Genomic DNA, 109,485 nt, shown 5'->3' with positions numbered 1-109,485 from the left:
TTTATTTTTACATGTGAGTTTCATGAGAAACCACTGAGACAGGCAGAATAGGAAGCATTCATCCCATATTCCAAATGAGGAAAATAAAAGTGCATTTTTCAAGATCACATGACCTGAAATTGTCTATGTTGGTTGTCTTCCTGTATTCTTCTATTTCTATTTAATAGATGTTAATTGAGCACCTACCACTGAAAAACAAAGAGCTGCATACTCTAGATACAAACATAAGACCCAGTCTCTCTCCCCTCAAGGAAATTAGTATTTAGTATAGAAAACAGATATGTAAACAAATATTGCTAAAACAGTAAGATAAGGGGTTATATTATAACCCATAAAACACCATTTTTACATGAAAGAAAAACCGACAGAGAAACTTTGATTATTCAGACTTTGGTTCTTGGCAGATGTTTTCTCTATAATTAACAAAGTGAGCTTATCACTTCAAGGAAAACAACTGACAGCATTTCTTGCCAATTATAAAATTCAAGTTCTTAAGTAAAAATGAGAATTTTAGAAAACTTGTATCTGCCACCATGAGCTTGACAGCTTTCCAAAACATGAATAATTTCCTGATGAGATCAATGATTATAGTAACAAATGTAATATTTTTATATTGTATCCTGAAATATGTCAATATTTGGAAGATCTGCATAACTCAGTGAAGCAATATTTTTCAGATGATCAATGCATGATGTTACAAAGTCATGCATGGGTAAAAAAAATCTATTCAAAGTGAGGATATACTGATGGACTTTTCATGCATGAAAACACAAAAAAATTCACTGACACCGTTTCAGATTCCATATTGGAAGTAACCTCTAAGAAACTACCACTTGTCAAATTTTGGTATATTATCAAAGAATATCCACAATTATCTTAAATGGCTAATAAGATACTCTTGCCTTTTCCAACTCCATATGTGAGTGAGAAATGATTTTCTTCCTGTATTTCAACCAGAAAAACTCATCACAGCAGGGTAAATGCAAAAGCAGATAAGGGAATCCAGCTCTCTTCTATTACACCAGACAGTAAAGAGATTTGCAAAAATGCAAATGCTACTTCTTTCACCAAATGTCTTGTTGTTTTGAAAAATATAGTTTTTTTTAATAAAATAAATAACTGTGCTAACTTGTAATGGATATTTATCATTTCAAATGAATTCATAATTAAATATTTTTAAATTTTCCAGTTTTAATTTCTAATACAATAAATACAAATAGGCATAGCTCACATAAACAAAAGCTCTTTGGGGTCCTCCATGATTTTTAAGAGTACAACCAAAAAGTTTGAGAACTGCTGCCCTAGACAAACTCTTACACATATAGTCAAGAAAATATGTCCATTGCAGCTTTGCCTGAAACAGTGAAAACCTGTAAACAATTTAAGTATCCATGAAGAGGTAAAAGAAGAAATAAATTGTGTACATTCATACTGTGTAATCATATATCATTGTTAAAATGCAGAAAAGTTACAAGTATTACAATGGGTGAATATCAAAAATATAATGGTAGTAAACTCAAAATGGCTTAAAGACTTAAACATAAGACAATATAAACCTTTTAGAAGAAAACATAGGCAAAACATTCTCTGACATAAATCTCAGCAATGTTCTCCTGGGGCAGTCTACCCAGGCAATAGAAATAAAAGAAAAAATAAACAAATGGGACCTCATTAAACTTAGAAGCTTTTGCACAACAAAGGAAACCATAAGCAAAACAAAAAGCCAACCTATGGAATGGGAGAAAACATTTGCAAATGATGTGACCGAAAAAGGCTTAACTTCAAGCATATGTAAACAGCTCATACAACTTAATAACAAAAAGCCAAAAAATCCAATGCAAAAATAGGCAGAAGACCTAAACAAGCAATTCCCCAGTGAAGACATACAAATGCCCAATAGGCACATTAAAAAATGCTCAATATTGCTAATTATCAGAGAAATGCAAATCAAAACTACAATGAGGTATCACCTCACACTGGTCAGAATGACCATGATTCAAAAGTCCATGAACAATAAATGCTGGAGAGGGTGTGGAGAAAAGGGAACCCTCCTACACTATTGGTGAGAATGTAGTTTGGTGCAGCCATTATGAAAAATAGTATGGAGATTCCTCAAAAAACTAAAAACAGACTTACCATATGATCCATCAATCCCACTCCTGGGCATATATCTGGAGGAAACTCTAAATCAAAAAGATATATGCACCCCAATGTACATAGCAGCACTATATACAATAGCCAAGACATGGAAACAACCTAAAGGTCCATCGACAGACAAATGGATAAAGAAGGGACATCCATGTTGCTGCAAATGGCATTGTGTTGTTGTTTTTTATGGCTGAATAGTATTCCATTTAATAAATATAACACATCTTCTTTATCCATTCATTCTAAGTGAAGTAAGCCAGAAAGAGAAAGGAAAATACCATATGAGATCGCTCATATGTGGAATCTAAAAATAAAAAAGAACATAAGTACAAAACAGAAACAGGCTCATAGAGATAGAATACAAACTTGTGGTTGTCAAGGGGGAGAGAGATGGGAAGGGACAGAATGGGAGTTCAAAATTTGTAGATACTGACAGGCATATGCAGAATAGATAAACAAGATTATACTGTATAGTGCAGGGAAGTATATACTAGATCTTGTGGTAGCTCACAGTGAAAAAAAAATGTGACAATGAATATAGGTATGTTCATGTATAACTGAAAAATTGTACTCTACTCTGGAATTTGACACAACATTGTAAAATGACTATAACTCAATAAAAAAAGTTTAAAAAAGTGGATAAAGAAGATGTGGTATACATATACAATGGAATACTATTCAGCTATAAAAAGGAATAAAACAATGTCATTTGCAGCAACATGGATGGACCTGGAGATCATCATTCTAAGTGAGGTAAGCCAGAAAGAGAAAGAAAAATACCATATGATGTTGCTTATATGTGGAATCTAAAAAAAAAAAAAAGACACAAATAAACTTATTTAGAAAACAAAAACAGACTCGCAGACATAGAGAACATAGTTAAGGTTACCAGGGGGCAAAGAGAATGGATAAATTGGGAGTTTGAGATTTGCAGATACTAACTACTATATATAAAATAGATAAACAACAAATTTATACTGTATACTACAGGGAACTATATTCAATATCTTGTAGTAACCTATAGTGAAAAAGAATATGAAAAGGAGTGTATGTATGTATATGTATGACTGAACTATTATGCTGTACACCAGAAATTGACACAACATTGTAAACTGACTATACTTCAATTAAAAAAAAAAATAAGACAACAGTGAAGTTTGCTGCATCGACTGACTCCCTTTCATGAACAATTTCTCTGTCACATATAATGCTGTTTGATAGCATTTTACCCACAGTAGAATTTCTTTCAAAACTGGAGTCAATCCTCTCAAACCTTGCCACTGCTTTATCAACTAAGTGTATGTAATATTCTAAATCCTTTGTTGTCATTTCAGCAATCTAAACAGCATCATTAGGAGTAGATTCCACCTCAAGAAACAACTTTCTTTTCTCATCCATAAGAAGCAACTCCTCATCCATTAAAGTTTTGTCCTGAGATTGCAGCAAGTCAGTCACATCTTCAGGCTCCACTTCTAATTCTAGTTCTCTTGTTATTTCCATTACATCTACAGTGACTTCCTCCACTGAAGTCTTGAACTCCCCAGAGTCATCCCTGAGGGTGGAATCAACCTTACCCAAATTCCTGTTAATGTTGATATTTTGACCTCTTCTCCTGACAGGAATGTTCTCAATGGCATCTGGAATGGTGAATCCTTTCCAGGTCTTCAGTTCACTTTGCCCGGAACCATCAGAAGAATCAGTATGGTAGCTATAGCTTTATAGAGCTTTACAAAATATATTTTTTAAATCAGAAGGCTTGAAAGTCAAAATGACTCCTTGATCCATAGGCTGCAGAATGAATGTTGTGTTAGCAGGCATGAAGACAACATTAATCTTGCTGTACATCTTCGTTAGATCTTCTGGGTGATGAGGTGCATTTTCAATGAACTGGAATATTTTGAAAGGAATTTTTTTCTCGGAGCAATAGGTCTCAACAGTGGGCTTAAAATATTCAGTAAACTGTGTTGTAAACAGATGAGCTGTCATCCAGGCTTTGCTGTTACATTCATAAAGCACAAGCAGATTTAGCATAACTCTTAAGGGCTCTAGGAATTTCACAATGGTAAATGAGCACTGACTTCATTTTAAAACCACCAGCTGCATTACCCCTAACAAGAGTGTCAGCCTGTCCTTTGAAGCTTTGAAGCTAGGTATTGACTTCTCTCTATGAAAGTGCAAGCCGGCATCTTCTTCCAATAGAAGGCTGTTTCATCTACATTGCAAATCTCTTGTTTAGAGTGACCACCTTTATTAATTATCTTAGCTAGATGGTCTGGATAACTTGCTGCTTCACCTTGCACCTTTATGTTATGGAGAAGGCTTCTTTCCTTAAGCCTCATGAACCAACCTCTGCTAGCTTCAAACTTTGCTTCTGCAGCTTCCTCACCTCTCTCACCCTTCACAGAATTGAAGAGAGTTAGGGCCTTGCTCTGGATTAGGCTTTGGCTTAAGGGAGTGCTGTGGCTGGTTTGCTAATCTATCCAGCCACTAAATGTTCTCCCTATCAGCAATAAGGCTGTTTCTCTTTCTTATCATTCATGTATTTACTGGAGTAGAGCTTTTAATTTCCTTCAGGAACTTTTCATTTGCATTCACAACGTGGTTAACTGTTGGGTGCAAGAGGCCTAGCTTTTAACCTATCTCAGCTTTCAACATACACCTTCCTTGCTAAGCTTCATTATTTCTAGTTTTTTAATTTAAAGTGAGAGACATGTGACTCCTCCTTTCACTTGAACACATAGGAGCCATTGCACAGTTACTAACTGGCCTAATTTCAATATCGTGTCTCAGGGAATAGGGAGGCCCGAGGAGAAGGAGAGAGATGGGAGAACTGTAGGTCGGTGGAGCGGTTAGAACACGAACAACATTGATTAAGTTCACTGTTTTATATGGGTGCGGTTCATGGTGCCCCCAAATAATTACAATAGTAACATCAAAGATCACTGATTACAGATTACCATAACACATACAGTAATGAAAAAGTGTGAAATATTTTTGAGAATTACGAAAATGTAACACAGAGACATGAAGGGCGCACATGCTGTTGGAAAAATGTCACAGACAGACTTGCTTAGTGAAGGGTTGCCACAAACAAACAAAATTTGTAAAAACCACAGTATCTGCAAAGTACGATAAAACGAAGTATGCCTGTAATAATCTCATCTGTATCTTTATTCATTCAAGCTGCTTTTTTCCCCAAAGGGATTGTAGATGAACGTCATACTAAAGCAGATGATGACCACATGGTCTGGCAAGTTTAAAATTTTTTTCTCTTTTTTTTACCTCCAGTCCATCTTTATAATCAGAGTGGCCTTCAAAAGAATTAAGCCTCTATGTATTCTCTTTTCCCTCCCACATTCCCCAAGGCCATTTTAGTTAGTTCCTATCATTTCCTAAAGCAATAGGGAATAATTTCTATCCCTGCAAATACATACTGTTGCCATGGAAAAGGGGAGAAAAGCTAATTCAGAGGGAACACAGAGAGAGAGAGAAGGAGAGAGAAAGATTGAGGGAGACTTGCTAAATAGTTTCTGAGTAACTAAAAAAAGGTTATTTTCAAGCCTGGAAAACAATCCAAGAATAATAATAGATACAAGAAGAGTTTCCTGAAAAAAATAAGATACTCTTTTCCTGAATACAATGGTCAAGCAGATGTCATCCCCTGAGAGACAGGTTCTTGTGTCATTATTCATAGTGACTGGAAAAGGCTTTATGCCTCAGAGACCAGCACTATAACTTTTAGTAAAGCCCGTCCCTGCACACGTATGCGTGTGTATGCTTAGGTACTGTCCACTCTCCTCATACCATCCGCCACACTTCACTTTGACCATCCTGGTGAAAGTAGCAATATCTTCTGGGAATTGAACACGTACAAAGCCTCGTCAGACTAGGTAGCTGGAAGAATGGAGTTGGGGAAGGAAGCAAGAAATATGAAAGTAAGAAGTATGAAAGTTAGGAGCACAAAGTACACCCATATACAAATGGTGAAGCAAATTCCATTAAATCATTAGGAATGCATTCTTGGACCTAGAAAGAATTCTACTCAGTAATATACTCTTAGAAAAATGAAAATGCATGTGTGAAGGATACTTTTAGATGTGTCTGCTACTATCATAGAGGAAACAGTTGGCAAACCAGCAAAGGGCAAGGCCCTTTAGAAAGGAAGATCAGGCTACGCAGGAAGGGGATGAAAGAGCAAAAGTAGGATGGTGGCGGTGGGGAGAGAAGCTGAACAAGGCAAATAGAAGGTACCAAAGATATGTGTTTGTCTGCTTCATAAGTTTGTTTAGGGTACCAGATGTTCTTCCCCCTTTGTTTTTCTTTTCCTGCAGATTCTTCATTCTATACTTCATTTCCTAATTTCTGTTCTTTAATTCCTAATCCAGACAAGGCTGACCTAGCAGATTGGAAGATAAAGAATCATTGTGAAATTCTGGGGCACAACAGAGGAAGTATACAAGAGTAGAAAGCTAAGTTATAAGCAAGAAAATATTAAGCACAGGCAAGCAAGTATTATGGCTCTTTTTTACCCATTAAAGTGCTTCAATCTTTGTTTTCTCACCCCAAGTAACATTCAGAATCACAATCACATTAGACAATCTTTAGACTAGAAAAAGCTAGGAGATAGTCCAGAGAAAACATTAAAACAAAATACATCTGGGAAGATTGAGTTATAAACTCTGTCAATTACACAATATAACTTAAATTAAACAAAGAGGAAATTGGCAGTGGAAATTCCAAAAGAAGGAATTGCATTGAATTAAAAGGGGGAGAAACACCCACACCTTGAAACTCCTGAGCATCCAAAAAATCTTGAGGTTTTACTTAGATTCATAAATCTATCATTTCCATTTAAAAATATTTTCAAAATCATCAACCATTTACAGCTTAAAGATTTATTATCCTACTCTCCTAGGAATATATAAGATAGACATCTTTATTTATATGTCATGACCTGAAAAATTCCAATAAAAATAAAGACCTTGCTACTAACGTCTTCTCTTTGTTCAAAGCCTGCACATACTCTTGGAAGGCACAGATTGTGACCATAATTAAGGAAATGTTCTTCAGAACCCAGTCTTTGTGGACGTGGTTTATCGGTGTGTAGCCAGCTGTGCATGCAGCTCCATGTCATACTGCTGGCTTATTTTCTCTCTTTGTTCATTATTTTCTTTCTCCTCTAGGGGATTTATTTTTAGCATCTATTGAATTAGAGAGTTCAGTGGAATTGGATATAATAAATAAAAACAGCTTTGTCAGAAAAACAAAGAAATTTGAGGAAAAAACACTTGATTTACCTTGCTTGGGACTAGTATAACAAACCCGTGGCTTCTAAGGAAACATTTTATCTGATTAAGCCTTACAAATCTTTAAAAGTTAAGTATTAAACTGTGGGTTGATTTTCTCATTTGACTGAGAGATTAAATGGTTCAAGTCACTTCATAAAGCACATCAATGAATAGGTACACAAATCCTTTGAGAACAATCTAAGCTTGTTCAGATATCACAAAAATCAGATTGCCAATGTATAGCCCAGGGAACAATTGATTCCTTTCTGGTTATCTTTTGGTCAAAGAAAATATTTTGCTTTCTGCATGTCCAATTGAAATTTGTGTTGTTCACATCACTCCAGTTCACTCCTTGTGATCCAAACAGAAATATGTAATAAAATGGAGGAAAAAAAGCTTCATAAAAAAGATGAAAAAATCAAATGAAACTACAATAGATAATTGTACATTTTAGGTAACTCAAATACAATATACATAGAACTTATCTCCCCTATCCCAAATCTGCTTCTTCTACTACCTTCCTTATATTGGTAATGGCATCACCATTAAAATGATTCAAGTCAGAAAGCCTAGAATATTCTTGACTTCCTCTCCCAGTGCCTACGTGTAGCCTCTGATCAACTTCTGACTTCATCCCTAAAAAAATCTCTCATATCAGTCCCTTCCTTTCCTAGCCACTGCCACTCACCTAGTCTGTGCCCTCATCATTACTCACAAAAACCTGTCTCTCAGACTTCTTGCCAATCTTCCCTCTTATTTTGCCACACTGCCATCCATACATCTCTCTAAAAGCCCAAAATGAAGATCCCTTTGCTTAGAAACCTTCGTTAGCATTCACTACATACAGAATCATGGCTAAATTCCTTAGCATGGAATTCAGAGGTTTTCATAACCTATCCTAGTCTACATTTCCAACCTCATCTCCAGTCACTCATTTCTATGCATCTTATATGCTCAAGATGCTTTTTCCTCCCAGCTGAACCATGTAATCTCAGGCCTCTATTTTTGTTTTGTTTTGTTTTTCCCTTCATGCTTTTCCTTTCAGCCTGGGATGCCCTCACCACTTTCAACCACTAATAAACTCTAACTCATCTTTGAAGATCCAACTCTCAAATATTACTTTTGCTCCACAGCTTTCCCTTATTTCCTCCACAGCCACCATCCCCACCCTAGACACACAGAAATAAGTACTCCCTGGTATATGTTCCTATAAGCAATACTTTTACAGCTCATCAATTTATATTGTACATGGATTATATGTATACACCAGACATGGCTTATTGCCTGTTTCTCACATCCCTGCTGGGTATATATTACCATGGTTTATACCAAATGACTCTGTGCACCCTCAAGCTATGGCTGACTGAACCAAAGGGGAAATAATGCTTTACAATGGACAGAACTGGTGGTCACCAGTAGTGAAGCTTAACCTCAACAGTAATGGAATGGCTTGACATAATGTGCCTCCTAATATGATGATGTGGGAATTACGCACACTGCTCATGTCATCTTCTTGCTAGATATGTTTCACCTGAAATTAATCATAACAAAAAAATTAAGGTAAATCTAGAATGTAGGACATTCCATAGAACATCTAGCTTGGATTCTTCAAAAGACTTAATGAAATGAGAAAGAGGTGATGAGAACCCCACATCTACTCAGAATCTTTAGAGCTATGAGCCAGACCTCTTAGAATTCAAGCCAAATAATAACTCCCTCCCTTGAATCCAGCAAAGACACAAATCCTCTCAGAAGTGTAATGGACCTACACTTGTTTGACACTATCCACTAGGGGAAAGCCAGGATTTCTTATAATTGTCAAGCAGCTTAATTCACACATCCCTGTCATCTTTCATCATCTCCCATTCAGCTGTCTGTTCTTCCTCTAACAACTGTTACTTTTCCCCTGACCGAATCTACCATAAAGATAAAGATAGATCAGTGGTAGATTCGGTCAGGGGAAAAGTACCTCTCCATTATACTTTTAAAATCTCCATTATATTTTAACAGACTGTGCTACAATTTAAGCTCCTTCACTGACTGCAATTTTCTTCTCGGATCTAAACAGGTTTAACTCTGGATAATACTTCTCTTGCCATACTGTCAAGTAGAGGCTATTTCTCCCACATCCAATTTAGCTCTGGGTAAGTGATAAGACCAGTGTTCTCTTCATTTCATGCTACTTTTAGAGCCTCACACATCTGATTGCCTGTGAAAAGCTTGATTCATGCCGTCCAGCTCTAAGCACACCTTCTTTGGTTGTGGAACTACCAATTCCCGCTAATACGCCTCCATTCAATGAAGATTTGACTCCTGGTTAGTTCATATGGTGTATGGTCTTTTGTGACTGCCTTCTTGGCATGTTTTCAAGGTTTATCATTCCTTTTCACTGCCTAATAACTTTCCATTGTATGGATATACAACTCTGCTTATTCATTCATCATGTAATAGATGAATCTGGGTTGTTTCTTCTTTTTGGTTATTATAAATAATGCTACTATAAACATCCATGTACAAGGTTTTGTGTGGATATATGTTTTCCTTTCTCTTGGTCATATATTAGAATTGCTAGGTCATATAGTAATTCTATATTTAGCCATTTGAGGAACTGTCAGACTGTTTTCCAAAGCATCTGCACCATTTTATAGTCCCACCAGCAATATACAATGGTTCCAAATTCTCCACATCTGCACTAACACTTCTTATTGTCTGTCCTTTTGATTATAGCCATCCCAGTGGACATGAAGTGGTATCTTACTGCGGTTTTGTATTTACAAATGTAAATGTAATATTTTCTATTTATCTTGTGTCTTTTTGGTTCCTCTGTTCCTCAATTACTGCCTTCTTTTCTCTTAAATATTTTCTAGTGTACCACTCTCATTCCCTAGTTTCTTTTAACCTATTTTTATTTATTTTCATAGTGGTTGTCATGAGAGTTACAATTAACATCTAACCTTAAACCAATGTAGTCTCAGATTAGTACCAACTTAATTTCAATAGTATTCAATTTGCCCCAATATTTCCCAGTCCCTCCCATACTTTGTTTCATCATTGTCATACAAATTACATCTTTATACATTATAAGCCCAACAGTGCAGTTTTCTAATTATTGCTTTATGCAGAAGTCTTTCAAGTCAGGTAAGAGAAGAGTTACAAAGTTGCATTTATACTGACTTCTATTTTTATCTATGTAGTTACCTTCAATGGTGCTCTTTATTTCTCCATGTGGATTCAAGCTCCTGTCTAATGTCCTTTCATTTCAGGTCTTAGTATTTCTTGTAGGGCAGGTCAGCTAGTGACAAATTCTATTTTTATCTCAGAAAAATCTTAATTTTCCTTCACTTTGGAATAATAATTTTGCTAGTTATTTTTAATTGAATCTTTCTTTTAGCACTTTGCCATCCCACTGCCTTCTGGCTTCCATTCTTTTTGATGAGAAGTTAGCTGTTACTCTTATTAAGGACCCCTTGTACATAGTCATTTTTCTCGCTGTTTTCAAGTTTCTCTCATTGTCTTTTGACAGTTTGACCATAATCTGTCTTTGAGTAGATCTCTGAGTTTATCCTACTTGGAGTTTGTTGAACTTCTTGGATGTGTAGACTAATGTTTTCATCAAATTTGGGAAATTTTATGTGTAAGTCAGTATGCTTAATTGTGTCCCACAGGTTTCAACTAATTTTTTCATCTTTTTTTCTGTTCCTCACCTCTCAATTGTCCTATCTTCAAGATTGCTGATTATCTCTGCCAGCTCAAATGTACTTTTCAGCCTACCCCTAATGAATCACGCATTTCAACTGCAAACTTTATACTTGGTTCTACTTTATAAATTCTCTTTATTGATATTTCCTATTTGGTGACCACTATTCTCAAACTTCCTTTAATTCTTGAGATATGGTTTCCTTCTATTCTTGTAACATTTTTATAATTGCTTATTTATATTCATTGTGTAGTATATCAAAATTCTGGGCTTTCTCAGGGGTAGTTTGTATTGACTACATTTTATATGTCTGTACCATATTTTCCTGTTTCTTTCTGCATCTTGTAAATTTTTGTTGTTGAAAATTGGATGTTTTAAATAATATAATGTGGCAACTTGGAAATCAGTTCTTCCTTCCCCAGAATTTGTTATTGTCACCATTTGTTGTTGCTATTTGTTTAGTGACTTCTCTGAACTGATTCTTTAGTTTATATTCTTCGATTTTTGTGGCCATTGAAGTCTCTGTTCAGATACGTTAGTGGTCAGCTAATGATTAAACAGAGATTACCTTAAACACCTCAAACTAGTGAGCCTCTGATCTTTTGCTGAGGTATGATTTGTTGAAAAATGCCTTCAATACTTTGGCAGTTTACAATCTCACCTTAGCCTTTATTTCCTGCTTCTGCAGAGCTTTAAGGTCAGCCAGAGAAGAGATTGCGGTCTTCTCAGTTCTTTCTTGGGTATATGCTCAGATGTGCACATATTCATGGTCATCTAGATCCCTAGGAATATGTCAGAACTTTTCAAAGATCCCTATGGACATTTCGTTCCCCAGATTTTTAAGTTTTTTGGCCTTCTGTCTGTTTGCCCCAAATATTATTGCACCCTCAGGACATGTGATGTGAAACAATTGCCTCTAATTTTTTTTTTTAAATGAAAAATGTCCTGAAGACAGGGCTTTCCTCATTGAGCAAGTCAAGATCAGGTCAAATAAAGGCCAGTCCTGATAATGAGGATTTTCAAGGGAACTGCCCATAAGGTTAAATGGTGACATTTCTCTGGGGAGGAAGCTCATCTGGGAGCTCCAAACCAATTCTGTTCCCTTCTGTGTCTGCTAGGCTGCAGTGATTTACAGCTTACACATGGTCCTGAGGCTGCTGATTTTCAAGGCTATCCCAGAGCTCAGGAAAACAGGATGGGAATAAGGCAAGTTAAAATTTGACAATGCTCACCATTTTTTTTTTACTGACATTCAGCTGTTTTCGTAAATAAGTGTTCCTTGGATTGTCGCAAGCCTTTGGTAAATTTTCAGAGTTGTGAAAAAGTTAATTTTGACAATTTTGCTGTGTTCCCATTTCTTCTATGAAGGAGTGGATTTTCAGATGTCCTCACTCCATCAATATGAAAGTGCTTCTCTCATCATCTTCCCATTTCAATTGACTTTTTTCTCATGCAATTTCCCCCTCTTATTTTAAAATACTTGTTCTTTAATCTTTTAGTTGTTACCCTAGGTATTTTCTCATGCATGCTTAAAGTCGAAAGTTAAAAAAAACCTTACCTCCTCCTGAAAAGAAAAGCATCATAAAACATTAACTGAAATCACATCTTCATTCCAAGATACGTTAAATATGGTCTGGTATTTTAATTGTATCCTATATAGTCTTTAGCCATTGTTGCTATTGTTTAATTGAATCAGTATTTCTTTTGATTTACCTATATATTTACCTTTACCCCTATTTATCATTTGTTCTTAAATCTCAGATGATTTCAGGTCATTCTCCTTCTGCCAAAAGTTCTTCCTTTAAAACTTTAATTAATGTGACTTTATGGGTGGTAAACAATCTTAGTTGTTACATGTCTATAAATACTATTTTGGCCTCAATTTTTAAAAATATTCTAACTATACAATCCTAGGTTGATAATGATTTTCTATCAGATACTGAGGATATTATCCTATTGTCTTCTAACTTTCATTTTTTTAGGAGAAATAAGCAACCAGCATAATCACTGATGCTTTGTAGCTCTTTTCGCTCTAGGTGGTTTATCATTTTCCCTTCTTCTGGTATTCTGTATTTTACCACAAGGTTTGTCAATAGTGGCCTCTATTTATTTTCCTTGAGATTTGTTGGGCTCTTCAATCTACGAATTATTACCTTTCTTCCATTTTGGAAAATTTCAGGTTTCATCTATTGAACTGTTCACTCTCACCCATTTTCTTTCACCTCTCCTCTTGGAAATCCCATTACACAAAGATTAGACATTCTCCTGTTTATCTTCCATGTCTAAATTTCTCTTTTTCTCACTATGATGAATTCCAGGTAATTTCTTCTTCATTTTGTCTTCAGCTATCTCCAATATGCTCCAAAATCTGTTCACTGAGTTTTTAAATTTAGTGATTATAACTTTAATTTGTAGATCATTTTGATTTTTTTTAATATCTGCCTGGCCCTTTTTATAGTCTTTTGTCAAACTGTCGATTTCCATTTTTAATTTCTTTAAACATTTTCTAAATTTTAATTTTATATTCTATGCCCACTATTTCCAATATCCAGTCTTTTCATGTCTTGGTTGGTTTTCTGTTATCTCTGCTAAACCCTTGTAATCAAAGTAGGTTTGAGAATTCTACTTTGACCAATAATCTTTCCTTTTCTGAATAAATTGCCTTTATAAAAATATAGTAATATATCCCAGATCACATTTTAAAAGTGTTATAAATATAAGGCATTTTAAACTCGTACTAACTTGTACCAACTATAGTACAAGATCAAGTAATATTTCTGCTTTGGCATCACATTCTGCAATAAGGAAATTAGCCCCCTTTATAATATCACAGCCTTTTTTGCAGCACCTGCAAACTCTTATCTACCACCACTGGCTAATATTTTTGAATAGCGTATCTATTGACAATTGCTTTGTAGAATGAATTATCTTAATGAAGAGATGTGAACAAAACACTTCTTTGATGGTTCACCAACCTTCCAAGTTAGAGACATGTAGACATATGCTTGGTCATATCTATCTAATCACAACTTAATCTAGTTAAATGATAATCTGTGGAACAGGTCAAGATAGGCGCTCACTCACATTTTTAATCAAGTGAAAAAAATTATTAGTAATTAGTCTTTCTCAACTTATCATTACTATAATTACATTTCCCTTGATCCCACTCAGTGACAAGACCAATGCACAATGTAGACTGAGCCCCATGTTTTACAGATTCCAGAATCCTTCCTACTGGAAAACTAATCATTCTACCAGTTACAGTTCATTTTATTAATTAATTAATTAATTAATTAACTACTTTAAGTTTAAAGTTGGAACCCTTTAAAACTTTGTGCCAAAGCTTAAAAACTCCAAGGAAGATCTGTCATAAGAATTATCTAAATCATTGGAAATTCCAATCTTTGGAAAACATTTTACTCTAAATTCTGAGGCGTAATTTAGGCAGGATGGAATCACAGTACAGTTCATTCCATTTGTTAAAGCCCTCTCTCTCCAAGATTACAATTCATCAGTTTCCTAAATACTTCCTCTAAATTGTCCTCTCCTCTTCCATCCTCTCTCCCTCTCAAAAATGCTCTGTTAAGAACACAAATGGCCTCCTTTTGACTACTACCTCTCTGTTTTCATGCAATTGAGAACTTAGTAACTACATAAGAATTTTACATAACTTAATGAAAAACTTCTGATCTGTGAATATACAGATTGGAGCCATCTATGAACTGTGCTAAATGATCTACATACAGTTCCCAGGGTTTACTATTTCTTCACAGCCTTTACTGTAACACTATCTTAAAACTGGAATAGGTAGGAATGACCCCATCTCTAACATTTCTAAGTAACTTCATGTAGTCTTAGGTTATTTTGATATATAGTTCATTGACTGAACAAATACTAGGTAAATAATTTTTTAAATTGTGTATGAGAAGGTGTAAAAGGAAGCTTAAACTAATGTGAGGGGAGGCAGTTGACAAAGGGAGCCATAAGAAATCCTGAACATAAATGATGACTTGGGATTTGTTAGGTTCAGTGAGAAGGGAGGAGAGGTTCATTTAGTTATCTGGGGATATTAATTAAATTTATTTATTCATAACTCATATTTGTATTGAATTCCTACTAGGTGCCAGGCACTGTGTTACTGACTGAAGGTATGTAATCAACAAGACATATTAAGATCCCTGCCCTAATGAACCTTACAATCTAGTATGGCAGTATTATAAACACATAAAATAAAATGTCACATTGAAAAGTACTATGAAAGAAATAAACAGGGTGTTAAGTTATAAAATAATAGGGGGGGGAACTTTCTGAGGAGAAGACTTTCAGGTTGAATAATAAGAAGCCAGCCATGGGGGAACTGCATTTCAGGCAGCATACAAAGGCCCTGATACATTGGTGAGATCAGTGAACAGAAAGGAGACCCATGTGGCTGGACCACGGTGAACTGTAAGAAGAGAGGTAGTAGAGTTGAAGTGGAGAGGTAAGCCCAGGCCTATTATAAGTGAGATATTTTAAGTACAGGGATGACGTAATAATTCATGGCTTTAATAGGTCACTTGAGTTTGCCATGTGGAGTGTGAAGTGGAGAAGCAAGTGTGGAAGCAAGGTCAGTTAGGAGTCTACTGCAGCAGTCCAGACAAGAGATGATGGTGGCTTGGGCTGGCGTCCTGGCAGTGGAGGTGGAAAGAATGAGACAGAGTTGATATGTATTCTAGAAATAAAGGTGACAAGTCTTATTAATGACTTGAACATGAAAAATAAGGTTAAAAAAATCAAAGATGATTAGCTATTTCCTGTCATAAGCAGTTGAATGGATATTAACATTTATACTTCTATGGGTATGAATGTGTTTGAGGCCAGGTTCAGTAAATGTAATACTAAATGATCTCCAAAGCCTATGGAAACAATGATCTTGATATAGTAATGTAATCCTTATCTGGCAGGAGACTCAGAGTTAAGTTCTGAATAAAACTGCAGTAACTGACTTGAGTCTCGGTTTCTGCTGTAATTGTTCCACCATCCCATTCATTACTTAGCTCTTGTTCAATTGAATACAATTCACTGATTACTTTTATTGCAAGTCATCTTATTATTTTTAAGAGTAGGTGAGTTACAAATCAAATAGTAAGTGATAAACTCTGTAAAGTACTTAACATTTTTAAGAGTCATAGAAGGCTGAGAAAACAGAACTCTTAAACAAGGCACTCTATATGGAATAGTGCAATAATTGTGAGCCCTTTCAGGGTATAGACATCTGTCTTATTGACCAGTGCATACCAGGCACCTAGGACACAATTCTTGGCAAGTAATAGATACTCAGTATTTCATGAGTGCTTTACAACTCAAGTGTTAAGACATGCCATGGTACCTATGTTTACCATTTCAAATTTCTCATCAAGTTTCTCAACACAAGAAAAATAATTAAAATGCAAATATGTAAGTACAGAAAAGAAATGTACACATAGGCCACAGAGAAAATATTGTTTAAACTGTGAAAATAAGCAAATGAAGGATGTCTAACAATTAATTCCTTAGAAGGAAAAAAGAACTATATTTCCTATAGATGATGTAGTAGAATCAACATTCTTTGATGTTGCACAGACTTAGAATCCTAGATTTTCCACCTATGAAAGGGGAAAATTTAGGCAGATCACTTAACCTCTGGTCAAATTTTCCTTATGTGCAAAACTAGGATAATTACAGTACCCATCTCATACAGTTATTCTGAGGATTACATTAGATAATGCTTGAAAATATACAATACAATGCTATACACATAATAAGAACTCACTAAATATTAGATCTTACTATTTAGAGTCCCATCTCATCCCTTTGTCAACTAAATCTTATTTTATCAAGTCTGGCCGGAAAACACTTGGGTCTAGGCCACAGAGTAAAACAAGATCATTTGTGGTAGTCTCCTCTTTGATTCCTGCAGATTAACCAGGCTAAAAGTACAAAAGCAACTTTAAAGAGATACCTTGGTTTATGAAAAGATCTAGGGGAAAGAAAAACATTTCCACTTGCATTTATCACCTGAAACTTCTCCATACAAAGAAAAGGAATTTGGAAATAACTAAGTCAAAGTAAAAGATCAATTAAATCTACCAATATATTTTTCAAATATCAAAAGCACCAAGAAACAAGTATAGAAAATAGTGAAGGATTTCCCAGTACTTTATAATTTGTTTTTAAAAAATACTTTTGATTAACATTTCCACAGAACAAAATTACCAGAGCTTCTAAGCTGTATTAATGTTATATCTACAATAGAATCATAAACATAAAAGCATTATATTTAACATGAAATAGTCTAAAACTTCACAGAGAAAGACTTCAAAGGTAACTGCTTTAGAAATAAATTATTTTCTAAAATAAAAAATTTAATGAAATACAGTGTTTTCAATACAGAGTATTTTACAAATCTGCAAAACAGATATGTTAATTTTCTCTATGCAAATGTAATATATAATCATTCAAAATAAAAAGAATGATTTTTCAAAGAAACATGACTGTTGAGTCCAGCTAGCAGAAATGAATACTCAGTGACAAATGTAGTACTGAGAGGTAAACTTTAAAAATACAGCTTGTAAAATATAAGCATGAAAAGTGATAAACTTCAATAGACAGTAGCCTCACTGACATCAGTCTTAGTGATATTTTTGTGGATCTGAATCCAAAGGTAAGGGAAACAAAAGCAAAAATAAATAAATGAGACAACATCAAACTAAAAAGCTTCCACACAGCAAAGGAAACCGTTACCAAATGAAAAGGCAACCTACTGAATGGGAGAAGATATTTCCAAATCTGATAAAAGGTTAACACCCAAAATATATAAAGAATTCATACATCTTAACACCAGTAGAAAAACAACCTGATTAAAAAATGGCCAGAGGATCTAAATAGACATTTTTTCCAAAGAAGACATACAGATGGCCAAAAAGCACATGAAAAGATGTTCAACATCACAAATTATTAGGAAAATGTATATCAAAACTACAATGAGGTATCATCTGCCTGTTAGAATGGTTATTATTGAAAAGACAAGAACAACAAATGCTTCAGAGAATGGGGAGAAAAGGGAACCCTTGTACACTGTTGATGGGATTGTAAACTGGTGCAGCCAGTGTGGAAAACAGTACGGAGATTCCTCAAAAAATTAAGGACTACCTTATGACTCAGCTATTCCACTTCTGGGTATTTATCTAAAGAACACAAATATCTGATAGATACAGATATCAGATTAGTGGTTACCAGAAGGAAAGAGGGCTGGGGAAGGGCAAAATAGGTGAAGGGGGTAAACTGTATGGTGATGGATGGTAACTAGGCTTGTGGTAATGATCACTTTGTAGTGTATATATAAATGTTGAATTATAATGCTGTACCTGAAACTTATATAATAAAAAGAATCACTGCCCTAAGGTATAATTTTAATTACCACTTTATAAATTACACAGCATTACTTCATATTTCTTTGCATTAGAAGTGATTGAGGTATCTGAACAAAGTTCTGGAAAATTCAATTTGCTATCTGAAAAATCTACTTCTCTGCACTTACATAATGTACATAACTAATACATGTCTCACCTATTTAGGTAGGTACTTAATGCATATAGTCGAGTACAGTGAAAATGAATTTATTCCTAACTATAAATGGCAGGGTAATCAAAATTATATATTTGAGAATGCAAAATATAGTATGCAATAACTTCTTTAAAATTCTTAAAAGATCACATTTTAAAGAATCTTCCCCTTTTATAAGTTTTGGTAACTTTCAAATGATTCAACTGGCAGTTTTCCATTCTTAACACTGACGCCAGAATTCTCATAGCTTCTAAACTCTTGTTTTCCAATACAGTAAGGCTCTCCTTCACTAAAGTAGCTGGAGCCTTGCATTAAACACACACACACACACACACACACACACTTGTGGTGGAAAACCTAAGCTATTTAAACACCGTAAGCAGAAGGATTTTTTTTTTCATGTTTTAAAACACATGAATAGAAAGGATTACACCTTAAGGAACAGAAGCCATCTGGACATTTCCAAATCAATCTAATATACAGTAAGGAATTAAGGGGAACCTAGTCTCTCAGAGTGCTACGGACACTGGAATAGATTCCTGAGACCCTTATGACCATTCCATGTAGAATATCAAAATTTACTAAAGCAAATAACAAGCTCAGTACCATTATCTAAAGACAATTCAAAATTCTGTGATAAACTTAGAATAATTTTCAAACAACTTATGCCAAGTATTTATTTACTTAAGTTCTTCTTTAAATCTGAGACTTTAGGGTGAGTAAGTAGAAAACAGAGGTGATATTACTTTTATTAATTATTACCTAAATAACTTCTCTACTTTTAGGATAAATAACAATCATGAATAAATAACAGTCATTTTAATAAAACATGTGAATGTTTTAAAAATCAGAATTACTTGAAAATGAAAGATTAAATTTTTACGAAACAGTTTAAGGGTAATTCAGTCATATATCTCCCATTAAAATCTACAATAAAAATAATCACAATTTGACCTATCTTAGCTTTTATTTTATGTAAAGTTTTATCTGACATTTATGTTATACAGAGTCTATCTTATATAATGGTGACATCATTTTGTGAAGACATCCTAGGAAATCATTTTTTTAAAGAAAACATTACTTACTAAAAATATCATGATGTAAAGAGAATCTAGACTGAAATAACTTACTTTGAATGTCCTCCTGAATTCTATTTTTCCAAACTAGAGAACATAGACACAATCTGTCAAATACCTACAAAAAAATGGATGCTGTGATGTTAAGAGAAGAGGTAGAAAGGGAGAAATGAAATCTCAGACTTTAATTTTTTCGTTCAATTTTATCCACAGTTTGCATCGGTAATATACATTTAGTGTTCCATTTATTTTTAAATGCGTCAGAAAATCAATCATGATAGATCTGTGACCAATACAAACATTTCTGAATTCTTCAAGAAATTCAGTTAGAAAAGTCAATAAACTAGCATTCTGTAAAGATAATTATTAAACAAATGGTAATGATTTTTACTCCTTATTTCAATTCTAACATATCCAACATCAGTTCTTTCTTGTGCCATACAGTAATAAAATTTAGCAGAAGTAGCTATCTACTGCATGTTTTAGGGCCTAATAAAATAGTTTAGTTTCACTATTTAACCCTCTTCAAATCACAAATCCAATTCATATAATGATGATCATTCTTAATTCAATAACTGATGAAGTAAATATATGAGAACCATAAAAACCATTTAGAGTAAATTCTACACTTATTTAAAAACTACTAAAAGAAATACATCAGAGCCTTGATATAATATATTCTTGGGAACTATGCTGTGAAACTGTCATAGAGGTGGTGTTGCCTTTTGCCATTACAGTAAATAAACTGCCATGGTATGCACCTCAGAGAGACTATCTTAAATGGAATTTTGCTTTGCAGTAAAGAATGCTACAGAGCTTCTGGTGTATTTTCTCTTTAAAGTAATAATTAATTGACAAGTAAGTGAAATGCAAAAAGGAAATGGCCTATACTTTCACAAATATTTCAATGATATGAAACATGAAAATACTTGTAAAATAATTAACATCTAGGTTGATTAACAAGAGGAATCCTACAACATAACTTTGCAAGTAGTATGAATGATTGCTGCAGCTTTTAATGATCACTTTATTTGTAACATTGTCAAATTTTTACATTAAAAACTAACAACTAAGATATTTAGTTGTCATTTTTTATCTTTATTACCCAAATTTTCACTAGGGAGATTGATTATGTCAATGAGGTTTTTTTTTTTAAGATCCAACTGAAAAATAGTAACTAATTAGCTCAAATATTTAAAGTAATAAATTACTAATAATTTAATTTTTAAATGTTTTAGTCATAAAAAGCTTTAATTCTTTAAAAGCTCCAATTTGACCCTTGAAATGTAAAGAACACATCTGTATCCTAAAGCCAAAACTTAATTATATGGCTTCATGCCAACTGATCAAAAAAAAAAAGCAGAGTTGTTCCTAAACCAACCCTTACTATATCATTTGGCACAATAGTTTTTAACCTTTCATATATACCTTTGAAATACCCAGGCCAACATTTTCAGTAAGTTGCATCCATATTAAGAGGTAACAAGTGCAAATAATCACATATTTAAGATATGATACTTGCTTGACTACTACAAAAGTAATTTACTAAGTTTCTTTATAGGAAATTGAGTTATTCATTACAGTAATGTTTTTGAAAAATATCTGCACTACTACCAACATAAATTTATCCACCTCTAAATTAAACAAGGACTTTATGTAACACCGTATACTTATGAAAAGATTTATAGAATGGTCTGTGTTCATTTCAACATCTTGTTAATTGAGGATCATAAGATTTACAGGATCCACAAATGGGCAGATTTCAAATAAAAACCTACTCTTCAATTGCTGCTCTCTGAATCTGAATATAACAAAAGGCAGCACACTGATGTAATAACGTTCCTGAAAGTCAAGACAAAAACCCAAACTTTGGCAGTTTTATCAAAATGTCCTTGATAATTAAGTACTTTGCTAGTTCTCAAAAACCTTACTGCTTTGTGTAACATTTTCGATACAGAAATAAAATACTCTTCAAATAATACATTTTAAAAGATGATTAAGTTTTGCAAAATTAAATATCATAAATTAAGCATATTAACATTGTTTTTGACAACATGAAACAACCAATTTAAGAAAACTGCAACGGACTAAATAAAAACCACAAATGTCACAATGTGAGGCATATTTATCCTCACATATTACTGAACTTACAAAATCTACTAAAATATTTTAAAATTCCATTGATTCCATTAATACATAAAAAGAAATTGCAAAAATGCTTAAGACTATATGAGTCATCAGTTACACAGGCACTTCACATGTAAACAATCTACAGTACAACTGAAAATATTTTGGCACCAACCTATAATACTAAAAGAATTTAATATAAAGCCAGAGTTCTGTATTTTCTACTCACATTTTTTCTAGAAAACTAAGACCAAAGATTGAAGAAACTGTGTATAAACTAGGATTACAAGTGTATTAAATAACTCAAATATAGAACTGTTTTAAATTGGTAAAAAAATGATTTCCTTATCCAGATGTTTACCAGTATGCTATGATATAAAAAAATTAAACCTAATGTGATTATTAAATTGAAACCATGTTTTAAATTTAGTATTAATCTGATTGTTGAAAAATAATCAAGATTATCAACTGACGTAGTAAGAAGAGAATTTGAATTTAACACAAACTCTTATTGGGTTGATCCAGTTTTCCCCCAAAAGAAGTATGGGAAACTCAAAATTTAATTTTGATGTTTTAACAGAATTTCCCTTAAACCTAAGGCTTGATCTAATAAAATCATTTTTGATCAGACATCCTTATTCATACATTTGAGATCTTTGAAATCACTTCAAATAAATGAAACTAGACAATTATGATTTTTAAATGTTAACATCAAGCTGTAGAAAGCTGAGATGCCTTGGTTGTAGGTAATTCAAGAAGAGCCTGAACTGTGACACCAACTTTCACAAGACCTCTTTCTTCCAAAATATGATGAGGCAAACAAAGTCTTTCCTGAAAAACAAAACAAATGGTATCTGAACATCTGTTTTTTTAATAGTGCAGCAAAGCCTGAGTAAGTCAGAACTGGGTTTTTAAAACATACTTTCGATAGAACTTCAAGTAAAAAGTACACAATTCTAATTAAATTAAATTCTAATTCTAAAATGTCTGTTTCAATAGACCTTTATGGTAGGGAATTATATTTTCTTTTGATCTGAGGTTGGTCTGATCCATATAATAAGCAAATATTTTAAAGTGAGATGGTGGTGCTAGATGTTCCCTAAGCTCTCATGCTGGAGCAGAAAGAGTACATTTCCATCCAACAGATGTAAGGGTCATACAATATGAAGTACTAAAGGTACTAAAATTCTCTGAGACTCTGTTTCTTCATCTGGAGACGGGACTGTGTGAGAAACAAACAGAACAATCTATCTATGGAAGCACTTTGTAAACTGCTGAGTCCTGTACAAAACTAGCCACTCTCGTTCTTTCTACCAGTTATGAGGTTCCGTGGTCTGTGATGTATGTAGCACTTCAGTACTTTATTTGTCTTAAGGTTACTTCCCTCCAGCTTCTAGTGATGTTGTGTTGCTTCTTAGTTCCAATAGTCTACAATTTGATAAATAACAACTGCCTCCTCTTCTAAGACATCACATGTGTTATTTGATCTTCACAACTCTATGAGAAAGAGGGTTTAGAAACAACTTTACATTAGGTTTCATTAGCCTTCACTGATCCTCTTCTAACAACCTTAATGTCTTCTAACAACCTTCTGTCTTCACCAGCTTCTCTTCTTATACTGTATCTTCTCCTTGGTATTCTCAAAGCCTTCTAAAAACTGCAAGGGTTTTAACTGAGGGTTTGCATGCATGTGCACAACATCAAATAAATTTGGTGGCAGTTTTGAAGAAATGATGCAGTCCACTGCTTCAGTTGGGACACTCATTCTTCTCAGGAAAATAAGCTAGCAGTGAACAGAGTGGGTGGCAAACAACAGGTCTCATCTGGTCCATAATTGTGTTTTAGTTGGCTAGCACAATGTTTTACAAATCTAAAAATATTACTTTTTAAAAATCCAGTGTTTCTTGAAACATTGGTAGACTTGGCAAGATTGAGCCCCTATTCCCAAACAGTAACAACTGCATCTTCCATCCTGATGACTTTCAGATGTTTATTTCCTGCCAAGATTTCTCTATTGAGCTCCAGATACAAATGTCAACTTGACACAGCCAAACAGATGCCCAAGAGACATATTAAAATCAATTCGTCCACAACAGAACGAATTCCTCACTAAATTAACTTCCCCTTCTGTATTCTATACCTCAATCAGTAATACACTATTCAATCTCTCAACATAAACCTAGGAATCATAGTAATCTTATTCTTCCTTACTCTCATAACTCAATCACCAAATACTACTGATAATATCCCATTTATCAAGAGTTCTCAAAAACTATCTTCTCACTACATTTTCGCTGCAACATTTGTTGCCCTCCTATTATTTTCCTTTTTTATTCAAAAAATCCACTGACGTATATATTAGAAAAGAAAAAAAAGGTTTCAAATCAATGACCTCAGCCTCCACTTTAGAAACTAGAAAAAGAGAAATTAAAACAGTGGCAAGCAGAAACAAGGAAATAATGAAGATGAGAAAGAAAAACAATAAAATTTAAAAAAATAATTATACAAAAAAAAATCAATGAAACCAAATTAGTTCACTGAGAAGATTCCTTAAAATTCATAAACCCCTAGCTAGGTTAATCAGGAAAAAGAGAGAAAATACACAAATTGCCAACCAATATCAGGAATAAAAGAGGGGATATCACAAGAGATTCTACAAATTCTAAAATGATAATAAGGGGGGCATTATAAACAATAGTATGACAGTAAGTTTGACAAACTAGGTGAAATGGACAAATTCTTCAAAAGACACAGAATACCAAAGCTCATGCAAAAAGAAATAGGAAACTAGAAGACCCTCATATCTATTAAAGAAAATTAAATTGTAGTTAAAAACTTTCCCACAAAGAAAATCCCTTGCCTAGATGGGTTCAAAGTTCAATAATGAATTTAACTAGATATTTAATAAAGAAATACTATCAATTCTACTCAAAATCTTCATGAAAACTAAGAGCAGGGAATACTTCTGAACAGATTCCATGGGGTCAGCATTACCTTGACACAAAAGCCAGGGAAAGACATTAAGAAAAAAAGAAAACCAAAGCCAATAACCCCATCAACTTAGAAGCAAAAAGTCTAGACGAAATTTTACCAAATTTAGCCCCAAAACATAAAAATAACAACAACAAAATCTATCATGACCAAGTGCGGTTTATCCCAGGAGTCCAGGTTTGAGTTAACATCTGAAAGTCAACCAATGTAGTTCACAATGTTGTGAAAGGAAAAAAAGTTATCTCCGTAGATGCAGAAAAAGTACTTGATAAAATTCAACATCCATTCCTGATAAGAACTCTCAGCAACTAGGATAATATATCTCATAAGGAACTTGTATCTGGAATATATAAAGAACTTAATAATAAAAAAGTGACTAATTCAATTAACAAATGGGCACAGGATTTGAAAAGACATTTCTCTAAAGAATGTATATAAATAGTCAATAAGCACACAAAAAGATGCCCAACATCATTAGCCTTTAAGGAAATGCTAATCACACCCACTAGGATGACCAATCAAAAAGGTAAACAATAATCCCTGTTGGTGAGGTGTGGAAAAATTAGAACCCTCATGCATTGCTGGTGAGAATGTAAATTAGAAAATAACTTAGTAGTTCCTCAAAAGATAAACACAGAGTTACCATAGAACCTAGCAAGCCCACTCCAAAGTATTTAAGTAAGAGAATTAAAACAAGTGTTTAAACAAAACCTTGTCCATGAATGTTCATAGCAGCATTATTCATAATAAACAATGAGTGGAAACAGCTCGAATATCCACTAGCTGATGAATGGTAAATAAACTGTGGTATTTACGTACAATGGAATAGGACCTAAAAAATGAAGTACAGGCAGACCTCAGAGATACTGGGAGTTCAGTTTCAGACCACCGAAATAAAGCGACTATCATAATAAAGTGAGCCACGTGAGTTTTTGTTTTCTAGTCCATATAAAAGTCATGTTTACACTATACTGTAGTATTTAAATGTACAATATCATTACGTCTAAAACACAAACTTTAATTAAAAAATACTTTATTGCTAAAAAGTGCTAATCATCATCTAACAATGCACAGTTGCCAGTTAACCTTCAATTTGTAAAAAAATGCAGTAACTGTGAAGCACAATAAAATGAAACTCAATAAAACTGGGTGTATCTGTACTACTTTATGCTACAACATGGATGAAGCTTGGAAACATTACACTAAATGAAAGAAGCCAGATACAGAAGACTCCATATTATGTGATGTCATTAATATGTAATGTCCAGAACAGGCAAATTTATAGAGACAGAACAGGGGAGGGACTGCTAATGGGTAAGAGGTTTCTTTCTGGGCTGATAAAAATATTCTACACTTACACTGTTACCCAACTCTGTGACTACACTAAAAACATTTTAAATGGGTGAAATTATGGTATGTTAATTATATCTCAATAATAATGTTTAAAAAATGTGTATGCCCAATCCCAGGCCTTAAATAAAGAGAACTTCAATTCATACTTTTCAACATATACAAAAATTAACTAAAATTTGATTATAGACCTAAATGTAAAACTTAAGATTATAAAACTTCTAGAAATAAATATAGGATAAAATCTTTGTGATCTTAAGTTATGCAAAAACTTCTTTGGTTTGACACCAAAAGCACAATCAATTTTTTTTTAAATGACAAATTTTACTATAAAAATGTACAGTTTCTGCTCTCTTAAAGATACTATAATGAGAATGAAAAGACGAAGCAAAAACTGGGATACAATATTTGTAAATCACACATCTGATAAAGGACTTTATAATTTATAAAGAAATCTCAAACTCAATGATAAGAAAACCCAATTAAAAAAGAGACAAAAGATTAGAATAGATGCTTCATAAAAGAAGTCATATAAATGGCAAATAAGCCCTTGAAAAGATGATCAACAACATTAGTCTTCAGGAAATGTAAATCAAAACCACACTGATGAACTAGTACACACCTATCAGAATGGCTAAAATTAAAAAAACACTGACCATATTGAATGTTACTGAGGATATGGAGGAACTGGAACTCTTACCCACTACTGATAGGAATGTAAAATGGTACAACCACTTTGGAGAAGAGTTTTATGCTTTCTTATAATGTTAAGCATTCACCTACACTTCACTCCCACATATCTAACCAAAACTAAAGAACACATATATCCAAAGACTTGTATATAAATGTTCATAGCAGCTTTATTTGTAGTTATCTCTAAAACTGGAGACAACATAAATGGCCATCAATAGGTCAATGAGCTGACAAACTGTGGTATATTCATATAATGAATTACTATACAACAATAAAAAGGAATGACCTATTTATACATGCAACAACATTGATGAGTCTTAGAATAGTTATATTGAGTAAAAGGAGCCAGAAAAAAAAATTGTACCTACTGTAGCATTCCAGTTATATACAACTCCATACAGAAGATACAAACTAAACTGTAATAACAGAAAGCAGATTAGTGGCTGCCTGGGGAAGAAAGGATTGCAAAGGGACACAAGGAAACTTTTGCAGGTAATGGACATGTTCATTACCTTGAATATGGTGAAGATTTCATGGTGTACGGATATGCCAAAACTTATCAAGCCGTACACTTTACTTATGTGCACTTTATTGTATGTCAATTATACTTCACTAAAACTTAAAAATACAAAAATATCCTAAAACAAACAAAAAAATTTAAATAAAAAAAATCAACAATATATTATCATTTCCAAGTCAGGGAAAAACAAATTGAAGCTAAAAATAAAACTCTTCCTTCATGGCCAACAGCTACAGAGTTTCAAAAATGGGAGTCGATGCCTGGTCCCTCCATAGCCCCCCTTATGATGAGGATGGGTGAGGAACTAACATTGCCCTAGAACAAGCTGGAGAGAGAAGACAAGAGTATGCTAATAGTTTTCATAAGACTTTCCCTTTTATCCTCCTTTTCTAATGTATCAAGAAGGTGTCAGGGATATGTCGGATTATCTTTTCTTTCAAATAAAAGAACAGAAATAGAGTATTCAAGTTAGAGGGTGGACTCTGGAATTAGAACACTGGGGTTTATAGTTTGGCTCCATTGATTACTAAAAGTGTGACCTTGGCCAAGTTCCCTAACTTCTCTGCGTCTCAGTTTCCTCATCTGTAAAATGTACATTCATTCAATAAATGGTTATTGAGAACCCTTCCTGAAAACTCTTAAAACTCAAAAATGACAAAACAGGAAATTGTATATAATGTAATAATAACTTGAAAAAAACCTTCCTAACTTCTCTATTTTCTCACTAAGAGATTGAGTACAAGAAAAAAACCAAAAAAATGTTTAAGAATCAAATTTTTAAAACATGTCAACCATAGAGAAGTAACTAGATGAGAACAGCATGTAGCTTCCACATTACACAGTAATTCAACATTTCTCTCTACATAACTTATATTTATTCACTTGAAGAAAGAGGTTAAAGTAGAATTTGTATACCATATTATGACACAATTGCAAAGAGAGGTTAACAAACACAACTCAATATGTAAGTGTATCAAATCAACACACTGTACACCTTAAACTTATAAAACATTATGTCAATTCTCTCTCAATAAAAATAAATTTTAAAAAATAAAAGGAAGAAAAGTACAACTAGATTGTGATCTGCTATTAATGTCATGCCTTCTTAACAGTCAAACATGTTGATGTTAGGCTTATGATGTTCTCCAAAAAAGCAATATTTTGATTTTTTATCTTCATTATACATTAACAATATTGCTTTATTAATTGTATAGTATTAAAATTATTACATGAAACATAAGCCTATTCCTACAGATGTCAAAGTTTATTTAGTGAGATATTACCATAATATGTTACTAAGATCTCTAATTTGACACTTTAAATAAAAAAGCTATCCACCTTGAATGCAAATCTGCAAATCAGATTCTAGCCATGGATTTATAACAATGGAGTCCAAATGTCCCCTATCAGGAAAAGTAAGAATATCAATGGCATACAACCAACCTGTCATATGGCCACTAAGTTACGTTTATTCAACGATGTGTATAATAAGTAAATTTTTTCCATATATTTAGCTGTTTTATAATACTTTAAAAGCAGCTTAAAAACATTCATTAGGTAGCTATGACAGTTAAAGCTAGAATTCAATAGAAGGTACCAATGCAAGGCATTCATTTTCACATTCAGAAAGCATTATTCATTCCTATTGTGAAGAAGAAGAATCCAATACACATGTAATAAATTAATATTTAAATGATCATTTTGTTAGAAAAATAATTACCTGTGAGACACCCAACTTTTTACAAGCATCAAGAAAATTTTCTACATTTCTTCGACATTTTGCCATGCTCAGTTTAGGCTGTAAAGTAAGAAAAAAAAAAAGGTATATTTTCAGGCATATTTATACAAAATTAATCGATATTGAAAATTAAATTTATTGAGGTACATTATTTAAAACCTGTTTCAAGAAGCTCTATCTTCCTTTAGAGAACTAACAAATTGTAGACAAAACTTACCACTGCTGGTGATGGCACATGAATACTAGCTACAGAGCGTGGCCTTATATGATTGGCTAAATGGCAAAGAACAACCCCATCCATCAGTGCAGCTCCAATGTCATCAGGTAAAATTACTTTTAACCTGGATTCGAGATTCTGTAAAAGAAATAGGTATAAATCACAGATATTCTACCTAAATATCTATGCTACATACTTATATTACTAATCGTTATATAATCCAAAATTTTAAAGAGTTGTTAATTTTCCAAGCTAAATTCATCTCACAAAGCAGATGTGAAAGGTCGATCTGACTTACGTTGCGAAGTTGTCGTATTTGCTCTCGTTCTTCCCGTAGATGTTCCATCTTTCTTCTCATTGTAAAACCTGGATCTGCTGCCCCATATTCCTGGCGTGATGAGCGGCTAAAAGCTATAAAAACAGAAATTTCCCAGCTTATTACAAAGCTAACGGGAAGGATCAACCATCGGTGGGGAAAGAGGCATGATAAAAAGAACCAGTACAAAACTACATAAAACACTATTACTTATTAATACATTCTAAATATTTTTTAGAGAATATAATTGAAATCTACTTATTTGCATAATTGAAAGCAACAGGGAAGACAAGTGTAATGACTTCTACCACCTATACATGTTCTTAAACATACGTAATTAGAAACTTATGATCCAGGTTAAAAATTATTATTGAACACAAATCAGCCTTTATTATCTTTAAAGAAAAAGGAAATTATTTCTGAAGGTCAATAACAGTTATTCAGGAATAAAAACTATAATTCAATACCTTGCCAAGTAACATGGATCCACTTTCTTTTGGGCTTGCCAAATGCGAAAAGATCCCCTTTTAAAACCACAATATAATGGAGTGCTATAATTTCAAACAGTGTTTGGTTTGCTGGCAGAGTGGTCAGTCTAATAGCAGTCACAGTAGAGTAGAAATAAGACTGCAGTATATCTAAGGCAAAAAGCTGAGGTTTCAGGAGCTTGAAGGTAAAGAGGAAGAAAGAAATGGGGAATGGGAATTGGAAAGACAAATAAGGTTAAGAGAAAATTACTTTTAGGAGAGGGGAAAGAATCTATGTGTACTTAAAACTATGGAATCAATCCCATTTAAGCTGAGAAACTGTTGTTTCATATATAACCAATAAATTTTATTTGCAGAATATTTATTTACCTGATCTGGGCTTCAAGCCAAAGGGGCCATGTGAAAAACCATCAGTTCTATCATATTCCTAAAAACAGAAAAAAAAAAACAGAAACTTTTTTCTTTCAAAATAATCAAGGCAGTTATTCATATCCATTCCAATTTTGAAAAGTATTTATTTCTTCCATGATTAACCAGTGGAGCAGAGAAGGGTAAGTTGCATTTTCAATTCAAATTTATACATTTCACTTTTAAAAGGTTTATAAATATTTGCTAATTGACCTGAGCCTTTATATCCTTCTCTCTCATAGTATAAGGAAGATGAAAAAGAAAATTATTAAAGTATATAAAATAAACAGATACTATTTTTTGAATGAAGAACCAGGTTAAAGTGTCCCCCAAAATGAAATAAACTTCAATGAAAAGATAAGTGAAATTAGCAACACTCTGTATCTACTGTGGACTTGACACTTAGTGGATAATCTGAGGCAAATATACATATTGATACTAATAGGGGCTGCTGAGCAATAGATAATAAAGTATTATTTCTCCTGTCTGAATGCACATTGTTTCAAAGTGCTTTTCACACATTAGTGTGCTATGGAAAGAACTGTGGTATATTTTAAACATCTGAACTTAGAAAGTTTAGGCTAAGCCTTGAGCAAAACATTTCATTTGTCTGGTGACTGTTTCTTCATCTCTGAAATAGGATGTTGTAAAGATTAACTGAGATAACTAAAAGAAAGCACTTTGTAAATTATAAAATTGTGAAAAAATATATATCATTTTAGTAACATCTTATTTAATCTACACAACTGTGAAGTAGCTCGAGTTTGGGCTTTAGTCACTTCTCAACCATATATTGAATGGAATCTTTAGGAAAAGTTAATTATCTCTTCAGCTGTAAAATGATGAGGATAGTATCAAGCTCATGGGACTGCTCTTAAATTTAAAAGTACAGGCAAGCACTTTCTTAATAGTAAAGCACTATATTAATTGTTTTTACAATTTTCCTTTCACAGATGTAACTGAAATAATAATTCTGTTGATTCTCTGAATCTTCTGATTAACATGTGATATTCAGGACAAGCTGAACGTCAGTTGAGGTACTAAAACACATGTTCACTACTCTATCCATTTACAAGCCTCACAGTGTGTCTTGATTATGTCGGTTAAGGTATTGTGAACTTTCAGACAAAAATCTCATTTATCCAAATGTAAGCAAAAATGTATTATAAAAGCAATGTAATTTATTTGAAAAAACACCCTAACACTCTCCCCATGAGCATAGATCATAAAATCATAAAGCAACTATGTAAATAAGTCATCACTTGTATTTGTTATACTTGGAAGTAAAAGAAAGGATTTACAAAAGCATGTGACAAAGACTAATTTTAGAATACCCTAATTTAAATTATTTTTTAAAAGAATGTAAACCATTTTACTTGCCATATAAATAATTCAGAAACACATTTATAAAACTAATGCCCAAGTCCATTTAAAAGTTTTATAATGTAATTCATCCAAAACAATAGACAAAGTATCCTGGCTTTTTAAAAAAATTACTATCATCTATGCAAAATGAAATACTGTCTAATTAACCAAAGTTATACAGTGAATTTGGATCATCCAAACATTTAGACAAAGTCCTGAACTCACCATATGAATGCATAATCATTTATTTACTAATGCCAATACACTTTAAGAATACTAAATAAGGTAATCTGAAATAGAAGAGATACTATTTAGAATTTTTAAAAATTTATCTTTTATTGTGAAGCAACAGGTTTAACTAAATTAGAAGAGTCAACAATTTAAACCACAGAATATTTGGTTGAGATCTCAGAAACTAATTTTCATCCACCCCTTCTTCCTCACATCCCTTCTTAGGTCTAAGATGCTAGGAAATGTGTACCCTCCTGTCGATAGGAACAACCCACAGCAGGGATGTTTCTCGTGGAAAAAGGAAAGTTTTTCTTGCATTGCTTTCAGACCTAATTGGTTATGAGAAAAACCAAAGGCCATTGCACAATGCTGAAATATTTCTTTTCAAATTGAAAATTTGAAAGCTGTTATTTATTTCAAAATATGAATCAAATTATAAAACATAAAAACCATATGAAGTGAATTCTTTTCTGTGATCTATAGGCATTTTCCAATAAGTAACTTAAGGGATATTCATTATGAATATTTGTACAAAGATATGGTGTTCTTAGAGTCTTTTTATAGGCTAGGTTTGCACAAATCAACCTTTTAAATATGGATGAATAAATTACATTTAAAAAAAAGAAAGAAAGATGAGGTTAGAGAGAAGAGACAAAGAAACCTATGTAAACACATTTAAAAACAGAACTTGTACCTCAGATGACACTGGAGATTGTGGTGACATATTAGCATTATCACTTTCTTGCTAAAATATAAAAATAAAAAGATGAAAGATGAAATTAAAATATGAATGATGATTCAGACATAAAAAAGGAAGATTGAAAATTGTTCTGATCAACTACTAAAGAAGAATCTGGAAAATACCATCTATCACCTTGCCAAAGTGTGGTCTGTGGACCAGCAGCATCAACATCGTTGGGAGCTTGTTAGAAATGCAGAATCTCAGGCCCCACCCAAGACCTACTGAATCAGAATCTGTATTTCAGTAAGATTCCCAGGTGATTCATAAGCACTTTAAACTAAAGTTTTAGAAGTAGTATCTACTCACATCAAATATTTTCTTATAAATTCATTTCCTTTAAATATCACAAATGAAAAATCTTTCTATATGTCTTAGAAAATATCCATGAGTCAAGATTAATTCCTAATAGAAAATGGCAACAATATATTACAATCTGAGACAGGTACATGGAAGCATGCAAAAATTCCATCACCCCAAATAATAGTGTTTACCTGGAAAATTATGTGTATCTAAAATAGGCTTAGAAATAATTACAAAGAATTTAATTGCATAAGATAATACTAAATGGTCCATTTTTTTTCAATGACTACTAATAAACAAATACAAAAATCTAAACGTTTAACCTTGAATACGCATACCACATAGGACATGTACTCATCATACAACATATGATTACTTGAGCACCTACTTTATGTCAGACACTGTGCTAGACTCTGGGAATACTGAAATTTAGTAAAATATCATCCACTCAAGGATCTTTCAGTCTAGGGGGAAAATAGATTCATTTACACGGGTAAAACAACCTTCTCAGTACAATGATAGAGCCATGCATGGCATATTATGGGGCACAGATAAAGGGTGCTCAGGGAAATAGTGGGACTGGGGGAGAAGGCAAGTTTCCTGAGAAAGTAAAAAACCGAGTAAATGTTTATCAAAAAAAGAAGGGAACAATATTCCAAGATAAAGGACAACAAGGACAAAGGCACAGAAGCAATAAATGAAAGGATGAGTGCAGAAAACCTTGCAGTTCCATGTTTTTGGAGAGTATGGTGAAAGGAGGGCAAGTCATGAGTTGAGGCTGATGTGGTAAGCAGGAGCTTGATCAAGGACCTAGAATTTACTTTCTCAGTAATGAGGAGACACTAAAGGTTTCTAAGCAAGGAAATGGCCTGATCATATTTATGTTCTTTCAATCACTGGCAGCAGAGAGGAAAATGGACCAGAGAAAGGGAGAAAAGCAAGGATGCTATTGCAGTTACTGGTAAGAAATGATAAGGGCCTGTGCTAGAGCAGAAATAGCAGAAATGTAGATGAGGAATGTATTCAAAGTACGTCAGTATCAAAAAAAAGTAGGTCATGGTAACTGATTAGATATTGAAGCAGGCAGGACCAAAGTGGATATAAAATATAAAGAGACAGAGAGAACAGCCAAGCTGAACCTCTAGTTTAGTGTACAGCAAACGTTTTGGGGGTGATCATATTTCCTAAAATTAAAGTTTTCAGAAGCCCTGCCAAGTATCCAACATCAAATTAACTACCAATTCCACCAAACAAAAATACACAAAACTTAAGTAGATGGTGATGAGATGACATCATTTCAAAAATGCCAGGCTGCTGCACAGCTTAAAATGATGAGGTAGAAAAGTTTATAGCAATGCACAAACCGTAGAAATCTAAGCTTAAATGCTAAAATAGCATACAGAGTTTGTGAAAAGAGACTAACAAATTCCAAAGAAAAAAAATCTCAACTGACACACCAGGTTGATTTAGGAAGATAAAAACTAGGAAAATGTAAATATTTTAAATTCATGAGTTACAGTTTTAAGATGAATGTTAGTAAAATTCTAAAGTTGAACTACAAAGGACAAATGGATACTGCATGATTAAATTAATACTTGTATAATGATGCTCTGTTTTCATTATTGGAGAAAACCCATGCATTAAATCAGTAACAAACTGAAAAACTGATCACATTTTACTCTGATTAAGCCAACTACATGCGAAACGTAAATATTTTAAATAACTGCTAATATTACCCTCTTGTCTCACCTCATCATTTTCATTGCCACTTGAACTCTTCCTTGATGATTTATACTGAAAAATATTTAAAGCACATACTTTATTTTTCCTTGAACATATGAATTCTCTAACTAGTAAATTACATATGAGGTTAGTCACATTTTGGTACTTTTACTAAATTATCTGAATTATATATAAAAAGTAAATTATATGTAAAATATACAAATTAAACTGTTTAATTACAAATGAGTTTAAATAGTCCTACTACTTACTAATGGCTAACACAAACTGTACTTTCTATGTACAAGGCATTGTTCTAAGTCCATATATCAAGTAACATTTCCCTTCTAAACCAATTTATTTCCTATTCATTTAGGTTTGCGATCTGAGTGTTGTCTTAAATCTTCCTTTTTTCTTAATCCCTTATAAACAAAAATATCAAGTCAATTCTTTCTGTAATCTCTCTCAGACTTACTTCTTCTGAGTTCTCTCAACTACTATTCTATTCTAGGTGCCATTATCTCACACCTAGTCGTAATCTCACCATTCAAAAATGTCATCCATTTTTAAGAAACCTACTAATTTTAGGTTAAAAGATACTACATTAAATGTATATATTGACTATACAGTAATAGTGATAACAGCTAACACTTATACTACTGCTTACTATATGCCAGGCACTGGTTGAAGTGTGTTACATGTATTAATCCATTTAATCTTCTTAACAACCCTGAGGTAAACACTATCTATTTTATACTGAGGCAAGGGGTAACTTGCTTAATATCAAAAATGCTAGAATGTGAAAAAAGTGCTCATTTATAGGATCAAGAATCAAGGAAATACAGTATGACAACCACTAAAGTTCTTCTGATTCCTTCTCACCAGAAATAACTCATAACTCTTCTATTGAAGAAAACCTAACTTTCAGATTTTATACAAATTTCTCTGCCTGGCATTCAAAGTTCTATTTAATGGCCCCCTTTACTAATGCAGCTTTAGCTTTCACAAATCTTGAAAAAATAGATAACCTATCTGATAGCTCAACCACAAACTGGAGGATGAGCAGTGTTAGGGATTACAAATACAAGACCTAAATTCCTCCATTGTCTCTCCTGTGACTTATGACAAAGTGCTCTTTTTAGCTGATCCCAGACATAGCCTCAATATGTTTTCAACCCAATGGTTCAGATAGCCACTAAATGGAGTTGGTATGTGTGAATAAACATATTTGCCATCCTTAGGCATGATGTCCTTGATGGCACTTGTTCTTGTTCTATTCTACTTCAACAAAAGAATGACACTTGGACAGTGAACACCAGGACCCCAGGATGGCATCAGTCATACTAGTGAAGGAGATGAAACTCCTGGATGTCAAAAGAGGGGAGCTGCCCAAACTGGATGTTGATGCAGGATTTCACCCCTAAAGGCACTGTTGGAGCGTTTCAAAGAGGTTACTACCAGTATTACGAGTATGTCAATGTGAAGAAAGGGAGCATCACTAGGGTTTCTATGCTTACATATTTTTCAACTACTGCTTTTCTTACAAGGAACCCAAACATGAGCGGTTATCCAAGTACCACTGAAGAGGAAGATGCAGCCTGCATTCCTGACCATGACCTTCTTTGCCCCGATCTTTGCTGAATCCTTCTGAATCCTAATTGAGAATTAACACCTTATAGAAATGTCTGGTAGAGAAACAAACAAAAAATGAAATAAAAGAGTAACATTTTAGTGAAAAATAAGCTTTTATGAAGTGTGTACTCTGTGGCAAGTGCTGTTCAAAGTACTTTATATTATTTAACAATTCAATAGTTAAAACAATCCTGTGAAGGATGATCCCATTGAAATCATTTGAAGATTAAAAAAAATTGAGTTCAGCAAGATTAGGTAATTTGCCAAAGTCATTCAGTTAGTAGAAATCTAAGTAAGGACTGGAACCAAAGTGGTTTGATTTTTGAAGCCAAGACCCTTAACCACTGTACTATACTCTCATTCCTAAATCTTGAATGACTGAATTATTAGTAGGAATTTTCCAGGAATAAAAGAATGGGCATGCTCAGAAGAAGGAAAGCACAAAGGAATAAAAATGCTCAGCCTACACAGAAAACAAAGAGTAGCTAACGAAAGTGAATTGTGGCAGGTAATAAAACTTAGAGAAAGAGGTAAGGATGGCTATGAAGTTTTTAAAAAGTCCTAACTTTATGTTATTGATAATGGGGAGCCAATAAAGAATTTTAAGCCAGGTATTTCTCTAAGGACTGTGAAACTTGAGGAAGGGGAACCATTAAGAAATTATTACAATTGCCCAAACAAGAAAGAACGAGGGTTCCAACAAAAGAAAGGTCAGTAGATATGGAGAAGAGGTGATGAATCCGGGAAAGATGCATAATTAGCATCCTAGTGACCAATTAGTAAGGAGAAAGAAAGAGGGAAAGATCAAGGAGGACTGAGATATAGAGCTTAGGGGCCTGGGTGGATAATACCACTAACAACTAAAATACAGAATAGAGGGGAGGAGCAAGCTCAATGGTGGTGGGGCAGGAGGGGTAGACATATTGAATTTGAAATATATAGCATCCAGACAATTCGAAACACAGGTCTGGAGACCAGAAAATTAATTTATAAGATGTAAATTTAGACCCAGCAGAATATGAGACATCTGGAGTCAAAAAAGCTTCAGACAGAATAATAAAAGGGGATAAGATCCTGAGACCAAGTAGAAGAAAAGTCAGAAGAAAAGTTAGCCAGGAACATCAAAAAGAAAACATAAAAATCAGAGAAGGAAAATGAGGCAGAAACCAAGAAAGCAGTTTCAAGAAGAAAGATGTGGTCACCACTGTCAAATGCTACACTGGATTTTGCCTATAGTAGGTACGTGTTAGGCTCTAGTGAGGGGCTATTTCAATGGAGGTGAAAGCCAGACTGCAGTAGTGTAAGGAGTGATCAGAAACTGGAGACCTAGGAATGGCAAGTTTGGCCCGAGAAGAAAGCAAAGAGATAAGGCAACAGCTGAAAGGGAAATCAGAGATAATGGTAGAGGTCTGAGCACATTTATAAGATAGAAGGTAAAGAGATAGTAAGGACATAGAAAAGTGAGCAGATAATTGATAAAGAAACAGAGTATGATGCAGAAAAGAACTTAGATAATGAGACTTATATTACTGTCACTCAAATGCTATTCTAATTTAAAATATCCATTACACATGACAACTTAGAAAGATACTAAGTTTTGCATTACTGCACATATTTAATGGTCTTAAAATCCAAATCTAAATATATACATAGATTCTAAAATATTTCATAAGTTTAAGTTTTTACTAATTCAACTCAGCTGTGCTCAATTATTAGTCTGAATAACTTAAGTTTTATTATATATAAGTTCAAATAAAGGCCAATTCACAAACAAAAAGGTCAGTTCATCTCTGAAGCTTATATCACAAGAGAGACTAACTTGTGCACAAACTCTGACTTAGAATAACTCAGGTTATTTCACAAGCCCAATTGGCTTCCCTATTCCAGTATAAAATTAACCATGGTCAGAAAAAATACATAAAAATATTTTTCTCAGTATTCGTCTTTAAATTTAAAATACTGTACTATATTTACAAAATCAGATATGTAAGTTAAGAGTCATTATAATGTTTTATCACAAAAGTAATGGGAATACATTTGAAGACAAATATATATGGCATTTAAATAAATCAAATAATCCTTAAAATTAATTGGGTATAGTTAATCTAACGCTTTTTAACTTTTTATTTAGAAATCAATCATCAAATGCATTTAGAAATGTATGTGTTACCATTCTTATAAGAAATTAAAGCTGCGAATTTACACTGAACATTACCAATAAAAGGTTAGATTTTCATACTTTGTTGTGTATCTTATTCAAATAATTAATATTAATTATTTATTATAACTATATTTGTATAATTATATTATATAATATAATAATAATTATAATTAATTAATAAAATAATAAATTTCTGTAAAAAATTTTAACACAGTAATGTATTTCCTGGAATACCTTTACATTGAGAAACACACTGATTTTATTTCAGCAACAATGACATTAAATTTTATTTACTAACAGTAATCTATGTAAGAGTGGCCGAAGTCTAAAAGGATTACTATAACTCTCCTAGAACGATTTACTTACTCATATAATCTGAGAATTCATCTTCTTACTCACATAACCTGGCTAATTATGTTGAAACATTTTTTACTTATTTTCAGGGGCTTACCTGAAAAACCTACTACCCAAAATCAGTCTTAGCAACTAAGAAGCTGGAGAGCTGAATTTCACACAAACACAGACACACAGAGAGACACACACGCACTTTCAATAAATCTTCTCAATAACAGCATCATGAATAATTTACCATAGGACACAAAGAAATCCCGTGGTTCAGGCATTTATATGTGTTAAGGTAAAGTTGCACAAAAGCTCTGTATGTTTCATAACAGCAAACTAAAGGAGCCATCACTGAGTGAGCTTAGTGATAATTCGATACATATCTCTAGAGTAGTATACTTTAACTATAAATCTAGATTAAGTTCAATACCGTATCTTATGAATAAGCCTTTTGATTCTTGAGAAATAAGTGATTAAGAGAAATTTTCTTTTTGAAAGAGACACTTCATAAAAATCGATATTTTAAATTATGAAAACACTGGCAAATCTGAGTAACAGTTTTGACTTCATTTAGAGAGTAGTACCTCAATTTTATAATTTTTTTTAACATCTTAGGAAAAAATTTTCTTATTCAATTTTTTTAGTGTCCTAATACTGACATCTTCTGACTGCTGAGGAGAACTACATATCTCCTGAACATTTCCCAGTGACTGAAGCTTACCTTTGCACCTACTTTATTAACCATAGAAGAAATCAACATTTGTTGAATGATGATTAAGACATTTTAATTTTATTTCATTTGCTCTCTTAGCAATTGATAAAATAGCAATATCATACAAGGTATACTTAGGCCATAAAAAATAAAATACTTAACAAATGATACTATTACATCAAAGAACCATTTTCAAAGGTTTACTGAGGCTTCTATTAAGACTTAATTGAGAAGTTTACTTGAGTTACAATAAAATATTTAAAAAACAATAAAACTGTATTTATGTGAAAGTGTTTGCTCCTCTGCTATTAGGCTATCCTCAGCAGGTCAGCAGGCAGCGCAGCGTAGGCTGTGGGTTCAGGTCTTGATTCAGGTGTTGATGAGCTAAGTGACCTGAAGCATATTACTGAGCCTCTCTGTGCCTTTATTCCCCTGTTAGATAGGAGTGATATTAATTGCACTTACTTCATAGAGTTGTTATGAAGATTAAATGAGTTGATATTTGTAAAGTACTTAGAATAGTACCTGGCACTTACTAAGTGCTATGTAAGTATTTTGATAAAGTCAGAATTTGTATGCTTTTTACTATACTATAGAGCAAATAAATACCAAAACTCTTTTATTAGTTAGAAATACCTAAATTTCTACAACATCATCAATCATCCAAGTTTTTTTTTATCTATTAACAAATTTCCTTTAGTGCCTTTGTTCAAATCCCCTAAGTGGGGACTTTAAATTAGTAAATGCCAGAATGTAAATATAACTGCAGATTTGTAAAGGGTACTGACCAGGGTTCTGCTTAGACTGTCCTTCCCTTTTCTATTTCTTTATTATCTCATATTGACCAGATAACATAAGGCTCATTAAAAGAATTCAGTAATTATTTGCTGAAGGAGTAAACTCATCACAGACTCACTAGACATATAACATTTTTGTTCTGGTCATACTACTTCCAAATATATGTTACACTACCATAATAAGGAAATAGATCAATGTGGATCGAGACTCACTTTTACCAAACTGAAAGAAGCATGAAATATGATCCTATTTATTGGTGATATAAACTTCAAATTACCTATAATTTAGCTTAGAACTATATATCAGATATGTTTATTATTAGATAAAACTAGGCTCTGGAAAACAGAAAAGGTTCATAAACACAACGAAGTTTGCTATTCATAGTACAGGAGCTTGTTGGAGCTTCTTGGCACTGTTCACTCGAGTCAGAAATTCGAATAACGAATTCTGACTCGTATTAAAGATTACTCCAATTCCAATGACTGGCTACTATAAACACAGCAGACCTTAACCACAAATAGACAACATTACAGTATTCACAAAGGTGTACACAATGAAATTTCACTAAAACCCTGCTAACTAGAAATTTGAGATAATTCAGATGGTCTGAACCTTTAATTTTAGCTAATAGACTATTCTAAGAAATATATTGAGGTAGTAAGAAAAGAAAATGGGGGAAAATGTTTTCAGGCATTTTTAGAACCATGTCAACAGCATTTATTTACAAAGAAACATTTAAATGCTAATTGTAAATATGAGTCAGTCCTTTACTGAAGCAAATCCAATGAAAGACCTTTTTGGGTAACTCTTTTAAAATATTATTACATATTGCTACAACTAGCAGTGTAGCAAATATTCACCTTTCTTGGAAAGTATCTGGCAAATCACAATTCACATTGATCTATTCACTCAATTATTTTGAATTATTGAAATTTTATGGAAAAGACTGGATCATATACCTTTATCACATGTGGGAAATCAAAATAAAATAACACATCCACTATATTTAACTAGTCACATTTTGTCGTATTAATGTAAAACAAAATGGATAAAATCAAAACTAATAATTACAAAGTAAATTTCAAAACTTAAGTACCTTGAAATATTCTTTTCTAATCTGTTTGCTCCGCCTCCTTTCTTCACTCTGCCAGATTATTGGTTGAGATTCTGGCCACTGTTGTTCATCTATTTGATCCTTCTGATTCTCTAAGGACTGTAATGAAATGATTCCTTTTAACTAAATAAATGACTACAAAATATTAGATATAATAGTAATTTAATTTCTTCTTACCTGCCATGTGAGGGGTGATAACGGTGAATTAACTTCATCTGCTGAGACACTAAAAAAATTAAAGATGTCTTAATATGTTAAAATATTTAGAACTACCTTTAGGTGTAAAATAACATTATAAAGTTATCTTTTTTTTTTAAACAGAAATCTAAAGAATTTACCAATGCTTATACTTTGAACTAATAACATAAAACTTAAATTTGACAGAAACCTAAGTTCCAAATAACTTATGTTCCTTAAAAAAACATCAAAATAGACTTATTTAATATCAGTCCATGCACAGGGCTACTCTAAGGACTTTTGTTACATTAAAGTCATTACCAAAAACTAAAAAAAAGCAAACCTAACTTCTTTAGATGAATTTCTTTTGTCTAAAAGCCAAAGTGCTTAGGAGAGTAATTCTTTTCTGTCTACAGAACTACTGATTATGAGATAAGCCTCAAACCTTTCATTTTGACACACAGGGCTATAGTAGAAATTCTTTTCATCTAGTTTTTTATGTGGTAAGGTAGACAGCATACTGTTGTTAGGTGGCAGATTTGAACAAGGAGTTACTTTGGAAAAAACACAAACAAAATGCCTACTAGAGCTGCTATTTTTCAACACTGTTGTGGAACTTCTCTACGGTTTAGTAAGAAAAGAAGCAACATTTAAAAATTACAAGGAAACAAATTTTCAAAGTTTATAGAAAATATGACTGCCCAAGTGTAAAAAGCACCAAAAACCTATTAAGAGAGGTAGGGTTACCAGTTACAGAAAAATATATAAAATTTGACAGCTTCGCTACATATCAACTATAATAAATTATACCATATATTAGGAAAAATCTCATTTATAAAAGGAAGAAAAAGTTGAAAAAAGAAAACCTATTGGAAGAAACTTAACTAGACATGCACAAATCCTACATAAAAAAACTACAAATGTCTAGTAAAGTACTTGAATAGCTGGAAAGTTCTTGAGCAGAAATACTAAATATTATAGGCATAATTCTTCCTTCAAGATAACTGATAATGGAAATAAACTTTAATTTTTAAAAAATCCAAGAAGTTATTTTTGGACTTGTTTTAGAAACCTGATTTTAAAAGTTTCAAAGTTAATTTGGAAGAATGGATGACCAAGAAGAGAAAGGTTATATAATAAAGGGGACTTCCCTATTAGGAAATTACATATATTCTATTAAATTACAATAGTAAAATAGTAGTCACTCCAGAATCTATAGATTTTTCAGTGGAAGAAGAGTAGTTGACCACAAGTATAACAACTTATGATAACAATGAAATTTAGAATCACTGTGAAAATGATGAATTAAGTAACAAACAGTGTTGAGAAAACTGGTTAACCAACTGTAAAATACACACAGAAAGAAAGAAAAAGAAAGGAGGAGGAGAGGGAGTGAGCAAAAAAAATGAGAGAAGGAGGGAGGGAGGAAAAACACTAGAATTTAAATATAAGTAAAGATAAAATCACATAAGCATCTGAAAAACACGGGCAGTAATTTTTTAAATGTTGGAGTGGAGAGGACACATGGAAGAAACAATCAAAAGTAAACACTGATTAAGCACATAAAAGGTAAAAATTAGACTTTGCATCTGGCCAAGGTAGGATAACAGTGACCAGATATATACCCTGACTGAAAAACAAAAAGAATAGACAAAAATATATCAAATTATGCTTTCTGAGACTGATTATCAGGCAAAGAAAAAAAGATATTTATCCCATAGAGATGGGTAACAAACAAGGCAAACGCCACAAGTGAGTCAGGTTGCAGCAGGAAGAGAGTTTCTAGGGTACAGCCGAAAGAGGGGGAACTAAGGCAGGTAAGGCAGAGCCAAGGGGGTACTGAGGAGGCAAAATTGGGAACCAGGGAGAAAAAGGCAGATGGAGTTAACAGGACAAAGTAACAAAGAAAAGAGCACTGAACAGAGAAAGAAATTTAAGAGCTTTACAGAGGCATCCTTCAAATTTTCAGCTGACTACTGATCACTGATCATACATGTAAGGAAACTACACTACACAAAAGAATGAATCACCAGAAAGATTAGGGAGAATAATTCTAAGAATCACAGAGGACTAAGTAGTACCATTTTCCATCAGCCAGACTGGAAAATCTGACAGTTCATGGGAAATCAGCTAGAGTACTAAGAAAGGTCTTGCCTCAGCAGGGTGGGCAAATTTGGCCCTAGACTAGATGCAGCACTGATTCCACATAACTAGTCATAAAACTGTGTCCCCAAAATATCAAATTATAGCCAAGTAATTTAACCACATCTCAGAACAAAGTTCAAGAAGATTTATAACAACATTATAATATCCAGCACCCAAGAAGGTAAAGTTTTCAATGTTAGGCATTCAATTAGTCAATGTTCAGGAAGCTAAATGAAAAAATTAAACATGTTAAGTACAGACATGATAGACATAAAATAGGTAAAAATTGAAGTTGAAGAAATAAAAAGTACAACATCTGAAATAAAAAAATAACCTGCATGAGATTAACTGCAGATTAGACATTTCATAAGAAATTATTAGTGAACATAAAGACATAGCAAATGAACTAGCAAAAATCCAATACAGCAAGAAAAATATTGAAGAAGAATGAATAAAAGCATCAATGATCTGTAGGAAACTTCAAGTGGCCTGATATGCACATCATTGGGGTTCCAGAAGAATAGGTTTGGTGATAGAAAAGATACTTAAAGAAATAAGGACCCCAAGGTGGAGGGGGGTGGGAAGAGATAGGCTCGGAGTTCAAGATTTGCAGATACTGACTGGTATATATAAAATATATAAAGAGTTTATGCTGTATAGCACAGAGAAGTATATTCAATATTGTGTAGTAGCTTACAGTGAAAAAGAATATGAAAATGAATATATGTATATTCACATATGGCTGAGGAATTGTGCTGTATACCAGAAATTTACACAACATTATATATTGACTATACCTCAAAAAAAAAAAAAAAAAAAGAAACTGAACAGGAAAAAAAAAAGAAATAAGGACCCTAAATTTACAAATTTCATCAAAACAATAAATCCACAAACTTGAGACGCTCAGTGAACTCTAAGCAAAATATAAGAAAACTACACCAAGATACATCATAATCAAATTACTTACAAATAAATAATAAAGAGAAAATGTACAAATCAGCCAGAGAAAAAACACAATGAGTTTAGTGAATCACTGACAACAGAGTTCTCACAGGAAACAATGCAATCCAGAAGACAGTAGAAAAACATTTCTGAAGGTACCAAAAGAAAACAAAAATGTCAACCTAGAATTTTATACTAGCAAAGTATCTTTCAAAAATGAAGGTAAAAATAATGATTTTTTCAGACATACAAAAACTGAAAGGATTCCTCATCAGCAGACCAGCAGTGAAAGTAATGCTAAAATATCTCTTTCTGGAAGAAGGAAAATGCTATACATGGAAATATAGAGCCATACAAAGGAACAAAGGGCAGTGGTGATGGTAACTAAGGAGGTAAAGGTAAAGGACATTATTCTGATCATTTAACTCTCTTTCAAGAAACAACTGACTACTTAACGCAAAAATACTAACAATGTAATATGGGGTTTTAAACAAACATAGAAGTAAAACGTATGGCAACAATACAACAAAGGCCAGAAGGGAAGAAACAGAAGTATACTCTTCTGTTGATACATAAAATGGCATAATAGCACTTCAAGGTAGACTACGATAAGTTAAATATTATACTTTAGACCCTAAAACAATCACTAACATAACAAAAAGTTATGACGAATAAGTCTACAAAGAAAATAAACAGGAACTTTAAAATATAATTCAAAAGACAGGAGGAAAAAGAGGAAAGATGGCTACAAAGAATGGATATGACAAAAACACAATAATGTGGTAGATTTAAATCCATTAATAACAATACTTTCATTAAATCTTAACAATCTTAACACTGAAATGAGAAGTCAGGTTGTCAGATTTGATAGAAAAGGAAGATGCTACCAAAATTTAACTACAAAAAACCCCACTTTCTTGATAAAGACACGAATAGGCTAAAAATAAAGGGAAGGAGAAAGATATATCATGTTAACACTCATCCAAAGAAAGCTGAGGTGACTATATAATATCAGAAAAGTACACTTCAGAGCAAAGAGTATTACCAGAAATATTTTAAAAGTCACTTTATAATGACAAAGGTATAAATTCACCAAGATGACATTACAATCCTAAATATTTATGTATCTAATAACAGCTTCAGAATATATGAAGGAAAAATGATGGAACTTTAAAGAGAAAGCTAAATCCACAATTAGTGTTGGAGATTTCAAATAGTCTTCTCTTAGTAACTGATAAAAATCAACACTGTAGTGTGCCCAGGGGGTGATGGGGTGATGAAGACAAACAATAAACAAATAAAGAAGTATATATTCAGAATGTCAGATGGTAAAAAGTACATATTTACAACGTCAGACAGTACTAAGTTCTGTGGAGAAAAATAAAGTAGGTTATGGGAAAAGGACAAAAGGAGTAGGGGAGGCACGCTCTTTTATATAAGTTGTTCAGGGAGCCTCTTGCTGATGAAGTGACATTTGAACAGAAATCTGAAGACAAAGGAATAAGCCATATGGTTATCTGGGAGGAAAATCATTCCAGGCAGAGGACAAAGCCTTGAGGGGATGGGAAATGCCTTGTGTACTGAGAGTCAACAAGGAGGCCAGTATAACTAGAGAACTAACCAGCAGGAAGAGTGAGGCAAGAGAGGAATACAGAAGGGAACTAAATAATGTAGAGATTCACAAGTCCTTAAAGGACTCTAGTTTTTATTCTGAAGGAGATGGGAGGTTAGTAGAGAATGCTGACATGATCTGACTTACATTCTAAAAATACCAATCTAATATTTTTTTGGAAAACAGACTAAAGGGAAGCAAGGACACAAAGGAGATCTGTTAGGAGGCTGCTAAAATAACTGAAGTAAGGGATTGTTTGGGCTAGGCTGGTAGGTGTGGAGGTGGTAAGATGTGATCAGATTCTGGGCATATTTTGAAGGTAGAGTCAAGAAGATTTGCTCAAGGGTTAGCTATGGGGTGTGAAAGAAAGTGACAAGTTAAGAGACTGAGGTTTTTGAGCCGAGCAACTAGAAGGATGGACATTTCCTAAAATGGTGAAAAATGCAGGAAGAACAGGTTTAGAGGTACAAGTAAGGAGATTAAGAGTGTGGTTCTGGAAGGTTAAGTTTCACATACCTATAATACATCCAAGTGGAGGTGCTGGGTAGGTAACAGGTAATGTAACTCTGCAGTGTATGTGTATACATGTACACACATGCAAATGTTCATGTACATTTATAGAGAAAAGCTTTAAAGGGAAAAACCAAAATACCAAGACTTGTCATCTGAGGAGCAGGATAACAGATAATGTTTACCTACTTTTTTCTTTGTGATAAAATTTTCCAATTTTTCAACAATAAAACTACATTATTCTTATAAACAGGAAAAAACTAAAAGATTTTTTGTTTTGTTTTTGAAGAAGAAATTGAGTGATTGTTCTGAAATGAGAAAAAGGTTCTGTGAAGGAAAAGCCAGGATTGGATATCATAGTTTTGAAGTTTGGGCCATTGGGGCTTCCTCAAGAGAATGTTAGGAACCTGGTAAGGAACCTTAAGATAGAAATGAAAGGAACTGAGAGGGAAAGTAATAACAGAAACTTGGAAGAAAACAAATATGTAAGATAATAGAATCAATATTCAAAAAGGGACAGAGTGGGTTAAATCCAGGTAAATGAAATTTGAGATAGATGAATGTTTCTAGATTTGGGTATGAAAAGTCATCAGATGCCTGAACTGAATCATAAAACTCTAAGTGAAAAGCGGAGAAAGAAAAGGCAATCCCAGCAGAGACACCAGGATACAGAACACAGAGATGTGAAACCATGTTGGAATAAAGAAAAGAAAACTGTTCCTAGGCGCAAAATGGAAGAACTTATGAGATGAGGTTCTCAAGCCAGGTTGACTGAAACTAACTTCAATCCTGTGGGTTAAGCCAAACATTTTAAGTTTTATTCTAAAAGTTAGAAAGAACTATTAGAAGGTAAGATAATAAACAGGAGTCACATAGTGCAGGCTTGTGTTTTAGAACCATCACTCTTACATCAGTATAGAAAACAGATTTAAAGATAGGCCAAACTGAAGAAAGGAGATATGTCTAGGGATTGTTATGGTAATCTAGGTGGAAAAGATGGGCCCCAAACCAACATAACTGCAATAGGAATGGAGAGGTTGGGATAAATGCAAACAATGTTAAGAAGCTGTAATTTTCTATGACTCAATGGATTGGGAAGGGTGCATAAGAGAAATGAATTTCCAATAATTCCAAAGTTGCTGACTTGGATGGCTATATAAATAGTGACACACTCACTCAGGCAAACTATACAGAAGAAATAGGTTAGGTTTGGGGAAAAGTAAGTTCAGTTTGGACTGTAAAGTAGTTAGGAAAAGACATCAGTGAAATGTGTGAATCTGGAGGAAGCAAAGTGTTCTTGTTATCATATGTTAAGACTTGAGGTTCTGGAGCTACACAAACTGGGTTTAAATTCTCACTGTACCACTTACTAGCTGTGTGATCTTGAACAAGCTATGGTAATTTCTGAGCCTCAGTTTCTCACCTATAAAATGGGGATGACAATAGTAACAACTTCATAGTATCAGGATTAAATGAAATAATACATCTAAACCACTAAGAGCAGTATACACATAACAAGCATTTAGCAAATGCTAATTCTCTGTGTATACTTCTGTACCCACATCCCAGCCTTAGACTTTTACACTTCCATAGGAATGACTTAGGAGTTGAGTCTGATGCAAATTTTCAAACCACCAAAAAGAATAAATGGAAACACTCAAGGTCTTCTAGTTCTCTGGAATTCATATATGTGGACTTAGACTATGTATTCACATAGAGGAATTCAGTAAAACCTAATTGAAAAGAAATTAAAAAGTGAACAATAACATAGAGAGTAAATATAATCAATGATGAAGAAACACACTATTCCTGACAGTAACAGTAATACAATAAATGTTCGCTACATGGATAAATGATTCTATTAACAACACAAAATGCAGGTATAAGCACAGAAAGATCAAATCAGCATTTTGGAATTTGTTCATATCAAAGGTCAATTTAACTTATCCTGTAACACATTACTTTAAGTTATCTGGTTATATTAAATTGATATCAAATATTCAATTAAAGCCCACATAGGAGAAAAGGGAACCCTTCTACACTGCTGGTGAGTAAGTTGGTGCAGCCACTGTGGAAAACAGTATGGAGGTTCCTTAAAAAACTAAAAAAATAGAGTTGCCACATGACCCTGCAGAGAAAATTCAAATTTGAACAGATACATGCACTGTAATGTTCATAGCAGCACTATTTATAATAGCCAAGATATGGATTCAACCTAAATGTATATTGATGGATGAATAAATAAAGAAGATGTGGTGTCTGTGTATACACACACACACACACACACACATATATATACATACAGTTGAATATTACTCAGCCATAAAAAAGAATAAAATAATGCCATTTGCAGCAACATGGATGGACCTAAAGATTATATACTAAGTAAAGTCAGTCAGATAGGGAAAGACAAATACTACATGATATCACTTACATGTGAAATCTAAAATATGATACAAATCAACTTATTTACAAAACAGAAACAGACTCACAGACATAGAAAACAAACTTCTGGTTACCAAAGGGGAAAGGTAGTGGGGTCATAAATTAGGAGTCTGGGATTAACATAAACAAACTACCATATATAAAACAGATCAACATGGTCCTACTATATAGTACATGGAAATATATTTTAATATCCTATAATAAACCATAATGGAAAAGAATATGAAAAAGAATATATATGTATAACTGAATTACTTTGCTGTGCATCAGAGACTAACACAAAATTATAAATCAACCATACTTCAATTAAAAAAAATAAAGCCCACATATAGGAACATCACTGTCAAAGGATCAACTCTCATTATAAAATATTAAATATAAGAACTAAGATATTTTATACCTCTTTTCACATTCCATGGTTTGTTTTGGCTTGTTTCTTGCGATAGAAGTTGAATGATTAAGAATCCTAGAAGCAAATCAACACATTAATTCCATAATATATTAAATAGAATAGTGTACACACATGATATAAAAGATCTCCATAATAAACTGCATCTGGTCCATGAAGATCTTTGCTAGAAAACAATATTTAAATATTATTTAGATCAGATGCCCATAAGCACACTGGCTATTATGAAGAAATGAAGCTCACCAACTCTTCCATGTATCTTCTTTTATAAACCTTTTCTCAAGGCTTGGATATCTTCTAACATGCTATTTCCCTGTGCATATCTAACTTTCGGCTGAGACAGAAGATAAAGAGATGTAGATTGTTTAGGTATCATCACAATTGATTTAGTTTTCCCAGCATAGCAAATGATAGGATCACACTGATGTAATAAATAATCTTTTTGCCAAAAGCCAAATAATAAACCTTAATTCGAAATGTAAAGCCAGTGCTAAAGCTCAACTCTTAAAAAAAAGTCCACAAGTTTATTAAACTTTTAATAACCAAATGAAACAGTATTTGAAGAAAACAAAAAAAAGAGAAAAATAAAGAATGATAAACCACTACTGCATGAGCAAACTATTTATCCACAATTTTATATAATTCTAAGTAGTAATCTCAAAATCATAAGTAATGAATTATAAACGATCTTTCTTTAATATAAGTAACTTACACATTTAAGAGTTCTTAATATTTATTTAGTATATAAATGTAACTTAATTTTCAATTTTAAAGTTTAGTTTTTTAAGGAGTAAAATATCTGCCTTTTACTCAAATTAGCGTTTTCAGATGTTAACTATCAAAAGAATATAGAGAAAACAAGGAATTTAAAATTAAAGCTACATATTGACTACTAAAATACATAATAAAATAAATATAAGCTGGCAATAACAAAAAGATGGTTAACATAAAGAAGCCAATTTGCGCTACTCCAGTTTCCTCACTAGCTTGGATTTAGTAGAGGCTACCAGAGGTCACAGTGAGGGGCAAAGGAAAAGTACCACAGGCAAAGCAGTATATTTTTGCACCAATTTTGAGGTTAATGACATCTTTATTCTTCTTTCTATGGGCAGGCACTAAAATTGTAGTGAATTCCCAAATGCAGAAGAATTTAGGTAATAAAATACCTAAGACTTTTAGGAAAAAATCCTTAAATAGTGATTTTTTTTTTTAAAAAGGAAGTAAATCCTAAGAGTTCTCATCAGAAGGGAAAAAAATTATTTCGTTAGCTCTGTATCTATGAGATGACAGATATTCACGAAACTTCTTGTGATAATCATTTCATGATATAGGTAAGTCATATCATTATACTGTACACCTTAAACTTATACCATGCCATATGTCAATTACATTTCAATAAAACTAGAGGAGAAAACAATTTTTTTAATTTAAAAAGGAGATGCGGCAGTGCAAACTATCCTGGGGGGAATGTCAGAATTATTCCCCAGGGAGGGGGGTCAAACTACAATGACCTTCACTATAGTAAATTCTCAATTCTCCCCACACCACACTCACTAGTGCTGTGATTACTGATGTGTATGAGTCATATAGGAGCACAAAAAAAAGTTGAGATCTACTTACCTATAAAATATATTTTATGTACTTGAAAATACTTCTACGTAAAATTTTGCTGTATACATTAATACTTAATGTTTTACTCTGTGATATTCAAAGTCAAAATAAATGCATTGTATCTAAATATCTTTTCTAGATTATTAACACATATCCCTAATCCAGGTACCAGTACTGTATTTTAAGTAAAAGACTAGTTAACTGCATCCACCTAGCCCCTTAATACTTAAGGCTTCCACAAACTCTAGATACCTTGATGCACGTCCTGCTGCTCTGGTCCTCTGGAAGAGTTTTTCACTGAATGACGCTCTATAACATAAAGGCTTCCGTCTGTATTCACATTTCACGTACATCAACCAAACCAAAAGATGGAAGAAGTAAGATGTTTTGGGAGAGGACAGGGAAGTCATTAGTAAAGCAAGCAGAAAAGGAAGAATGGATAGATTTTAAGGGTTGAGAAAACTACCTAATTAGTTATAACAAGCTAGAGGTTAACATGATGTTCCTCAAATCAGAATGTCCATATGATCAGAAAAAAAAAAATCACATGAAAAGGTAACATACATAATGTCTGTAATCCTAAACCAAAATAATAAACTGCTCAAAATCTGATTTTGCTTTCCATGATCCTTAATTAATTATACTTCAATGTAACTTTTCATAATTAGTTTTTAAAATTTAGCTATATTACATGGTACTCTGAAGCATATCTCTCCATAATAAGTAAAAACTCTCAGGACACACCTAAAAGCAAATAAAATAATTATTAAAAGGAAAGACATAATAGAAAATACTATAGAATAAGTTAGCAGAAATGCACATGCAGTGTGAACCAGTCAACTGATAATCAAACAAATTTTAACATCTACTTATTAAGCCACATAATAAGAAAATTAATATAAGAAAGACCTGTAGCCACTTCTCTGATACTAAGCAGGGTTGGTAGAAATTTGAGGAATTGGCTAAATAATTCACAAAGTAAACATTATTTTAAAATAATGATTTTTTTAAGATAAAAGCTCTTAATTTCGTAAATTATAGTGAAGATAAAATTATGATTTGTGGAACAGCTATTTTAATATAGACAAGGTCACTGATTCAGGGGGACTTCAATACACTCAAACACAAGTAGAAAAAATCCAATATTTTGACAACAGGGATAAAGATTAGCTTCTAAAATCTTAACAATAAACTGTCAATATCAAGTAGCTTAATCTGTGTATCTCAGAAAAAGAAGGAGCAGTCTTCCAAACAACCAGGCTTCAGATTTTGAACACTTACAAGTTTACCTACTTGGTGGTTTATTTGCTGATCTCTTCTCCCACCCTTTTTGAGTCTTAATTCTGTGCAATATCCTCCTGTTACTTTCTTAGGATTGTTTCATCCACCAAGTACTAGCATAAACTTTCTTAAAGAATCAAAGATAATTTTAAAAGTAGTATGAACTAAACAAGTGTCAAAACTGCTCTAAGAAAATCATCACTGAATTCAACATAAGCAGTTTTTAAATTGTCTATAATTTTGGAGTACATGCACGGGTTCTTTTAGCTGAGAGCTAACTGCATTTTCCTTCGACTAGTAACGAGCTAAGAAACAGTTAAGTGGTTAAGTCTACAAAGTAGGAGTCTTAGGCAGTACTTCCTGATATACAAAGATAATCTTACCTCAAATAAACTATTTTAAACCAAGACTAAAAACAAACAAACAAAAACATTACAAGGATCATGTTAAAGCCTAAAAAGAAATGTTACAACTCCTGGTTGACTTGCAATCTTAAATAGCATTTCAGATTCTTCATTTATAAAGTTGGAATCTAAAGCACAATACAGTGTGAAAGGGAAAATCTACAACCAGAGAAGATATAAAAACTCAAATCCTCTAAGAAATATATCCTTATACAAGATTACTTTTTACTTTCTGGACTCACTTAAAGTTAAGTATTGTAACAGTAAACAATAAATGTTAATGATCTACATCTAAGAGATGTAAACAATAGCAACATAGTTTAGAAGGAAGGATGAGATCATTTAATGGAGAAAACAGTAGATTTAGCATTAAAAAATTCTGAGATCAGTTTAAGTTCAGCCATTAACAGAACTGCCTAGGGATCTAATTTAATCTGTCTATAGATTACAAATTTTAAAAGTAAAATGTGCTCCTTACTTTATGACCAGGTATCATAAATTTTAATGCCTTCAAAAATTACACATAATTACTACAACATTAATGTCACTGCATAGTAATACTTAATCCAAAAAGATCTTATATTTGTATGCACTAACATCTGAAAAGGAGGATGAAGAAGAGAAATAGTCAGAGAAAGACAGAAATTAATTTTGCATACATCTCAAAAAATAACAGAAGTTATGTAGAGGAAATATATTAACTAAATTAATGGTTCCAACTAGCTTTAAATTTGTTCTAATTTTCAAGCAATCAATTAATAAGTAACAGTATTACTGAGTACCTACTACGTACAAGGCAGTCCTAGATGCTGTTTTGCACTGATTACAAAACTATCACAAAAACAAGACCTATGAAACATCACTTGATGTTGTATCTAGGCTAGAAAGAATAATTTAAGTCAGAAGGCTAGATGGAAAACTAACACAATAGGGGAAAATTGAAAATATAGAAATGGTATACATGGCAATGTTAAAATCTAAAATTATGCACTCAAATGCTATTCTTAACACAATGAGTGAAATGGATATTTTGTGGGTTCTTATAAAATTAATATTCTCTGTCCTTATAAATGCAATTCTTTCACCTGACAGGTAGAGAAGATAGAAATTCAACTAATTTTTAAGCTACACAGAGTAGGTGGTGACTTGCTTATTCAAGCCTCTTAAACTATGGGGGCAATCAATACTTTGATTATACTGAAGGGGAAACACACACAACCTCATAAGTAGCCAATAAAAAAAAGGGGTCCATTAGAAATAAATCATAGGAAAAGATTAGAAGATAAACTTCACAGAGAAGGGTGACAGAAAATTATGGCAGAAGAAAAATGTGAACTGGGAATGAGGATACATAAGATACAGAAGGGATAAAAATGAGTGATGTTTTCTAGTCTGGTTTTTAATTCTATAAATGCAGTGGCTGTGCGGGAAAAAAAGATGTTTTTTAGTAGTTAATCCCTTGATATAAATCTTAAGATGGTCCTATTTGTTTACTGTTTATTTGATAATATTTAAATACCCAGATTTTTTAAAATAGTGGCCACTAAAAACCACTCATTTGTCACTGGATAAGTTTTAATAGTAATTATTTTTCAAAGTCTCTTTAAACAAATGCCAGTATGCTTTTTCAAACTTCCCAAAACATGGTCATATGACCCATAAGCATTTATTGCTTTGAATAAGTAAGTAAAATACTTCTTATTTATCCATGTTAAATGCACCAAAATTATTCTTTTAATTCTCTCAAAACAAAAACATTTCACCTTCCTGATTATTTCAAAACTATAAATGTAGCACTCTCAGTACATAAAGATGGCAATAATAGCTAACTCTCAGTAGCGCAAAGAACTTTTTCTGTATTAAAAATGGACTTGCACTGATTTCATACTCATTAACATAATGTCCTCCTCATTGCCAATAACATGCATTTGGAGAAAGCCTAGCCAGGGGGAGCAATGCTCGCTGACCATGTTCACGTATAACTGAAAAATTGTGCACTACACTGGAATTTGACACAACATTGTAAAATGATTATAAATCAATAAAAAAGTTATTTAAAAAAAAGAAACGAAAGTTACCCTGTGACCTTCATATCAACATGATGATTTAATCAATCGTTACATATTTCAATTCAATTTTAAGGAGTTTATGTATATCCCAAATAATTCAGAATCTGATAAAAAGTACACTATATATTTAAGACATATACTTGGAAAAATGCTTATAAAATATCTAATGCTACTGTGAGCTAAGATGAATATCAACAATGATTATTATTTAGCACACAGGAATAAAAAAAAGACAGCCAAGCAATAATTAAATACAACGACTATGTGAATATAAAGTATTCTGCTAACTTTACATTTCTCCTCTAAGTGTTTCCTATTGTCTTTTAGTAGTTAGTTCCTTGAAATAGATCTTAAGATGGTCCTATTGTTTACTGTTTACTTCATAATCTTTAAAATACTCAGATTTAATGATTATAAAATTTGTCTATTTAAATCTCATTACTGAAAAAAATACCTGTTCTTCTGTTCTTGCTGCAATAACTGAGCGGCTATTTTCCTCAAATCAGTTACTTCCTTCAAATCATCATCCTCTTCCTCTGCAAATAAGTGTTCTTTTCCAAGTCTGAAAGGTGACACAAAGGTTATCCAAAAAGTAAGGCAGGTGATATTTTATGCCAGATTCAAGAAATAGAAACCATTTTTTATTTTTAACAGCATGTGAAAGCTAAAATCTTAATGTCCTTATATTTGAAACATTAAAGTGAGAAGCAAAGACTATTTAAGGAATATAAAAACATATCTAGCCTCTCTACTCAATAGGAAATGTAACATACTGGTTATATTAATATAATCAATGGCTAACAAAGTAATCTATATTACCATTTTGTAATTTCTGAAATGTGTAATGGTAAGAATAATTTAGCAATGCATATTCCCCAGTCTTGAGTATAATAAGGAGTGCAGTGCTGTATTTAGTCTATCTTTAGAAATAAACAGAAAATGTTATGAAAATTTCTCATTTTATCAAACTACTCTTCTTTTATCAGTTTATTCATTTTGATTTTTAAAATCTCTGTGTAAAATGTTTAAGTAGTGGAAATAAAAAATAGGTTTAGATAAGACTGGTAAATTTGCCAAAACAATATTCATTAAAATATATAATTTTTATCATTCAAAAAGAACAAAGGAATTTTAAAATTGTTCTGCAAACTCAAGTAATTTTATCCCAAAGGTATTTCATTTTAAAAACAGTATCAAACCTGAGACTATATCTTTACCATATCTTGCATGCCACTCATGGCTGATGAACTGTCCTCATGAGATAAGGTGAGAAAGTACGAGAAGAGTGAAATATGGAGTACAAGACAAAACATTCCATCTCCTTATGGGTACCAGAGATTAATTGATGACTCCTTAAAAAGTTACCAACAAGGTCATTTGGAGGAAGTACAATATGGAGAAAAGAGAAAACTTGGGGATAGGAGAGAGCTAGTTTCACACTCTTAGGTTCTAATGAACACTAGCTAAGTGGTTCTAGACAAGAAACTTTAGAGTCTCTGAGCTTCACCCTCCTCATCTATAAACATGTGGACAATATCTACCCTGCAGGATTTAGCGAAGGTTAAATAAGAAATATGGGAAAGCACGTAGCACAGATCCTGGTACAGAGGAGGTATCCAACAAATGCTCCTTCCTGCAGCTATGAAGCAACTTGAAGGAGAGACTGAAAAATGTGGTAGGTCATATTCCACCATTTCATTAGATAAATGATACAGAAAAGACCTAAAGTATAACTATTTTAATAGAGAAGTAAACACCCTTATAATTAACATAACCTGTCTGATGAAATGGAAAGTATATCAGACCAAAAGTCAGAATATCTGAGTACAGACATTTGAAACTCCAGGCCTCAGTTTCTTATTGGTCAAATTAGGCCAATACCATCTGTTTTAAAGAGTTGTTAAATAGCTCAAATGGGACAATGTATGGGAAGGTACAGTCTTCCTTGGTAATAATAACAGGGGACATTATTATTACATTTATGGGGGGAAAACAGCGTACATACTACACTCAGTTTACATGCTTACTATAATTTTTTTTAATTAGGGAATGCAGACAAATGAAATATTTACAAATTAACTATCTGAACTTAACAGGTAAATGAACAAAAAAAAATTCTTTCAAGTAGAAATATCTAATGAATATTCCAGGTATTAATAAGTGACATTTCAAATTAAGAATTCATGTGTGCTTACCTTTTTTCATCTCCCAATTCTTCATTTTTCTGAGATTTTTCAGGACCTTTTTCTTTTCCCTTATATAAAAAAAAAGTTATCATTTTAAATTGTATGGGTTACTTTTATGAGATTAAGAAGATACTATTAATATTTGTTCAAAGTTTTCTTTACCTTAAAGAAAGAGACAAATGATCCGATATGTGCATCTCCTTGCTCAGGAACTGCTACATCGTCTGTGTTGGGATCAATAAAATCATACACCTCCTGGTCTAAGTATAGATTAATTTTTATTAGAAAATATGAATAGTAAACAGTGTGCTCTGACACTGCAGTGCTTAGAAAAAATATATTTTCTCAATAAAAGAGTTGGCCAAAGATATTATTATTTTTCAAAGCCCATTTTTAATAAAATACTCATTTTTAATAAGGGCTATGAACATGAAATAAAAATACCAGACACCATATCAATTACCTTTCTGAGAATCAGGTTTACTTCCTATTGAGTGGCTGTCATTTCTTGATGGTTGCTCTCTATTTGATTCTGAGACTTGAGAATGAAGGCTGATTGTGTCGTCGTCTGATGGCTGAAAGGAATAAGCAAAAAGTAAAAACGAGGTATTTTAAATATATGATAAGAATTAAGTTGCTTTAATTTCACATATAAAGTATAGAATATCTGATTTAAATCTCCAGTTTTCAAATCAAAAATTAGTAATGATAAGGTTTACTGTTCTGCTTTTTAAAATGTACATGTCCTTTTTTTATTTGAAGTCATAAAATGCAATGATGATATTTTAAGCAAAATAAATGAAGTGTGTGCAAGTATCCATCTATTTCAAAGCTCTAATAAAATTTTAAAATAAAACAGATGAACAATAGAAAAGACTCACTTCCGTTGTAGATAATCGTTTCTCTCCATTATCACTTCCAATTCCAGAGTCAGGGCCATGATTTTTATTTGGATAAAAATCTTCCATACTATGGAAATACAAATTCTAATGGCAGTTAGGGTTTTCTTCTTAAATGGATAATACAGAATTGACCTAAAATTTCCCTAAATAACACAGAATATATACTTTTGATGCTTAAGATCCTTAAAGACATGAGAAGAAAAATATCAGATAATACATAATACTTTATTTGTGTCCTTCATATAAAACTTTTTCTTCATGTGCTCTGTTGTAAAAATTGTTAACAACAGCCTATTATTTCTCCTGAGAGATTCAGAAAAGCAGACATCCCTGCTAGAAAATCATCTTAATAAAGACCTTTCCATTTTTCTCATCAGTTTGACACATTTCACCATAGAATGCTGAAATATTTTTAAACTTTGATTCATACCGTTTCTTCTTCATTAGTTCTAAAAATATTTTCAGTTTTATAAATAATGCCCATTTAATAACTAAGAAGAGAAAAAAGGTAAAAAAAAAAGTCTACAAAGCACTGAATAAACAATTGTTTTGGTGTGAGGATAGAGCTGTCTTTGCAAATTTCTGAATTACAGTATGCCTCCCAGGTTGCAAAATATTTTTCCCTTTAATTTGCAAAATTACCTTATATTCAACTGACCACTGATTATGTGCCAGGAATTGGGCTAAGTGCTTTAAAGATACGTTATACATTCCTGGTGAAAACTCTAGCAGGTTATTGGTGCTTCCCCATCTTATAGAAGAGGAAACTGAGGCCAGAGGGGTTAAACAAATTGCCCATGCACTTGCAAATGGCAGTCTAAATTTGATCCCAAGATTATCTAGCACTAAAGTCCCTGATCTTAATCACTATGTTATACTTCTTCCCCAAATACTGATTTTATACTTTTCAGGAGTATATCAACAAAGTCAGGGAAGCTATTACCAAGTGTCAGGTACTACACTAAACTCCTGAGGTGAGATGTGATGAATTTTAAAATGTTTGGCTTCAAAGGGTTCTCAGCCCAGAGGGGAAGAGAGTATGTTTATATGTTTTGAAGAATATGACAAAGGTAAATATAAAGTGCTATTAGAAAAGAGAGATCAACTAATTTGCCTTGGTAAGGTTAGGAAAGGCCTCACCCAAGAAAGTGACATTTGAGATTAATCTGGAAGGATGAAAAGAGGCAATAATTGTTAGCATTTGTTAAGTGTCTACATTATGTTAGATATTGTGCCAGGTGCACCTCATATTTTATTTATAATCTTTACATTATACAATTTATGCATTATTATTTCCTTTTACAAATGAAAATAATAAAGCTTACAAAAGTTCACTTCTGACGGGGAAATTTTGTGATATTTACTGAATATCATTTATTGAACTAATTGCCAAGCATAGATTTAATTCTCACAACAAGCTTATGAAGTGGCTATTATTAACATTGAAATAAAGAAACAGGCTCAGAGGGATTAAATAACTTACACAGGGCCACAGAGGAATTACGAGGTTAAACCATGATTAGAATCAAAATCCATCTGACTCCACTGCACAATAATACACCCATGGGTAAGACATTGTGTTAAGTATCCCATATACATTATTTTGTTTAATCTTGACAGCATCCATATGATTATTTTCATTTTCACATATAAGAAAGCTGAGGGCCAGCGATGTGACACAAGGACATACAGTTATTAAGATTTGGAGAAGAGCTTCACAGGTATACTATGTCTGACTCCAAAAGCTGATGGTAAGCATACTTACTGTAATGCTTATCTATGTAGAATAAAGAGTTTACGAAGTAGTCAAGGCATGCAAGAGTATTCTAATAAGAACCATATAGCCAAGGACATGAGTGTGAAACTTGGAAGTACATATGAGAACTTTCTAAGTAATTCAATACTGGCTGTGGGTAAGATTAGCACACCCAAGAGCCAGCTCATAAATAAACTCTACTGACCTGCACTGTCCAGTACAGAAGCCACTGGCCATATATAGTCACTGAGCATTTAAAATGTAACTAGCCCAAAGTGAGACATGCTATAGATGTAAAATACACACTAGATTTCAAAGATTTAAAAGGAAGAAAACGAATATGAAATAACTCACTAATTTTTATATTTAATTATATGTTGAAATAACTTAATATATTGGGTTAAATAACAGGTATTATTAAAATCAATTTCACCTGTTTATTGCTTTTTTAATGGGTAGGAAAATTTTAAATTACTTATGTGGCTCATATTGCATTTCTATCGGACAGCACTGGTAGAGACCATCTCCAAAATACATATCAACTCTGTCCACTCCTTTTCATCTCACTGCAATAATGCTCAATCTCTTGGCAGTACCACAACAACTTAACTCTGTCCTTCTACTCTTGTTTACTTCCAATCTATTCTCTCTATAAGATCCAAAATAGTTTTTTTTAACATATTTCAAATCATGTTATTCCCCTGCTTATAACTGCCCAATGACTTTCTATTGTACTTTAAGTAAAACTCAACTCCTTATCACTAAGCCTCCAAAGACCCCACACGGACTTAAGCCATGACTACCTTTCCAAAATGAACTTGTACCACGATGCTGGCTTCCTTTCAGTTTTTTTTTTTTTAACACACCAAGTTTCTTTCTAGCTTAAGGTTTTTGCACATGTCATTCATTCTGAAATGCTCTTCCCCTCCCTCTTTACACAGCAGGCTTTGCTCCTTTCAGATCCTGATTTAAAACCTCACCTTCCCAAAGACACATTCCCTGACCATACTTCTGAAACAATCCCCTTTCCTTCAAAGCATTCATCACAATTTGAAATTATACATGTGTGTGTGGTGTGTGTGTATTTTCTTGCTTTGTTTACTGACTGACTCCTCCTCTGCTGGGATGTGCGCTCCACGAGGGCCAAGACCAATGTGTATGCCATTCAACAAAACATACCCTGAACCCATCAGTAGACACTCAACTGATATTTGCGGAATAAATGAATGCCTAATATAATGAATGCTGTTACTAAAGTAAATTAATTTTTAAATAAATATAAAGCAGAGTAATAGAGATTAGTATATGAATTAAGTCTAATTTTTATAGAATTGCGTGGTCTACTATCATTCATAATATTAAACAAAATAATCTTTAGTAACTAAATTTAATGTTCAGATATTTAATTCTACTAAGGCAACAGAAATATTAAAAAAAAAGTCCTATTTGGGAATTCAACAACTTGTACTGTTAACAACAGTGCTTACTACACTGCCATTCCAAGTAGTCTAAACTATGTCATAAATACAATGGCAAGGCTTTAAATATTTTAAGCAGGAGCATAGTCTCCCTTTCTGTAGTCTCATCCAACTTCAAATTATTTTCCTTACTATTGGATGGAATTCTGTTTTCATAAAATCTTTCAGATCAACCTACATCTCAAAAGGATGAATTAAAAACAGAGCATTAAATCTAACATCTCAAAATCTCACAAGGAGAAAAACACCAGTATCATATAGAACACCAATGATAAATCGTTTTTGATCCAGACATAAAGAACATGAAGGTGAAAGGTAACCCCACATGTCTTGCTCTTCCACTAACCCCAGTTCAAAGTCAAATTCTACTTGTTATTACAAATGTACAATAGAGTGATCGCAGGACTGAATTAACAGTTGTCAAGTGCTGAGAAATTATAGTGTTTCTGCATTATAATGTCAAATGTTTACATTTTACTATTAAAAGCTTTAATAATACATTTTCTGAGAAAATTCCAAATTTATCCTAATATACCAGAAGTTCATTGTATGACGGTGATATTTCATTTCAGCCAATTACTGACTTTTTTATTTGTTTGTTTTTCAATTACTGATTTTAACGCTAGGCCAATCAGCCTAAATATATTCAGTACATTCAAGATCAATCAATATCTTTTATAGAAAGAGAAGGCATAATCATGATGAAATGAGACTGTCAGAATATTACATTACCTGTCTGTGAGAGGCTGGGAGGGCATTCTTTTACTCAATGATGGAAGATCCAGAGAATCTGGTTTCTTATCCATTCTACAACATGCTTGGATATTTAAGTATTTAAATATGTGTACTTTACCCTTTAAACATATCTGTCAATAAATAACAGAAAAAGATTTAATTATATAGGTCCAAATATAAATGTCATCTACCAATTTATTTTTACATTTTAATAATCTCTAATTATTCTGAGACACCACAATCACAATAGATACTTTGCATATTCAAATAACTTGTACTTCTGATTCCAGTTGAAAAATAACTGACAACACTGACACCAACTAAAATTCTACTACGGTCTCTGTTCTTATTAGAAAAAATAAGTTCATTTTTCTGTATTTCACTAAAGCATTTTTGTTAAAAGAACAATGTACAAACCACTAAACAATATAAAACTTATAATTCATGAAACTTGCCTTAAAAAAAAGCAAAGAGATAAAAAACAAAATAAATTTTAAAATAAAAAATAAATAAAAATGAACAAACAAACAAAAAACAAAAAGCCAAAAGAAATATATTCATTGTAGTGGTGAGAAAAGAAAAAAAAATCCATGTAATTCTTTAAAGTAATCTCATCATAACCACTAAGTCATTTGGTCTAAACACTAGAAGAAAGCTAATCAAAAGAATCTAAATACAGGAAAAATGAGTTTGTTCAAAGGTGTGACAGCAGGTCAGTTAGAATGAAACAATTTTTTGAACACTCAATTCAACTAAGATAATATCCTGAAAGTTATTTTCATTGGTGATAAAGAAAAGGATTAATGGGGAAAAAAATACTATGTGAAAGAAAATATTCTACATAAAAAAGATAGACAATGAGCAGTAGGGAAACAAAAAGCCAGCTTTCCAAAGGTTAACTGTAGTCACCGTGTTATCAAATAAATATTTCTTAAAAACTAGAATTAAAAATGTTTTATTTTATGGCCTCACATAACTGAGCAACACATACAAAAAGAATCAACAAAGAAAGCAGTAGGAAAAGTACATTAAAATGTAATTATCATCCCAGGTATAAAGAAGAATGTTTGTTAGCTAAATCTAATAGGTAGCAGATCTGATCTGACCATTAAAAAATTGCATTTAAAAGAAAAATTTAAAACTTTTGAGCTATTAGAATATAAATACATTACCAATTAAAATGTATCCTATTAAAACAATTATGGTTCATTACCGAATTAAATGCCGGTAAATTATTTTCTTTTGTAAACTTAATTTACATCATAATAATTCATGTACATAGTTTTAAAAATCAAAGAGAATTCTAAAACTGTTGACAAAAAGTTAATTCCCCCATTTCACCTCTTTCAATCTCTAAGACGCAGTCCCCATATTCAAATCTTTTACTTGGCTTCTGCTATATACCTTCCTGTTTATAAATAATATGCTTCAGGTGCTTTTTTAATTTTTCAATTATAGATTTTATTTATTGAGGTCTTACTAAGCAAGATGAGAACTTAGATTTCTCATATCACCACAACTACCATCCCATATCATTAACACCACCACTACCATCCTCCCATTGCCAATCCTCATCAACTCATATAAACATACTTCTCCTTCAGAAGCATAGCATAGTTGTTAGAGGATGGACTCTGGAGTCTGACTACCTTGGTTTGAAGCCACGGATGCTAGCCGTGTGACCTTGGACAAGTCACTAAACATCTATGCCTCTGTTTCCTCCTACATAAAATGAGGTACAATGACAGTACTTGTTTATAGGGTTGTTATAAGAAAAGAGTTAATGCATAGTGCCTGGAGCATGGTAAGTGCTATATAAATCTTTGCTATTATTGTAAGTAGGCCATAATTTTTCATTAAATCAAAATCTCATATTTATAATATTATGACCAAGAAAATATTCACAGATGAACTACATAAGTTAGTGAGATTACATTTCTTTTCTCATGTAAGTTTTTGTTTTTCCTGAAGTGACTAATTGCCCCATTTTTCCCTTTGCATAATCTTCTGTATGCCCATTACTAATTCATTCCTGACTCTGACAGAACTGTAAAACATCTCTCTCCATATTGATAAACACATCATCTATCAGTTTCTTTCTTCTTTTTCTATTTTCTTTTTGGAGACAATCCCCCATTCCAAACTGACTGGTTGCTCTCTAGGTCTATGCATACCTGTCAATCTTGGACATGAAGAATTCTTCTTTCTTAATCGACTCCCTCATTCTCATATAGGACCCCTCTGCTAGCTTCCTAATTAGGGGTGCAGGAGGCTAAAATTTCTGAGAACTTGCATGTTTGAAACTGTCTTTTTCCTACCTTACATTTGACTGATAGTTTGAGTGTATAAAGTAGGAAATATTCCCTCAGTCTTTGACTGCATCATTCTAACAACTTCCAGCTTTCCACACTGCTACTGAGAAGTCATTCTGATCACCACTGCTATGAATGTGACCCATTTTGTTTCAATGGAAGCCTCTCAGTGCCTTGGTCTCTGCCTTTCATGTTAGAGATTATTTCTGCAATGTCTAGTGATCCGTGGCTGTCTGTTTATTTTCAAAAGTGAAACAATAAGAAGTCAAATGGAAGCTCTGTATGTGAGATGGAAGTTTATAATGAGCCTCACTGTCTAGTGATCAGACAGGGACTACACAGTTCATCAGGGGACTGCCAATGATCAGTGTATCTATAGGGTTTTTTCTCCTAGTTCAATCAACCAAGAGAGAAATCCACCAATCCCGCTTGAGGTATATAAGACAGGCTGCAAGCACTCTGGAAGCCAAGCAAGAGAAGTCTACTGAAGGGTCCCAACATTCAGTGTGTACGCATTCAGTTTTCAGTATGGGATCTCACACCTGCCCATAACTATACCTGGAGTCCTCGACTCTGGCTGAGTCTCTCTACAGCTATGCTGTTCAATACAGTAGCCACTAGCTACATGTGGCTATTTCAATTTAAATTTATCCTAAATAAAACTAAAACTTCAATTCTTCAGTCACACTATATACTTTCAAGTACTCAATAGCCACCTGTGGCTACCATAGTGGACAGTGAAGATACAGAACATTTTCATCACCACAGAAAGTGCTAGCAGACAGCGCTACTTTAGAGTAAACTCCAGGCGTATGCTGAGGCAAGGAGCAATACTCATTTGGCTGCTAAACTGAAGAAAGGAATCTGAGAAAATCTACCTACTTCTCAGAGTCAACCCTAGGCTTCTGCTAAGGCAAGTGAGGGGAAGCCATGCGGCTGCAGAGCTAAGGGCAAGAATCTGAGAATGTAAATCTTATACCTGTAATGTCCAATATGTTAACCGCTAGTCATGCAAAGCTATTTAAATTTCAATTAATCAAAATAAAATTAAATTGCAATTGTGATTCTTTAGCTGCACTAACCATATTTCAAGTACTCAGTAGCTACACGTGGCAAGTGGCTATGGTAAGGGACATCACAGATTACGGAACATTCCCATCATCCAGAAAGTTCTACTGGATAGCACAGCCTTAGATATTGTAACAGACCTTCATGTTTTCAGTCTTTCATCCCTATATTCAGAATTACATGTTTCCTCCAATAATCACCGAAGAAATACTCAAGACATGACCAGATTTAACACAGTAAAATCAATTTGCTTCTTTTTGCCTTCTCCTATAGCAGACACAAGTTTCAGCTTTCCTCATCCTACTAAAGCAGCTACTATCAGAACCCCAGCCAGTTTTTATTTGAATTTAGAAAAGGTACCTCCTTTGCAATGAGTGGAATGTACCCTTGTAGGAAGAAAAAGGTAACCCATCTTCTGGATGTATACAAACCCAGTGCCAGGACACACAGCCTGGAAGCAGAGTTCAGGCTGGCACTTCACTACCATGTGCCTCCTCAGCCAGATACTCCTGTCCAGTGCAAGCAGAAACCCTAATCACCACTATTCCACCTATTTTCCATTTTCCAAAATTCTGTTGCCATCCCTCCCTTCCTGTCCTCTTCTCTGTCATTCTTTGTCCTTATGGGCTTAGAGCACAGTGCATTCCTTTGCTACCACTTTAGTGGATTCCACATGGATTTAGTCCTCAAACTAAAAGTGTAGATTAATACTTTTCCACTTGTATCTTGTTCTTTCTCTTATGATCCCACCTATCAGTGCTAAAAATGTGTTCCAATCAATCATACAATAAATCTCAAGTAGATATATACCTGAGTAGGACAGAAGCAGAGACTCCATAGTCTATCCTTTCAAAATAACATAGACAACCAGAACCATCAGTTCACAAGCAGGAAGTTGATGTCTGTGTTTTCTAAATCCTGTTCTCTAGAAGCTAGGCTAAAACACCTACCAAGGTGAAAAAAGTCACTTCTCAGAAAAACTGTTTTAGACAACAATAATACCTCAAAATCAAACTGACTCCTAATTCTGATGTTTTTTGGCTTACCAGTAACATACAATTCTGAATAAAAATATAAGAAATAAGTATCTTTTTTTTATTACAAACCTGTGCTGGTGGTACTTGCAATGGATTGTTATCCAAAATTATTACTTGTAAATGATGCAGCTTCCTGTAACAAACTGGAATTTCGGTCACTTTATTACAAGAGAAATCCAGCTTGACTAAGGGAAGATCTCCTAATTCTGTTCAGAAATGAAAAATAATTAAATTAAATTTTACATAGTTATTCTCTTATTCACGTCAGTAGAAATAGTGAGCATCTTACCATCTGGCAACACATGAAGATTATTTCTTCTTATATTTAGCTCTCTAAGTGAATGTAATTTCCCCATTTGTTGGGGAAGAACCTGAATCTCATTGCAGCTAATATCCTATGGAAAACAAGAAAATAAAATTATAAGAAACTGAGAAATACAGATGTATTTCAATTTTTAAATTAAAGCACATGGCTAATAGCTAGCAAATTACCTCTAATGTTTTTCTCTAAACATGGATTATCTGGCAGATTTCTAATTATATTGCATCATGGAATCAACTCAGCACAGGTAACATGAATTTTTTTGCACAAAAATGTGAGGTTATAACTTGTACTACATAAGTCAGCCTTTGGAAAATCTTAACTAAAGACCACTTTCACCAACTAAAACTAGAAGTAAGCATGATCTAGGTGCTCTTCATTCAGAGGTAAAATAAAAGACAGCTATCAATTGTGATAATTTGTCAATTACAGTAGTTGTTTTGAGATACTCGTTGGGCAGAAGCTGAGAAAGTCGAGGATTTACAGACGTGAGTTGGAGAAGCAAGGATCATGGTCAGAATTGATTTAACTAAATTTCTTTCTCATAGGGATACAAAATATGAGGAATTACAAACTCAAAGTGTTGTGTGGCTCACATCATAACCCAAAGACATTCTAGGAGATGTAAATCAGAAATGTCTTAGGGTTAAGTTAAAATGCAAGCCCTGGTTTAAAGGTAAACAGTATATATTTCCATAATAAGAGGATAAAGAAGAGCTTAAATTAACTGTGCTCTCCTCTCCCTTCCCTTTCTTATTATCACATCAACAAAAAAGGAAAACCTGCAATAAGATTTCTCTCTGGCAGCAGTCATTCCAGACATACTGCAAATGATACTCATATTCTACTGCTACTGCCCCCAATTTCCAACTTTCAGTGGAAATGACATTAGCTTGAAGGAAGACAAGTGACAGATACATATATTGTTTTATGGAAAGTAAAAAAGGCAGGAGGGCAAATTCAAAAGATAAAGAATAGTAAAGAATATCTAATCATCTAACCTACAGATGATTTTAAAAATGTATCCTACATACTCCTTTCAAGCTATATCTAAGGCATCTTCATTCAACAAGTATTTACCAAATACAAACTATTTGCCAGGCATTGTTCTAGGTGCTGGGGACTCATCAATGAATAAATCAAACAAAAATTCCCACCCTCATTGCTCCTCATGGAGCTTACATTCCAGCAAGGGGAGTATATTATATAATATGCTAGAAGTTGCCAGGTGTCATGGAAAAAAAAAAGAGCAGGATAAACGACAATGGCAGTGCTAGTAGTAGTGGTTGGACATGAGCAATTTAGACTGTTTCATAAAGGAGCTGATATTTGAGCAGTATTATCAGAGGTGAGAGTATGAGTCTTGCCAATATATAAGAAAGGAATATTCCAAAAAGAAGGAACAATAAACGTAAAGGCTCTTAAGGAGAGAATGCTTGACGTACTAAGAACAGGAAGGAATCCAATATAACTAGAGGGAAGTGGGCAAGGGGAAGACTAGGATGGAGGGTGGGGTTTTACTCAGAGATGTGGGCAGGAACCAGAAACTTTTACACAGAGGTATGATCTGACTACGTTTTGACAGGATCACCTTTGCTGTTGTGTTGAGTATATATAGGTTATTATCCAAATGATAGGTAATAAAATTTGGGGAAAATGCCCTTTAAAATAAATAATATGGCTTCTTTCTGAAGGTGTCTAATACTGAAGATTTCTATACAGAAAACCCATAGAAATTTGATAGGTAGCTATCACATTCCAGAAGAAATAAACCCAGGCACAGGAAACTGACCCACTCACCAATGGGTACTCTACAAAATACTCTGCTGGGGATTAGAGGCTTGAGAGCATTTCCTAGGTCTAATGACAGAACTTCACTGTAGCTGGCTACCACATTCTTATAGAAGAGTGTTATGGGAAAAATGTTCCAGTGACAGGTAATACTCAAACAAATTCATTATGTGGTTTATAATTGTCAACTAGCCTTCCTAACAGAATCTATCCACTATTACTGATTTTGAGAGTTTAAAGCACAATAATTTTATAGTGTCTAATGACATAATGATTTTCTATATTTTTTAGTATTCTATTTAAAAATACTAGACTAAATCTAAAAATCCTAAATATTTTTGAAATTTCATTTATCCAAAAACTATCTCACGTAATATAATTTAGAACGTAGGGCCAAAAACTGAATGAAAAAGAAAGAAAAAGAAATTACAGAGCCATAGACTCAAAGTATAACATTTATAAAATCTTTAAAAATATTAAGTGTCCAGGTCAAAGAAAGTAATGGTCCCCTTTTATTATGAATTTGTTAGATCACATCTGGCATCTTCTGTTCAGCTGTGAGTATAACATTAAGAGAGACCTTAATAAAAGGGGATATTTTCAGGATGGAAATAGCTAAAAATAAAAAAGAATAAAGAATAGAAATATAGAAAGAAACACAAGTAATAAAGATATTTAAGCTACAGAAAAACAGGTCTGGTAAAAAACAGGTTTGGTAAATGGAAAGCAGATACATAAGAGATTACAAATATCTGAAGGAAGAAAAGATGTCATTATCTATACCTCTTCACGTGGCAGTCCTAGGACCAAGAGATAAAAATGGTAGGGGTATGTATTTTAGTTCAAAGTAAGAAAGAAAACAAATAAGAGTTCTGCAAAAGAGAATTAGGGCTGCCTCAGAGACACACACAAAGATTTGTTCATCACTGAAAATATACAACTAGATGTGTCAGGGATTCCTGCATTAGGAAGTGGTTATATCTGATCACTTATACGATCACTGACAATATTAAAATTCTGTGGTTCTAAGGTATAACCATACCAAGTTCAAGAAAGTTTCCTTGCGTTCAATTGCACGTGCAGGTATTCTCTACTGAATTTTTAAAAAGACATTCCTGAAATTCTGTTCATTACATTCTATTTGCATATTAATTTCCCATTATAAAATTGTACATAAGTTCCTCAAGAAAACTTGTCCATCCACACATTCAAAAGTCATACTTATGAACAGTTTTAAAGATCTATGTATCTGGAAAGCATTACTCAAGATAAAACAGAAAACAAAAATAAACAGCACAGTATACTGTGTGAGGTAGGAGCAACAGATGTGAAAATAGTTCAATGCTTTGAAGATTTGATTATATTCCTCTCAGAGTTCAATATGCTTTAATACCTAAAATGTTATGTTCAAAGAAATTACTTTAAATTATTTCTATATTTCTATAATCAATTATATATAATGGCCTCTTTCCATTTATCTTGGTCCCGAAAGTGTTATAAAATCACATGAAGATTCTGTAACTCAATAAAAAAAGAAAATCACATGAAGATATAGGACAGAAAAGTTATTTCTTTAATTCTACTTAATTTGCAGGCATTGTACTCTCTTCTTTTATCCCCTTTCTCTGAGGCTTTCATAAATGCCCTGTAAAACCTTAAAAAAAAAAAAACCCTTATCTTTTTTTGGTCTAAGAACTTAACTGCCCACGCAATGGATAGACAAATGCTCATTCGTTTCAAAAGCATTTCTTAAGATTTATAAACAAGACTTCTGACCTCACTAGGACTGAGAAATAACCAGGCTTTTATTGTAGCTATGAGCTAAAATCGGACATAAGCAATGGTACCTCAAAATTTTACTGAAGTGAACTTAGGCATATACCAGGTTATTTTCTTTAAATCACAGTTAAATTCCATAAAGGAATTAATCTTCTAAAATATAAAGGCATGTATTATGCATGTTATACACAATCGATGCAACTATTTTACTCACCAATTCCATTAAATCTTTTAACTTCCCGATCTCTTCTGGAATGGATACCAGTTTATTATTACTGAGGACCAAAACTTTAAGGGGAAGATCAAATAGGTATTTTGGCAATGTTGATAAAAGATTTCGACTGAAAAGAATAAGAAAGTCTCATTATGAGAAATATGTCTGAAATGTGACATGCTATGTTGAAAAAGAACAAATCACCTCAAAAGTAAGTAAGAAGTTTTCACTAAATAATAACTATCATTTAATGAGTTTGTAACAGGCTAAAATCTTTACATGCACTCTCTCATTTAAACCTCACATTAACCCCACAAGACAGATGGTATTATTATTTCCATTATACATATTAAAAAACGAAGGTTAAAATTGGTTAAGCCCAGGCACAGCAGACCCATGATCTTGTCCTACATACCACCAATCCTCAAAAGGCAGAATCATTCTTCTGAACTAGAGAATGCCAGAACCTTCCCCTCTGGCATAATTTTACTGTATTCAATATCTCTGTGCCTCTAACTAGGGAAAGGCTCATGGATAAACTTGCATGTACTCTGTTCAAATTTATGAAAGAATTTAGATTATATCTTTAAAAACATGTAGTAACCCTAAGCCCTTCCCCTTTGTTACGGGTTTATGGTAGAACAGCCTACTAGCACCTTTATCTCAGTTCAAAGTTAATACAACATTCCTGTCTCTGTGGATACATTTAAATATAAGGACAAATAACATTTATTGAGTGCTTACTATGTGCCAAGCTATGTTCAGAGCACCTCATGTGAATTACCTCGACTAACCCTCACAACAAACTACTTTAGGAAGATAGATACTATCATGATGCCCATTTTACAGATGAAGAAACAGTCTAAAAGAGATTAAGTAAACTGCTCAAAGTCACAGAACTGGTAAGTGGGAGAGCCAGGATTCAAATCCAGGCAATCTGGCTCTAGGTCCCTTACCCTCTAACTAATTTTGGTCAAGTTTATATCCCAGAGTAGACTGATCCAAATGATCCCTGCTATAGACTAAATGCGTCCTTCCCACCAAAACTATAATATTGAAACCTGATCCCCAATGTGATGGTATTTGGAGGTGGGGCCTTTGGAAGATGATCAGTGGCCTTATAAAAGAGACCCCAGAGAGCTCCCTTGCTCCTTCTGCCATGTGAGGGCACAGTGAGAAGCCAGCCATCTATGAATCAGGAAGCAGGTCCTCACAAGACACCAAACCTGCTGGCACTTCTTGATCTTGAACTTCCTAGCCTCCAGAACTGTGAAAAATAAAATTCTGTTGTTTATAAGCCACTCAGTCTATGGTATTCTGTTACAGCAGCATGAACAGACTAAGACAATCCTATTACCAAAATATATAATTTACCATTACATTTACATACTATCAAGCATTCATTAGCAATTAGCTATTATTTTTCCTGCTTTTCAAAGTGACATTTATAGACCTGCACCCAGCATTCTGTGTAACATGCACAGCAACAAAAGCCCAGTGTTACCCCAATGGGGGACTTCAAGATCTTTCACCTCATTTTATGCGTGCAGAGGATGTCCAGAAACACTAAATTGGCTTTAAACACATGATATAGACCTTAAAAAAAAAAAGGGACACTACCCCTAGACCAGCAATCCTGGCCAGACTGCTGGGACGTCAAATATGCTAGGAGTTTGTCACAACCCTTGACACTTTATGGACCAAGTAGGATCCTTGTGGAAGTGGTCTGTCTGGGGCACACAGGGACCTTCCTGCAGATGCTACTGAAAAAGGAGGTAGTATACAAGAAGAAACAAAGAGCTGAAAAATCACCTTACAAGTTTCTCAAGATATTTTTACCAAAATAAAAATAAAATAAAAAGGAAAAATAATGACACAAACAAACTCATTTTAATCTCCCTCAGACCAAAAAAAGTTTTAAAACTGGCTTCTTTTCTTCCCTTAAGAAGCAGGTTCATTGAGTTAGCAGCCAGCTTTCTCCAGAATCTGATTTCTTTATACATAGTTAATAAGACATCAATCTTCACTTTTATGACACGTTTTAGAAACAGTCAAAGGAAGTCAGTCACTAGAACAAATGCTATTTCAATACAGTGTTTTCAGAAATTTTGTGACAGTAAACAAAAATCAGGAGTCAACTTTTAGATATCAAAATGGGAAAGAATCAAAGAAAGTTTTAGAAAAACTATTTTAAGATATACCATACATGTTAATATACAAATGCAATTCAATTTTGACAAATCATTTTTTCTATAAAAGAACAAAATAAAACAAAAACAAAGCCAAAAACTTAAAAATACCTCACTTTCCTTAAACCTCTCCCAAGCCAGCCAAGGAGACATGTACCCAATCAGAGGAAGGAGCAACCCAAATGACCAACATCTATGGAAGGAAATTCTTCTCACACATTTTAAGGTTTAAAATGGTTTCAGTTAAAATTGTATGTACTGCCAGGTGACACCACTGGGGGAAACATATGTAAGAATTAATATATCACAGAAAGAAAGGAGCATTACTATTTATGTATATTATATTTACTATTTTCCTATATGAGAATTTAGACAAGTAACTTTGTTAAGGAGGGTGGAAGAAATTATCCCTTACAACTCAAAACAAAAAAGAAAAGTAAGAAAATGATTCTAAAATTCAGTCACAATATATGAGTTTCCATTCAATGCTACTCATCTGATTGGGCAATTTTTTCCCTTATACTTATTAAATGTTCCCTCTATTATAAACATACGGTAATAGTTAAAAATGAGAGTTCTACAGCCACACTGCTGCTTTGATATGAATCTTAGCTCTACCATTTGCAATATATATAAACTTTAGGCAAATAGTTAACCTCTCTGTGCTTCAGTTTCCTCATCTGCAATGCAGGGATAATAATGGCACATATCTCAAAATGCTGTTGTGAAGATGAGATGAGGTAACATGGGTAAAGTATCTGTAACACTGCTTGGCACACAGTAAACAGTTTATTATTACCATCAACTGTCATCAACTTCCTAACATTCCAATACTCCCATCCCAATTTATCCATCCTTGAAGTAGCAACAAGAAGTCACAAGAGTGTGAACAATTAAGAACTATGTCTTTATAATGTTTTACTTTAACTGAGGATGCACATAAATAAATCTTTATTGTGGTGCTATAATTTCAGTAAAATACTTCTGATCTAAAGCCTTGCTACTCAAAGTGATCTAAGGACCAGCAGACATGGGCATTACTAGGGGTGGAGGGAGTGTTAGGAATGCTGGCCTCACTGCAGACCTATGGAATCAGAATCTGCATCTGATTCCTGTGCAATTAAAGTTTGAGAAGCACTGCTCTCAAGAGCAAAACCAAAAGCCTATACAGTAATGGGAATATATAAAAAATACAAATAAGATACTGTTGCGATACAGGCTACATAGCTAAACCAAACACAGTCCTTTGCAACTAAAAGGATTATAATTGTAACAAAAAAACAAACAAACTAAAATTTACTCCCCCAAAATTGTTTCCTTACCTAATGTTAAGGTATGTTAACATCTGCAGGTTTTTAATGGCTTCAGGAATGGTTTTGATGCAATTATGATACAAGTTTAATGTTTCAAGAGGTGCAAATAACCAGACATCAGAAGGAATTTCTGTAAAACGATTTCTTGAAAGATCTGAAAAACAAAAATAATTTTTGAGTGTCAAACATACACCTATATCTATGATAATTAACAGAACTACTTTCATACTTTTGCTGAATTGCTTGGAATCCACGCAACTAAAGAAAGTATTTAAAATATTATCCACCGTGACGTTGAAGGCAAAAAAATATATAGAAATATACTCACAGAAAGTTTGTTTAATAACAAACTGTACTTGATATACTTCAACATATTTAAAAATTATCTTTTAAAATACCACTAAGGAATTCTCTCTCATATTTAAAAACACACACAAAAAAACCTCCCCTGATCCCATATCTCCCTCCATTCATCCCTTCCTCCTTGACAGCCAAACTTAGTAAATCTACAACGTAACTAAATATCTTACTTACCATGGACTTCTCAGCCCACCGTAATTTGGTTTCTATTCACTCTCATGCTCACCAAGGTCACCAACAGCCTCCCTATCAACAACCCCTCATCAATCTGGAAATATTTCTCTTCTCTTGAAAGACTACACTTTTGGATCATTTCCTATTGTCTCCCTGGTTATTTCTTAGTCTCTTGTTAGATTCTCCTCTACCCATACTGCAAATGTTAGTGTTCCTACGGGCTGTGACATAAGGTACTCTTTCCTGAAGATATACACTCTAATACATGATTCTCTCCAATACCAGGGTTAGTATTCATATATCAACAAATTTCAAATTAAAGATATATTTGAACACATATGTTCTGATCTTTAGGACTTCCTCTTGATATCTCTCAGACACCACAAATTCTACAAGTGTAAAATCTGAACTGAAGCTCTTCCATATATCTGTTTCTTTCATCTCAGGTAATATCACCAACATCCTTCTGGTGAGCTGCTCAAGCCAGAAAGCTGACATGCACCCTTGATTCCTTCCTCTCCTAAATTATTCCAAGTACACACAAATAAACTTCCATTCATTTAAGTTTTCACAAAAATAAAATAATGGAATTATTATGACCATTATACCTTTATTAAAGGTTTATTTGTTACATGAAATTTTGAAAAATACTTAGAACACATGTGGCACGCTAAAAAAATACCCTAAAAGAGTTTCTAAACCAAAGCACCATGGACCTCTTGAGCTGTATAACTAGTTGTTACATGGGGCTATCCTGGGCATTGTAGGATATTTAGCAGAATCCTTGATATCTACCTACTAGATGCCAGTAAATACCCTCTAGTTGTGGTAGAAAAATGTCTCCTGGGGTACAAATCCCCCTATTCCTGTTGAGAACCACTGCTTGAACAATTGTCAAATTAGCTATCTTGTCATAGGAATATACTCTGCTTATGCTACTTCATTAAACTTTTTTGGTTAAAAACATAAGAATGCCATTTACTCCCAATTTATCCCTTCCTACCCTCTCCCCCTTAGTAACCATAAGTTTGTTTTCTATGTCTGTGAGTCTGTTTCTGTTTTGTAAGTAAGTTCATTTGTCTTTTTTTATATGCCACATATGAGTGATATCATACGATATTTTTCTTTCTCTTTCTGGCTTACTTTACTTAGAATGACAATCTCCAGGTCCATCTATGTTGCTGCAAATGGCATTATGTTGTCATTTTTATGGCTGAATAGTATCCCATTGTATAAATATACCACCTCTTCTTTATCCAGTCATCTTATAAAATAGATAAACAACAATTTCATACTGTATAGCACAGAGAACTATATTCAATATCTTGTAGTAACTTATGGTGAAAAAGAATATGAAAACAAATATATATATATATGTATCTTCGAGTATGAGTGAAGCATTACGCTGTACACCAGAAATTGACACAGCACTGTAAACTGACTATACTTCAATAAAATATCTGTATGTGTGCTAAAAAATAAATAAATAAAATGAAAATTTAAAAAGAATGTCATTTATCTCTTTCAAGGAAAACATCTATGGTATAGTTTAGCCCACTATATCTCATTTAGCATCTGGTCTGCCCTCATTAGAACAGCTTCCTATCAATAATCAACTTCCTCACTCTGAGGAATAAAGATCTATTTATTCAGCAATATAGTAAATTCCGTATTCAGAATATTAATATATATAAATTAACATGTTTTACACAAATGTGTGTATACACAAGCACACTCACCTAATGCAAAATTTTATAATTGGCTAAAGAAAACATTAGTTATGACTACATAATATAAAATTAATCTGGATTCTTCTTCCCATCATAAGATTCCGAGTAACTAAATAAAAGGATAGACAGAATTATTAGAAACCAAAATCTGAACTTGAAACAGAAATTTCTCAATTTCCTGGCTCACCTCCTCTGGACACCCAAGCACCATGCAATTCTACTGAAGGGGAAAAATTCCTCGGGGGAAGGTATAGCTCAGTGATAGAGCATGTGCTTAGCATACACAAGGTCCCGAGTTCAATCGCCAGTACATCCATTATAAACAAATAAAAACTGAGTTATCCCCCCCACCCAAAAAAAAAAGAAAAAAGTAAAAGGAAGAAGAGAGATGACCAGGTACCGAAGGGGAAAAATTAAGTCATAGGGTTGTTTTTTTTTTTTTTTTACTTTTTAGAATATTTCTTTTACAACTAGGTTATACCTCCTATTCTTGTAACTTGGGATTCCCGGGAGTTGAAAATTATTGCTCACAGTTATTTGAAATTCTAAAAACAAAAGTACACCCAGTTTGTTATTGTGTATAACATCTAGTAAGTACTCCTAAAATACAGTGGTCCTAGAGATAGATGATGGTACCTTGCATTAAGATTACAAGAATAGGTAATTAGCAATACTGAGCATTTTTTCATGTGCTTATTGGCCATTTGTATGTCTTCACTGGAGAATTGCTTGTTTAGGTCTTCTGCCCATTTTTGGATTGGGTTGTTTCTTTTTGTTGTTGTTATTAAGTTGTATGAACTGTTTATATATTCTGGAAATTAAACCTTTTTCAGTCACATCATTTGGAAATATCTTCTCCAATTCCATAGGTTGTCATTTTGTTTTGCTTACGGTTTCTTTTGCTGTGCAAAAGCTTGAAAGTTTATTAGGTCCCATTCGTTTATTTTTGCTTTTATGTCTATTGCTTGGATAGACTGCCCTAGGAGAACATTGCTAAGATTTATGTCAGATAATGTTTTGCCTATATTTTCTTCTGGGAGGTTTATAGTGTCTTGTCTTATGTTTAAGTCTTTAAGCCATTTTGAGTTTATTTTTCCATATGGTGTGAGAGAGTGTCCTAACTTCACTGATTTACATGCTGCTGTCCAGTTTCCCTAACACTACTTGCTGAAGAGACTGTCTTTTCTCCATTGTATGTTCTTGACTCTTTTGTCAAAGATTAATTGACTGTAGGTCTGTGGGTTTATTTCTGGGCTCTCTGTTCTGTTCCATTGACCCATATGTCAAAACTACAATGAGGTATCACCTCACACAAGTCAGAATGTCCATCAATAAAAAGTCCACAAGCGATAAATGCTGGAGAGAGTGTGGAGAAAAAGGAATACTCTTACACTGTTGGTGAGAATGTAGTTTGGTGCAGCCATTATGAGAAACAGTATGGAGCTTCCTCAAAAAACTATAAATAGACTTACCATATGATTCAGCAATCCCACTCCTGTGCCTATATCTGGAGGGAATTCTAATTCGAAAAGATACATGCACCCCAAAGTTCATAGTAGCACCATATACAATAGCCAAGACATGGAAACAATCTGAATGTCCGTCGACAGATGACTAGACAAAGAAGTTGTGGTGTGTTTATATAATGGAATACTACTCAGTCTTAAAAAAGAATAAAATAATGCCATTTCCAGCAACATGGATGGACCCAGAGATCATCATTATAAGTGAAGTAAGCCAGAAAGAGAAAGAAAAATACAATATATCACTGATATGTGGAATCTAAAAAAAAAAAGGAAAAAAGAGGACACTAATGAACTCATCTACAAAAGAGAAACAGACTTGCAGACAAAGTAAACAATCTTATGGTTACCGGGGGGGAAAGGGGGTGGGAACGGATAAATTTGGGAGTTCAAGATTTGCAAATATTTATTATATGTAAAATTATGTAAAAAACAAATTTCTTCTGTTTAGCACAGGGAATTATATGTAATACCTTGTAATAACCTTTAATGAAAAAGAATATGAAAACAAATGTGTGTATGTGTATATATGGCTGGGACCTTATGCTGTACACCAGAAATTGACACAATGTAACTGACTATATGTCAACTTTAAAATAAATAAATAAATAAATAAATAAATAAGATTTAAAAGAATAGGGATAAAAAAAGTAGACAGAATTTGAAATGTATTTTAATATTAGTACTTACAGGGACTGGACAAGTGACTGTCTATGTGGGATAAATAAGAGGTAATAATCAAGGATAGCACACAGGATTCTGGCCTACACAACTAAATGATGCTACTTAACAGAAGAGTGAGGAATGGAACAGGATTTTTCTTCTTGTTTTTGTTGGTGGCGTTTTGTTCTGTTTTTTGAACCACAGGTTAGAATCAAGGGTTCAATTTTATATTTGTATAAACTGAGATATCTGAAAGAGATCCAATCAGGGGTTGTGAAAGTTGGTTAATCAGATTATTCTAGATCTCAGAAATGAGCTCTGGGATGGATATAAAAAACTGAAAGTTGTGAGATTACGGTTAGTACCATAAAAATCACAGAAATGGAAGACATTACCTAAAATCAGAGTATTTACTGAGTTAGAAAGAAAGTTCAAGACTGGGCCATCCACAAGACCAACATTTACAAGCTGAACAGAGAAAAAAACAGCAAGCAGAGAAGACTGAAAATAACGGTCAAGAGAAAACACAAAAACCATAGTAAAGAGAGTGCTCAAAGAAGTAACAGGAGAAAAAGCCAAAATACCAGTATTAATAATGAGTGGTTTTAATAATTTAAGTAATATCAATATATTAATTTAATAATTTATGTTTCTTTTCATTACCAATTTTGGTTTTATTCACGATCTATATTGTTTTCCTCTGTTCTGTTTAATTATAATCTGTACTGTTTTATGTCTCTGCTTGTTTTGGGTAAAAAAAAAAATTTAATAATTTATATATTATTGTGTGATGCTTTATGTTCTTTGCCCTCCAAAACAAGATTATTTAGTTAAATTACAAAGTAATATTATGAGTTCCCTTAGGGAATTTAATTAAATTTGCATTCATAAACTATTTTCTGAATAAGTTACTATATTTATTTAATAAACACCACTTAAAATCACAATTATTATTCTAATTTAGCTGAATTAAATCAAGTAAAGCATAATAAAGTCAAAACTCAAGCTATTATAAAGCCTCTAATTAAGGAAATCTTCTAAATTTTTTCAGATTTTAAATCTGTATAAACATCCTTTCTAAGAATTGGGTTAAAAAAAAAGAATAACATTGTCAAAAGAAAAATACATCTATGGAAGCAAAGATAGGCAATAACACAAAACAATCTGTATTTTAGTTTCTTGAACTATCTTACACTAACAGCATCTCATATTTTCCTTCAAAAAAGTGAATATTAACTTTTATATAGATATAATGGATAAAATTTAAACTCTCATTTAAATTTTTTACCTTGTAATATACAATTAAACCATAAGGAAGATTTTGTATATAAAAATCATTTAATTAACATGCACTAAAGCAACTAGAATAATATGACTGATAAAGAACATATTATACTCAAGAAATACATGCAAAATTGGTATTTCATTTAATATGAATCCATCTAAAGATGGGAAAACAAACTTAACTTATTACTTAAGGGAGATTCATTTCACAACACCTTTAAAGTCTGCTTTCTTTGGGGACAAATAGGACTTGGGAAAAGACAATTATAAAGATGTTTCAGCTTTCTCACATACACAACAAAAAGAAATTAAAATTTGCTCCTTATCTTCCTGTAGTAAGCTTAATGGTAGCCCTCATAAATATCAGGTCCTAACTCCTGGAACCTGTCAATGTAGGCTTACTTGGTAAAATTTTTGCAGATGTAATGAAGTATCTTGCAGTGGAGATTATCCTGCATCATCCAGGTGGGCCCTAAATGCCATCACATTTATCTTTATAGGAGACAGAGGGAGATGCCACAGCCACATTGAGGAAAAGATCACATGAAGATAGAGGCAGACAATGGAGTGATGTGGCCAGTAGTCACCAGAAGCTGGAAGAGGCAAGGAAAGGATTCTCCCCTAGAGCCTCCAGAGGGTTTACAGCCCAGCTGAAACCTGGTTTTAGCTTCAAAAGACTTATTTTGGACTTCTGATCTCAAGAACTATAAGAGAATAAATTTCTGCTGTTTCAAACCATCAAGTTTGTGGTCATTTGTTACAGCAGCCATGGGAAACAAACACATTTCTCAAAAATAGTTCGTCAGAATTAATGAGAGAATGCTTGCAAAAAAAATTTTTTTTAATTGAAGTACAGTCAGTTACAATGTGTTAATTTCTGGTGTACAGTGCAATGAAATTTTTTAAAATTAAGCAGTTATGTATTTTTTCTTAAGCAGTAAGGTGATAACTCAGTTAATTAGTATCCTTGGGGATAAGCATCTTTATTCCTAAAAAAAAATGGACTGTTTTTCTTTTGTCTTGGTTTTTATCATAAATCATATCAAAAAGTATTGGCAATAACTCAACAGTAGACAGACTATTACAAACTGTTTCCTGCCTTCTTTCAAATCGCTCCTTGTAAAACTGCTGGGAGCTGTTGGAGACATTAATAGATCATTTTAAATAATCTGATCTAAGTTATGTTCTGTATCACTCTTAAGCTTCAGAGGTCAAGGAAGCTAGAGAAGGGAGGAAAGGAGTCAGATGGAATGGAAATGTTTGCTGCCTCCCAAGCTGCAGCCACAAGAGCCACAGACGGGTCCATGTGTCGCCCAGGGAAATTCCTAGTCCACTGGCTAGCATTTCTGCCAAGGTATAGAAAAGACTTTCAGAAAGTATACTATTATATCTACTAATTATAGTACTAATTATAGTTTTATCTTATTCAGTGTCCAAAAGGCTGTATGGCTTCTGACACAAACTGCTAAAACAAAGACATGTGAGTCTTATTTGGGTGACATTTACTAATATAGATAGCTTTAGTCCCTTTTATTTTAAAGAAAATCCTAGATAATGTTTGAAAATCTGTCACATTCTCACTTATGGAAAAACTAACAATGAAATGCATTGTTGGAACACAGCCTCATCATTAACAGAGATACAGAATTTTCTGCTTGAAGAAACATGGCAGTTAAGTGGAGAAATAATTTGAAATCCGAACTTTAAATTCACATCAACAATGACCTAAGTGGAACTGAAGCAACTGATACATACACACACACACACACACACACCCTCTACATTTGCTAGATCAGAAAACCACATGCTTTGCATAATTTTTAATCCTCATAACAACCTTATGAGGGAGCTATTATTCCTCATACATATGAATCAAAGACAGATTGAACAGTATGCTTAATGTTTAAAAAAAAAACTAGTAATAATTGACAGCAAACTCAGATGTGACTTCAAAGTTCATGTTCTATGTGTGCTTTTCCATTCCTTCAATACACTATTGTGATTTCCTGTCCCAGATTTCAAACATTCTGTTCCACTCGAACCACAAAGCAGGGTCAGAGAAATTCTAAATTTCGTAACTACATTCATATTGTATGTTTCTTCCTACAATAGGAAGCAGAACATAAATCTAACTTCAAGTCCCAATTTTTAGTTAAGAAAATAGTGAGCACCATTATAAAGCTCTCAGTTGTCCCCAATTTACCATTTCAGAATTGTTTAGTCTAAGCCAACACACAGCTTTCTCGGCTTCTTAAACAGTGAACCATTATTAATTTCTCAATATTTTTAACCAAGTCAATAAACAAAGATTAAAGAAAATTAAACAAGTTTCTTCAAAAGGATGGCAACATCTTATAGGCAAAACCATTGTGCTGAGTACCTGTCAAGAACTCCAAAGGATCTGAGACTTTAGCCTACTTGTGAGTCAACAAGTTAGCTTAACACAGTTGTATGGATGCTAGTAGAAGGCACGAGACTCCTTTGTGAGTCACTTTATTACTCACAGCACAGCAAGTGGCATGAGCAGCATGTCTGTATCAGATCCCCTTGGCCCCCAAATCCCACAGGAGCAACATATATGGATATAGATGGATACCTGCATATGCAATACATCACATTATAAGAAAGGAACTCTGAGCTGAGAGAACCCAGATCTTTTATAGCAGATAGTACACATGTCTGCACTTTGTTCAAAGGGAGATATTATTTTACTGGATAGTAAGCATGGTTGTCCCTCGCTCTGGAGAAAGAAATTATCTCTTTCAAAAGATAGTCCTGAACAAAGGACAGTTAGTACCTCACTTGCAAGATGTGCAGAAACAGGAGACCCATGGAAAACCTCCCAATCATACCATGTACCTTCCTTATTGAGTAGGGATTAGAAGTTGCAGCCTCACCGCAGAAAATATACAAGGGAAACTAATTAAATATCATAAGCAACATATCCTCAGTGGTCCTGCACTTAAGAGTCTGGGACTGAGGCAGGCAAATCCCAATTCTCACCTTTACGTCTCATTCTTATTTCCCAAGCAGCATTCTGACTTGACTCACAGCCTGTGCCATTCATTCAAAATTCCATTAAGTCCCATGAATTAGGTACCATGTGTTAAGGTAGGTAAAATGCCATCCAGGCACCAACCCTAAGCAATCCCAATTATTGTTCCACTCTAGCACCAAATACTATTCTGCTTAGATAATAACACTTCAGCAAAAGGAACTATGTACACACACACACACACACACAAAATCATCCCTACCTAGTTCAACTAAAATTGTGGATTTTTAGTGATGGGACCAATACTTCATCATCCTTGGGGTATATCCCAGAGTTTACAGGAGTCCTACAGACGGGAAAAGGAGGGATAACTTATTTAGCAGATAAGCACTAGACTGTATGTGAACTATATGCTAATTCTACTGATGATTACCTATAAAACATTGCCAAAATCACTTAATTACTACTCCTCACTACCTCAGAGCTATTGGAAAAGAGTAAACATTCTGCAACAACGTACAATCCCTGGAGGAAGTAAGCAACAGAAATGAAAGGAAAATTATCAATTTGCACCTCATGATATACAATGTTCATAAAGGCTCAAAATAAAGCGATGGAAACTGACTATTGTATTCAGTTCTTACGACATGGAAAATATGTGCCAGAGTTATATGCCTTTAGGAGAGTGCATAAAAACAACCAACTAAAATACTTATTTCCTAACATGAAAATAAAATATTAAACTTTTTGTGCTCTTCAGTAACTGGTATTACTCAAATGTGAGCAGTTACATTGTGTAAAAATCGGATTAATATGCTCTCAAAAACTAATGCTTCCTTATTTCTCCATCTAAAATAAATTTCAGGACTGGAAACAAAAGCAACAAGAAAACAGGAGGCACCACAGCTGTCTGCCGTTGCAAACATGGAGAGTGTCTTTGAAGTATTAGACTCTGATGTTGGAGCCTGATGTGAAATGACAACCCCATGGCTCTGGCATCTGCTTTTAACAGATGCCCTCTGCGAAGACAGGTGATTTCTTGATTCAGTACTCCCTAGAAGGGTGTTGTGCTGTCATTCGGGACAAGATATTGAAAAGTCAATCTATAACACTGAAGCCTTGTTGAATGAGTAAGATGTACAGCCCACAGAATTTCTAAGCTACTCCATGATGAGTTAAAATACTAACCATAAGTACACTGGAGAGAAAAAAGTGTAAAAACTGCTTCAAAGCCAACAGTTATGAGAAACAATAAAAGCAGACCTCACTGACCTGCAACAACCAATAATGGAAGGCTCTTTTTGAGCACAGGGACTTAGAGAAGCAAGGGTGCAAACAAAAACAGATGCTGCAAGGAGAAACCACAGCTGCTAACCAGAGGGCGGATTACATGCATGCTCAGTGAGAAAAGGACTCTGAGTCACACAACTATTAAGCCACACGGAAGGACAAGACTTTATTTTTTTTAATGGGGGGGAGGGAAGCTCTATGCACAGTTGTCTGTAGGAAATTCTACAAAGTGCTTCAGTTTCACCAAGAAATAATGCAGTGTAATGACATTCAAACATCAAAGTGATGTTTGAGAATGGCACTATATTTCAACCCCTGTAAAATTTATTATACTGTAAATTTGGCATTTTGACTCCATGTAGTATTATTTATTAAGTAGTTCTTGAAAAACTTCTATTTTCAAAAGACAAATGTTACAGCCTCATCACATAACTTTTACTAAAATAAATTCCAGATGGAAGAAAAAGATAAACATGAAAAATGAACCATAAAAAAAAACTGGAAAAACACTTTAGTGATTAGTCACTCAATACTAGAATGAGGAAAGACTTTCAAAGTATCAAATAAAGTAATAACTCACAAATGAAAAGATTTTTAGATTTAGCTACATAAAAAGAAAGGAAAACTACAGTATATCAAAAAGCAAAATGACATCAACTCACAGATAAGACCTGGGCCAAGGACATCAACAGATTCTAAAATGAAAATTATCAATGATCAAGTTGTATATGAAAATATGTTCAACTTCACCAGTTAATCAGAATAAATGTAAAGAATAAAACACTATAATTCATTCATCAAATACAGGGTTTTTAAAGATATTAGTGTTGGCAAAGCTACTTTGAATTGGGCACTTCCCCATATACCACTGATGGGAATTCAAAATGAGGTAACCTGTCTAGAAAGCAATTTTGCAGTATGAATCAAGGTCCTTAAAAATGTTCATACCCATTGATCCAAGAAGTCAATATCTAGAAATTTCTGAAGCCAGACAAAGATGCATAAAAAGTATGTACATTTCAGTTATTTAAAAGAGGAAAAAATTAGAAATAACTTAAATGCCCAACAATAAGTAAAGACTAAAATATGGTATACCCTCGAGGTGGAATATCTTGTAGCCTTTAAAAATGATATTATAGACTTGATTTCTTAATATAGAAATAAGAATGCTCACAGGGTAATAACCAGAACACTCAAAATATAAAACTATATACACAGTATGAGCCAACTGTTTCCTTTTAAAGTGTACACTTTATACATTCAATATATGTACATATAAAGACCTCCAGGTATGTACAAGGTGATGAGTGTGGCAGTAAAAAGGAAACATACCAAAATGTTAATGCTTACTCAAGGTTGGTAGTGAGGAATGACTTGTATTTTCTTCTCTACACTTTTATTTTCTAAAGTTTCTACAATAAGCAAGGATTGCTTCTATTTTAAGAAAACGGTATTAATAGTATAGTATTTTAAAAGTATTATATTTCAGAAGGTAAATTTCTGAATATATATATATACACACACACATAAGATATATATCCCATTCATAAGAATAACATCTGTAGACAGTTATAGGCTAATTATAAGTTGGTATTGTATACAATTATTTTGTTTTTATGGGGTACAACTCAGTCTGCTACCAAACATCTATCACTGTGCTGTCATGTTTTATTGCTTTCCTACTCTATGTCATAATTTTTAAATACAAATTACTGTGAAAGTATGCAACTTTAAATGTAAAAAATCAAACTTTCATCTAAATTATTTCCTTAAAGCAAAAAAACAAAAACTATACAATCTGAATTGTTATAATTAGTCTGATTAATGAAGTAAGCAATGACAAAACATGTTACCTTGACCATCTCTAAGACATCTGAATTGATGCATGATTAATCTAATGTTGATGTTCTTTCTGCCTAGGTCAATGTCAACTAGTCACTGAAAATCAAATGGATCTGTTTATACAGTAGGCCCCCCTTATCTGCAGATGGGGAACCCACAAATATGGAGGGCCAATTATAGGCCATTTTACACAAGGGACTTCAGCATTCATGGATTTTTGGTATCCACCGGGGGGTCCTGAAACCAATCACCCATGGATACCAAAGGACAATTACATAGTATACCTTTTACCTGCATTAATTATGATACCTCAGTACCTTTCTACTGCATGAGAAAGGAAAGTCTAATGTAATATGAGGACAGTCTGCATCAAATTGACTTTCCAAGATAACTCTAGTAGGCTTTGGATTCCAAAACAAAAGTAGTCCTGGAGGAGGGTTAACAAAAAAGAAAAAAAAGTGCAAGCTACCATGCTAAACAAAACTAACTGCTTCATCTTTGATGTATCCAGATTAAGACAAATTTTATAGCCAGTATACTGTGCCTCTTAAAAAAATACTGTATTTGCACAGCAAGGCTCATCCTTACTTGAGCTATTTAACAACAAAGCACTAAATACTGGATGCTGAAATTAAAAGCAAGTTACAGTAAACTCATTACAAAGTAATGAGAAATCCCACAAACCAGACCAAAGAAAACCCTATTAGTTTATCTTAGTGGTCAAGCGGCTCCAACACAGCAGCACACTGGTAGCTACCAGTGAGACCAAATGGATTCAGACAGTTTATTACTAACACAGACAGAGAAGGCATGACCAGTACAGTGTCAGTTCCCCATGTCCCTAGTCCCACAGGACAAAACCAAACTGGAGGGAGGGACCCAATGACAGACAGCATGCACAATGGATTGCTCTGTCACTGAGTCAAATCTAGACTGCAGCTTTGCAATTTTAAACTCACAGCTGTACCCAAAAGAATGTCCCATGTCTCAGCAGAATGAGGGAAGGAGAAAATAGACTGCCTTGAGGCAGCCTCCCACAAGATAGGGAGGTAGACAGGATATGACCTTATGTCACCTATCTATCTTGCCTTGTACCAGGGAGGATCAGAGTCTTTCTCCAAGATTTAAGTCAGATTGCAGTTGAGCCTTGTCTAAGTGGCCTATGTGGAGATATGCAAGATCACCAAGATACCATGGCAAAATCGTTCTTAGTTTATAGTCACAGAGATAGAACAAGAAGGCGGTATATAAAATTGTCATGCACCTTCCCATAATTTTAAGTTTAGAAATTTGACAAGCTTTTACTATTAACTGTTGCAGAGAGACACAGCAGTCAACCAAACACTGTAGGGTATTTTTGTATAGAAAGCATTATCTGCCCTCAAGGAGTTTCAATTCCTCTTAGGGGAAGCAATGTAAAGCTAGGAGCACAACTGCACCTGGCTGCATATTCATATTAAATAGTAACTTAAACATCTAACAATATAGGAATGGTTAAATAAAACATGGTACATACTTAAAATAGACTATTAGGCAGTCATCAAAAATCATGTTATAAAACATTTTTCTTCAGCAGAAGAGTGGCATAAAGAAAACTCTCTGGAAGAACAACTTGGAAGAGTCTACAAAAGACTATAATGGAAAGACTTTTAAGGCAACAAAATTACATAGATTAATGTTGAGAAAATATTCAGTCAGGAAGTGATGAGTTTTTCACAAGAGAACATACAGAGCAATCGTTTGTGAGGGCTCATGGCAAATGGAAGACAGCAGACCAAGGTAAGAAAAGAGAACTAGACCAAGATATGTGAAAACAATTTTAAACAATTTAGAGCTAAACACAATCACAAAAAGGGCATTCATCTCCCAGTTTTTCCTGGACTTCACCTACAAATAAGATTTTCAAGATGGAATTGATTAAAATAACAGGTTAACCCTCAAAACATTCTATAATTTAATATTTCCAATGCCAAACATATTATTTAATGTCATAAACACTACTTAAAAATCTATTTTAGTAATTAACCTAAACACTTAAAAGCAGTCAACTATCCTAAAATAAAGGTATATACAGTGATATAACAACGTACAAAAACTACAGCTAATTTGCAACCGTTAAAGTTTAATAATCATATCTCTGCTTCTGAAGCAATAAAGCTGTTATTTCTTTTTCTTCCTGATAGTTTTTCTTTTTTAAAATAATATAATAAGACAATAAAAACAAAAATAAGAGAGACAATGAGAAGTTCAGTGCGACTGGAGAACAGGTACATACATGAGAAATAGTGGAAAATATAGAGGAAAAGGAAAGAGACAAACTGTCAAGGGAACTGAAAAGGCACCCAGGCTAAGAAGCAGGCTGAATTGAACAAATGTGCTAAACACCTACTATGTACCACACATTGTACTAAATGTTGAAGTGGCAACAAAGCAACTACACTCAAAGAACGCCAAAATCAATAAAAGGACAAATGTAAACAACTATCGTTTCTTTGATTTTACAATGTACATTTTCTTCTGTTAACATTTCTAAGATCCATGTATGTGCTTATTGCAGCAGTGTTCTTTTTTTCTGGAAAAGTTATTAAATTGATGGAGAATGCTACAACAGGAGAAATAATTGTAATAAAGGATCACAAATGCTATATTAGAGGTATAGTGTAATCACTATATGTAGAGGATGAGGGGAAAGGGAAAAGATAATAAAGAAAGGTCTGATCTGGGATACAAAAGATCAACAGAAGTTCACAAGATGGAAAAGAAGGAGAAGGACATTAACAATAAGGGGGGAAATAACATGAAAACATGGAACAGCATGACACTTTCAAGGAACAGCATGTAGTTTGGTAGGCTGGATTGCAAAGCTTAGGGGCAGTATGAGACTAAAATGAAAAGTAGGTAGGCCAGGAATGCAAGGTGGATATAACATCTAAAAAACAATCAATGTAATATACCATACTAATGCAATAAAAGACAAAACCCATAAGACCATCTCAATAGACACAGAAACAGAAGAAGCATCTGATTAAATCCAACAGCCTTTTATAATTTAAAAAAACTCAAAAAATAGATATAAAGGGGAATTTCTGCAGCAGCACAGATGGACCAAGAAATTATCATACTAAGTGAAGTAAGTCAGACAGAGAAAGACAAATATCATATGATATCACTTATATGTTGAATCTAAAAAAAAATGATACAAATGAACTTATTTACAAAACAGAAAGAAACTCACAAACATAAAAAACAAATTTATGGTTATCAAAGGGGAAAGAGGGAGGGAGGGATAAATTAGGAGTTTGGGATTAGCAGATACAAACTACTATATATAAAAAAGATGAACAACAAGGTCCTAACGTATAGCATGGGGAATTACATTCAATATCTTGTAATAACCTATAATGAAAATGACTATATACGTATAACTGAATCACTATGCTGTATATCAGAAACTAACACAACACTGTAAATCAACTATACTTCAATAAAAAAAATTTGTTTAAGGAATTTCTTCAACCTGGTAAAGCGCATCTACGAAAAAACCAGAGCTAATGTCATATTTAATGGTGAAAGACTGAATGCATTTCCTTAAATTCAGGAACAAGACAAGAATGTCCACTCCCACCATATCCACTCAACACTATATTAGAAGTTCTAGCTAGGACAATGAGGCAAGAAACTGAAATGAAAAGCATCCAGATTCAAAAGGAAGAAGTAAAACTATATTTGCAGATGACATGATCTTTTATACAGAAAATTCTAATGAATCCATTAAAAAACTATTTGAAGAAAGAAGCAAATTAAGGTTGCAAGAAAAAAGATCACTATATAAAAGTCAACTATATTTCTATATACTAGCAATGAATACCCCAAAAATGAAATTAAGAAAAAACTTGCATTTACAACAGTATATTAAAAAATAAAAAGTTAGGAAAACTACAAAATATTGTTAAAGAAACTAAAAATACAAATAAATCAAAAAAAATCCCATATTCATGGATTAGACAACTTAATGTTGTTAAGATGGCAAAACTTGCCCAAATTGATCCAGATTCAACACAGTCCTATCAAAATCCCAAGCTGCATTTTCTGAAGAAATTTACAAGCTGATCCCGAAACTCATACGGGCCCCATAATAGCCAAAGCAATCAGGAAAAAAGAACCATGTTGGAAGATTCACACCTCCTGATTATAAAACTTAATAAACAGCTTACTACACAGCTACAGATATCAAGATAGAATGGTATCAGGGTAAGAGCAGACATACAGATCAACAGAATAGAATTGAGAGTCCAGAAATAAACATTCACATTTATGGTCAACTGATTTTCAACAAAAGCAACAAGAGAACTGGGTAAGGAAAGAAAGATACTTTCCATAAATAGTGCTGGGACAACTGGCTATACATATGCAAAAGAAGGAAGGTGGACCCTGATCCTACACCATACACAAAAGACTCAAAGTGGATAATACGTGTAAATGTAGGAGCTAAAAGTATAAAACTCAAAAGAAAACAAAAGAGTAAATCTTCAGAACCCTGAGTTAGGCAATGGCTCCTTAGATGTGACATGAAAACTACAAGCAACGCAAGAAAAAATTGATAAAACAGGCTTCATTAAAATTTTAAAATTTTGTGTTTCTAAGTAGATAACCCACAGAATAGGAAAGAAATACCTGCAAGCTATATATGTCACAAGAATCTTATGTACAGAAGAAAAAAAAAAGAAAAAAACTCATAACTCAGTAATGAAAAGACAACTCAATTAGAAAATGGATCTCTTATACACGATAATGGAAATATAAACTGTTAACCAGTTAGGCATTATCTCTTTAAGTTGAACACTGAAATACCAGATAACCCAGCTATTCCACTCCCAAGTATATACACAAGAGAAATGTTTGCACATGTACAACAGGAGACATGTATAATAATGCTTATAGCAGTACTATTCACAAAAGCAAAAATACGTTAACAACTCAAATGGCCATTAGTGAGAAAGTGAATAAATAAAGTGTGGTACAACTACACTGTGAAACATAATGCAGCCATCAAAAAGAATGAACTACAGCTTCATTCAACAATTTGGATGAATCTTAGCAACCTAATATTAAGTAATTAATATTACTTATATATAAAGTTATATAAAGCAGAGCTATGTGTTAGCTTTTTTACATTTTTTTAATGTTCAATACAAGGAATAAGCAATGTATTATTAAGGAGCTGACTTACTGGCTTGAAGGTGTTTTAGTAGGAACAAATGACAATCAGATTTGCATATTAGAAAGAGTACTCTAGCTACAGTGTGAAGGACTAACTGGACTTGCAAACTGAAAGTGAGGTAGAGATCATTTGGGAAAACTGCTGATAGGCCCAGTTAGAGGTGAGGAGAGGAGGACATGAACACCACCAATGGCAGTGAGAATAGACGGGAAGGAAACAGATCTGAAAGCTATTCAAAGAGCTATAATCAAGAGGTCTTAACTCCTAGCCAGATACCGAGCATGAGGGAAGGTGAAGAGTCAAGAATAATTCCTAAATTTCTGGTCTGGGAGACCAGGGGGCCTAGGGTCAATAACAAGACTTGATTTTTTTTTTTTTTTGACATTTTGAATTTGAAGAGACTCTGGGATGTCAATACTCATGTAGTTTCCTCCTTTTATGATTAAGTATGAAATCTGATCCTTCCCCCTTCAAGGCCCATCCTCTATCTTCGTTATAAAGCCCTCTCTGATGTTCTACCAACACGATCGATGTCATCTCTCCCTCATGCACATTGCTTTGTTTTCACTTATGGTATTTACCTTACTGCAGCCCAGCATTGCTCAGTCTTGGCACCACTGACATTTTGGATTAGGCAAGTCTTTGTTGTGTGGGGCAGTCTTGTTCTTTGTAGGAGGTTTAGTAGCATCCCTGGCCCCTACCCACTAAGACGTCCCCCAAGTTGGGACAATCAAAAATGTCTCCAGATATTACCAATATTCCCTGGGGGCACATCCTCCCACTCCTTGAGAACCACTGACTTAGCCTATTTAATAGATAGGAGTACTAATTTTATACCACTATGAAATCATAAATTCCTCTAAGGCAGAAACTTTACCACCTGTCCATTTACATAAAATAGATACAACAAATCTATTCTTACATACTCATCAAGATAGGTTAAGGAGACAGTTACCTATGTTCAATTTACTACTTTTAATTTATAAATATCTTTAAAAGTAACTGATTTCCCATTGACATAGACATGCCAACCAATTAGCTTGAAGTATTAAGGATTTACATATTGTAATAACTTTTTTTAAGACAGGGAAAATTCTAGGCTATACATTCTAGTCTCTTAGGGACATAATCATTTAACAAAGCCATTTTTGAGTGAAATCCAAATTCATAAACACTCTAGAACTGGTTAGTTTCCACAGAGTTCAAATAAGAGTTTATGGCACAGTTATTTTATTTTTGTTTCTTGTCATCTTGAATCCTTAATATAATGCATAAAATTCTACTGAAAGACACTTAAGTAATTAATTTAAAAGTGACAACATTCTCTGTCACAAATTGTAAGAGTACACAGATTAACAATGTCCACAAACAGGGAAGGACTTACCTTCCTATTTGGAAAGAAAACTTTTTTTAAAAAGTTTCATATCAAAAAATATATTAGATAACATCCATTATTTAGTTATCCATAACAGTCCATTGACTGGTGTTCTGTATGTGGAATGCTATCAATTTATAATTTATTTGAAACAGGAGAAATGTAAAGATTAACAGTTAGACCCTTAACAGACTAAATATAGCTTAAAGTCAGACTAAATACAAATTATTGTTATAAAACTCACTTGTACAGGTTTCTTTTATTACATTAAATGGTTCCCTGGAGTATAGGGTTTTGTTTTTGCATTTGTTTATTTTTTCTGTAAAAGGGAAGCAAACAAAACTTTCTGGAACTGCTCAGAGAACTGATTATAAGAGTACTACAATGCTTCAAGAAGTACCCAAATACCCACAAAGTGTAGAGAAAACTAAAATATTTCCCCTTCTAGGTCATGATGATAAACAGCCTCTGTACAATGGGGGTGGGCCTCACACCGTTTAAGTATCCCTTAGAGTGCGCTGCTGGGATGGGCTAGGAGGATGATATGCCCTTTTGCAAAGTTTCACTGTATGCCTTGGAACTTAAACACCACCTCCCAGGAAATCAACAGGCTCTAAGCCTTCAATTACTTTTATTTGTGAAAAGTGTCCCTAATATCATCTCTCGTGTTGTCAATAAGGTTCTAGACTTTGTCCATCTGTATGCTTTTGATAATAAATAAGTGCTTCAGAGTGTATATTACAAATAATCTAAATCAAAATATTAAATTTTAAACTTTAAGCAAAATGTCTCTATAACCCCAGTTTTAAAATATTCCAATAAACTACTCTGTTCTTTTACCTGTCATGCAGTATACATGATTTTTTTTTTCAGAAAACATGGTAAGCTCAAATTTTTCAAAAGCAAATTTTTGTAATTTAGCTGCTTATCACACAGTATAATTCTAAACTGTGGCTTATTCTCCATAATGACTCCTTAAAGCATTTTGCTCTATCTATGGTGGCAAACTTGTTTTCCCAGATGACACTGCCTGACATCTTTAAGATTAAAATTTAAGACATTAACGTCCCTAGATGTCCCCTTTACCTTAGCAAAAGTCAGGTAACTCCTCCCTCCCATTGCTAACAGCTCCCCATCCCTCCTACCCACCCCACAATTCCCCCCATCCATGAAGATCCTTCCTCCACTTCTTGCATTCTAACACTGAACTCTCCACCAGCTCCCTCCTTTCAGTCTCCAAGTATGTTTAAGAAAATAAGAGTGAACCTTCAGTTAACATCGGCCTTTAACACACAATGCCATTCTTAACTCTGTATCTGTACAATTTCTCCCCTGAAAGTCTGCAACTGTCCCTCCTGCATAATCATAACCTGATCCTATACTGACCATTCACCTCATGATTCAGCAAATACCTAACTTTACAGGAAACTTACTCAAACTATCTTAACCCCCAATAATATTAAGTCTTATGCCACAGTTCCATATCACTTATCTGTACAGTTTATAAATGTATACAGTTTTGAATATTGTTATATATTATAGCTCTTTTCTAACTGTTGCACATAGTACTATACATATCCACCTATTTTATAAACCTTTCAAGAAAAAGAAACATGTCTCTTTCCTGTTGACTGTAATCATGTTTCCAAAGTGGGAGTTAAATAAAAGCTTGCTTAATGAATCTATACTAAAACCATCAGAGGGGCATGAAGACAAGTTATGCAAACAACCATGCACAAAACAAAACACACTACACTACAAAAACTATATAATCTATGAAGTTAAATAAGCATTCATCTTTCAGATTAAATGAACTATTTATTAGCAGTGTTTATTTTCATAATAGCTTTGTTATTAGAAGAGAAAGTATTACAATGGAAATAACACTGAAACACTGCTAGAGTTGGAAAACCTAGCTTCTGACCCACACTCTGCTATATACTAGCCATTTAACTTCGGGCAAATCACTCAACCTCTCTCAACAACAAGGAGTAATTACTATGCACTCTGTCAAGCTCACAGGGTTATTATTAGGCTACAATAAGGTAATACATATGAAAGTGATAAGAATTTATAAAGAGTTATATAAATGGTATTATTTTAATGAGAAATGTACCCTCCAACTTAAGATGACATTTTATTTTAAAATGTGAACTTGCAAAAGAAAGAAATTAAGAACCAACTATCTATGCTATAGAAGAATTCATCACCGAATAAAATCACTACAAGATTCAGCAACTCAAATTCAACTAAAACAATTAAAATGAGTCAATCATCAAAAATATCCCTCACATTTGGTTTTTCAGTAAGATATCACATGAAGCAAGACAGATATTTGAATCAGGCCACAAAATCACAAGCTTATTCCACTGAATGCACTAAGATGGCCTTCACCTATGTAACAAAATCAGATGCTGTGAAGTTTATCTGGCTCCATTTTACAAGCTGATACAATGCACCATGCCCCACAGTTGAAGAGGTGAAACAACACATGTAGGAAATGCTAGAGTTGACTCCAGGTTTACAGGAAAACATGTGATTAACCAGGGCACAGCACAATCTGATGTATGTAAGAATTCCTAAATCTGTTTCACAGACCTATTGTTTACGGACATAAAGAGGTATGAAGAAGCAGAAAGAACAGCGGTCTAAGTAGACTGAGACTTATTTGTAGCACTGGTGACAAAGTCAGGACTTTGTTGGGGGTAGCCATTAAAATCATTTTCACGCTCTCTTAAAGTCAATAAATTATCACAGTATCAAACAGACTAAAAGGTTCTAGGCAGTTCCCCTTTGTCCTGCCAAGTCTACCTACAGACCATGAAAGACAAGACATCACAACCAGAGTCAGCTACTTTCCTGAAATGGGTTACCAACTTTCTGATCCATGTTTTAATGTCTTTATATGGGTGAGGATTTTAATCAAGAAACATCTAGAAGGCATATCAATTCAAAACAGGTCACGAGCACAAACCACCAATTAGAGATTCAAGTAAATTAACAAACTCTCCCTTTTAAATGTTAATTGCCTGGAAAGGCTGCCATAATTAGTTAGCTTTGCTCCCATCCCAGCAAAGGAAGGGGAATGAGGATGAAGAAGGAAAAAGAAATAAAGAGGCAGCAGGAGAGAGGGGACAGGTGAAGAACACACACCAGAAATTCAAAGAGAGGTAAAAAGATACCAAAGATAAACTTTGCCCAACAGCTACCTATTATCCATTTTCCCTCACTGGACGACTATTAATAACGAAAACAAGATTTTGCTGCTACATGTTTTAAGGGCACTATTTTCTTAATGCAAATTGATTGAACAGTATTAAATGTAAACCAGCGTTACTGAAGGGAACTGGAGAAACTATATCTTCCTGGTAAGTTTCTAGTCGCTACAGACATAATATGATGAAAAAAAATAAGTCTCTGCTTCACAGAAGCCTATTAAAAAAATACTGAACTAGAACTTGAACACTTAGTTCTTAGCTTTGGTTTTGACCCTCTTGACAAGTGGCTTTAGGTTAGTCACTAAACTTTTATCAATGTCCTCATTCACTCAAACAATAAATATTTCTTCAGTGCCTAAAAAATGAGCTAGAGTTTCTCAACCCTGACTGCATATTAGAATTGCCTAGGAATACTTTAAAAAAAAAAAAAAAGAAGCAGCAGCTCACTTGGCCCTTGAGATTCTGATTTAATTGGTCTAGGGTGGGGCCCAGGCATAGTTTAAATAAAAAAAAAAAATCCCTCACGACTTTAACATGCACACAAGGCAGAAAACCAATGGTTTTTTCGTCTTATGTGTATGTACGGAACAGCAAAACAATACAAAAAGCCTTCCCACTACCTTTGAAATTTATCAATTCCCCCTTCTTATATCATTTTGTTTTAACCCAGATTCTCACCACCTCACACCTAGATTAACAAATAGCTTCTACTTATTTTCCCTTCCTCCAGCCTCTTCCCAACCCAATAAACCATTATATTCTCATCTAACTAATCAGTTTGATACTGAAACATCATCCCACTGAGAGTCATTTTAAGTATAACAATATTAACAAACAGAACTGTTTTCATCAAACGGAGAATATATTGTGTATACATATTTGTATGTTTGTGTGTATATATGTATGTATGTATTAATCTCAAACATGCTCTATCTTCCCTCAGTTTCAGTGTATCTACCTTCATTTATATACAATGGATACTAGTCTCTTTACGAACAAGAATATTGCCCCTATATACTGGAATTTGGCACAACACTGTAAAATGACTATAACTCAATAAAAAAAAGTTAAAAAAAAAAAAGAATATTGCCCCTAACTAGTTCAAGGCTGAATTTGGTCAAAAATGAATGGTGAATGAGTCACCCACAGATTTCGCATTTAAATGTTGAAGTGTTCTCACAAGGAACACACATTCAACTTTAAAAAAGGTAAAAGGAGGTGGAATTATCTCAAAAATCCTGTGTAACTGCAGACACTGATAAAGTTTATGATGAATGAATGTTTACCAAGAGCAAATAGGGCTCTGGTTTGTGTTAAAACTTGCCTAAAAAAGCCAACTGAAGGCTTAAAAGCTAAAGGTTATAACCACATAAGATGATATTCATATTTATGAAAAATATTATCAAGTACAATGTAAGCAATGTATAATGAGAAAACTGAACAAGTATATGACTTATTCCTTGCCTTTCAGGGGCTCTCCGTCTTCTCAGGGCAAGCAAAATATAAAAAGAAAATAAAGCCAGCACTAGCAGGTAAGCAGTAAAGACAATAAGTACCATGGGAATTCATAGAAACAGGAGATTGCTGTAGCCTAAGGGAGCTGGAGACAGCTTCTTGGAAAAGCTGGAGCTTGAACAAAATTAAATAGGTGGAGAAAAGAAGGAGATCTCAAGCATACGGAGGACCTATAAAATGAGGCAGAAATTCACAAAATGCATTTGAGGGACAGGGGTTTGATGTAGCTGGAACAGAGGGTTCTACATAGGAGCATCTGAGGAGGTAACACTGCAATAATAAATTGAAGTCAGACAGTGAAAGCCCTGAATGCCAGGACAGGATGCTTAAACTCTGTCCTACAGATATAACCTTTATAGGTTATAAGGAACAACAAACAAAACAATATATCCCTATAATGATGCAGTCTGAAACCATTTTTCTTAAAGCATTTGAAGAACATACCAAGTAGTATAATATCTTTCCAGAATATGTGAACATACTGTTTAGGAAATCTGTTCAGAGTAAATACTCAAACATGCTTTCCAAAATACAAAATCATTGATCAATTACGCATTCATAGTTCTTAGGATGATTCCTAAGAGAGTAACTGAATAGAAGGCTTCAATTTTAGGTTTTCCTCCTCTGCCTACACTCATCCAAACACATACCTTGATTTAATATCTAGAAACAGAATACAATGAAATAGTGTTATTCTGAAAACATCTTTTATTACTTTTCATTATGAGCAAATTTACTTACTAAATTGTTTCAAAATCACTAAATCTATTAAAATAATTTGTCCAAGATTTCTTACAGCAAAGGATATGAAAACACGCACATAAATAACACGCTTAAAGATTATGAAAAGCAAAAAACTCTTCATCAAACCAAAACACATCTAAAACAATCAGCAGTGGCTTATAAGGAAGAGGGGAGAGTGTGTGTTTGTAACAAAAAATGCCATCCAAAACAAAGAATACCAGAGAGTATACCAAGAACATTACAATAGCCAATTTCTCATCCAAAATGATAAACCATTAACCCACAACTCCAAACAAAATGGAGTTAATTTTCCTCTCAAAAATGCCCTTAAAATTTTTGGCTGTATCTGCTATAAAAATTAAGACCCTAACATATCTCAAGACAAGGATTCTTTTCCTTAGTAACCAGACACATAAGTGATTGATGATTTAATTTGCCACTGCAGCCAATACTAATTTAACCACCACTGCCACCACTACCTCCTCAACATCAGGAAAAAGAAAATTCTCAGTCTTTAAAGACATAGGTGGTAAGAAGGCAAGAATATTCCAGGATGATTAAAACACACACAAAATAAGGCAACAGACACAAAAAACCGCGGCAATACTGCTGCTGTACTAGGAAAAGGGATATACCATTCTTGCAGGCACCTATGCCTTTAAGGAATATGTAAAGATTATGATGTTCTGTATTGTCTTCTTTTTTTCCCTCCGGGAAAGATGGGAACATCCACGAGAGTTGGAAGAAGTGCATTCAGGAAGATGTCAATACCTCCCTCCCCACCCCTTACTGGGGAAACTAGCTTTAACAATAATGCTTTTTCACCCCTCACAAACCACCCGGTTTTCAGACATCCTTTACTCGGCATTCCCGCCCCCCACCATTCTCTTCACTGCCCCACACATTCTGAACTGGCTGCTGCGACTTTGTCAGTCTCGCCGCCCCCGCGCACCCGCCGGGGCCAGCAGAGTCCAACAACGCAGCCACGCAGCCACCCACTCCCCCACCGCTCCCTACTTAGCCCAGCTGCCCCTCCCCCTCCCCGTCCTGTCACCTGCTTGGGTGGTGTCCGTCAGGTCGTAGCCGCTGCCGGGGAAGTCTCGGAGTTTCCTACCACTGAGGCTCAGGATGCCGGAGTTGCCCGCCTCCTCCAGGGCCCGGTCCAGGCTCCTCACGGTGTGTTGAGGCTGCAGGCTCCCCGGGTTCCACTGCGGCCCGTTGGGGAACGGCTGACCGAAAAGAGTCGGTACCGGGATGGGCACCACCAGGGTCCCGCCGCCGCCGCCGCCTCCCCCTCCGGCTCCGCCACCTCCCCCGCCGGCCGCGCCACCGCCACCGCCGCTTCCACCTCCACCACAACCGCCGCCCCCACTGTTACCACCACCTCCCTGACTCGCCGCCATGTTCCTGGGAGAGAGAATAGCCCCCGACAATACTCTCAGCTTGTGCCGCGAGTGTAGGGGGTTCTTAGGACGCATGCGCAGGCTGGGGGCGGGGGTGGGGGGGCGAGGTAGAGGGTGGGAAGGAACCAGGGGGCGGGCTGGGAGGAGGTGTTGGGTAGAGAAGAGACGACGTTCAAACGTGCAGAACGCTTGCTTTGAGAAATGTATGAATCAGAGGAAGGATGCTAAATCCCGGTTCCGCTGCTTTGGGTACCAAAATCTTGCAAAGCGACACCAGTTGAACTATAGGTTGTTTGGCGATATGTCCCCAAATCTCTAAATTGCTTCACCTTTTGCGTTCTGCAAAACAAAGGCAAATATATTAGATAAAGATGAAAGGGATTCGTTTCAGAATATATTGAAACAGCATTTAGAGGGACTATCAGCCACCTGATTGAAATGCTTACCGCAAATGCCTCAGGAACCGTTTAGCAGTGTTAACACGGAGAGAAACTTGGGGAGGAAAAAGTGGTGCAGAATTCAGTTTTAAGCATATATGAATTTTCCCATAATTTAGAATTCCAAAATAGGAAAAAGACTTTAAATGTTTTCAAGGAAGCCTCTCGTTTCAGTGTGTGTGGGTCTCAGCCAAACTGCTGCCTTCCAAAACTTGGAAAAGTTCTCTGCATTCTGTTCTATCGGTCTTTGAAGTTATGCCAAGACCTCCAAAATATCTTGAGTTTCTTCTCATCATGTCAGTATGGCTGATGGAGAACTCTTTGATCATCAAACAACCTTAAAGTTTATTTTTGAAATATAGGTTTTGGTTTTAGGTGGAATTCTGAAGGTTTAACACTGGGAATATGAAGCTAATCAATCTTGGATTTTAGGAGTTCATTCTTAGAACCTGAACCCAACCATTCAAGCCACTGCCACCTCTCCATCTCCACTCAGAGTTATTCAAATCTTTTTCACTAATAGCAAAGTTATACAAGAAAACTATCAGAATGCTGGGCATATTTAGCTATCAGTAATTTGAATATCCTATGCATCTCTTTTACATCCACTTCAGTTTAAGCAATCTGTCAACAGTCTGATTACCTTGGAGAAATCTCCACAAAAGTTTATCTGCCATAAGCTCTACTTTGGAAAAAAAAAAGATACAGAAAGAATTACAATTTATCTAAATTGCTTTATGACGATACAGGTTAACTAAAATAATTATGTTGCAAGAAATTACATTTGTCAGGTGCATGACCCACAGAAGGAACAGAACTGAAAATCAGACTCCACAGTAAATTAGCAAGTGAACCAGATTACTTAAACCCACTGGTATCAGAAAGAATGTTGTACCTTAATATCTCATCTTTCTTATATTGCAAATCAAATCAGGTATCAATTGAGAATTTCCAGAATCAAGAGGGGTGAGAAGGTAAACTAAATTCATTAGAGGGAAATAAGAAAGGAAATTTTAATAATTAGCCAATAAAAATGTTTGTAATTCTTTAATGCAATGTATTGGACTCCAGGAAAAATGTCCTTAGGATCAGGATACCTGTCAAGTGAAAAAGGCCATGTACAACCAAATTTAAGAAGGAAAGTAATCTTTGAAAGAATTTAAAAAATAGTCTAAGTATGAAAAAAGGGAAGCCTACAAAGTAGGCTAGGTATACATGAAAATCAGGCAAAATAACCCATTCTGGAACTCTTTGACAAGAGCACCAAGGTCATAAGGAATGTTAAATAAACTGAAGCATATTAAAATTTTCAGAATTTGAGCATTTATCTATTGGAATTGGGCAGCACCAAACAGGAAGTAAAGAGTGGTCACCAATAGGAACCCAGGGAAAGACTTACATAGAGAAAGTGAGGAAGCAAAGAAAGGAAATTATTGCTTGGCTATAGCTGACATTCTAGCTGGCTGTTCGTGATTGGTTGTCCTTAGCATTTTGATTTCCTAACCTTGAAGCATTTATAGGCTTAGATTTTGGTTTGCTTATGTAGGCTGCCGGGGCATTTACACCACCTCAGTCTAATGGTCTCCCTGTTTGATTAATTTAGCAGGACGTAAAAGATTTAGAAAGAACATGAAATTTAGAAATTTGTTCCAACCCCTTAACTGCTGGCGTAATACTCAGAAAAGTGACTTAAGAGTTCTGTACTTTAGTTTCCTCATAAGTAACACTGGAAAATAACAATAATATTTAGTAATAATAATATATAAATAGTGCTTACTATTTACCAGCAATTGTTCCAATTGCTTTATATATATTAAGTCATTCAATTCTCATAAGAATCCTGTAAAATAGGTACTATTATTCTTCCATTTTATGGATGAATAAAAATACCATATACTTCACATAGGATTGCTGTAAGAATAAATCAGATCAGTAAATAAATAAGATGTAAAGTAACACCACAATACCTGGCACTCATTCATTCATTTAATAAATATTTATCAAGTGATTACTCTGTGCCATGAACAACTCTCTGTGCAAGTAACAGTATAGCATTAGGTGCTCAATAAATGTTAATTTCTCCACTATGTCCCTGTACCCTTCATGAAAGAAAATAAAATGATAAAACAATATACAAAATGGAAGAAGCCAAGGGAGAAATCAGTTAATTCCTTGATAATTTGAAGCAAAGAGGGTATCTGACATATTGCATGAATTTTTTTGTTTCAGTTTATACTAGATGTTTTACAACGATTACCACTTCGATGTTATTCCTGACGTGAACACATTGGTACTTGGTTAAATTATAGACAATACTCAGCATTATTCAAGTCAAACTTACAAATTCCTGTTGACAAATCACCAGGACTAGATGACATATACCATAGATTATAGAAGGAAAACAAGGGATTTTGAACAAAATATGCAGCTTCTATTAAATAAAGCACTGGCTGACTATAAATATGATTTGTATTCAAAAGAACTCTAGAGGGGACTTTTAAAATTCTAGGCCAGTTTATAGTCACAGCTATTCTAAGGAAATCGGTCGTTACCTAACATTTATAAGTAATATAGGGAAGGAAAGGCACAGCCCAAAGCTCTAAATTCTTCTATTAGAGGTCAAGATTATTGGGATAGACTACAAGATGTTCTTACCAGTTTATAAAAAAATCAGAAGTGAGATATGTTTTATCTCAGGATCTAGAACAAGGCAATGAACTTCAAGATTAACTAATATCAAACTATAATATGAATTTTTTTTTAATCCTGATCAGTTTCCAGGAAAAAGTCATGGGAGTCTCTGTAGTTTGTTTCCTGAAAATATCAGCTCAGTTAAATACTAAACTCAGGGGGAAAAACAATGAAATGTTGAGTATCATCAAGACATGTAAAAGAAACCCTAAAAAATATTAATGTACATCATACTGAACTATTCCATAGCTGCCACTGGAATGTGATGTGAACTTCTGCCCACTCCACTCTCAGCACAAGTCCTGACAGAGAAAACCCAGTAAGTACACTTAAAATGATTAGGGATATGGGGGAAGGAGAAATTTACTTGGCCGTCATCTCTCTGGTGACTTGATCTTCAGTCCCTTCCAAAATCCCTGTTCTGGCATGGAACCTTCAGAGGACTATACATTAACTTATTTTAGCATAATTTATAGCACACTCTATATGACATCTCTGAACCTCCTTCCCCTGTCTGTCCTTGGTTCTGCCCTTGTACATAACCCTTTGCATTGCTTTAACCAATCCTAACAAACTCATTATTCTCAAACTTAATATTTGCTAACTCAAAAGAGATTTGGACAAATATGTGATCACTATTACTTAAAAGAAGCTATTACATACCTAATCTTTAATGTTGATGTTAACAAGCACTTTAATGTTCTAGCTTGGTTAGAATCCCTGCTATGACACTTACAAGGTGCAAGGTAGACAAGTCATTTAAGCTCTCAGAGTCTCAGGGTTTTTTCATCTATAAACCAGAGATCATAACATTACTAGCTATCTCACAGGATTGTAGTGAGGATTACATGAGATATTCACAGAAAACACATCATATATTATTGTGGTTATTTTTTTTTCTAGGTTCACTTTGCCAATAGAACACTGTGCTGAGTGAACCATGAATTATCAACATGGCAGTTCTTAAATTCCCCTGTATTATTGTGCTACCGGCACTAATAGACATTTTCCTCTCTGCTGCTGTTGAAGTTACATCCTTATTGCCTCACCCCAGGTTTCTGCCTCTCCTAACTTTTGTGTTTTCACTATAATCTAGTAATTCAATTCCAATTCCTGCTTACTGTCTCCAATGCAATCCCAGATTTTGACCTCTGTGTTTCTACTATGTTAACCTGATATCATGAAATCCATTTAAATATCTGTTCCAAATCCTCCTTTAAAAATATATCTTAAATGTTTTGCTTTGTGTAAGCCACACATGCCTAAGTCTGTTAAAAATCCTAAAGAGGTTTCTTATTAGAGTAGTATGTAAAAGATACAGACTGCTGGATTTTGCCTAGTTTAGCTTGGCTAAAGAAAGTAAATAAAACATCACATAAAATTATTGAAACTGTTATGGCCAATTAGAAAACATAAAGTTGAGGAAGAATTTTCAGTCCTCTTTAATATTACATTGGAAAGTCTCCTCTTTATATATAAACATGGAAATGTGCCATATGCCTTTTGGGCAAGCTTGTCTTATATAATTATCTTCCTTTTCTTGCAGTATGTGAGAGAGAATGATGAAATAAGGCCTTTTCAAGCAAAATCCAAATTCCTGAAAGGAAAATCTAGACAACTATCATGCTACCTCTAAGCAGACTATACCTGTGACAGAGAAACACAGATGTTAATGGTATTTCAGTAAAGCCTATTAAAGAAATTATGATGTCAAACTAGATTAAAACCTCAGGAGAAAATATAAATCCTAAAAGAGTTTAGATTCTATATTTCCTTAAACAGAATGAAATAGAAACATGTGGACCAAAACCTATGTATAAAATGAAGGTTGGAATGAAATGATGAAAAATCAAGTTGGGCATCTACCAAAGTCTAATCATATTTGTTTACCTTAAATTTTGCTTCAAATCTTCATCATTGTATATAGCAAAGTATGGGTGTTACAGGTTTATGTTTTTTGCTTGTTTGTTTGTTTCTCTCAATCAAATAAGGATAGCACATACATCTCTGTGGGACTGTGATTGCAGTGACTCTGGGCCTGGGGGGCAGTGTACCCTAAGTATAAGATTCTGTGGGGTTGTTTTTTTTTTTTTCTGTAAACCTGAAACTCTCAAATGATAATTGGGTCACTTAAGATCCTAAAATCCAATTTTTCTACCATCAGGTTTATTGTTAGCTGTAGGTGTTTCATAGATCCTCTTTTTTCCAGTTGAAGAAGTTTCTGGAAACTCTCTCAAAGCACTAAGATTGAGCATTTGCAGGTCTCACTTCATTTGTGTCTCATACCCCAAGTATTACTGTTTTTGTTGACTGATTTTGAAAGCCACAGTTCTATATACGTTGTCCAAGTTTTGGTTGTTTCATGTGGTAAATTTCATCCTTTAGGTAGAAGATTGAATGATTTCTCAGGAGATCAGGAATAAGACAAGGGTGTTCACTCTCACTAATTCATTGAACAGTGTACTAGAGTTTTCAGACAGAGTAAGAAGGGAAAGAAAGAAAGAAAGAAAGAAAGAAAGAAAGAAAGAAAGAAAGAAAGGAAGGAAGGAAGGAAGGAAGGAAGGAAGGAAGGAAGGAAGGAAGGAAGGAAGAAAGGAAGGAAGAAAGAAAGAAAGAAGAGAAAAGAGGGAAAAGGGAAGATAGGAGGGTGGGAGGGATGAGGGGAGCATAGGAGGGAGGAAATGTGGAGGGAGGGAAGGAAGGAAGGAAGGGACGGAGGGAAGGAGAGAGGAAGAGAAGTAGGCAGGCAAGCATCCAGATTGGAAAGGAGTCCTTATTCACAGATAATATGATCATCTATGCAGAAAATAAGTGGAATCTACAAAAAAGCTACAAGAACATATAAGTGAGTTTGACAAAGTTGTAGGATAGAAAATCCAACAAAGACATGAAAGACATACACTGAAAACTACAGATCATTGCTAAAAGAAATTAAATAAGACATAAATAAATGGAGAGATATATCATATTTATGGGTTGGAAGAAAATATTGTTATGATATCAGTTCTCCCCAAAGCCTCAGCAGGCATTTTGGGAGAAATTGGCAAGCTAATTTTTTAAATTCATGTGAAAATGCAAAAGCTTTAGAATAGTGGAAACATTTGGAAAAATAAAACAAAGGCGGAAGACTAAGACTACAAAAATTCAAGACTTACTACAAAGCTACACTAATCAAGACAGTGTGGTACTGGTGTAATGATAGAGAAGTAGATCAATGGCACAGAATAGAAAGTCCAGAAATAAACTCATACTTATGGACAAATGACTTTTGACAAAGGTGTAAAGACAAGTCAGTGGAAAAAAGACAGTTTCAACAAATGCTGCTAGTACAATTGAATATCCAAATGCAAAATAAGATAAACTTGGATCCATACCTCACATCACATGCAGAAATTTACCAGTAATACATCATAGACTTAAATGTAAAACTTAAAACTTAAAATAAAACATAGGAGGAAATACTTGTTGCATTGACTTAAACAGATTTCTCAAATACAACAGCAATAGCACAATCCGTGAAAGAAAAAATTGATAAATTGGACTTCATCAAAATTATAAACCTCTGCTCTTTGAAAGACACTGTTAAAGGAATGAAAACACAAACCACAGAATGAGAAAAAATATTTGCAAATCACAGACAAGAGATAAAGATTTGTATTTACATTATGTACATAACTCTCCAGAGTAATGAGTCATAAGTAATAATAAGAAAACAAACAACCCAATAAAAGATGAGCAAAAGATTTGAACACTTCACTAAAAAAATAATTTGGATGGCAGACAAGCATATGAAAAGATGCTCAACATCAATAGTCATTTAAAGAATGAAAAATGAAACTACAATGTGATACTACTACATGTCTATTAGAACTGTTAATATTAAAAATATTAACCATACCAAGTGTTGACAAGGATGTGGAGAAACTGGAGCTTTCATACACTGCTATTGGAAGACCACTTTGGAGACAGTATAGCAGTTTCTTAAAATGTTCAACATATACTCACCATATGACCCAGCTATTCCTAGGTATTTACTCAAGGGAAATGAAAGCTCGCATACATGCTAAGACTTACACGTGAATATTAATGGAATATTTATTTTGAATAGCCCCAAAGTGTAAACACCCCAAATGTTCATCAATAGGAGAATAGACACCCTGGATTATGTCTATACAATGAAATACCTTTTGATAATAAATGGAATTAACTATTGATACAACATAACAGTGTGGCTGGATCTCAAAATAAATATGCTGAATGAAAAAAAAACAGAAAAAAGAGTACATAATGTATCATGCCATTTACATAAAGCTCTAAAAAATGCAATTAATCTATATGGACAGAAAACAGATCAATGGTTTCCTGAGGGCATGTAGAGGTTGGGAGCATGGGGAGAGAAATCACAAAAGAGCACAAGGAAACTTCTAGGGATGATAGATATATTCACTACCTTAACTGTAGTGATGGCTGCAGCATCACCATATGCCAAAATTTATCAAATTGTACAATTTCCCTATGTACAGTTTATTGTATATCAATTGTACCTCTATAAAAATGTTAAAATTGACAAATATTCATCGTAAAATGAACATGGAAAAGATTGTTTGAGATTAAAAGTTCAGTAAAATAAAAATTTATACAAAAATATTTAAATGTTTTAATAGAATTTAATATAAAAATTGATCAAAGAATTAAATTGGGTGACCTGAGTTTACTCTTAATATGCTTTCTTGACAAAAATAGTGAAATGTAATTCTGAATCACTTGTACAAATAATTAAGAAATTGGCATGTCCTTAGAATCCAAATATCTATACTATCAAAATGGCCCAAAATGTTAGAATAAAAATGACCTAGATCCAATTGGGATAATTGAGGTAATAGTGAATTATATCCCCTTGATGAGTTTGCAATGTAGTTGTAGAAGCAAGACTTACATATAATAAATAAATAATAAATAATCTGTAGAGTATGTGATTCCATTTATAATTGTACTGGGAAATCAGAGAATAGAGTTGAAGAAATCTTTATGGAGGGGTTGGAACTTGATGTGAGTCTTGAGGAATGATGGTCCAGACAGAGCAGAAGGGATACGACACCTCAGGAAGGGACAAACACAGAAATGAGCATGTGGTATTTTAGGAACAGTATTCAGCAGGCCCGATCAGAGCAAAAGGGGCATATTGAAGAGAATGGAAAATAAGCTTGCATAGGTAGGATAGAACTGGGTTATGGATGGTTTTAAAGTCAGAAAGAGATGATTAGATTGAATTCATTAGATAAATTTCTCAAAGACGATCTGACATTATTATGCTCGATGAGTTTAAGCAGAGGGAAACTGGAGTGGTGGAGATTAACTGTTATGTTAGACTAAGGTAGTGGTATTAGAAACGTTTAGGAGACAAATTTAAGAGAGATTTTCTAGGAGGACTCAACAGGACTTGGAGACGGATTAGGCATTTATTCTCTCACATCGCTAATTCTATTCCTTGTTTCCTTGACATTTGATTGATATCTAGTGTCAATTTAACATTTACGTCTCCTTTCACATCTATATTTAAAAATAATTACATCATCAAGTTTATGTAATCTAAGCCTGGAATCTTTTCTCTTCTCATTCAAGCATAACATATCACCTAATTCTTCCTGATTAATTTATTCAGTATTAAGAATTCTGAGTTCAGTTTCATTAATGTGGTCTGTATAATGGTATTTTATCATGACCTTATTTCATAATCTGATACACTGTTTATTCTGATTTTGTTTTTGCACAAGATTCATTTTTAAATGGATGTATCAATCCTTAATTATAAAAACTTCCTTACGTATTTTAAACTTAATTCTCTGCGATTCCCTATTATGCCTTAATAATTTACCGTTTATTCTGGTCATATCTTCTTACTGTTCTTGTACGTTCTAAACTGAATATCATCATCTATTGCATTCCATATGGTCTTCTGGACTCTTCCTTTGCTAAATAAACAGATTTCTGGCACAGAAAGCTCCTTTTTCTGTGAGATTGCTTAGAGGGTATTTGTACTTTCAGAGAGAGGGAAAAGAGACAGCTGGCAGAGCCTCTCTCTCTAGCTCTGACCCTAACTTTCTTTACTCCCGCTGCACAATTGCCTACAGCAGAATAAACCACATGAGTTATTAACCCCCAACAGGCTAAGCAACCAACCTCCAGCAAATAGTTACCTTGCAAGCTGAGCAGAAAAGAGTATTTTTTGAAAATAACACTTTCAGAAGAAATTTTCAACAAATAGCTCATCTGAAATTAGTTTTGTGATGCTGCCTCATGCCATCCCATTATCCTCTTTCTACAGCCACCACATCAACCACTTTGACATCAAGGTCAAACTCAGTCTTGGACGGAAACAAAACAGAACAAAACAAGAAAACCAACAAAACTCTTCTTCAACAGTCTCAAACTCAAACCCATCCTAATCACCTTTTTCCTGGACTATTACAACAGCCTCCTAACTAGTCTCCCTGTTTCTGGTCTTGCCTCTGGTCCTTTCTGTTCTCCACACTGCTTTCAGAGTGACCTATCAAAAATGGTGACTTACCAGCTTTC

General features: G+C 33.8%; 1 protein-coding gene, 1 non-coding gene and 1 pseudogene across 2 annotated transcripts; 1 reads left to right on the top strand and 2 right to left on the bottom strand.

Annotated features, from left to right (window-relative positions):
* Positions 1-19,989: 19,989 nt before the first annotated feature.
* Positions 19,990-99,836, bottom strand: LRCH2 (leucine rich repeats and calponin homology domain containing 2). Its single transcript, XM_006217414.4, has 21 exons — positions 99,433-99,836; positions 74,454-74,598; positions 70,943-71,069; positions 67,126-67,231; positions 66,906-67,042; positions 62,417-62,550; positions 58,430-58,517; positions 58,012-58,123; positions 57,711-57,808; positions 57,558-57,616; positions 55,817-55,924; positions 49,989-50,054; positions 41,935-41,983; positions 41,740-41,856; positions 35,029-35,073; positions 32,932-32,982; positions 30,603-30,660; positions 29,728-29,840; positions 29,430-29,567; positions 29,195-29,272; positions 19,990-22,751 (listed from the first exon to the last, which is right to left on the bottom strand). Exons 1-21 carry the CDS (start codon positions 99,779-99,781, stop codon positions 22,632-22,634), a joined length of 2,298 nt encoding a protein of 765 aa, XP_006217476.1. The 5' UTR covers positions 99,782-99,836; the 3' UTR covers positions 19,990-22,631.
* LOC116279272 (small nucleolar RNA SNORA35) lies at positions 32,480-32,609 on the bottom strand. The gene has a single exon (XR_004188637.1). It is a non-coding gene; the product is annotated as a small nucleolar RNA SNORA35 (small nucleolar RNA).
* On the top strand, positions 36,327-36,581 carry LOC102531840 (ATP synthase subunit f, mitochondrial pseudogene; annotated as a pseudogene).
* Positions 99,837-109,485: the final 9,649 nt, after the last annotated feature.

The sequence above is a fragment of the Vicugna pacos genome, chromosome X (assembly GCF_048564905.1).
Source record: "Vicugna pacos chromosome X, VicPac4, whole genome shotgun sequence".
Taxonomy (NCBI): Eukaryota; Metazoa; Chordata; class Mammalia; order Artiodactyla; family Camelidae; genus Vicugna; species Vicugna pacos.
Note: the sequence above shows the minus strand (reverse complement) of the source record. Positions and strands in the feature narration are given on the sequence as shown.

Coding starts and splice junctions, on each gene's coding strand:
- LRCH2 (XM_006217414.4), bottom strand. CDS start 99,781: ATGGCGGCGAGTCAGGGAGGTGGTGGTAACAGTGGGGGCGGCGGTTGT. Junction 30,661..32,931: donor AATCTCCAGTGTCATCTGAG/GTACAAGTTCTG, acceptor TTCTGTTTTTAG/GAATATGATAGAACTGATGG. Junction 29,568..29,727: donor AAATACGACAACTTCGCAAC/GTAAGTCAGATC, acceptor TTTCTTTTACAG/AATCTCGAATCCAGGTTAAA.